General features: G+C 46.1%; 3 protein-coding genes, 1 non-coding gene and 1 pseudogene across 11 annotated transcripts; 2 read left to right on the forward strand and 3 right to left on the reverse strand.

The window, feature by feature from the left end:
• Positions 1-24,245: 24,245 nt before the first annotated feature.
• SNX5 (sorting nexin 5) lies at positions 24,246-51,755 on the reverse strand. Of its 3 annotated transcripts, none has more exons than XM_025398323.1 (14): positions 51,464-51,755; positions 51,158-51,240; positions 39,476-39,580; positions 37,878-37,988; positions 36,519-36,640; positions 34,876-34,999; positions 34,088-34,183; positions 32,546-32,651; positions 32,383-32,458; positions 31,317-31,356; positions 31,143-31,229; positions 29,760-29,919; positions 25,750-25,835; positions 24,246-25,053 (listed from the first exon to the last, which is right to left on the reverse strand). In XM_025398323.1, the coding sequence occupies exons 2-14, from the start codon at positions 51,206-51,208 to the stop codon at positions 25,003-25,005; spliced, it is 1,215 nt and encodes a 404-aa protein (XP_025254108.1). In that variant the 5' UTR covers positions 51,209-51,240; positions 51,464-51,755; the 3' UTR covers positions 24,246-25,002. The 3 variants fall into 3 exon arrangements, with proteins under 3 accessions (XP_025254108.1, XP_025254109.1, XP_025254110.1); XM_025398324.1 differs by having other exon boundaries at positions 51,158-51,275; positions 51,315-51,551; XM_025398325.1 differs by lacking the exon at positions 51,158-51,240.
• LOC112633887 lies at positions 45,434-45,670 on the reverse strand. The gene has a single exon (XR_003121647.1). It is a non-coding gene; the product is annotated as a small nucleolar RNA SNORD17 (small nucleolar RNA).
• Positions 51,655-73,942, forward strand: MGME1 (mitochondrial genome maintenance exonuclease 1). 4 transcript variants are annotated; one of them, XM_025398326.1, is made up of 6 exons: positions 51,655-51,910; positions 52,574-53,151; positions 56,127-56,171; positions 59,115-59,334; positions 71,004-71,136; positions 72,768-73,942. In XM_025398326.1, exons 2-6 carry the CDS (start codon positions 52,638-52,640, stop codon positions 72,927-72,929), a joined length of 1,074 nt encoding a protein of 357 aa, XP_025254111.1. In that variant the 5' UTR covers positions 51,655-51,910; positions 52,574-52,637; the 3' UTR covers positions 72,930-73,942. The 4 variants fall into 4 exon arrangements, with proteins under 4 accessions (XP_025254111.1, XP_025254112.1, XP_025254114.1 ...); XM_025398327.1 differs by lacking the exon at positions 56,127-56,171; XM_025398328.1 differs by lacking the exon at positions 56,127-56,171 and having other exon boundaries at positions 51,708-51,910; positions 52,574-52,911.
• A 20,535-nt stretch (positions 73,943-94,477) lies between these two features.
• Positions 94,478-94,825, forward strand: LOC112632500 (annotated as a pseudogene).
• Positions 94,826-106,802: 11,977 nt separating this feature from the next.
• OVOL2 (ovo like zinc finger 2) lies at positions 106,803-142,194 on the reverse strand. Of its 3 annotated transcripts, none has more exons than XM_025398330.1 (4): positions 140,547-140,894; positions 139,669-139,889; positions 123,925-124,114; positions 106,803-107,499 (listed from the first exon to the last, which is right to left on the reverse strand). In XM_025398330.1, exons 1-4 carry the CDS (start codon positions 140,644-140,646, stop codon positions 107,183-107,185), a joined length of 828 nt encoding a protein of 275 aa, XP_025254115.1. In that variant the 5' UTR covers positions 140,647-140,894; the 3' UTR covers positions 106,803-107,182. The 3 variants fall into 3 exon arrangements, with proteins under 3 accessions (XP_025254115.1, XP_025254116.1, XP_025254117.1); XM_025398331.1 differs by lacking the exon at positions 140,547-140,894 and adding an exon at positions 141,897-142,188 and having other exon boundaries at positions 106,807-107,499; XM_025398332.1 differs by lacking the exons at positions 139,669-139,889; positions 140,547-140,894 and adding an exon at positions 142,086-142,194 and having other exon boundaries at positions 106,807-107,499.
• Between the last annotated feature and the right edge of the window lie 553 nt (positions 142,195-142,747).

Here is a 142,747-nt window from a genome sequence, read left to right on the forward strand (position 1 = left end):
AGCTGGATGTCGTGACATGTGCCTGTAGTCCCAGCTACTCAGGAGGCTGAAGTGGGAAGATTGTTCGATTCGGAGGGGGTCAAAGCTGCAATAAGCCGAGACTGAGCCACTGCACTCTAGCCTGGGTGACAGAGTGAGACTATCTCAAAAAAAAAAAAAAAAAAACTTCTTAGATCTGTCACAGAATTGAGGTCACAGGGCAAACCACTGCCTCCGAAACTGGAGAGACAGACAGATCATACAGAGAATCACAATTTATCACTGCAGAGTCACAGGTGGAGAGACCTCCCCAGGAACAAGTACAGGGACAGGAAAACCTGAACTGCAATTTACAAATTTCTGGAGGCTCAGTGTGGATAAGTTCAAGAGTTTAAAACTCCAGAGATGGAGCCAGTCTTGAAGGGCATGCCCACACTTTTGGTTTTTTGTTTGTTTTCTTGTTTGTTTTGAGACGGGGTCTCCCCTTGTTACCCAGGCTGGAGTACAGTGGCACAATCTCGGCTCACTGCAACCTCCACCTCCCGGGTTCAAATGATCCTCTCACCTCAACCTCCTTAGTAGCAGGGATAACAGGCGTGTGTCACCGCGCTCAGCCAATTTTTGTATTTTTAGTAGAGATGGGGTTTCACCATGTTGATCAGGCTGGTTTCAAACTCCTGACCTCAAGTGATCCACCCACCTCGGCCTCCCAAAGTACTGGGATTACAGGCAGGAGCCACTGCTCCCAGCCACATGCCATACTTTTGTGAGTTTTACCTTCAGGAGTTCTACTGGTTTCTTACAGTAAAGACTGGAGAAAAACCCCCTCATGCGGTTTCTTACAAAGCTAACCATTCTCCTACCATACCATTTTCATCAATCATACTCCTTAGTATTTACCCAAAGGAGTTGAAAATCTGTCCGTGCAAATACCTGCATATTGACGTTTATAGCAGCTTTATTTGTAATTGCCAAAAGTTGGAAGCAACCAAGATATTCTTCAGTAGGTGAATGGGTAAATAAACTGGGACATCCAGAGAATGGAATATTATTCAGGACTAAAAAGGAATGTCCTCTCAAGCTATGAAAATACACAGGGGAATCTTCGATGCTTATTACTTAGTGAAATAAGCCAACCCAAAAAGGCCACATACTATATGATTCTAACTACATGGCATTCAGAAAAAGGCCAAACTATGGAGACACTAGAAAGTTCAATGGTCTCCAGGGTGTGGAAAGGGTAGGGAGGGGTAAACAGGCAGAGGATAGAGGATTTTTAGGGCAGTGAAGCTATTCTGTGTGATACTATAATGATGAATGCATGTCATTATACATTTGTCAAAGCCCAAAGAATGTATAATACCAATAGTGAGCCCTAATGTAAACCTGGACTTTGGGTGATAATGATATGTCAGTGTAGGTTCAACAGTTATCACCATCTACCACCCTGGTGCGGGGTATTGCTGACGCAGGAGACTGTGTGTTGTGGAAGTCTCACACAGACTCCACACACACACCTTTCTCTTCGGAGGAAGGAGGTATATGGTAGCTGTACTTTCCCTTCAATTTTGTTTAAACTGTTCAGAAAAAAAGCGTTCTTAAAAAAAGATCAGGCCGGGTGCGGTGGCTCATGTCTATAATCCCAGCATTTTGGGAGGACGAGGCAGGCGGATCACGAGGTCAGAAGATCGAGACCATCCTGGCTAACACAGTGAAACCCTGTCTCTACTAAAAATACAAAAAATTAGCCGGGCGTGGTGGCGGGCGCCTGTAGTCCCAGCTACTCGGGAGGCTGAGGCAGGAGAATGGCGTGAACCTGGGAGGCGGAGTTTGCAGTGAGCCAAGATGGTGCCACTGCACTCCAGCCTGGGAGACAGAGCGAGACTCCGTCTCAAAAAAAAAAAAAAAAGATCGAAAGTCTCAAAGGAACAATGTAAGCTCCCACCCCAAGAACTTAAAAAAAGAAGAGCAAAATAAACCCAAAGCCAATAAAAGAAAATAATAAAAGCAGAACTCAATGGAAACAAAAACAAAAAAATAATAAAGCCAATAAAACAAGGAGCTGATTCTTGGAGAAAATCAACAAAATTCTCAAAACTTTACCAAGACTGAGAGAGAAAAAAGGAAAACACAAACTACCAATATCAGGAATAAAACAGAGGTTATCAGTAGACATTGCAAGACATCAAAAGAATAACAAGAAAATATTACAAACAGGCCGGGCGCGGTGGCTCAAGCCTGTAATCCCAGCACTTTGGGAGGACGAAACGGGTGGATCACGAGGTCAGGAGATCGAGACCATCCTGGCTAACACGGTGAAACCCTGTCTCTACTAAAAAAATACAAAAAACTAGCTGGGCGAGGTGGTGGGCGCCTGTAGTCCCAGCTACTTGGGAGGCTGAGGCAGGAGAATGGCATAAACCCGGGAGGTGGAGCTTGCAGTGAGCTGAGATCCGGCCACTGCACTCCAGCCTGGGTGACAGAGCGAGACTCCGTCTCCAAAAAAAAAAAAGAAAGAAAGAAAGAAAATATTACAAACAGCTCTACGCATGTAAATTTGACAACACAGATTGCACAAAAAGAAAGTAAAATACTCAGAGGTACATCTATCAAAACTTTCTGGCTGGCACGGTGGCTCCGTGAGCTGTGTTCACGCCACTGCACTCCGGCCTAGACAACAGAGTAAGACCCTGTCTCAAAAGTAGAAATTTTTTTTAAAAACTTGCACAGGATCTGTATGCTGAAACTACAAAATGCCAGCGAAAGAAATCAGAGATCTAAATAAATGGAGAGTCATCACATGTTCATGAATTGGAAGACTCATCACAGAAAAGATGTCAATTCTCCATAAAAATTGCATAGGTTTAAAGAAATACCCATCAAAATCCCAGCAGATCTTTTTTGTAGATATAGACAACATTATTTTAAAATGTATCCAGAAAGGCGAAAGAACTAGAATAGCTAATACAATTTTGAGAAAGAGAAATAAAATGGGAGTAATCAGCCTATGCAATTTCAAGACTTACAGTACAGCTACAGTAATCAAGACTGTGTTGTGCTGGTGGAGGAAGAGACACATAGATCAATGGAACAGAGTAGAGAATCCAGAATTAGATGCACAACAATATGCACGACTGATTTTTGACAAAGGCACAAAAACAATTACATGAAGAAAAACTGGCCTTTTCAACAAGTGATACTGGGACAACTGGCTAGCCAGAGGCAAAAAATGACCCACCTAAACCCCACACCTTCTGCAAAAATTAACTCAAAATGGATTGCAGACTTAAATGAAAAATGTAAAACTGTAATACTTTTAGAAATAAAGAACAACTCTAGAGTTTAGGGCTTACACTTGACAGCAAAAGCACTATCTGTGAAAGGAAAAAAACTGTATATTGAACTTTATCAAAATTAAAACTTTTTGCTCTGGGCTAGGTGCAGTGGCTTATACCCGTATCCTGGCACTTTGGGAGGCCAAAGCAGGGGGATCGCTTGAGGCTAGGAGTTCAAGACCAGCCTGGGCAACATGGCGAAATCCCATCTCTACAAAAAATTTTAAAATTAGCCAGGCATGCTGGCATGTGCCTGTAGTCCCAACTACATGGAAAGCTGAGGTGGGTGGATCGCTTGAGCCCAGGAGTCTGAGGCTGCAGTGAGCTATGATCACACCACTGCACTCCAGCCTAGGTGGTAGAGTGAGACCCTGTCTCAGAAAACTATTGTTACTATTATTATTATTTTGCTCTGTGAAAGACACTGTTGAGAGGGTGAAAGGCCAAGCGATAAACTAGGAGATAATATTTGTGAATCACTTATTCAACAAAGGACAAGTATTTAGAAAACATAAGGAATCCCTAAAACTCAACGGTATGAAAATAAGCAATCCAGTTAGAATAAAATGGGCAAAAAATATGAAGAGATATTTCTCTGAAGAGGATGAACAGATAACAAATCTATGAAAAGAAGCTCAACACTGCCAGCCATCAGGGAGATGCAAATTGAAACCACTATGTGATATTATACACATCTATCAGAATGGCTAAAATACAAAATAGAATAGGGACAACATGAAATGCTGGTGAGGATGTGGAAAAAACGAATGCCTCATACATTGCAGGTGGGAATGTAAAATGAAATAGTCACCCTGGAAAACAGTTTGACAGTTTCTTAAAAAAAAAAAAAAAAAGTCTAAACATGCAACTCCCGTATGACCCAACAATTTCACTCTTGGGTAATTATCCCAGAGAATAAAAACTTAAGTTCAGATATGAACTTATACATGAATGATTGTAGCAGCCTTATTCTCAACAGCCCAAACTAGAAAGAAACCTAATTCCTTTAACGGGAAAATGGTTCTAAAAAAGATAGTACTTCTATATCATGGACTACTACTCAGCACTAAAAAGGAATAAACTGGCCAGGCACAGTGGTTCACACCTGTAATCCCAGCACTTTGGGAGGCTGAAGCAGGAGGATCACTGAACCCAGGAGTTCGAGACCAGCCTGGGCAACATAGTGAGACCCTGTCTCTATTGAAAAAAACAAAAAATTAGCTGGGCATGGTAGTACAGCCTACAGTTCCAGCTACTCCAGAGGCTGAGGCGGGAGGGACGCTTGAGCCTGGGAGGTTGAGGCTGCAGTGAGGCTGTGTGATCGCACCACTGCGCTCTAGCCTGGGTGACAGAGTGAGACACTGTCTCAAAAATAAATAAATAAATAAAGGAATAAACTATTGATACAAATAATAACCTGGTAGGATTGGCAGAAAAATATGCTAAGTGAAAGAAAGCCAATTACAAAAGGTTATATATTCTATGATTCCACTCTTGAAATGGGACAGTTAGAGAAACGGGTTAAGGAGGGAGTGGCTGCAGGAGGCAAGTGGGTGTGGCTATAAGAGAGCAACATGAAAGATCCTGGTGGGGACAGAGTGTGTGTATCTGATGTGTTATGTCAATGTCCACATCCTGGTTGTAATATTGTACTATAGCTTTGCAAGATGTTACCATAGCAGCCAAGGATACACAGGACCTCTGGATTATTTTGTAAGTTACACGTGAATCTAGTATATTTATCTCAAAATAGAAAGTTTAATTGAAAACAATCAAACAGATGCATTAAAAGATAGAGTCAGTGACATTTTCCGAAAGTAGAACAGCAATAAAAGAATGATAAGATGGAAAGTAGGAAATAAACCACAAGGAAGAGATGGCATTCATTCAGGTGGTCTGAAATTGTGAAAGCTAATTTTATGTCAGCTTGACTGGGCAGCGGGATGCCCATGGTTAAACATTCCTGGGCGTGTCTGTGAGGCTGTTTCCAGAGGAGATCCACACTGGAATTGGTGACGTGAGTAAAGCAAATGACTTCCCTCGTGACCGTCCTCCAATTCACTGAGAACCTGAATAAAACAAAACAGCAAAAAAGAACAAATTTGCTCTGTTTGAGCTGAAACATCCATCTTCTCCCGCTCTTGGACATCGGCGCCCCTGGTTCTCACGCTTTTGTACTTAAGCTAGGACACCGCCAGCCTCCTGATTCTCAGGCCTTCTGACTTCCACTGATCTCCACCACCAGCTTTCCTGGATCTCAGCTTGCAGATGGCAGATCACGGGATTCCTCAGCCTCCATAACCACACAAGTGAATTCTATAAAAAATCTCAGCCGGGTATGCTGGCTCACGCCTGTAATCTCAGCACTTTGGGAGGCTGAGGTGGGTGGATTGCCTGAGGTCAGGAGTTCAAGATCAGCCTGGCCAACATTGCGAAATCCCATCTCTACTAAAAATACAATAATTAGCCGGGTGTGGTGGCACATGCCTATAATCCCAGCTACTTGGGAGGCTGAGGCAGGAGAATTGCTTGAACCTGGGAGGCAGAGGTTGCAGTGAGCCGAGATCATGCCACTGTGCTCTAGCCCTGGCAACAGGGCAAGACTCCGTCTTGAAAAAACAACAACGACAACAAAAAAGAAATCTCAATCTCTCTCTCTGAGAGAGCAAGACAGCATGAATGTCATGTTGGTTCTTTTTCTCTGGAGAACCCTGACTAATACAATACAGACATCCAACTAAGAAGAGTTCCAAGAAAGAACAGAGAAAACAGTGGGGAAGGAGATTATCAAGGAACTAATACAAAAAACCACCAGAATGAAAGGAAATTATTTCCCACATTGCAAGATCCATATAAAGATAAATCATCACAAAATGTCAGAACTCTAGGGTCAAACAACACAGAGAGGAAAAAGGAAGAGGGTCTTCTGGGGGTTCTGCGGTATAAGCCATATCACTTTTCACTCCCCCACCCGCCCCCACCCCCGCCCCCCACCGCTGACTGAGGATGCAGTAGTCTCTTGTCTGTGAAGTCAATGACAACTCCTCCATCTGCCTTCCAGCTCCATTCTCTATCTTTGTGGGAGCTTGCCTCATCTTACTGTCAGTTTAGCCAAGATTCCGGAGAGAGCTGAGCCTAATACCTGGGCTCAGTCTACCCTCTCAGCTCAGAAGGCGGGTGCTAGAATGTTACCCTATGTTAGATTCTGAAATCCAAATTTTTGCTTCTGCCTCTGGCCACCTCACAAGAGATTCAGATGCAACCAAGCATCAGCGATGCTTCCCCTGCCTCTCAGGCCTGGCCAGGGCAGCTCTTTTCACGTGACTTTGCCCTTGATACGCGTTGTTCATCTAAGTCCATATGTCACCTGTTTAGCAAGCGGGTGGCGGTGTCCCTCTGTTAAGAGGTAGATGAATGCTGAGAAAATTGGTTCCTAGTGCAACTCAAGGCGTGGGGAGAGGCTTTTGCCTGCCTTAGATCAATCTTGCTAAGATGTTCTTTTTTTTAGTTACACAAATAATATTTGAATAATATCACAAAAATTAAACCATTACAAAAGATTCCCCCTTTACTTGCCATTTCCAATACCAGAGGCATAAATTTCCAGTCCTTGTTGTATACATTTTCCTAGATGTTTATGTGTTCACAAGAAATACATCGTGCTGGTTTAGTGTGGATTTTTTTTTCCTTGAACACATGAGAAAACTGTATGTCATATTGCAGTTTGCTTTTTTTTCTTTTTCACTCAATAATATATGTCAGCCACCTTCCCATGTCAGGACTTACAAATCTCCCATCTTTATATTTTACTATTACGTGGAGTTTATGGTAAGGATGACACATTTTATAGCCATTCTGCGTGTGATAGATGTTTCCGTTTTTCCAGGATTTTTGCAGGCGATGGGGCTGTACAGCGCTACTCAGTCTGTGGTCCGAAGCCCCGTGCTGACCCACAGGTGCAGTTTATTAGCCGTCTACCACAAGATAAGAGCAGAAATTTGGGATAGGTATTGAGAAACGTTTATAGCAATTTGTCAGGGTAATGTTCTATTAACTCTCCCAATAAAAATTGGAGGCTTATATTTTCTAAGTCTTTGTTTTTTAAATTTTCACTTCTCTAGTAATTCATTTTTACTACAAAAATAAAAATGTGCGTGTTTATGACAGATCAGAAATAAAAACTAGACCACAGGCCAAGCACAGTGGCTCATGCCTATAATCCCAGCACTTTGGGAGGCCGAGGCGGGTGATCACTTGAGGTTAGGAGTTCAAGACCAGCATGGCCAACATGGTGAAACCCCGTCTCTACAAAAAATACAAAAATTAGCCAGGCGTGGTGGCATACACCTGTAGTTCCAGCTACTTGGGAGGCTGAGGCACGAGAATCGCTTGAACCCAGAGGCAGAGGTCGCAGTGAGCTGAGGCCTCGCCACTGCACTCTAGCCTGGGTGACAGAGTGAGACTCCATCTCAAGAAAAACATAACTAACCAAACCAAAACAAAACAATAGACCTTGACCCCAGATTCCCAGATTATTGAGAAGAGCTGCTTTTGTGGACAGCTTAATGCATGCCTACCTTCTAATTCTCATGTCAGCATCTCTCTGCCATAAATCTAAAGAAGTGATTCTTTGGGGCACAGGATTTAGACGTCATTTATCGTAATCGAGAGCAGCAACTTGCCCCCCAAAAGGCTAGATCCCCACCACCATTGGTATCTTGTTGTAACTCACATGTTCCTGAATACCAGCGAGACGGAGCTTCTTTTTATATGTGTATTATCTATATATATGTCTTTTGAAGCCAGCCTCAAGTCCAGGAAGTCAGCCAAGCCCTGGGTTGTGATAATCCTCCTGCAGCCTCATCTGGTTTCAACTTCCCAGAAGTCCTAGGAGGTGGACCAGGCAGGGATAATTTCCTCTTTAAACATTCCAGTTCCTCCTGTGGGACATTGAGGCTGAGGCTGCACCCAGGCCACATGCATATGTATTTATTGGCAGGGCTGGACCTGCGACTAGGTCTCCTAGCCTAGAATTCCCTCCAAAGATTCATGAGAGTCCAAAGACAAACACCCATGGCCCAGGTCCAAAAGTTCACTAGGAGGACAGGCTGAGGCTACATGATGGGGAAAGGGGATGAGTCAGAATTAGGGCCAAGAACTAGATCTGGGAGGTCAGGGAGGGAAAGGAGAAACAGTGAGAAACTGGGACACAGCACAGCATATATCTCAGTGCTGGGAATGTCTATCTTCTGGTGCTGTTGGAGGAGATAAGTAGATTATCTGTCAGCCCAACAGTCTAAGCAAAGAAGAAGCCAGGAGTTCCTTCCGTCAATTCACTTAATCTTTTAACACTGCTTATTGGTAGGGTCGATGTAACTCAAACCTCCTAAAACAACACGGGGCTTATCCTGTCCAACTCAAGCAATGAACTTGCGACTACCAAGACATCAGGCCAAACCATCACTCATTTTGCTCAGGTGTGCCTTTGTGCAAATATTCACCCTGCCAAGTCTGGGAGGCCATTTCCAGAAACCATGGGTGGCGGGTTGTAATGGCCGTTCTGCCTCGTGGCAGGCAAGCAGGTAGCAGAGAAGGAACATGCCATGAGAAGTGGGTGCAAACAGAGAACGTTTCAGAGTTGGGTGGAGACTTAGACCCATCTAACCCAATCCTTACCCACATTCACAGGTTCAAGTACCAGGTCGCTGCCCCATTTCTAGACATTACTTAGCTTCCCTGAACCTCAGCTTATTCATCTGCAAAATGGGGCTCTGCCTGCAGTGGGTGCTGTTGGGGCTACACCTTTATCCTGCAGGCCCTGGTCATCCCTGTGTACAACTTCCCCTGTGTGCTTAGAAGTGTTAGATGATAATTCACACTCCCACGAGCAACCCCCCAAAACAGCCTAACACCTCAACTCTTGAGGGGCAGGATCATTCTTAGGTATGAGTTCTACACTGTCTCCCAGAGATCCCCCATGAGATTGAGCTCCAGCTACCCATAGCAATGAGGTGCTTGACAATACACCCCAAATCAGTCACCTTCTTCTCCCTCTTTCACTTCCCTACACCCCCTTGGGATCACTGTGCATACAAAATACTTGCACAAGAATCCATGCAACAGAGTCAGCTTCTGGGGGAACCCAAATTAAGAAACTTTCTAACTTTCTCACAGTGTTGTTGGTAAGATCAGGTGCAGCTTTCGGACAAATGTCAAGGTTATCAGCGTGAAACTGTGGCACTATTCTGTGTGCCGGGCAAAGGGCGCCACGAGTTAGTCTGAGTTGGGTATTCTGGGGCTTTTGAACTCTAGGTGGTCACATGGAAACTTTAAGGTAGGATGAACACAAGCTGTAAAAGACAGCAGAGTTGGAGCCTACTGGGCTCTGCCTGGTTTTAACTTCTCCCAACACAACAGTCACAACTGCCAATCTCCAAGTTCCAAAGAACTGGCTCTGCCAACGACTCAGAAATATGTTTTGAGCATAATCTGGCCCGTAGTTGATATCAAGCAGAAGATGTGATCTGTGGTTCTCATAGCTCACAATCCATGCAGAACTCCAAGAGAATATGTAACAATTAACTGAGCAAAACCAGCATCAAATCCCGGAACATCGTGTGGAACTAGAAGAAGATGGTGGTTTGTTGAAAGAACACAGGAGCCCTGAAGGAGCTCCAAATGGTCAAGGTTGGAACAATTTAAACAATAAGAAAAATAATGATAGTTTAGGACAAAAACCCATAGAGTTAAATAAATGTCCACGAGTCCACCCTGATATAAATATTTGCTTAAATAAATCAATAGAGAAGTGACAGCTCTTCCTTGCAATGAAAATCCGGTCAATCCATGTGGAAGGAAGGAGCAAAGGAGAAACCAGCATTAGCCTAACACCACAGTGGCGACTGTTGCAGACAAGAGCTGCTAGTAGATAATAGAATAGGTGGAAGGTTTGAGGAAAAAAGGGGTTTGCAAAGCCTTAAGGTATCTGTTCCAGGAGCTTTGTTGACAAGGGTGGGGTTTGGGGACAGAAAAACATTACCGAGGAAAAGCCCATGAGAGACCACTTGACCAGGTGATCAGGGCCATCATCACAGACATAAGCCGTCAACGCCATGCCCCCGTGACACGTGCACTGAGCAGGATGCAGCCCTGGGCCTCTGGCACCCTTGCGTGGGATGCATGACCTGAGCCCAAGTTCAGACAGGCCTGAGCGAACAGACTTCTGCAAAGTAACTGATCAATACTCTTCAAGAGTATGTAGGTCCTGAAAGACAAGGAATGACCAAGGAACTGTTGTAGACTCCAGAGCACTAGAGAGAAAAAAACAACTATAATTAAGGCTTTTGTACTGAGGTTAATCTCTTGGTTCTGATTACTGTGCTATGGCTTTGCAAATTGTGCTACGGTTTTGCAAGATTGGGGTAAACTGCTGGAGGGATATAGAGAAGTTCCCTGTACCAGGCTTGCAAATTTTCTACTACTTTTACTACTAGTTTTCTAAAAGTAGCTCAAAATATAAAGGTTTTTTTTTTTTTTAAGCATCAAATGTCCAGTTTTTCAGCAGTATCTTTATTAGGAAATGAACAGTCCCCACATTGTGTTGATGTGAGCAGTACTCAAAACTGAGGCAACAGATCTAAAAATATTTTGACATGTGGGAGTAGGGAGGTAAGGGCTGAAGCCTCCTCTGTCCAAAGCATGCCCCCGAGGCTGGGAGGAGGCAAAAATGACAAATCACATCTGAATCTGTTTGGCAGAAAAAATGTCCAGTGACCTGTCTGAGGGCCAGTCACACATTTATCAGGAGTATCAGCAGCTCCGTATTCCCAGTGCAGGTCTCCCGGGCCCACGCCCTAGCCTCAGTCCAGGATAGGATCTGATTTCTCAGAAAATGATGTGCACATCTGTTTCAAACCACATGACCATTGGCCACAACCTCTTTGTGGCTTGTTCTATTGGATCAGAAGCCAGAAGTATTTTTGCAACATTGCTAATGATCTGAGCATCTCAGTTCTAGGCCTGCAGGCCACATATGATGTGCGTTGGGCCAGAGGCCCAGGTCAAGGTGTCTCGAGGGAAATTGGAGTCAATGGTGAAGTAAGAAAGCTCTTGTGAGGCCTTGGGCCCCAGTGGCAGGCCAGGGACAGAGGTGGGCCTGCCTGGTGAGCCCAACTGCAGGGAAGAGGCAGCCCTGGGGAGGTGTCAGGAAGCAGGGGGCAAGGCAAGCAGGCAAGAACAGCCACCTCTGCTCCTGCCCTTTAAACAAATACCAGGCTGTTCGAGGCCAGAGAAGAAATAAATATTGACAAAGGTGCGGAGTGGCAGGAAGGCCAGGTGGCCGAGGCCCCAGAGGGAGCTTGGCCTAGATAGGGTCTCCTGGGATGACTGTGAAGAAGCCTCAGCCCTGAGCCCCGACCCCCAGGGGCCCTTGGCGAGACTGCCTCTACAGAGGTCCTTACCACATCTCGGCAGACGCTGCAGCACCTTGAGGGCTTGGACTCAGGCTGTCAGGATGAGGAGCCAAGCCACGGGCTCAGTTGCTTGTGTTTGCCAAAGGTGTGTCCCAGTGAGGCCACCCGTAGCCTCTTGACGATGCCACAGCTGGAAGGCCCTGGCCAAACACCTGTCGCACTTCAACAGCGCGCTCGGTGGATCCCCCAGTCCAAAGGGCCTGCTGGCATTCTTCAGTGAGCTTCTCAAAGTGTGGGTGTGGGGCTCTCAGCAGAGGCCCCTGGGTGCTGGGTAAGAGGCACGTTCCTGAGTCCACACCTACCCCTCCAGACACTGCAGGTTGAAGCTCAGAAATGTGCATTTTCACCACCTTCCCTAGTGATTTTAGGCAGAGGGCTCATTAGAGCCACTTAACAGAAGAGGAAGTGAAGTCTCGGAGAGGGCACAGCACTCTTTGGCAGCACAGGGAGTGAGGGGCAGCGACGGAGGAGGGTCCAGGGCAGAGTGAAGCAGCCACAGCTGCTCTGTCCCTTGGCTGGAAAAGGCCTCTCTAATTGTCCAGATGACCCCCTGGGCCGTGGGAGCTCAAATCACTTCCCGCCAGAAGGCTTCTCTGACCCCTCGCCTCCAGCCCAGGGAGGTGCCCCTGCCTGTTCCCTGGGCTCCGCAGCCCCTGGGCTTCCTGCTCCCCTGGCACTGGGCACACTGGAATGCAAATGACCACTGACCCTTGAATGCCCCCACCAGCGTGGTGCCTGGTGTATAGTGGATGCGGCTGGGACGCAGGTGCTTGAGTCATGCCATCAGGAATCCCTCCCATCATCTCAGTCCTGCCTTCCCTTCTGTGGCCCTCTGCAGTCCCCACTAACCCCAGCTCGCCCTGCAGCTCCAACAGAATGGGAGTACATCCCCAAACTACCAGCCCAGCCACAGTCCCGGGGCTCCCTGTCCTTGGCCTGCCAGGGGTTGGGTGCCAGTGTGTTAGCCAGTCTCTGTGGCTGGAGGGAGGGAGATGAGGCTCCCCGAGGCTAGACCTCAGTGCTCTGGCCACAGCTGCATGCAGGGTGGGGGCAGCCCACCAGAAAGGGCAAGACTGGAAAGTGGGGAGGCACCCCACAGGAAAACCGAAGCTCTACCAAGGGCAGGAAGCTGGGCAGGCGGAAACCAGCACCATCCACTCCAGCCCACCTGCCCTCCTGACCTCCCACAACGGCTGCTCTGATGACCAGAAGGTTCTTCAGAAGCCAGTTAAATCTGTTTCTCCTACCCCACACACCCGGCTCTGCCTCTTCCTTTCCTCCTTGGTGATCCTGAAAGGCTGGCTGGCTGCTCTCACGTTCCCCACCAACCACCCCAAACCCCACTCCCCTGCCCTCGGGGTATCCCTGGTGCCTCCTCATCTGCCCAGTCTTCATGTTGTGGATTCCAGAACCCGGCCCTGCCGGCTGCCTGCCCAGCCAGGAACACCCGCCGCGGACACCTCCCCACGCCTGGGCCACCCCCGCCCGATCCTCATCACCCGCCACCCAGCCAGGAACACCCGCCGCGGACACCTCCCCACGCCTGGGCCACCCCGGCCCGATCCTCATCACCCGCCATCCAAAAAGTCACCTGGTGTTAAAGACTCATCTAAACCTGGATCCCAAAATGCTGCTGGCTTTTAGTCACTATTCCACAAGCCTGTTCTGATTATTTGTTATTTTCTTTTATTTGAGGTGGGTCTTGCTCTGTCACCCAGGCTGGAATGCAATGGTGCAATCACAGCTCACTGCAGCCTTGATCTCCTGGGCTCACATGATCCTCCCACCTCAGCCTCCCAAGTAGCTGGGACCACAGGCACACATGCCCAGCTAATTTTTTAGTTTTTTTGTAGAGACAGGATCTCCCTATATCACCCAGGCTGGCTGCATGATTTTAAATACGTAAATATCTCCAAATTCTCTGACCCTCCTAGAGATGAAATCTCCCTGTGGCCGCCGTTCTTTTTTTTTTTTTTTTTTTTCTCAGATGGAGTCTCTCCATGCTGCCTGGGCTGAGCTTGAACTCCTGGCCTCAAACTATCCTCCTGCCTCAGCCTCCCAAAGTGCTGTGACTACAGGTGTGAGACATGGTGACAAGCTGTGGCCACTCTTTCTTTATTTTCACATGAGATAAAGACACCACCTGAGAAAGTATTTGAGAGTGTGTGTGTGTGTGTGTGTGTGTGTGTGTAGCTGGGGTATGGAGTCACATGTGTGTGTGGGAAACAAGCCTGGAAGGTTGCTTTGGCACATCACCTCTGGGTCTTGCCATTGCAGTGACTTTATTTGCTTTTCTGTATTTTCTACCTTAACATGTAATTTTTGGGAAATTAAAAAATCAACTTAAGAAACTTAATGGATAAACAAAAGACAGTCGATTCTGGAAAAGGCACAAATCACAAATCATGAAGGTAAACCCATAGGCATGGATTTGAATCTCAGCAGTGTGTGGTCTTGGGCAAGTGGCTTGTGCCTTTGCCTCTCTCAGCCCTGGTTTCTCATCCCCCAAAATGGGGGATTATAGTAAATGGCAAAAGTGGCTGTAATCTTTGCAACTCCTCCCATCAAAACATAGAGTTTATTTTCCCTTCCCCTGACTCTAGGCTGCCCTTGTAAGTTGTTTTGGTTAGTGAAATGCAGGAGAAGGGATGGTATGCTTGTTCCAAGCTGACCTCAAGGGCCTTGCAGCTTCTACTCACTCTCTTGGAACCCCACCCAGGGGCCATGAGAACAGCCTGGGCTAGCTCACTGGAGGATGAGAACCCACACAGAACTGAGACAAGCTATCTCAGTTGACCCCATTCTGAGCCAGCCAGCTGGCCCCAGCAGACCTGGAAGTTGACCTCTGACAACTGAGCGAGCCCAGCTACCAGAAGAACTGCCCAGCTGAGCACAGCCATTAAAAATAAACAGTTCGGGGGTAGTTTGTTATGTAGCAAACAACAGCTAACTGACAAGCACACTGAACATGCCCCTAACTTATGACCTTTGCCCTTGCTATTTCCTCTGCCTGAAACCCCTCTCCCTGCAAAATCCATGGGCCTTTTCTCTCTCACTGCCTTCAGGTCTCTGCTCAGGGAGGTCTCCCCTGGGCAGTCCATATAAAATAACAGCCTCTCTCCCATCACTCTCCCTTGTATATATCTTGCCATAGCACTTACCACCTCGCTTCTTTATGTATTTACTTGTTTATTTGTTTATTGTCTCTCTTCTCCCAACACACACACCATGGAATATGAGTGCCATGGGAGCAAGGATATTCTCTATTTTGTCTATCGCTATTAGTGCCTAGCACCTGGTAAGCGTTCAGATATTTGTGGAATAAACAAGTTCATCTTTTGCTCTAGGGGCTTCCATCCAGCTGGCCATGGCACTCCCACTAAGAAGACATATTCTGGGCACCTCCTAGCTGCCCGCCTGGCTCTGGGCCCTCAATCCCTGAATGACAGTGGTCACTGCACTTGAATAACCCTCTAGAGTGTAAAGGGACTTCCACCCTTACCTACTTGGTCCTTCTTTCCTGCAACCCACCAGTGGGGTCTACAGACCCCACTCTCCAGCCCTATTTATCAGGTGAGATAACTGAGGCGGAGAGACTAGTGCAGGTGTAGGGACACAGGTATCTTGTGGCACATCTTGCCTGATGCTCCCTCAGGTCACTGGACAGAGGCACCTCCTCCCACCACCAAGAGCTGGGCCAGGCATCAGGGACCCCTGGTCTGAGCCTTTTCTTCTCCTAACTTGCATTGAGACCTGAACGGCCCGTAACAGTGAGACAAAAAGCATTCTCCACAGTGAGAAGCCTCTGACAATCCCAGCACCTCATTAAATAGACTTTCATCATTTCATGTAAAGCTACCAAAGGAAAGAAAACATCAGGGGTTGTTAGACCTTGGCCAGGGGTCCCCTCAACTCTCAGAGTGTCAGGAAGGCTGAGGAAGAGGGGTGAGGGGGAGGGTCCCCCGCAGCCTCTGGCTGGCCTCACCCAGCTGTCTCCCACGGCACCTCCTGCCCTGGTCAGAGGCCCTCCCGTCCTCCTGGGCGCTCAGGGGAAATCCTCTGCAACTTGGGATGAAAACCACAGAGCGAGAGTCTCTGGAATTTACATGTGACTGTTTGGTAATGTTGCCTTAGACCAGCTTCCCCCAAGAGCTGACCCAAAAGGAAGATTCAAGCAGAAGCATTTTGTGGGAAGGTGGCCCCAGGAAGCTCCAGTAGGAGTGTGTGCTAACTCTGGGCATTCCCAGCTTGGTGGAGTGTGCCCCTATCATGAGGGGTGCCCTTGAGCAGAGAGGCAGGCAGGTCCTGAGGTAGGACGCCACTGAGTGTGCAGGAAAGAACTGCAGGTGACTTTGGGGGTCCAGGGCCCTGGGGAAAACTGCGAACAGCATTGCTCATCCCAGGGAAGGGGATGGAAAGCAAAGGATGACTCTAGAGAGACATTTCAGCAGAGGAGACCAATGAGAAGGGGAGGATCCTCCATCTTCAGGCTGGGTATTGAATTTTCCAAGCCCACCTGGCTAAGGGCTTTGCCCCCAGAGGCACTTGAGCAAAGGGCCAGTCCCAGCCACAGCCAGGAGAGCAGGCTCTGCACTGCCGCAGGAGAGCTGCTAAACCAGCCTGGCTACACCATGGAAGCCCTAAGACACGAGCTCTTTTACAGAAATGAAACCCCTAGAATTAGTCTCCAGACCAATGTCTCTGCATTCAAAGGCACAGACAGCATAGACTGAAAGCCTACTGTGTGCATAGCTGCAGGCCAGGAGATGGGCAGAGAACACCAAGGTCATGTTCATTAAGCACTGACCGAGGCTGTGCATGGCCTCCCTCAGCGCTCACAGCCCCTCCTCCTAGTGGCAACTAGGACCCTCCTCTGAGATAGGACCGGTATTCCAAACACCTCTCGGGGCAGGCAGGGGTGGCAGCCCCTTCACTGACTGGACTCTCCTTTTGTGCTCAGAGTAACCCCCCTCCCATTTTACAAATGTGGAAAGGGATGGGCTTCAGAAGCTAGGCCATGGTCACTGGTGCCAGGGAGCGAGACAGAGGCGGAACCCTGGGAGGCCTGGGTGATTCAAATACATCACAGAGTCCTTAGCCTAAAGGAGCCGCAATCCGGCCGGGGAAATAAGACCCTGAGGAAAATGAGCAAGGGAAGTTAAACCGCAACACAAGGCAATAATACAAGGAGGCTACCACCCGGAGCCGGACTTTCCACACCCAGCAGTCGGCCTCACCACCTCCCGCCGGCTCCTTCTCGTAAGGGCCTTTCTCAAGAAGTGGCTAAAAGGGGACTGAGGATGGCACTTTGCGGACAACAGGGGTTGTTGGCCCCTGCTCTAAAACATTTGCCAACACATCTTCCCATCCCCCAGGGCTTTGTGAATGACCCCCACCCTTAGCCAGTCAGTGGCCACAAAGCAGCCCCTTTCATTAAGCCGGAGGGGAGGGGGGCTCCCAGTGGAAACGGAGCCCCTGATCCTTGGGAAACTGCTGAGGAGGCAATAGAATTAGAGAGAAGGACGAGCAAATTACAGAGAGGGAGTGGGCGGGCAGCAGAGCCTTTCATCAGCCTGATTAGCTAAGGAAAGAGGCCCAGCCATGGGGGAGGAAGGCCGGAGGAGGTCGCCGGCTACCTCCTGGGGGATTGAGGGCCCTTCCAAAGTTCAGGGGCCTTAGCCCAGGCTTCCACTTTCAGGTCAAACCTGTCCTTGCACAGTAGGGGGAGGACCCAACATTTTCCTGGGATGCACCGTTTCTCACCCTTTGGCTCTGGGGCCTGGCTAAGTCTCCTGGAGTCCCCTTCTCCTCATCTGTAAAACAGCCCCAGCTCACAGGATGCAGCTGTGACTGGGCTAAACAAGTGGTTCTCAACCCCAGCTGTACATCAGGACCACCAGGTAAAGATGTTAAACCTCCAATATTTGGGCTGTACTCTGTACTACTGACATCAGAATCTTTGGTGGGGCGGGGAGGGTTGAGTGGGAACATCCTAAGCACAGGGACAATTGGAACAGAGGGCCTGTGCAGGAGAGCCTGGGGTGTCCTGGAACAGGTGTGGCAGGACGGGGATGAAGGAGAGGGATGGCACAGGAGGGAAGTTCACAGAGGTTAGGGGAGCTCAGCTACACTTGCAGATCACAAACCACCCCACATTGAATGCAGGAAACCACCACAATAAAACCACCACCATTTGATTGTGCTTGGGCTTCTAGGGGCTAGAGTCTGGACACGCCTTAGAGGGAATGACTTGTCTCTGCTACACGACATCTGGGGCTTCAGCTGGGAAGACGTGAATGTCTTGCAGGGACGACTTCTAATACAGTAGCCCCTAGGCTCACGTGACTATTTAAACAGAAATTAATTAAAATTAAGCAAAATAAAAACGTTCCTTCCTCAATTGCACCAGCCACATTCCAGGTGCTTAATAGAGAAGTGCCAGACTTGGTTGGGTGCAGTGGCTCACGCCTGCAATCCCAGCACTTTGGGAGGCTGAGGTGAGAGGATCCCTTGAGCTCAAGAGTTCGAGACCAGCCTGGGCAACACAGGTAGACCCCATCTCTGTAAAAAAACTGAAAAATTAAAATAATTTTTAAAAAAGAGAGAATTGCCATACTTGTCAGATAAAAATACAGGACACCCAGTGAAATCTGAGTTTTAAATAATCAACAAATAATTTTTTTAGAATAACTATGTACCAAATATTGCATAGTATATATTGCGCTATATTATTTGCTCTCTGGAATTCAAATTTGGCAGTGTGCCACGTTTTATCTAAATCCCAGCTAACATGTGGCTAACGACCACTAGGCTGGACAGCACAGATACCGAACATTCCCATCACACAGGAAGTCCTTATGGACACTGCTGCTCTGGAGGGGTCTTCACTCATCGGTCTGCTTCCTGGGCTGGGAGGACATGAAGATGGGGCTTCACTGGGACGTGGGACCTCTGTATCTGGCATGGGTCCTCACCAATGGCAACCACGTTCCAAGAGAGTGGCCCAAGAGCAAGGCTTCCTCTGCTCTATACCTGGAGGTTACCCGCCAGCGTCACTTCTGTCCCATTCTGTGGGTTACACACGTGCCATTCCAGCCAACCCAGGTTCAAGAGGAGGAGGATTCGATTCCTTCTGCTGGGAAAGCTGCAAGATCACATTACAGAAGAGTATACGGGATTGGAAATACTGTTGGAAAATACAATGTTGGAGTTGCGGACATCAAATCATGTAGGGCTTTGTAGTTGTTGGAAGGACTGGGGCTTTGAGTCAAACGGAGTCATGAAGGGTATTTGCAGAGCAGGGTCACAATCTGACTCATGTGCTAAGAAGATTCCTTTGGCTGCTGCAAGTGAATAAAATATAGGGGGTGAAGGCAGAGTCTGGGAGTTTCCTTAGGTTGTACCTAGCCCTAAACTAAACTGAAATCAGACTCCAGCCCAGTACTTGGTGGTGGAGTTGGCATGGCAGTCCCAGCTTCCGGACCCCACTTCCCTCTTCCCTGCAACAAGGACCCTTGCAAGTAGCCCCTCCCCTCACACCAGCCTCACCTCTGGCCCCCAATTCTGAGGCGGGTCACATCTGGTCAGTTTCACTCCCCGGCCCCCTCCTATGACGACAAGTGCTTTAACAGACAGTGCAAAAGGGGTCAAAAGCACTGCAGACACGAACCAGACTTTAGAAAAACACATAGTGTGAGCCCTGTTGGGATTCGCAGCAGGCGTTTCCAATGTTTTTCTCGAGGCTGCAGGCTCAGGATTTCCTGTCTTCTCAGGCATTCGCTGAGCAGGCCAAGATCAGCTTCACAGGAAGGCAGGAATGGGGCTTCCTACATTGCTGTCTGCAGGCTTTCTCTGGCTCCTTTCCTCTCCTCCCCTTAGGGTCTTTTTTGTGTATTCTTTCTCCTATTCCGGACACTTTTTCTGCCCTCAGATAAATGTCCGGCCACCTGCCTCCCCACAGGACTGAATCATGAGATCATGATACAATCAACAAATCCAAGGAGCTGAGAGACCCTGGGAGCTGCAGCTGGATCCAGCTGGAATCTTGAAGGTTGGCTCTAGCTACAGGTTTCCACCCTCAAGCGAAGTGCGCAACTGCTTCGCAGAAACCTTCTAACTTCAGCAGGGCAGAGCAATGGGAAGCTATGTCAAGAATTGCTATGGGTATTCAGCCTGATTTAGGGGTAACTGATACACAGCCTAACACCCGCACAGCACCGTTCTTATTAACTGTTCCTTGACTTTGCCCTGTCTTAGGTTGACCGTCCAGAGCATGGGTCATCCCCTCCCTGTCTTTTTGCAATGTAGAGAGGATGGGGTAAACAACAAACACATGACCTCCATTCCCTCTCCAAACCCCACCAGAACAACCGGAAAGGATCTGCAATGTAACAGTTAAAAAGTAAGGCCGGTCATAAACAGTTCCTGAAACCTAAGCAGCTGGCCAGTCTCCTGCTACATTATCCTTGCAGCAAGTTTCAGTAGAAACTATACCCCAAACCCCCAAATCCTTACCCTTTGCTAAAAATCCCCCCAAATAGGCCTTTGTTCCTTTAGCTGAGGGCACACCAAATGAATTAATGAATGTGGATAAGAGCTGGAAGGCAACTACCAGAAGTGGCTGTGGACTAGGATTACAGGCTCTTATTTTCCTGACCTCAATATTACAGGTCCAATAACTTAAGAAGCTTTAAGGAGTTTTGTAAAGCACGTATTAAAAAATAAGGCAGGCCCAATTGGGCAGTGGCTCATGCCTGTAATCCCGTTGTGGGAGGACTGTTTGAGGCCAGGAGTTCAAGACCAGCCAGGGTAATATAACAAGACCCATCTCTACAAAGATTTTTTTAAAAAAATTACTCAGGCATGGTAGCGTATGCCTGTAATCCCAGCTACTTGGGAGGCTGAGGTGGGAGGACAGCTTCAGCCCAGGAGCTGGAGGCTGTCATGAGCCATGATCGTACCACTGCACTCCAGCCTGGTCAACAGTGAGACCCTGTCTCAGAAACAACCAACCAACCAAAAAAAAGAAGGGCTCAATTAAAAATTAAAATCCTCCGAAACATCTACCTAAACCATTCATGCCTTCTAGCTAATGAAGACTTTGGTTGGGTAGGGTGGTTGCTGAAGGGAGGGAAGAGACTGGGAGGGTCAGGGCCTCCATGCTTGTCTGCAGGGGGCCCTCACCTCTTCCTCCTGGGAAGCAAGCAGTGGAAGGACAAAGATGCAAAAGAGCTGTTTTGGGGCCTCAGGAAAACTCCTCCATGGATCTCCATGGAGACTACTCCAAGGAGAAAGAGAACCAACGGCAGAAAACCTCCAGAATCCAATCCCAATGCTGGCATCCTGAATAGATTTTTGTAAACAATTCCTATAGGGACAGGAAAAAAAATCTATAAACGTATTTAATAACTTATTTATGAGATGTGGCATTTTACTGTTATTTAAGTTTTATAAGATGTGGGGACTTCATTAATTCCCTACATGTATTAAAGTTAGAAATAAAGATTAAAACCAAAAAATATCAATGGTTTTGAATGGTGACAAACCAAACCTCCAATAAGAAATCACTGAGCAGCTCACCCAGGCAAGGGGCACCTTGTGTATGTGCAAGGAGTGGATGGGGAAGGGGGTCCCCTGGACCTTGCAGACCCAGCTGTGTCTAAAGGTCACTGCCCAAATGTTGTCCACCACCCTCCAACAACTTCCTCCAGGTACAACACATGGCCCGGCTGTGAACCCCCATCAACCTCACAACTGTTTTGACACCAGGCTCAGATGGGGAGTTCCTGAAACAGAATGGCCTCAGCAATGGAGGTTGTCTTGGGTAACCAGAAACCTGAAGCCCACAGGAATCCTGGAGGGGACTGCTGGTCTGGGAAGATGCCATCCAGAACTACGTAACTCTCAGGTAGCCTGACATTTCTCTTCCTGCTACCTTAGCTATAAGCTGATCATCTGAGCAGCTCTACAGGGACACCAGGCTCCTACTCAGCTGTGGGTGGGCAGGTGGCTGTGCTGGGTCGCCCCTGCCGCCTACAGGCAGAAAGCGGACAGTGCAAGGTTTCCTTCCAAATGGAAATCGCCCTTCACAGAGCCGAGCCTGGGAATTACCACCAAGAAACCTCACAGCAGTAAAAGGTGCAAAAGGCAATGTTCAGAAAAACAGACCCCAAAACCCTGAGATGGCAAAAGTGAATGTGTTGGGCGGCAAACTGGCCAAATGCTTGTGCTCTGTCACCACAAACGACCCCAGTGGTCTGACATGACCTCAACCTTAACGGCTTCACAGACCAGGGAGGGGTGTGCTTCCCTTCCTGGTGACAATCTCCTAGTTTTGTTTTTCAGAGTGGGGGAGGGCGGGGAGTGGGGAGGTGCTGTCTGGAGTACAGTGGTGCTATCATAACTTACTACAGCCTTGACCTCCTGGGCACAGGCAGTCCTCCTCCCACCTTAACCCTCCAGGTGTATGCCACCACTCTAGGTTAACATTTTTTGTAGACAGGGTTGCGATGTTTCTCAGGCTGGATCCTAGCTTTTAATGAAATCATGACATGTGAACTGTGCAGTTTTGCGTGTGCCACAAGGCAACTTTCTCACTTGTGACTTGGGCAAGTCACAGCGTTTCTGGCCTGGATGTCCTAAGGCAGCCCATCTGAAACCACTTCCCATTCCCATCATTTCTAGAAACCCTCAAGGGTTCCATAAGAATTGTGCACCCACAGGGGTTTTCCTGGAGGATCACTAGTTCTCAAAACAAACCATACAAGCACACAGCAAAAGCCTCTCCACACATCACCCTGAAGTGACCCAAATTCCCATTTCTCAATGTGGGACCTATGCTCCCCTGCGCTCCAGCAAGATAGCTGTGGATTCCCATCTGATGCTGTTCCTCCTGCTGACAAGTGCCTGCCTGCCTTTCCAGGTCTCAGTACCAGCCTTCCCTTTGACCCACCATGGTGGGCTCTGCAGACCATAGGTTGCGGTCAGCATCTAAACCCATCCCCCCACCCCAGACCACTATGCATGCACCCTCACATACATGTAAAGGTAGCAACTCACCAGGTGACTGACAGAAGGGTAAAGGTGACTACATCCCTGACCCAGAGTGCCTCAAATTTCCTAAGTGACTGTCAGATGCAATTTAATTAAAAGCTTTGAAACAAATACAGCAGGTAAAAACATCTACAATCATGCCATCGATTAAGGCTGTATTAGAGATTGCTGGCATAAAACTAATTCGAGGGGCCACTTAAGTGCTGACTCCAACTCAGATTACTCGAGAGGCAGATCACTTGGTGAGCAGCAGACCCAGGACTCAGACTCATGTCTCAGCTGTCCATGTTACAAGGTTTAGTCTCAAGAATATGTACCAAGACCCCAAGGCCCACAGCCAGAGCTCCTCCAACCAGGGCTGATCACACTGGTGCTCAAGCACTGCCACCCAGGAACCTGACAGCAGGAGTGCTAGCTCTACACTGACAGGATGCTAGGTGTGTGTGGGTGGCTGCTGTGGACATTATGGGGCAGATGGGTAGGAAGGACAGACGTGGTTAGGAGCCCAGACTGAAGTTACATTAGAACTGCCAAGTTTAAATTCACTCATTTTGTGCACCGTTTCCTAAGTATGTACTGTGAAGGTAGAAGGCACTGTGGCCACCTGTAAATAATTGGGGAGGCAAGATATGAAGACCAGTTAAATGTTAAGAAACATGCTCCCTGTATGTACTGAAATCAGTTCTTCAACCCTCATATCAGTTGGTTGTAACAGATGCTAAAAGTGGTGGGTAAAATGTTTTTAGTCTCAAATGATCTTTCCATGAATTACTTTAGAGAAGTAAAGCAGATTACCACCCTAAGTGCTCAGTCATCAACAAAAGAAGAGACACACACCTCCTAAAGACATGGCATTGGCACCAGGGATTGGTTTCGTGGAAGACAATTTTTCCATGGACAAGGTGGGGTATGGAAAAAAGGGATGGCTTCCAGATGAAACCATTCCACATCAGATCAGGCATTTGATTCTTCTAATGAGCGTATAACCTAGATCTGTTGCATGCCCAGTTCACAATACTGGTTCGCACTCCTCTGAGAATCTAATGCTGCTGCTAATCTGACAGGAGGCAAAGCTCAGGCAGCAATGCTAGCTCACCTCTTCCTAACAAGCCATGGACCTGAGGTTGGGGACGACTGCCCTACGGTAAAGCCCCTGGTCAAAATGCAAACCTCCATCAGGTCAGGAGCAGACAGACAAACCCAGATTTAGAGACCATCTAAAAAAGGCCTGGAGTATTTAAAAATGTTAAGACTAGGACAAATTTCCCCTGACACCACCCCACCCCCCTGCCCCGACCCCAGGACTCTGGGCAGACCCTGAAACCCTTGTAACCACAGCCAAAGCCTAGCACCACCTGCATTCCCGGGATACACCCTGGCTTTGGTTTCCACAAAAACAGGCTGTATGTTAGTAGCACGATTATTTTATTATATGCTTTATAAAAAAACAAATGCCCAAAGACATACACCATACCCCCCCTCACCCCCCAATGGCCACTAGGGAGGGAGCTCATACTCTTCCTAATGTAGATCTGGCCATCTTACAAAGTAGACCACATTATGTTTCCATATATACCCGTAGATATTTCTCTCCCCTCAAATATTTGTATCTCAACTAAAAAAAGGAGGTGCAAAGAGTATATAAAGATAAATGAGATTTTCTTGCTGTTATGTTTCTTGCTGTAGTCAATACCAGATGACTACCAGTGGAGTGACGGGGCAAAACAAAAACACAAACCCCACCTTCAGCGAGGAATGGAAGGTCTGTTACCTGCCTCCAGCAGCTGAATCACCTGCTGCAACTGGCACCTCCCTGACAATCATGGGTTTGTAGGGAAATAGGCCCGGCGATTGCTTCTACTTGTTTTCAGAAGGCAAATGTCTCCTACACCCTTTCTCAGTAACTAAAGACGAACTACAGGAGAACCCAGTATTTAGATTCTGCCCAGAGGTATTAAATGCACAAGGAAAAATTAGTTTGTCCAAGTAGCAAGCAATAATGTTTTTAAACCAACATGGTTAAATGTTAAGATCTGTAGAAATCAAAATATTTATTCACATAATTTTAAACTTGAAGCTAATAAATTTTCCGTGGTAATGATTTAAGTGCAAGTGATGCTTGGCTTTCTTTCACATTCATTTCTTTTCTTCTGAGTGAAGGCATATCAGTTATTCTTGAATAAGTCAATACAGCTCTGCAAAAGGGAGACATTGTTCTGTGGGGAAAAAAGTCAAGGCAGACCAATGAATTATTAAAACTTGCCATATGCTTGTAATGACTCAAGTCCACCAACATAGCTTTTCACAGGAGATTTAAAGTCAGCCAGAGCAAGCTGGCCCTTCTCTTCATGAAATCCCAGGTGAACTGCAACGTACTACTCATCCCAATTTCATGTAGGAGAGCTCCTCTCCCTCAGTAGGTAAGGCTACCAGCGAAAGAGCTGATGTTCGCCCAGCACCTCTGCCCTCACCTGCTTGCTCCTAAATGTGATCCTATTTACTGTAACTTCTTAGACACTATCAGTGCGTTGTTCTATGAAGGCGAGGGCCTTGGAAAGATTGAATAAATTGTGCTAGAAATTAGGGCTGGTAGCCGTAGCTCACACCAGTAATCCCAGCACTTTGGGAGGCCAAGGCAGGTGGATCGCCTGAGGTCAGAAGTCCAGCCTGGCCAAAATGGTGAAATGCCATCTCTATTAATAGAAAAAAAAAAAGTTGCTAAAAATTAGTCATGGGTGACATTATAAACAAGACTACAAATAAACAATGAGTGGCTCCCATCAACTAAGTACTACAGAGGATTAATACCACAAGGCCACCCCAATTGCCTGATGACAATGGGTTAGTAAACTGGGAAATAACTTGGGAAAAAACCATAAAAGATGTTGGCTTCATTTGTAGAAAACACTTACCCTGGCATGTTTTATTTCCAGTTCAGACATTTCAATTAGATTCTTTCTAAATGCTGCCACTCTCTTCCGTTTGAAATTTATCAGTTCTACAGGAAGAAAAAATGCTTATGAAACCCAACAAAAACTACACAATTTTCATGTTCACTTTAACTACCAAATGGCATTCTTACAAATGGTCTCCAAAGCTTTCATGCACCAGCATTATTTTCTCACATTTGTATTGTCTCTGTGACCAGGACACACTAGACATCTTCTATTAACGGTGGTGATACAGCTATCACTGTCTTTAAGTGGAAAACATCACCGCATCACCAAGCATGGTGAGTTGGAGGGCAGCAGCTGGCGACTTGGAGAACATGTGATGAGCAGCCTCACTCTCACCGTCTAGGTACCAGTGACTGGGAACAGGGCTGGAGTATGGGTGCTGGTGAGCCACATACTTCACCAATGGCTTGTGAAAACCTTCTCAAAAGACACACCAGGTTTGTGCAAACAATGTTCAGCATCACTAACCACTAGGGAAAAGCAAATTAAAACCACAATGAGATTACCTCACACCTGCTAGAATGGATTTTCTCAAATAGATGAAAGATCAGTGTTGGCAACAATGCAGAGAAAGGGGAACTCTTCTACACTGTTGCTGGGGATGTAAATTAGTACAGCTACCATGGAAAATGGTGTAGAGGTTCCTCAAAAAACTAAAAATAGAATTACCATATGATCCAGCAAACCCATTTCTGGGAATGTAACAAAAGGAATTGAAATAAGTATCTCAGTGGGGTATCTGTACTTCCATGTTCACTGCAGCATTATTTACAATAGCCAAAATACAAAATCAATTGAGAAGTGTCCATCAGCAGATGAAGACAATGTAGTAGAGACACATAATACTATTCGGCCTTTAAAAAGAACAAAATTCTGTCATATGGGACAACATGGATGGATCTTAGAGGACATTATGCCAAATACAATAAGCCAGGCACAGAAAGACAAACACATTACATGATCTCACTTATCGGTAAAATCTTAAGTTGAACCCCCTCGAAGTAGAGAATAGAATGATGGTTATCAGAGGATGAGGGTGGGGTTCTGGGGAAGGTGGGAGCAAGAGAATGGGTAGAAGACTGCAGCTAATAAACTCAAGGAATAAATTTTGAGATATATTGCACAACAGGGTGACTAGAATCAATAATGTATATTGAAACAGTAAATTTCAAATGTATTACCACTGAAAAAATGAGATGTCAATTAGCTTGATCTAATAATTTCACACTATATACCTGTATCAAAGGATCACAATGTATTCCATAAATGCAATACAATGACATGTCGATTAAAAATAAAACTTAAAACATTTTAAAATCCGAAACAGTAAAAACTGCTACTCGTATTCAAGACAGGTTTACTTGATGATCTTTAGGGCATGCTTCCTTTTCATTTACTCCTATTGCCATCAGAATTCAGCATTAATGACCTATTGGAAATTGGAACAAACAAAGAATATGCGTGTCTCGCCCTACTACCTTCATTAAATTTTGACATTAAGCTCTGTCTTGCAGTTTTGCTTGAGTAAAACTTTGACCATCACTCAACCTTCTGCTGGTGCTCAAGTGTTCAGAGCAGACTCACCCTCCTCCTGTCTCTAGTGTTGTGCGAAAGAACTACAATATAGGCAGCCACATCCGAGTTAAAAAGTCACAAATTTCATAGTGATATGTTAAGTCTATAGTGCTTGCACTACAAGGTGATGTTTATCAGTCCCTTGGATATCCTGGGTGAAAATAAGCTCCCTGCCTTCCTCTGGACCTACACATAGTACCAGGGCTCCATACGCTAACTACTCACCTGCTGTGAAACCAGCCCTTACCCACTGACTCAACTCTAGTCAGCTCAGCTACAAGTCTCAGAAAGCACTTATACCAGAGGCAAACACAGGTTAAGACCCACCAATCTCAGCATTCTATGTACCTATTTTGCATTTTGAATATAGGATATAATCAATGTGGGCGAAAACTTTAGGCAGTAAAGGTAGACCTGAATTGGCATCATTTTTTAAAGTTTTGTGTTTTTTCTTTAATCTCCTCTAAAATTGCCAGAGCCATGGAACTTGCCTACAAGATTTCAACTCAGTAGTTCTGAAGTGTGTATGTTTCCTTGAAAATTTTAGTTTAAAAAAAAAAAAAAAGCTGTAATTGTTTCAGGAAAAGGGTAGCACGAAGGTTACTTTGGAAGAAACCAGGACAGCCTCAGAGCCTATCTACGTGACATTTGCCAGGAAGCTCTGTGGCTTACAGTTAAGGTATTGTATTATAACCCTGAATAGACAAAAAGACAAATGATTAGAACTCTATCAAGTTTAGGTTTCCCCCAGGTAGCTTCAGGCATGTTGATGAACAGATCATTTCCCTACGTCTAGATTACCCAACCACTGGGAAACCAAGTTAGGAGAAAGCTAAGTTAAGATACGAATTTTTCATGGAAACATGAGTTCAGGGGGTGCCCGACTACAACTACTCACATTCTGGGTAATCCATTCCAACATGTGCTCTGGCATGTTCCATGGCTCCTGAGAACCCAGAGAAGATCCACTAAATCCTCTTAGGCAAGGCAAGGACTACATATTACACTCATGTTCAATGGAAATGGTAAAAGTCCTCTGCTCTGAGGACTGAAATGGATAAGGCAAGAAAGAACCCAGTGGACGTGGACATGGACCAGACTTGTGATCCCTGCAACCTGCATGTGTGTGCAACAGCATGCATGTGTGCGCACACATACATTTCCTAGCTCAGTCCACTGAAGGGCACAGAAGCAGAGATACCCCAAAACAATGAGCATACTCAGATGCTGGTAACTGTTCTCAAAGAAAAAGAACCCTGGCTCCCTGAAGAAATGGCCAGTTTCAAGGCTGGAGTAGAGAGTAAGATTAGCATAGCCTATTGCTCTAAAAGAGGGGTTAGGGTGTTACAAACACATGCCAGCTTAAAGGTGATCCTATTGGCAAAGTCTGGACAAGCATCAAAAATAACTTGGTAATAATGAATCCCAAACCATTTTAAAAACTGGGAACTCATGACTCTAATAAAGAAGATAAAGGAAATCTCTGACAAAAGGGAAGGCTTTTTGGAGTAGAATGACAAGTGCCAACTTGGGTAGGAAAGTTAGAGCTGGAGATGAGGGAAATCGTCTTTCTCCAACCATCAGAGTAACAGCTGCTTTAGGTAAGAATCATTAATACATGCTAAATCTAGGGAAGAAGTTTGACGAAGACCAAGATATTTGCATGGTCTTAAATTGCCTCACCACAGATTGATGGGGGTTAAAACAGTAACTACACAGTGGAGAAATTGGATTTGGATACTATCTAACTGAGTAATCAAAATTACCACCACAAATGAAGGAGAAACACAATGTTCAATCAGAAGTGACACCCCAAGAAGGGCATATTACTTCTATTCTGCCAGGAACCCATAACCAGATCTAAAACATGAGGACACCAACCAAAAGTCAGAAATACAGGAATTGTAAAGAGATTCTCTAAAAAGACTGATATCATTAAAAACTAAGAACTATTCCAGAGTAAAGGAGACTAATAGCTAAGATAACCAGATGCAATCCTAGACTGGATCTTGTAGAGGACATCAAGACAAACATGAATAGACAGCAGATTGTAGTCCCAAAGTTAAATTTATCACAGCAAATAACCGTACTGTAACCATACAAGAGAATGTCTTCAATCTTAGGACATAAACAACAATGTTTTTAGGGCTAAAAGGAGCATGATGTATGCAACTTAATCTCCATTGGTACAGAAAAATCAGGTATGTAACGTTTGTAAGTACACAAAGCCATGAGGGTGACTGTGCATGTGCAAGTGATAAGGCAGATGGGGTGAAGTGCTGACACTGGGTGAAGGATAGATAGGTGTTTTTTGCACTATTTGTGCAACTTTTCTAAGTTTGAAATTATTTTCAAACTAGAGTACAGAAAGAAGAATGTCCCTGCTCAACCTTCTTTTGCAGATTCGGAAAGTTGTTCAAATTTCTGGCAGCACTCCTGCTGGTGTGCCTCAGCCAACTTGACATCTTTGCTCTTTAACCGGGCTTTATCCAGAGCTTTGTTTGAGTTTTCATAGTCAATGAGCGCTTTGGTGCGTCTGTATAAGAGATCCTGGGAAAAAAATTAACAGGTATACATACTAAATATCTAAACCAGTCTAAAAAATAGCCCAAGTGCCAATGTACCACCTGAGATGTTAAGTGGCAATAATCTACCTCTACACCTTCCCTCTCCCCGAGTATTTTTAAATCTCCAGCTTCAGCAGCGATAAGCAATGCTGATAGCTTTGTTGAGAGCTTTTTTTAAGAATCCCTTATATGATTCAAGTGATTACTCAAGAGTGAAAACAGAAGAACTATCTTTTTTCAGTTAATTCAGTAAACAAAGTTAACTTCAAAAATTAAATATTGTGCATCAGAACACATATACAGTCACTGCTGGGTAAGTGAAGTTGAGAGCTGCTAAAATAAAACTGGGCAATTAAGTTAACCCTGCCCTGCAAATCCTGCTTCTGGTAATCTACCTTGGAGATCCACTTAGTCAGACATAAAGGTTCTTTGCAATCTTACAACAAAGTAGAAGTTACTTCAGTATCTGAAATCTGCAATTAGGATGTATAGATTATACATTTAAAACTAGGTGAAATAACTGATGGGTGAAACTACTAGGCCTATTTTTGTATATACTCAAATAATCTTAAGTGAGATCAAATTCCATGAAAGAAGAAAATAAGCTACTAAAAAAGTATGTTTTTAAAAACTCCAAGATTCAGAAAACATGCCAAAGGGCAAATTAACTAAAATAAAACTACATGATGGGGGAAAAATAAATTTTTACTCTTACTTTCTGATGACATTTCAGCCTCAGAGGGCATAGAATCCTATCTAATTTTATTTTCCCTGATTTAATACATTTCACACAAAATTAAAACATATTTGTTCATGGCAATGCAGACAATGCATGTTTCATTCCCAAAGGTTATTCTGCTTACCAATTTGCCCATATATGTATATAAAGCCTTATGGCTCAAAGGCTGCAGGGATACTTGCAATTCAATAAAAACTCCCAAATCTTCTCTGCCCCAGCAACAGCCCTTTCTGCACGTTATGTCCCATATCAATGACCTATCATCCCCCAAACTATTACCTGTCTACTGCACACAACCCCCACAGTGCTGTCAGATACACAAGCTTTATGGATACAAGGCCAGAGAGGCATGTCATTCATAAAAACAAGTCTGATAAACTCTCATTCTGCCCCTTTGTGTAAAGAAACTTTTTAAACAGACTTCTGGTCCTGCATTGCTCCGAGAAGCTGAGCAACTCTCTTCCTACCTTAGCAGCTTCGATGTTGAGCATGTAGTATCGGAGGAGCTCTGTTAGCTTCAAATCTTCATCTGATGACACTCGACCCTCTACTTTCTATATAGAAAAGGAAAGGTCACCATCAAGGCAGAAAGCTACAGATTATAAAATATATGTTATGAAGACCAACACAAAAATCCTTACCCTAAGCTTTTCAAATAGCTCAGCAACCTTCAACAGGTACCTGAAAATGTACATGTAATTTTGGTGTAAGGTCTTAAATCATCTATAAACATGATCTTACCAGCGTGCAAGACAGGAATGGGTCAACTCAGCAGTCCGAGCCTGTGGCGCTTTAGCGTTAATTTGAAAGTGCTCTCACTTCAGCTGACCCCAAATAGTAGAGAAGATGGTCACAAAACTACACACATGTACAACACCACACTCAGCCTCTTGGTGACCCTTTGGTCATCCTGCCATGTGCCCAACTATTCTTATTAAATGCCAATGCTGTGTTAACCAAGGTCACGTTCTAATGAGCTCTGCTATGGGCATCGCAAAGCAGTAAATATGCTATTTAATTCATCATGGTTCTGCCATTAGCCTTTCAATTTCAAGTCAGAAGTAATATCACCTGTTTTGCCAAGCCTGGATGTTAAGTAAAATATTGTCTTACACCAGAAACGCTCAGGATGGAGAAACTGAAACACATATGTAAGTGCAGAGTGAAAATGGAAGGGTTTTTAATTCAATGAATGAAGATAATTTCAGAAAACTGTACATCAAAACAGCTGTGTGTCAGACTGGGGTCATTAAATTATTCTCATGACCACCATAACCAAATCTCTTCAAAGTCCAGGGCAGAGGCACATGTTCTCCGGATCTCCTGGGGCTGCATCACAGGCCAAAAAAAAAGAAGGTCTAGGGCATTACCAGGCAAAATGGCAAGCATCAATTGCCAGGGGAAGATTCAAGATAAACTCTCACAAACGCCAAAACTAAAGAAAACAGGCTTTTTAAGTGTGACAGAAACTATTGCTTTGACAACATTTACTGTATTTGTTCACATATAGAAGAGCCCAAGTCCCCTACAATTGTCTTGTAAGTGTCTTATGTCCAGAGAACATATAAGATGAGTGCTGGACACTTGTCTTACTGAGCTTTTAACTCCACAGCAGGACCATATAGTCATTACTCATTTATGCTTTTAATTTTACCACTTAGCACTTGTCAATTGGGTTTGGGGAAATGCTTTTCCAAAAAAACTTACTTTTTGATGACTGTGGGCTCTTCTAAAGCCAGGCTATGTAAGCAGGCTGCAGTGTGGATATAGTCATCGGCAACATCTGCAAAAACAAGGACAAGTCTTTTTATCCAAACACAGCCAGGCTCATCAGCAAAGCTGTACGTGACTAGTGGTAAATGATATTTACTTTTATGAGATCTGGTCATTTTGTCAGCTTTCACACAAGAATCTTTAATCCTATTGTAATAGTTAATAAGGAAGTTCTTCTCTTGCTCAAAGAAGTCATCTACCTCCTAGAAGGAAGAAAAAAAGAACCAGACATTTTATGAATGTGAAAATATACTATCCCTGTAGCCTTTTATATTTATCAATATAAAAATATATTGCTTAGAACATGGCAAATAAACACGAGTAAAGTTTAACCTCTACAGATCAGGGAATTACAAATTTACGATACTATTTCTTAACCAAGGCTGGCAAAAACCAAGGGCTGGCAGAAATGTCTACAGAAGAATCACTTAACAATCCCCAGTAAAACTGGCATCCTAAGACCCAGCTATTTTACACTAGTACAATGGTTCTACCAGGTGGAACATGGCCACTTAGCCTTGCATACCTATCTGTGTGTGAATGAGGGTTTTTTTTCTCGGTTAGTTTCAGACTGGGAGGAAATGCAGGTATCTGGCAGGCACTGGCCAAGGATGCCAATGCCAAATATCCCATAATGCATGGATACAGGACTGTCCCATACACCTTAAACTGGACTAAGTCCAAGTTTCCTAATTTCTGATGATGCCCTCTCTACTGAGCACCTGTATTCTGGGCTCCCTGGAACGGCAGAGGCAGATACCAGATAGTAACTGTAAGGGTTACTCAGTTACAAAGGAATGAGAAGGCCGAGAAGAAAGTAAATCACACCTATAAGGGTAATGGAAATGTTTGGAAATTTTTGTATTCTTATCTTTGTGCTAACGCCTTGAAATACAATATGTAAATAAAATCTAAAGTTTGGTTCCTTAGTTGTGCTAGCTAGGTTACATGTCAAGTGCTTCTCCATCACCTGTAGTTGGTGACCAAACTGGACAGTGTAGTTCTGAGAATGGGATAAAATACTGATCTTGTATAAAATACTGATCTTGTATATTATTTTAGAAATTAACTGAGTAATCTCCCTCCTTACAGAAAAGGAGAAAATGAAGCCAAGTGTGGAAAGGTTCAAGTTGCTTCTTGGAGAGAACAAGGTGCTTTGGGAAATAAGTGAAAATTGAGTAAGTAGATGAAAATTACCAAAATCTGAAGAAAACTTACATTTCTTAAAAGTTAACCATCTGGCCAGGCGCGGTGGCTCAAGCCTGTAATCCCAGCACTTTGGGAGGCCGAGACGGGCGAATCACGAGGTCAGGAGATCGAGACCATCCTGGCTAACATGGTGAAACCCCGTCTCTACTAAAAAATACAAAAAATTAGCCGGGCGAGGTGGCGGGCGCCTGTGGTCCCAGCTACTCGGGAGGCTGAGGCAGGAGAATGGTGTAAACCCGGGAGGCGGAGCTTGCAGTGAGCTGAGATTCGGCCACTGCACTCCAGCCTGGGCGACAGAGCGAGACTCCGTCTCAAAAAAAAAAAAAAAAAAGTTAACCATCTGCTTCACAAGTATCTCTTTCAAAGAAATAAAAGGTCATCTACTCCCAATGAAGTCAAAAATTTTCTCCAACAGCCAAAGGTCACTAACCTTAACTCCGGTAAAAAGGACTTCATCAGCACTTTTCACCACACTTTTGAAGAAGCCACCAAACATCTCTTTAGTATTTTTCCGCCTCACACTTAGCTAAAGGAAGAAAATTCCAAAGAACAGTTTATATGGTATGTATTTTTCTAGGTTCTCTTAAAGAAGTTCTGAATAACATTTTAAGTAATCCTCTTTATTACTACAGGCAAATGCACAAAGTATCTTTAATTCTGCCTTAACCTCCAAGCTTTAAAAACACCTAATGGCTAAACCTAAACATAGGTAGGTCATCTCATTCTAAAAGGCTTAAGAGATTTTGAAAGACTGACTAGAAGCCAAGTCTTACTGGCTTTGAAATCCTTGGGAAAATTACTGTTCTCTTCTATACATATTAAGTAGCAAAAACTAAAACATGTTAAAAAGAAAAATAGCATAAAAGTCATAATTCAGTAACAAGGGTAGCTGGGAAGAAAACAAATTACACAAATTTTAATTCCCTTAAAATGAACTTAGTTAACTTCGGGATTGTTAAGAAATTAAGGGATGTTTGGGACTGTTAATTTCTTAAAAAGAAATCTAGGTTTTGGAAGGGGAAAGAAGTCAAAATTTTCTTTAAGCAGAGTTTTACAAAAAATGACTTACACAATGAAGGAAAAGCAGCATCTAAAAAGGTTTCCATTGTGTAAGAAATTCAAAACTCTAAAGCAGTCAATTTTTTAGAAACTATCAAGAACATTTTGAAAGTATAAACATTTGAAGTGGATTATCAAAACGGAATAAAAATGTCTTACATCCTGATCATATTCCAGGAAAACATGAAAGTTGCGATCTTTACTGAGAACAGCGTGAGAAGAAAGCCGCTGAAGAAAGACTTCATGGGAGGAGACAGTCTTCTTAAAAACAGCGAGATACTCACTGAAAAGAGATGCGCACACAGCATTCAGTTGACACAGCTCAACTACCTGACCAATACCACCACTCCTGGTTAATTCTATGGCTCTGCTCATGCCACCACATAAAACACTGCAACTGGACCAAACAGTGTTTCAGTATAACCTGGTGTCTAGTTAGATAAGGCAATTGCCATTTTTGAATCTGTGGAATAGGCCTATGGAGGAAAGCAATGTTGTCATTGGATTTGATGGATCAAGTCCATGAGCTCCCAAATCTACATGCAATTACTGTTAGCTAGCAGCCACAGAACATTTGTTTCTTTAAAGCAATGAAAACCCTATAACTCTGCAGCCTGAGTACACGGCATGAGTCTAATGAAGCTAAAAGTTAACAAAAATTACAAAGCAGCTTTATCTCAACCTAGACATTAAGGGTCACCTTAAAATTCCTAATGGTAGAAACTTGGGTCTGTTGTGTTCAGTGCCTCATTCCCCAGAGCTGGTCCCAAAGCCACTCAAGTGTCTGCTAAATGCTTTCAGTGCCTGGAGGTTTGAGGGCTGCCCTAGATGACATAGGGGCTTGGGGGACTCGGAGCTGATGGTGGAAGAGCGGAAGAATGAGTACTTTTCAGCTAAGATGAGGAAGTCAAGGACGGATTCACAAGAAACTTTCCGAAAATCTATTTTTGTTTGAAAAAAATAAATGACAACCAGATTAAAATATACTTGCTGCCTATAGACCTGGACTTCCTCTTTCAAATCAATGTGATGGTTACTGAGAATGCTGCTCTGTAAACAGCACTCATTATTTGGTCTGGCCCGGGGACAGCTCACTAAAATCTCAGCACTATGCAAGGCAAAGGCAAGCCGATCACTTGAGCTCAGGAGTTCGAGACCAGCCTGGGCAACATGACGAAACCCCATCTCTAAAAAAATTTTAAAAGTTAGCTGAGTGTGGTGGCATGTGCCAGTAGTCCCAGTAACCATGGTCCCAGTTACTCAGGGGACTGATGTGGGAGGATCACTGAAGCCTGTGAGGTGGAGGTTGCAGTGAGATAGCACCATTGCACTCCAGCCTGGGCAAGAGAGCAAGAACCTGTCGCAAAAAAAAAAAAAAAAAAAAAAATTTTTTTTTTTTTTAATGTAACAGCATTCATTACAATCTAGTTTCTTCTAAACGTCTAGTAATCAACCTTCTGAAAGAAAAGTTTTGTACATTATGAGCAATTTATAAAGGCACAAAAGTTTATTTCCTCACTGTGCCAGACCAGCATCCCTAATAAGTATGCTCTACATATGGGAAAAAACAACTAGTCTATCAGGTATTAGTGTCAATGGCCTCCAATGAATCAATGTGTGAAGTACAAAGACCATGCCTCACACTATGCAAGATGTATTACTAGTTTTAGAAAATGACGCTAGTGACCTAATTAACAGCTGCACTTAAAACAAAATTAAGTCAGGTTCTTCTACTTATTTTTGTATACAGCACCACTTTTCTACTTCTCAAAAGACAGAGCCCACCAGGAAAATCCACTTACGCTTCCAGTTCTTGTTTCATCTTGGCAAATTCCTCTTTGGTCATAGACCCTTCACCTTCCCCCAGTTTCTGCATCTTCTCTCGAGGACCATCAAAGTCGGGCTTCGTAGGAGCAGGTGGAATCTGCAGCAGAGGCAGGAACTCATGAGCCTCTTGTCCCAGCAGCGATGTTTTCTAGTTGGTGCCTCATTCTACTCTTGCTGGTCCACAGGAGACAACCACTCCACTCCTGTGGGGCTATTTAAAAGTCAACTCCTGTTTTTTCTTAACCTTCCTTATTTCTTCTGGCCATTTAAAATGAGGTGTCTTCCTGACAGTTGCGTATTCACTTTGATGGCAATCATTTGTTCAGTTTATCCATTACAGACAATTGTTCAGAGCACAACAGTGTCTATACTGCTTCAATGTTGGCCTAAAACTAGTACAACGAATGCCAAACACCAACGATTAGCCATCAAGATTATACAGTCTCCAGTATTCCAAAAGAATTTTTTTCCTAATCCCAAAGGATAATCAAGGACTCTAATTTTGAATGAACAGAACATACCTAAATATAAGCTTCGGTACTAATTTTGTTTATTAAGAAATCATCATTTGGACAGATTCTTCAGTCTGCCTGGCAGGACAAAATGCATGGAAATCTCCTTTAAAATCAGTTTAAGTCTGTTCCTGCAGCCAAGAATTAACAATCAAGGGCTGAAAACTGCCTCTCTGAGCACTTTTTTTGTTTCTGGGAGACAAGAGTCTCGCTCTGTCATACAGGCTGGAGTGATGTGGCATGGCCTCGGCTCACTGCAACCTCTGCCTCCCAAGTTCAAGCGATTCTCATGCCTCAGCCTCTCCAGTAGCTGGGACAAGTATGTGCCACCACACACAGCAAATTTTTTGTACTTTTAGTAGAGACAGAGTCTCATTATGTTGCCCAGGCACGTCTTAAAATCCTGAGCTCAGGTGACCCACCCACCTCAGCCTCCCAAAGTGCTAGGATTACAGGTATGGCCTCCTTCAGCAACTTTTGAGAAATTTTATCACAAACTATTACCAATACTAATGTTTCCTAGAAATCAATTCTATTGACCCTGGAAAAAAACATACCAGAGAAAAAGGTAGGTAAGACTAAAGTCATTACACTGTTCACACCCCTTTACAATGTAAATAATGTAAGCCTGGATGCACCGCCTCAAAGCTCTAACACTATTTCCTTCACATATTTTCCACTTGACAGTTAGCAAATACCCCCACAGGTAGATGAAATCTAACTTTTCACAATCCATTACAAAAAGTGGATATAAGTCTCTTTTAAACTAAATGCATAGCAAGGCAGAAAGAACTAGCTTATTTGATTTTCTAAAAGACTCACAATAAGCCCAGCATAGTCTGTTGTTTCAATAAGAGTGTCATGTAGCCACACAAAGTCTTCATGTTGCCTTGTGACAGAAAACTCTGGGCTCTGAAACGTGGGCAATGTGGTCTGTAAAGAAAGAAAGAAATTAACTGGTAACCATGACTTTTAGATAAGTGATTTGGGTTTCCTGGGCTACATGGCAGGAAAATTCTGCATAATACATCATAGTATGATCCAGTAAAGAACCAAGCAGTAACACATGATCTCCTATCATGAAAGTCCCAGCTAAGCTTCAACCTGAACGCTAAGGATTTCTCCCCAAACTCTACCTTTCTGAAGCTTGTAATGAATATCCAATCAGATAATCTACCGGTAGAAGTTCAGTTCCAAGAAGTAAGCCACAACCCTAATTCTATTTTTTTGTTTCTGTGTACTTTTTTTTTGTATATATACATTTTTGGAACAGGGTCTGGCTGTCACCCAGGCTGGAGTGCAGTGGAATGATCTTGGCTTCTTGGCTCACTGCAACCTCTGCCTTCCAGGCTTTCAAGCCATCCTCCCACCACCTCAGCCTCCTGAGTAGCTGGAACTACAGGTGTGCGCTACCACATCCAGCTAATTTTTATATTTTTGGAAGAGAGAGGTTTGCCATGTTGCCCAGGCTCAACAGATCTGCCTGTCGTGGCCTCCCGAAGTGCTAGGATTACAGGTGTGAGCCACCCAACCCAGCCCCAAATTCTACTTTTCTAAGTCTGAATTTACCCCCCACCCCCAACTTATAACAAAAAAGAAAAATAAATTTTAAAAAAACCTCTTAGCTGTTACTTACTATGGTTCTAAAAATTGTCCCTGGCTTCCTTCCTTTTCACTCCAGTGAATGCTGATTTTACCTCCTTTGATCTGGTAAGCTCAGGCAGAGAATTACGTCACCAGTCTTTTTACACTGCCTCTGGAATAACTGAAGTGTGCTATTCAAGCCGCCCAAGCGTTAAGAAAAAACCACATGGGAAAGGTCCTTCCCAATTTAGTAAATGCTGAAAAAACAGCAAGCTACAGAGAGAAACTTCCCTTGGATGCAAATTAAAAACGAAGGTGGGGCCCCGGGGTGTGGTGGCTCTGGCTCAAGCCTTCAATCCTAGCACTTTGGGAAGCTGAGGCACGTCATTACCTGAGGTCAGGAGTTTGAGACCAGCTTGGCTGACACAGTGAAACTCCATCTCTACTAAAAATATAAAAATTAGCTGGGTGTGGTGGCTCAGGCCTGTCTGTAATCCCAGCTACTCTGGTGGCTGAGGCACGAGAATTGCTTGAACCCGGGAGTTGGGGGTTACAGTAGCCAAGAGGGCGCCACTTCATTCTAGCCTGGGCAACACAGTGAGACTGTCAAAAAAAAAAAAAAAAAGAACCCACAGCCCAAGGCTCTGCCAGAGCAGAATGCTGCTGCCAAAATGGCACTCACCTGATGCTTACTGTGAGATTAGGGAAGTTCTCACTTAATAGTGCTACCCTATGAATAGCAACTGTTTCAAGCTCAGGGAATCTCTTCTTACATCCACTGTGAATAACAAGGCTGCAACCTAGCACTGTATGTATTACCACTGTTTGTTACTTACCTTTGTGTGCACTGTAAATTTGACTTTATCTCTCTCACTGAGTGCATCAGGTATGTCAATCTGAAGCGAGGGATCAACATTCAGGTCCACAGATACAGATCTCAGCTGAAATACATTTTTTGCATATTAGTTTCAAACCCATTTGGCCCTAAAAAATTACTCCAAAAATGAGTAGTTACTAAAAAGCAGTTTATACGTAGATCATTTAGAAATGTCAATTGAGACATTTCTAAGTTTATTCGAAACTGAGGGGAAACCCCTTCTTCAAATGCATTGGTATATCCAAAGTATTCCTGTAATGTAAACAAAACAACTGCTACAATAATGTCATGTACATTACATATTTTTATGCCTACATGAGAAATACATTTGGCCAAATACCTGACTGTACACTAAGGCCTGTACAGTACTAAAACAGAACAAAATCTTGAATTCTTACATAAATGCCAAAGTACAATGAACATTCAAGAGGCATTAACCAGGCCACACAAACATCTGACAGGAAAACCTAGGGAGATGGCACAGAGAACAGCCATGAGGAATAGGATCCTGGGTGGAGAGTTCAGAGTAAACCTGGGACTGTTTCAAATAGCCAAGGAATCTAGACAGGAGGGGTGAATTAGAAACACCAACCAAGGCCTTACTTAATTAGTACAATCCCACTATGGTTACACATGAGCAACAAGTGTGAGCACCGCTCTGAATACTCAACTAATTTTGTGAGCTGCAAATTCAGAGGAAAAAACTACGTACCCATTTCTGCCAGTCAAAAAAAGAGAGAAAGAGAGAGAGAGAGAGAGAACAGTGGCAGCACTGATAGGAACTGGGCTATTAGGGAAAAGTAACTTAAATAAAGGTAAATTAAAGCAGACAAGGTGGTGGCCAATCTGAAAGCCTGACACACAAGGCACGAGGAACTCACAGAGTAAGCCTCTCATTGCCCCATTCCTTTTACTGTAAAAAGTGCTAAAGTTGTCATAACACTGGATTACCCAAAGCAGGGAATGCCAACTGAAGATTAGAATTAAGAAGATGAGGTATTTCACTCCAAATTTCCCTTTGGGTCCCTTTCTTGAAACTAAAAAGTTCAAGACTAAACACTATGTACTTAACCTCTAAAACTTGAAAATCTAGTCAATCAGCTACAAAAAGACTAAATACATTCACTAAAAGCACATGGATTACTTAAAAGTTTCAAGTACTTCCCTTTTCCTTAAGCACTGTATATTTCTAATTCTGAAAGCCAGAGGGAGATATCACAATGGCTTTCCTCCCAGAAATTAAGCTCAAGTAGTCACCAGAAGTTGATTTTTAACAGCAACTATTAGTAACATCAAAACAGATACTTTTGAGTCCTCACATCTCAACCTAAGTACTTTTTCTTCCAAATGAATTATCAATAATTCCTATGAAACCTGCTTGTCTGGCTTAATTTTCACATGTCCAATTGTGAGATCTCTGCAAACAAAGATAAAGCTTCAAGGTCAGAGACTTCATTTGATCATAACTGTGACTCCAGCTCTGGCATATTTTCTGATAAGAGTTTCCTTCCTTCTGCTGAGTTAACACTGGGCAAATACAGCCTTTAAAAACAATACCTCGGCCGGGCGCGGTGGCTCACGCCTGTAATCCCAGCACTTTGGGAGGCCGAGGCGGGCGGATCACAAGGTTAGGAGATCGAGACCACGGTGAAACCCCGTCTCTACTAAAAATACAAAAAAAAATTAGCCGGGCGCGGTTGTGGGCGCCTGTAGTCCCAGCTACTCGGGAGGCTGAGGCAGGAGAATGGCGTGAACCCGGGAGGCGGAGCTTGCAGTGAGCCGAGATCGCGCCACTGCACTCCAGCCTGGGCGACAGAGCGAGACTCCGTCTCAAAAAAAAAAAATAAATAAATAAAATAAAAAAATAAAAAAAAAATAAAAACAATACCTCAAACCATTAACTGAGATGTGCAGAGGAATACCAACGACTCTACTGATCTTAGGTTTATCTGTCAAGGTCAGGCAGGCCCAAGAACAGGAATTCACAGAGCCAGGCGTAAGAAGTAGCCATGGTCTCTGGAGGAGACATAGGGCATCTCACAGGACAGGTGTAAGGTGCGTTTCCCAGAGCTCTAAAACTGCCACATTTCCTAAGATTCCATTTCCTAAAGAAGTCACAAACCCTGACTTCTAGCACCGCTCAAATGAATATGCTGACAGTTCCATTTTTGCTCACAAGCCCAGCAAACTCACTGAGCCTGTGAACTCCATATGGGATACCCTTGGAACTCAAATAGGAGGACCCAAGGGGGATGTAATCAAGTAAATGCAGCTCATTCAAGCACCACAGTTAAAGCTATAATGGATGCTACCAGCTGCTTTAGCTGCTTTTCATTCCTCTGAATAATTATCTTCTGTTTTCATTCCTTTTCCCATGTAGAGGTAACACCCCCGACTATACCTGTCTTCCTTCCTGGTTAGTATAGAAACATTTTTTGTTTCAGAATGTGATGAGGACAAAAAGAAGAAAACTACTAGCTATGAGTGACTGCAACCACAGCATATCAAACATCCGAGCTTCACTAGCAGCCATTTTTTGCCCAGACATTTCACCCTAGGAAGGGATTCAAGGTAAAATCCAATCACTTGACATGATAGTCCTAACCACCAAATAAGCAAATACTGCAATTCTGTATTTGGACCTAAAAGAACTGTCTAAAAGAGAATACTGGCAAAATCTCTCAGCATCCAGGCCATCACCAACTCAATGTCCCTCAGGCACAAGTTAAACAAACTTTCTCATACTACAGCATATAACCCTCCAGATGAGACAAACATGGGTAGAAAGTAATGAAATGACTAGAGCTTCTAAGTCAGCATTTGTACCCTCACTCAGGAAGCATCAAGTGTAACTAAAAGTTCAGCATTCCTTCTTCTGCTTAGTCAACAAACCCACTCCACAGTGCTACAGAACTTGCTAAATAATGACCAGGCTCCACTCTTCCCCTCTCACTTGCCTCTGCCTCCATCTCCCTTAGCTTGAAGGGCTCAGAGTACTCCTTAGCCCTGCTAGCCAACACTGAGTCTCTGCCTTAGGCCACAGATGTTACAATGCTTACAGTGGCAGTTTACAACAGTTGACAAAGCAGGCTTCAGAACCAAGTCCCACCTTGGGCATGCCAGACCTTTACTATGCAAAGTTTTACCTCTTTTCCAGATTCCTTAGGTCACTTGTAAGAATCAAACTGAAAATATACCTACTCTCAAATAATTTAAGTTTTAAAACTGACTTCTGGCTGGGTGTGGTGGCTCACGCCTATAATCCCAGCACTTTGGGAGGCCAAGGTAGGCAGGTCACCTGAGGTCAGGACATCGAGACCAGCCTGACCAACATGATGAAACCCCGTCTCTACTAAAAACACAAAAATTGGCCAGGCACGGTGGCTCACGCCTGTAATCCCAGCACTTTGGGAGACAGAGGCAGGTGGATCACAAGGTTAGGAGATTGAGAACATATTGGCCAACATGGTGAAACTCCGTCTCTACCAAAATACAACAATTAGCTGGGCGTGATGGCGCACACCTGCAATCCCAGCTACTCAGGTGTGGCCTAAGACAGAGACTCAGTGTTGGCCAACAGGGCCAACTTTGCATGGTAAAGGTCTGGCATGCCCAAGGCGGGACTTGGTTCTGAAGCCTGCTTTGTCAACTGTTGTAAACTGCCACTGTAAGCATTGTAACATCTGAGGTAGGAGAATCGCTTGAACCCAGGAGGCAGAGGTTGCAGTGAGCCGAGATCACGCCACTGCACTCCAGCCTGGGCGATGAGAGTGAAACTCCGTCTTAAAAAAAAAATTAGTCTGGCATGGTAGCACGTGCCTGTAATTGCAGCTACTCAGGAGGCTGAGGCAGGAGAACTGCTTGAACCCGGGAGGCGGAGGTTGCAGTGAGCCGAGATCGCACCACTGCACTTCAGCCTGGGCAACAGAGCGAGTCTCCAAAACAAAACAAAACAAAACAAAAAACAAAAATCTCAACAACCCAGCCTGAGCAATATATTGAGACCTCATCTCTATTTCAGAACTTTAAAAAAATTTTTAAAAACCTGACTTTTGTAGATTTCTCTTGAAACTACTGGCTCATGTATTCAAAGTTTTAGGTAAAGTTTCAGTTCATGATGTACTTCCCCCTACCAGGTCAATCCTTACAATACAGATTATAATCAGCCTTCATGGTAAACAAGAGGTAAACAAGCACAGCTTCATTTGGAAAGCACATTTTCAACTGTTTCAAGAAATCGCAATGCTTTTGGTACGAGAGCCAAAGCACTTCTCTAAAAGGAGAAAAGCAGTTACGGAATCCCTGTGCATTTCCTCACCTATTCATCAGCTTCCCAGCTGGGGCACATCAGACACGGGCTACAGGACAACCCTGCAGCTCTTGAGCTCCTGCCCACCAATCTTCATAAACTCACTTTTGGCCCAAATTTCACTTACGACTCACTGTGGCACAAGACAATGATCCCAGCAAAGCTGCCTCTTCAAAAGGTTTAATGGCTCACAGAGGGCAAAGGGCACCTGGATGACTGAACACCACAAAAGGGAAGATTCTAAAACTCAGAACACACAAGGAGAACAGAAAAAAATACAGATTTTTCTAAGTGGTTATGGTGACTGCAGACACAGCGCCAAAATGAAAAAGACACAGTCCAAAGAAGTTAAACTCCACAATCTCTGATCTGTTAAGATTGGAGCTAGCTGAACCGTCATTTAAATCTAATTAGTCATCTAAATCTAATAGTCATTTGCATACAATGTAAGACATGTATACAATATGCAGTGCTAGCCCGTATTTTCCTATTTGAATATCCCACATTAATTACTACAGATAGAATAAAAAACAGATGTATCTATTTAAATAACTTCCTAGTTTCCATTCCAAAAGCAGGAGATATGTACTTAAGCAGCACATGCTACAGTGTCTTCTTTCAAACTGTTTCTAGCCTCCAGGGATTTTGTTTTGTTATGCCTCATTCCACTGCCTAAGAAAACTAAGATTTTGCCAGAAAGAGGGCCAATATGACAAATCACCCACGATTCTTAGCATGGAGCCAAGAAGTCTGCCTCCTTGATCAGATTTTCAGCTGGAAAGGTATCCACACCTTGCCTAGTCCAATATTCATAAGTAAGGACATAAAATTCTAAGATATTCTGTCACACTCTAGGTTTGTATTACTGTCCACAAACGTTAAAGATTCACATGATACATATTTAGGAAACATGTTACTTTGTTACTGTTTGAACTCTCAGGAAACAATGTTCCCATTGGTGCTCTGAATTGTTACTGTTCTCTTCCATCCTGAAGATAACTAATACCTACTTAACTGTGTTCAATCTCAGCTGCAGATTATGGCACTGGTGTGTGAAAAACTGGTTCAACTAACTATAAGCAATACATCAACTCTGCCTTTTTTTTTTTTTTTTTTTTGAGACGGAGCCTCACTGTCGCCCAGGCTGGAGGGCAGTCGCACAAGCTCAGCTCACCGCAACCTCCGCCTCCCGGGTTCAATTATCCTAGATACTCCTGCTTTAGCCTCCTGAGTAGCTGGGATTACAGGTGCACGCCACCACACCGGGCTAATTTTTGTATTTTTAGTAGAGAAGGGGTTCCACCATGTTGGTCAGGCTAATCTCTAACTCCTGACCTCATGATCTGCCCGCCTCAGCCTCCCAAAGTGCTGGGATCACAGGCATGAGCCACCGCACCTGGCCCAACTCTGCTTTTACAGGTATTGGCTCTCATTCCCTAGCCATTAGTTCTCACCTTCTTGTAATTCACGCCTGCAATATAATTTCTTAGTCCCCAAGGAAAACAGAACTAAGGACTTCTAACAGAAGATCTCAGTCTACTAACATAGCTAATAGCTATTAAAGCTACTCAGGCATCAGCTTAATAAAAAACTGAAAGGCTGCAGCAAGTGATCAGATTTTCACCACTCATCTTTGTGAGATGGGTCCCAGAGGGCCCCATCCCTGCTGACACCAACCATTCTTACCGGTAGCCTGCCAACACACAAGCAGTTCACAGTAGAACACTGCAGACTGCAGGGCATTTGCAGGCTACATAGCCTCAAGTTCCTAGAACAGGAACTGAGGCTTGGAAGGAGGTCAGTGCAGCGCACTCAGCGAATGGATAAACTGAATCATCATTTCACAAGGCTGCAAGCCCATGCACTAATGGAATCAACGTGGAACCAGAGTTAAATTACTGCCTTAAATATCTAATGCATGTCAAGAAATCCATTAATTATTATGTACCGAAATTATAATACTTTCAAATGAATTCACAAAGCAAAAGGGCTGAACTAGATGATCTGTAAGGATCTCCTGGCAGAGAAATCCTAGTGGGAATCAATACACCACTGCTACCAAGAAAGCAGGTCCAACAAATGAATAACAGAAACTCAGCCAAGCAGAGAGGTTCTTGTCTGCAATCCCAGCACTTTGGGAGGCTGAGGCAGGAGGATCGCCTGCGGCCAGGAGTTTCAGACAAGGCCTTAAAAAAAAAAAAAAAAAAAAAAATCAGCTAGGCTCGGTGGCCTATGCCTGTACTCCCAACACTCTGGGAGGTTGAGATGGGAAGATCACTCGAGCTCAGGATTTTGAGGCTGCAGTGAACTATGATCAGACCACTGAACTCCAGCCTGGGAGCAGGCTGAGATCCTGAGACCCTGTCTCAAAAAGTAAAAAACAGAAATGCCAATTTCCTTTATTCAGAGCTAAAGGCCTTCCCTACTACAGAATCCCATCAAGGCTCCCTCCCAAAAGTTCACTGGCATATCAAGTCAGCAAGCCCCCTTTTTTTTGTAGTAGGCTCTCACTCTGTCGCCAAGGCTGGAACAAGCCCTCTTCGACAAAGGTTAAGATGGTTCGTATTACTCATGTGGATGAGGGTGTTGAAGGACGTTCACTGCCTTCCATGGGTCTCACTTCATGATCAAACCAAGATGAATAGGAAATAGGTTTCAGAATTTACCTTTACCAAGAAAGATGTTTCAGCAACAGTGGTAGAGCTGCTAGTTTGAACTTAAACTTGGTCATCTCAGTTTGAGACATAAATGGCAGCATGGAGAGCAGGCTGCCTGCTTTTTGGTTGGACATTTCTTTCACTCTGAGTTTGAGGTACAGCAAATTTCCCAAAGCATTCAGATGTAAATATTCCAATACTCAAGCCAGGGGCCCATTCAGGAGACTGAGTGCGGGAGGCTGGCCTGAGCCCAGGAGTTCGAGACCAGCTTGGACAACACGGCAAGACTGTCTTGAAAAAAAGAATTCTAAACAAAATAAAAACAAGAATTCAAAATAAAATTCATGAAAGCTATAGGAAGGCTGGGGGAAGAAGTCCAACATTGTGTCACCCGCCAGCTACCAAGTATCTAACAGCACAATGTCCTGGCTATGCGGTGCTCTTGAAAGAAAAAGTGAAAACCCTGTGAGGGGAGCCATCTGGATTTGTATTCCTCACCATTTACCATGACTAGAATGCTGAGGAGTGTGCCCTTCAAAAACTGAGCTTTTCAGGCAGAAAATTATACTTTTCTCTCCAGACCATATAGGAGTTCCTAAAAAAGTTATGCCAAAATGTAAAAAGGGGAAGAGTCAAGCCAAGGACCTCCATTTCTAAACTGAAGTCTTGGCTGCCCCTCAAACTGCAATTTACACACTCCTCCTTAGGGACTATGGTTTGCCTTTAGGCAGCATGCGAAGGTGTGAATCTCTTTTAGACCTTGTCAGAGTACCTCAATGGCCAATCAGAAAATAGGTATTAAGGGTGAAGAAGCCACTTTTTGGAAAGTTAGATCATGCAGAGAAACTTAATTTATACTTTAAAAAATCAAATTTACCACATTTATGTGAGATGAGAGCTATCCTATGGCCATCTTCCTTTACAATTTCAGTAAGACAAGACAGAACTTACAAAGCTCTGAAATAGTTTTCTCACTGTTGGGTCATTAAAATTAGTCTGTTTCTTTAAATACTATTTAACTTCACTACACACTTGTTTGACCACGGGCTATTTGAGACATTCAGGGTACTAACCTATAGAACCGTTCTCACCTAATTTGCTCAAGCAACAAGACCCTGATAATAAAGACAGCAAAATGTTGAAAACAGCAGGATTTTAAACCAAGTTCCCCTCTGTAGCACAAGAAACTCAGGTAGGTTTCCAGTGTCCAAAGCTGGCACTCACAAACATGAAGCCCTCCCTTTGTAACCCTCAAGTACCCAGAACCTGCTGAAGAAAACCATCTTTCACCACCTTTTGATACGGTTCCTTAATATTAGTGGAAAAGCTTAATTCTCACAAAGATATCCAACAATGCTAATTTTTACATGGCATGTTACTTCCTTAGGCAAGATTAATAGAAAACCTGAAAAATTCGCAACAAGCACACAAAGACCAGCTTCTGTAACACAACCTGACCCCACTCATATCACATCATTTTAGAAGGAAGTCCGTTTAAACCAGTGATTCTCAAGCAGGCAATTTTGACTTCTTACTATCACCATGGGAGGGGAAGAGTCCTAGCAGTGGCCAAGAACGTTGCTTAACATCCTACAACAGAGGGCACTCCTCAACAAAAGTGATCAGGCCAAAATGTCAACACTGCTCCCCAGACTGAGAAACTGAATTTTAAACTAATCCTCTAGTTTAGATGATCACTAGGTCTCAACGATTGCGAGTTTACAGCTCAGAAACAATTCTACAAACTTAAAGCCTTGGCCAGGCACAATGGCTCATGCCTGTAATCCCAGCATGTTGAACTGGATGGTGAAACCCCATCTCTAGCAAAAAAAAAACAAAAAAACCCAAAAAAAACAAAACCTAGGCAGGCATGGTGGTGCATGCCTGTAGCCCCAGCTACTCAGGAGGCTGAGGTGGGGGCGATCACCTGAGCTCCCCAGGTCGAGGCTGCAGGGAGCTATGATCGTGCCACTGCACTCCCGCCTGGGTGACAGCCAGACCCTGTCTCGAAAAAAGCCTTTTGGCCATTTCTACCTATGGCCGAAATAATGTGAAAAGATAACGACCTTTTAGAGTATTCACAAATGGGGATCTTAAGACACCGAGTACAAGTTACTGAACTAGAACTAAGGCGTGGGCAGCTTGATATGTCATACTTCCTCAACTTAGAAAATAGTTGCAAGGGTAGCATAAAGCTTCAGTCCACAAAATTTGGTAAGTTTGGACTTGCTATGGTATTGGTCAAAGTTCAGGATTGTTCCTATACTAACGAACTGCACTCCATCCTAGCTAATGGAGAACAAAAATACCCCTAGAGCAGTTTCCATACCAGTTAAACATGAAACCAGAGCAGCAGTACTTAGTCTACAAACACTCTTGACTAGCTAAGAGGACAGATATTCACCAAAGTCCCTGTAACAAAGCAGTAAGTAAGTTAAGGCCAAGTTGTTACTGTCAAGGAAGGAGAACCCCCTAGTCAAATATAGCACTAGGCTGGGAAGGTTGAGTTCAAATACCAGCCTGGTCAACACGGTGAAACCCGGTCTCCACAAAAATACAAAAATTAGCCAGGCATGGTGGTGCGCGGACTGTAATCCCAGCTACTTGAGAGGCTGAGGCAGGAGAATCGCTTGAACCCAGAAGGCAGAGGTTGCAGTGAGCTGAGATCACGCCACTGCGCCTGAGGGAGACTCCGTCTCAAAAGGGGGAAAAAAAAATCAAAAAACAATCTTTCTCATTAGTAGAGGTCCAGTTAGGAACCAAATCAACCATGCATCTCTTCCCCTGAACTATTTCTGAGGAAGGCAAACCAAACACCCTCAGCTAAAGAATGTAACAAAATGCCAGAGTCTGGCTACCAGACGCCACTTGACACAATATTCCCTTTCAGTTTTGCTGAATTAGTCAAAATGGGTATTGGGCTAGAATTCAAAATCCTGAAGAATCAAGTATGTCCCCCTACCTTAGTTGGTCTTAACTCCATCCTCAGGGGAATTCCAAACCAAAGTAAATTATCAGGGGGGCATTTTTAAACATTTTAAGTAACACACAAAACATTTCAGTTGACTACTGAAATTGTATTATGGCAAGAAGTTGCCCAGGACTTGGTTTCCCATTATTTCATACTTGCCCCAAACTCCCTTTCAGTTAATAACACCGTAATACCATCTAGGCCAGACCACTGCAGGGTATCAGCATCAGCAGAGATCAGAACACAAAAATAAAGCCACGCGTCAGGGTAATTATTTAGTTTTATTGTCTCTTTATTCCTGTAATGTAAAAAGGAAAATAATGCCATATAACCCTCTTCACTACAGATACCAACAGTTTCTGGAGCCTCTAAAACAGGCAGGAAATGGACTTCATAACTATTCTCCAATTTTGATGGAGGATCAGGGTGATGGAAAAGTCATTTAAAAAACCAGGTGCAATATACTGTACTATCAGAGTGGGGTGAAGCAATTGAGTCCTTTTACCTAGCTGACTCTGAATCAAGACAGCTAAAATAATGTACCAGAAAGAAAGAAAAAAAACAAAATGCTACCAAAACCCCCATCCAGTATCTACCCTTTATGGAGAAAAGTACCTTTATAATGTTTTACAAAGAATCGTGGTCTCAAGTTTCTACCTTGTTTTAGTAAAAAAGAACTTTCAAAGAAAACACTCTTAAACAACCTCCTGTATACAAAGCTCTATTTCAATAATTAACTCAACAATGATACCCTTCTTGGAACAATCCAGCCGCTTTGAAACTACGGTATCTACTTACTAGATGAACACGTTTCTCTATGGAGGTGCCTTTAATTTCTCAAGAGATGTGTAAGTTAAGACGGCTCCAAGTTACACTTTAGAGAGCCTTGTATTTTTACAGGTTATTTTTCATCGGTCAGAAAAACTTATGTCGACGATACTGCACGAAAGGTTACTCACAAACCATGCATCGCAAAGCTAACGACGCAAATTTAAAGAACCAATGAAACAGTGGAGGCTCATCTCTGAATCTTTAATTGGCTATTGCAATCTCAATTTATTGCATTAATAATCTTTTAGACCTCAAGATACACGTGACCTAGGGACAGTTTACATTAATGGACAAGACTTAAAAATAGACACCAAGTTCAGCAAGTATTTGAGCACCTACTAAAAATTACACAACTCCCCACAACAACGCATTTTGCGTTTCTGAAGTTGTAGGAAGCATGTTCGGACACCTGATGGAATTTCCCAAGTTGTTTGGGCTCCCCCCACCAAAAAAAAGGCGGGGGGAGAAAAGGGGGGAGCATTTGGGGGGCAACGAACCAAACCGGTCTGTCTCATGTTAAGTCAATTTCACGTTCACCTACAGGTCACCACGAAGCCGAGAGAAGTTTTAAAATGAACATTCCGGGGTCTCCAGAGATCCTCTCTCCAAGTCCACTCGGCACCGGCGCCTGAGCCGGGGCTAAGGTCCCGCGTCTCCGGTTCTATCCTGAGAGAATCCGGGGACCCACTGGGATTCCCCAGGGCAGCCTTCAGAGAAGACGAGGAACAGGGGCTGCCCGGGCCTCACGGGTGCTTCCCGCGCTAGGGATGGCCACGAGCAGCCAGGGCCTACGGACGCGCAAGGCAAAGAATATAGCGACCCAGGAGCTCGCAGGGCCACCCGCCCAGGAGCCTGAGGTGGGGAGGACCTCACCTTGCTGCGGTCCTCCTCCTGCTGCTGCAGCAACTCGGGAACCGCGGCCATGGCGACGCGGGACTCGAGCAAGGGCCGCCTGACTGTGCGAGGAAAGAAGAGGCTGGGCCGCCGCCGCCTGGGCGCCTCTCGGGGGCGGCCACGGCCCCGCCTCCGCCGGCCTCCCTGCCCGACGGCAGCAGGAGGCCTCCGGACTCCGCCACCATCCCAGCTGCCCCGGGAGCAGGCGAGCAGGGCGCCACGTGCTCCCCCAGTTCCCGCTGCCGTCCATCTTGGAGCCGGGCAAAGACGCCACGCGGAGCCTACCCTTGCTACGCTCCACAAGGAGGCCGCCGACCGCAGAGCCGCGACGCGGACGCAAAGCCACGTACACTCTCCCAGCAAGATGCGTCTAGAGAAAGACCGTGTTTCGGTGCCGGGGGAATTTATTACTCAGCCCGAGTCCAAGATGGCGGCGAGCGCTGACGTCACCAGATATCGTGAGAGCAGAAGGGCGCGATTTAGAGGCTCCCGCGCTTCGGAGACGCCGGCCCTTCAGCTGCGAGGAAGTACTCGCTGCCTCTAGCTGGTGGCGCGTCGGCGGAGGCCGAAGAGAGCCGCGGGTGGGGCGTGAGCGCCGCGAGGCATTCTGGACCTACTTTGCCTTAGGCTGTGCCTACCTAATTCGAAACCAAAGCGCGGGACGGATGAAAGTACGGGTCGCGAGAGGTTGTTCGCTCCTTGAGAGTTAAGCGAAGTGTGGTGGCTCCCAAGGTACCGACACTGGCCGTAGGCTGGGCTTCTATTTAAGTCCTCTTTTCTCTAATCCAGACTCCTGCCCCAAGGGCCACCGCCGTCCTGGCCCTGCCAGGGGTCCGTGCCCACGGCGGAGAGGGAGGCGCCTTTTTGCGGTCACAATAATGGGACCTCAGCGCCGCCACCAGCTCTGACCGGCGAGCGACTGGACCCTCCAACCCGATTTCCACGTCTGTGCAACGGGTTCATTCTAGACCCACGGTAGAGGGTGTGAGGACCAAATGAGAAGTATCCATACAGAATACTTAGCAGAGAGCCTGGTGTCTAGGAATCAGTAATTGTCTGTCACCTAGGACTGTGTGGCCGCCATGGGACGGGCTCCATCTTTGTGATTTCGCGTGTCTCGCACACGCCTCCCTGCCTGGGCGTCCCATTCCTGCATATTAGAGACGGGGGACGTCTTGCCCCAAGCTGTCTGCTAATTCGCATTTAATATGTGCCAGTCCTTCGGGTATTGAGAGTCTTAATTTATTTATAAATTTTTTTTTGGAGGCAGGGTCTCGCTCTGTCGACTTTCTTAAGAAAGAGCTCTGTCCAATCATGTCGAAAAAGTTCACAATTTTGATGTGCAATGTTATTCTGATGCAGCTTTCGCTTTGATGGTTGTGTTCTCTCTAATAGGAATACAAACATAAAGGGCCTCGACCGTTGCAAATAGACTAGAGAAAAGTGAAAACAAATCTGAATGAAGATGAAGTTATTTCAGACCATTTGCAGGCAGCTCAGGAGTTCAAAGGGATTTTCTGTGGAATCAGCTGCCCTTGTGGCTTTCTCTACTTCCTCTTACTCTTGTGGCCGGAAGAAAAAAGTGAACCCATATGAAGAAGTGGACCAAGAAAAATACTCTAATTTAGTTCAGTCTGTCTTGTCATCCAGAGGCGTCGCCCACACCCCAGGATCGGTGGAGGAAGATGCTTTACTCTGTGGACCTGTGAGCAAGCATAAGCCGCCAAAGCAAGGTGAGGACCCACGAGTGCCACAAAACTGGTTTCCTATCTTCAATCCAGAGAGAAGTGATAAACCAAATGCAAGTGATCCTTCAGTTCCTTTGAAAATCCCCTTGCAAAGGAATGTGATACCAAGTGTGACCCGAGTGCTTCAGCAGACCATGACAAAACAACAGGTTTTCTGGTTGGAGAGGTGGAAACAGCGGATGATTCTGGAACTGGGAGAAGATGGCTTTAAAGAATATAATTCAAGTAATTATCTCAATTCTGGTTCTGTATGTTTGCTATGTTTTCTAGACTAGAGAGCAACGGTGTCAAAAGAATGAGGTTTTGTTTTGTTTTTTTGACTTAATAGCAAGGAACTCCCTTCAGATAGTAATTAACATTAAATAGCACTTTATGTGTATTAACTCACTTGATCCTCATGATAGTCCTGTGAAGTATAGATAATGTTACCTACATTTTACAGATGAAACTAAAATAGATCAAATAATTTGACTAAATAATACATAAAATTCATTTGTTTTATGAGCTACCAACAATATTAGAATTGCTTGTTTTCCTTGATTATGGAAAAAAGTCACCTGGTAACAGAATTCTAGTTGTTTGCTAGATATGCTGTTTAGAATCTAGTAAATACCCATTGCCCTACTTATTAGCGTCAACTGACTCGTAAATTTAAAGACCCTGAAGCAGACCAGAACACATGACCTATATTTAGACCTTGGTAAACTGAGATAATCAGAGGTTCTTCATAAGGATCTGAGAATAAATACACTTTAAACTTCAACTTCTAATTTACTAACTTGGACAAGTGAGGAGAATAGGTTCCTTAAACTTAATATTCCATTCAAAAACACCATTGGCATCGGTGAATTAGCTGGTCCCGTAAATTATATAGGGGTCTTTTGTTTTTTTTTTTTTTTTTTTTTTTTGAGACGGAGTCTCGCGCTGTCGCCCGGGCTGGAGTGCAGTGGCCGGATCTCAGCTCACTGCAAGCTCCGCCTCCCGGGTTTGCGCCATTCTCCTGCCTCAGCCTCCCGAGTAGCTGGGACTACAGGTGCCCGCCACCTCGCCCGGCTAGTTTTTTGTATTTTTTAGTAGAGACGGGGTTTCACTGTGTTAGCCAGGATGGTCTCGATCTCCTGACCTCATGATCCGCCCGTCTCGGCCTCCCAAAGTGCTGGGATTACAGGCTTGAGCCACCGCGCCCGGCCAATAGGGGTCTTTTGTTAAAGGAAAGTTTTACATCAATCATTCCTTTACCCAAGCTTCCCAAAGTGCAGTACATGTAGTCTTAGTGGTACACAAACTCTTTCATTTTTATTTTAAAAATAGTGTACTGACCTTTGGCTTAATAGAAGCCTGGGCTTCTATTTAAGTCGTCTTTTCCCTAATCCAGACTCTTAAAACTGTGTAACACATTAAACATGTCACACGTTCTAAAGAAAAAGACTAAGTATATACAAGTGGTACTGGATATAGCAGAAATGGTCAAGGCCTTAGCTCCTTATAACATTCCTCAGCTGTGTGGGGCAAGGATTATATATGCAAGAGCTAACTGCCTTCCTAAGATAGTTAATTAGTAGCAACCACCAAACTATTGTCTGCTTTCCAAACAAGCAACATAAAAATCTTTTAATGGCATCCTATAGTTTTGTATTTGTACCACTAAAATTTAGAATTGATAGTTTCCTCATGAGAAGTTATTTTCCTTAAACCAGGAATGTCACAGCTGAAATTACTGATAAGAAATGTATTATTAAAAGGCAGAAGAAACCTGCTGGAACACGTGGGACCCTAGGGCCTGTAGCTCTTGGCACGAAGTAAGGAAGTGCACCAGAGAGGAATTTCTGTTTGGAATGTGAATGAGCCCCAATAGCCCAGGCAGAGAGAAGACTGGTTGTATTTTTTCATAGAGTCAGCTTTGTTGATCTAGATTAGCACTCAGCTGTGTTTCTCAGTTAACTCAGTAGCAACCTTAAGAAATGAGCAGAATCGGCCGGGCGAGGTGGCTCAAGCCTGTAATCCCAGCACTTTGGGAGGCCGAGACGGGCAGATCACGAGGTCAGGAGATCGAGACCATCCTGGCTAACACGGTGAAACCCCGTCTCTACTAAAAAATACAAAAAACTAGCCAGGCGAGGTGGCGGGCGCCTGTAGTCCCAGCTACTCGGGAGGCTGAGGCAAGAGAATGGTGTAAACCCGGGAGGCGGAGCTTGCAGTGAGCTGAGATCTGGCCACTGCACTCCAGCCTGGGCAACAGAGCGAGACTCCGTCTCAAAAAAAAAAAAAAAAAAAAAATGAGCGGAATCGCTTCCCCTCACTGACCCGGCCTGGACTTGACCTACCGGACCCAAGTGATTCTCCCATCTCAGCCTGCTGAGTGCACAGGCGTGCACCACCATGCCTGGCTAATTTTTTTATTTTTTGTAGAGACGAGGGTCTCCCTATGTTGCCCAGGCTGGTCTCCAACTCCTGTCTTCAAACGGTGCTCCCACCTCGGCCTCCCAAAGTATTGGGATTACAGGTGTGACCCACTGCGCCCAGGCGGAATCACTCTTTTTAAGAAAATAAGTATTAGTAAGCAACGGGTTCTGAAATAAATAAGGGGACAATTAGTGTCATGGTAAATAAAAGAAAAAGGGCTCACTAAGTTGATTAGTGGGTCTGGAGGATATTGGATCCCAAACCCAAGAAGGTGGCACCCAAGAAGAATTACATTTTAAAAATTATGAAGATTTTTTTAATGAAAAATATTGGATCAATAAATTAATTTCTACCCAGTCTTCTGAAAGGTGAGAGCATAGAAATATGTGTCTGGCATTCTTCCAAATACTTGAGCAGTTTCCCAAGCGTCAGTTCACCTTTTGAAGACTGGCAGGGATGAGAAAGTCTGACTTACTCTGTTTTGTATTTTGTGTATAAATACACACAAAGGGCTGGGGTTTAGATTTTAATTTTTTTTTTTTTTTTGGCTGTGCTGATTTAATCCTGAAGTATTAGCCATCCTGCCAGTTCCATCATGAGAATACTGGAGATGCATGGAGGTTTTTTTAGTGCACTTCATATATGAGGACTTGAAAGCATTTCACTTTTACTACTTTGAGTGAATAAGCCGACTTGATGCTACATGCAGTAAATATTCTTGAATCATTTTTTATTTTTATAAATTGAATCATGTTGAATGTTCTGAGCCTTAGTGTCTGAAGGATCCTGTGATCTAGGTTTTCATGTTTGTGATCATGTGTATGTGAAGAACCTAGCCAGGGGTAAGTTTGCAGCGAGAAATGTACGGTCTATTGGCATGGCATTTGCTAAGTTTTTTCCTTCCTGTTTTTAACATGTTTGTCTCCTGCTTCATTAACCTAGTGTGTAGATGAATGCTACACTTCTTTTTCCTAGGCCTTAATTCCATCAGTCATAAATTTCTTGTAGGTCTTTCACATGTTAATAATTCCAACTGAACCAAGTAAATTTGGAGTAGAATAACTTAATTCCTAAGTTGAATTTCATTTAACTCTCCAAATAATTTTTCAGAAGGGATTCCATTTTTTGCTAATGATAGAATTGACATTTCCAGCCGGGCGTGGTGGCTCACGCCTGTAATCCTAACACTTTGGGAGGCTCAGGTGGGCAGATCACTTGAGGTCAGGAGTTTGAAACCAGCCTGGTCAACATGGCAAAACCCCATCTCAACTAAAACTACAAAAAAAGTAGCCGGGCGCAGTGGCGATCACTTGTAATCCCAGGTACTCGGGAGGCTGAGGCAGGAGAATCGCTTGAACCTGGGAGGTGGAGATTGCAGTGAATGGAGATCATACCACTGCACTCCAGCCTGGAAAAAAAAAAAAAAAAGAATTGACTTTTCCATCTTTGTAAAAAATAGTTGAAGGCCGAGTGCGGTGGCTCATGCCTGTAATCCCAGCACTTTGGGAGACCAAGGTGGGAGGATTGTTTGAGGCCAGGTGTTCCAGACCAGACTAGGCAACAGAGAGAGATTGCTTCTCTACAAAAGAAAATTTTTTTTTAATTAGCCAGGCGTGGTGGCACGTGCCTGTGCCAGGAGAATTGCTTAAGGCCAGGTGTTCGAGGTTACAGTGAGCTATGATGGAGTCAGTACACTCCAGCCTGGGTGACAAGTGAGACCGTCTCAAAAAAAAAAAAGGAACTTAACAAAATATAAAGTTGTTTTCCTCCTTTTCTGTGGGTCTGTCTGCAAGCATGTTCCAAGCACGTGTATTTCCTGCTCTGTTTCTCTGTGTATCTAATTGGTGATTTCCAAGATTGCCCTCTTTGCTGTACTGTGTGGTAGATTGGAAAGAACACAGATTCTGGTGCCAGGCTGCCTGTCCAGCTTTTTGCTTTGGGACAAATTAACAGCACTGCCTAGTGGGACAGGGCCTCATTCATTAAAAAGCGGGTAACTTACAATCCTTATTTTGCTGGGTTGTTGGGTTTGAAAATTAAATAATGTTTTGAAAGCTCCAAGGCCATTGCTTAGCATAACAGTCCCCCCTCTTTATTTCTCTCCTCTTACTAAGAAACAAGTAAATATATAATATTTCTTGCATTTGTTGAATCTCTTTTGTGTTCCTTTTTTTTTTTTTTTTTTTTTTTTTTTTTTGAGATAGAGTCTTGCTCTGTTACCCAGTCTGGAGTGCAGTGGCGCGATCTTGGCTCACTGCAGCCTCCGCCACCTGGGTTCAAGCAATTCTGCTGCCTCAGCCTCCAGAGTAGCTGGGATTACAGGCATGCGCCACCACACCTGGCTAATTTTTGTATTTTGAGTAGAGTCTGGGTTTTACCATGTTGGCCAGACTGGTCTTGAACTCCCGACCTCAGGTAATCCGCCTGCCTTGGCCGCCCAAAGTGCTGGGATTATAGGTGTGAACCACCATGCCCGGCCATGTTCCCTTTTTAAAAATGTGTGTAAGGAAGGGGCTTACTATGCAAGCACTTGGAGGCCAAGGAGCACTGAAAATGAGGAGAGAGTTCAAAAATCAAGTTAGATCCTGGGATACGCCAACAAATCCGGACACTATAGTTCTTTTAGAGAAACCTGGGGACGAAAAGTAAGGCTTTTGACCTCAGAAAATGAACATACGGGAAAAATAATGTGTCCTAATGAAATTTCTCCAGTATTCACATGTTATAAAATGTTAGGAAGAGGGAAAATGTATCCTCCTACAAGCCATAAATCAGAATTCTAATAATCTAAAGCTAATTAGAAAAATATTACATGTTAAATATTAAATATTAGAAAAAATATATGAGGGGAAAAAAATTCAGGACACAGCTGAATTTTTCAGGCTGTTCCAGCACTAAAAAAAAGTACAGGAGAAGAATGTCATGTATTTTCCTCTTCGTCCCCCTCCAGATTCCATAATATCGAATTCATTACTTTTCATTTGTGCATGCCTTATTTTCCATTCCTTATTTGTCACTAATCCTGTTAGTAAAAGGATTCCCCCACCTAAGTTCATAAGTAAGTTTTGGTCTAAAAAGAACTATAAACAGAAGCACCGTTCCTAGATTTCTAATTTTTTTTAATTTTGTCACAGCCAGTTAACTTATTAAATTGGATACTTAAACACATAGTACCATAAACTGGGTGTGGTCCTGTAGCCTCCAGATCTTCAGTTTTGACTTTGGCCCAATTCTCCTAGAAGAACTTAATTTTAATTCGTTTTATTGCCTAATAATCCTATTAATAATCCCATTGGTTTCAAAGTGTATTCTTAGGTTTCACAAGAGGCTGAAATTTGGTCTTAGGGGTTGTCAGTTAAAAATAACTAATGTAATTTTTGGCCGGGTGCAGTGGCTCATGCCTGTAATCCCAGCACTTTGGGAGGCCAGGGCGAGCGGATCATGAGGTCAGGAGGTCGAGACCAGCCTCACCAACATAATGAAACTCCGTCTCTACTAAAAATACAAAAATTAGCCAGGCATGGTGGTGGGTGCCTGTAATCCCAGTTACTCAGGAGGCTGAGGCAGGAGAATCCCTTGACCCCGGGAGGTGGAGGTTGCAGTGAGCCAACATCGTTCCACTGCACTCCAGCCTGGGTGACAGAGGGAGACTCCATCTAAAAAAATCGAAAAAGAAAAAAATGTAATTTTTAATTTTATGTTTCAGAGCCTTTTAGAGTACTAGTTTTTTAGTGTTAGCTTTGTTTGTGTTTTCTCCCTCCCCTTTCCCCTGATTTTCTTTTCAGACATCTTTTTACAAGGGAAACGGTTCCATGAAGCCTTGGAAAGCATACTTTCACCCCAGGAAACCTTAAAAGAGAGAGATGAAAATCTCCTGAAGTCTGGTTACATCGAAAGTGTCCAGCATATTCTGAAAGATGTCAGTGGAGTGCGAGCTCTTGAAAGTGCTGTTCAACATGAAACCTTAAACTATATAGGTCTGCTGGACTGTGTGGCTGAGTATCAGTAAGTATGAGATTGTTTCAATACAGCGTGGAGGTGAATTAATACAGGGTAGGGCAGATGGTGCCTGTCAAAAGGTGTGCCTGTAGGTACTGTAGCCTCTGTCTGTTCAATGTCCAAACCTTTGTGCTAGGTAAAAGAATTGGGTGGGGCAGGTTTGAGAACAGGTACAAGGAGAAGAGCCATGTAACCTTTGTCATCCAGTACTCCAAAATCAAACTATTTGTTGGAGAAAGGTATACTCTTTGTTTTGTTTGAGATGGAGTGTCACTCTGTCACCCAGGCTGGAGTGCAGTGGCACAATCTCGGCTCACTGCAACCTCTGCCTCCCAGGTTCAAGCGGTTCTCCTGCCTCAGCCTCCTGAGTAGCTGGGACTACAGGCATGCACCACCACACCTGGCTGATTTTTGTATTTTTAGTAGAGACGAGGTTTCACCGTGTTAGCCAGGCTGGTCTCGAACTCCCAACCTCAAGTGATCCACCCACCTTGGTTTTCCAAAGTGCTGGGATTACAGGAGTGAGCCACTGTGCCCGGCCAAGATTTTTCAATATCCCTAACATGACCTATTTGCCAGCCTGTCCTTCCCCTCCCCCAAACCGAGGTACCTGCCATAAGATGCGATTTCATTCCTGCGTTTTCTTTCCTGTTTTCCTAAAGATCGCACCATGATCTGTTGGTTCTGAAAATCAACTCTCTTCCTGGCTTCCAGGCAGTGCTTGACATGAATCAGAGCTCTGAACTTACTAAATCTTCTTGTAGTTTTGTTGTTTTTGTTTGTTTGTTTTGAGACAGAGTTTTGCTCTTGTTTGCCAGGCTGGAGTGCAATGGTGTGATCTTAGCTCACTGCAACCTCCGCCTCCTGGGTTCAAGCTATTATCTTGCCTCAGCCTCCCAAGTAGCTGGGATTACAGGCCTGTGCCACCACACATGGCTAATTTTGTATTTTTAGTAGAGATGGAGTTTCTCCATGTTGGGCAGGTTGGTCTCGAACTCCTGACCTCAGGTGATCCGCCTGCCTCGGCCTCCCAAAGTGCTAGGATTACAGGCATGAGCCACCATGCCCGGTCCCCGTGGTTTTTATATCGTAGCTGTCTTAGCTGTCTTACTGTTTTACTCAGGTACTTCAGAGTCCAAGTGTTAAAGGAAAGGGGTCCTGATCCAGACCCCGAGAGGGTTCTTAGATCTTGGGCAAGAAAGAATTTAGGGTGAGGCCAGGCATAGTGGCTCATGCCTGTAATCTCAGCACTTTGGGAGGCCGAGGTGGGCGGATCACCTGAGGTCAGGAGTTTGAGACCAACCTGGCCAACATAGCAAAACCCCATCTCCACTAAAAATATAAAACTTAGCCAGGCACAGTGGTGTGTGCCTGTAGTCCCAGCTACTCGGGAGGCTAAGGTAGGAGAATCACTTTAACCCGGGAGGCAGAGGTTGCAGTGAACCGAGATGGCACCACTGTACTCCAGCCTGGGCAACAGGCAAGACTCTGTCTCAAAAAAAAAAAAAAAAAAAAAAGAAAGAAGAAAAAGCATTCAGGATGAGTCTGCAGTGCAAAGTAAAAGCAGGTTTATTAATAAAGTAAAGTAGTGAAAGTATAACTACTCCATAGACAGAGCAGGGCATTCCTGAAAGTAAGAGGAGGAACACTTCCACCCTAAGTACAATGCTCATACATATAACATAAAAAAAGATCTTGGGGAGATGTGCTCTACTGCAAGGGTTTATGATAAAGGATTAATTTTCTTAATTACTATATTTTGCAAGAATCAATATTATCTTTAAAGCAAAATTAGGAATGCCTTTGTTCTCCAGATACCAGGGTATCTGGATACTCCCAAGCCTGGGTCTGTTTAGTAAACATTATTAATTTGTTCCCTTAATCTTAAGCATCTAGAGGCTAGGAATGCCTGACTTTTTGGGAATGCAGCCCAGCAAGTCCCAGCCTCATTTTCCTAGCCCTCACTCAAGATGGAGGTACTCTAGTTCGAACGCCTCTGACACCAAGGTGGCTACAACCTGCAGGTACCCCTACTCCAAATAAGGCAAGGGAGCACTAAGAACAAGATAGAAAAATCTGTTCATGTAAACCTTGAAGCTCTAGTTAAAATTTAAGTTTAAAAACTTGTCCAATCCACAGCCCAACACAAATTCGTAAACTTTCTTAAAACATTATGAGTTTTTTTTTTTTTTTTTTTTTTGGTTATTTATTTACAGTTCATCAGCTATTGTGTGGCCCAAGACAATTCTTCCAATGTGGGCCAGGAAGCCAAAAGAGTGGACACCCTTGATAGTCTGAAAACTGTTTAGACCACCTAATGTTTTTATTTTTTATTTATTTATTTATTTTTGAGACAGAGTTTCACTCTTGTTGCCCAGGCTGGAGTGCAATGGCACGATCTCGGCTCACTGCAACCTCCGCCTCCTGGGTTCAAGCGATTTTCCTACCTCAGCCTCCTGAGTAGCTGGGATTACAGGTGCACGCCACCACACCTGGCTAATTTTTGTGTTATTAGTAGAGATGGGTTTTCATCATGTTGGCCAGGCTGGTCTTGAACTCTTGACCTCAGATGATCCACCCACCTCAGCCTCCCAAAGTGCTGGGATTATAGGCGTGAGCCACTGCGCCTGGCCTAGACCACCTATAGCACAACTGCGTCATATCTGAGAAGAGCCCTGTGTACCAAGAGATTTAATTGACTATTTTTGGCTGCCCTTTAGATAAACTAAGGAAGCCATACAGTCACCTCCACCCAAGGCCTACAAGAAGTTCCTGACACCCAATGCTTATCATAGAGATGATAAAATATGTCCATAGCACTGTTTGTTTTTTGCTTTTTAAGTCAGCTTCAATATTGGTAATATGAACATTTTTGAAACTAAGGTTTTTTGTTGTTGTTTTTTGTTTTGTTTTGTTTTTGAGACAGAGTCTTGCTCTGTCACCCAGGCTGGAGTGTAGTGGTGCAATCTCAGTTCACTGCAACCTCCGCCTCCTGGGTTCAAGCAGTTCCCCTGTGTCAGCCTCCCCAGGTGGCTGGGACTACAAGCACCCACCACCACGCCTGGCTAATTTTTTTGTGTTTTTAGTAGAGATGGGGTTTCGACATGTTGGCCAGGCTGGTCTCAAACTCTGGGCCTTGAGTGATCCACCCGCCTCTGCCTCCCAAAGTGCTGGGATTACAAGTTTGAGCCACTTCACCTGGCCTAGAATTTTTTTTTTTAAAGACAGGATTTTGCTCAGCTGTCCAGGCCGGAGTGCAGTGGTGTGATCTTGGCTCACTGCAACATCCATCTGCCAGGCCCAAGCGATCCTCCCACCTTAGCCTCCTGAGTAGTTGGGACCACAGGTGTGAACAACCACGCCCAGCTAATTTTTTTGTATGTTTTGTAGAGATGGGGTTTTGCCATGTTGCTCAGGCTGGTCTAGAATTTCTGAACTCAAGCAAGCCGCCTGTCTCCGTCTTCCAAAGTGCTGGGATTTACAGGTGTGATTCACCGCGCCCAGATAAGAATTTTTTATTTTATTTTATTTTATTTTTTTGAGACAGGGTCTCACTCTGTCACCCGTGCTGGAGTGCAGTGATGCATTCAGGGCTCACTGCAGCCTCTAACTCCCCAGGCTGAGGCTGTCCTTCCACCTCAGCTTCCCAAGTAGCTGGGACTACAGGGATGCACCCCCACACCGAGCTACTTTTTCTATTTTTTGTAGATGTGGGGTCTCACCATTTTGCTCAGGCTGGTCTTGAACTCCTGGGCTCAACTGATCTGCTGCCTCAGCCTCTCAAAGTGTTGGGATTACAAACGTGAGCCACCACGCCTGCCCGGTTTTGTTTGGTTTTGAGAAGGAGTTTTGCTGTTGTCGCCCACGCTGGAGTACAGTGGCGAGATCTTGGCTCACTACAACCTCTGCTTCCTGGGTTCAAGTGATTCTCCTGCCTCAGCCTCCCTAGTAGATGGGATTATAGGCGCCTGCTGTCATACCCAGCTCTTTTTTGTGTTTTTCATAGAGATGGGGTTTTACCATGTTGACCAGGCTGGTCTTGAGCTCCTGACCTCAGGTGATCTGCCTGCCTCGGCCTCCCAAAGTGCTGGGATTATAGGTATGAGCCACTGTACCCAGCCCTGCTGAATTTTTAATGAGTAATATGCTATCAAGAGTAACTCCCTACACCCACTCTGTATTAAACCTCTGTTTAAAAAGTTCCTGTGTTCCTGAGATATTTTATAATCATCTGTACAATCATTTGTCTCCACACTCATTTTTTAACACAACATGCTATACCCTGCTTTTTCCACTTAAAAAATTATTTTTTAAAAATCTTAGAGATCTTTTCTTATAGATCTGTAACATTCTTTTCTCATATAATAATTTTCTACCACCCACAATTAACAGTTAACACTGTTGCATTTGCTTACAACTTTTTTTTTTCCTATCCCTGGGAGATCTTTTTTTTAAAGAAATATAGCATTACAGATTAACCCCAAATTCTGTTGAACTACCCATGGCCAAAGGTGATTGCCATTTTAAATTTGGCACTATCTTCTGGTTTACCTCCTACGCTCTTTTTTGGTGTTTTTCTTTTTTTAATGACCAATGATCCGTGACATAGCATCAGGAGAACCTAAGAATATGTGCCTTCTATACTCTTAGCACACAATGCTATGTATAATACCCATGCATAGGCAGCCCTTATGTATGATTTCTTGCAGAACTGTGAGAGTCACAATATACAGACATCTCTAGATACACAGTATCACAAAGCTAGTAAGATATTGGGCTCAGGAGCCAGCTGCTTGAGTTTGGATTCTGGCTTGGCTTTTCATCTCAACCTTAGATTAGTTACTTAGTCGCTCTCTGTATGAATTTTTTCATCTTTAAGATAAGACAAATGGTAGTACCTACCTCATAGGGTTGTTATAAAGATAAAATGAGATATTCCCTGAACAGTGCTTAATGCATACTATATATTCAGTAGATGTTGGCATTATTATTTTGATCTACTTCTTTTTTCTTTTTTTAATTTTTTATGGAAATAAGTCTTGCTGAGTTGCCCAGACTAATCTAGAACTGGGAAGGAAGTGTGATCCTCCCACCTCAGCCTCCCAAAGTGCTGGGATTACAGGCGTGAACCACCTTGCCCAATCTACTACTCTGTGTGTGTGTGTGTGTGTGTGTGTGTGTGTGTCAGAGTCTTGCTCGCCCAGGCTGGAGTGCAGTGGCACAATCTGGACTCACTATAACCTCTGCTTCCTGGGTTCCAGCAGTTCTCCTGCCTCGGCCTCCTGAGTAGCTGGGATTACAGGTGCCCGGCTAATTTTTTTTGCCTTTTTAATAGAGGTGGGGTTTTGCCATGTTGGCCAGGCTGGTTTTGAACTCCTGACCTCAGGTGATTCACCCATCTCAGCCTCCCAAAGGGCTGGGATTACAGACTTGAGCCACCACACCTGGCCCTACTTCTCTCTTAACTCGTGTTTTATATACTTTTGTATGAATGAGCCTTATCCATTTCCCTATTGGGAGCATTCCGGTTATTTCGAGTCTTCCATAATTACAAACAGTGCTGCAGCGAATGTGCCTCTCTGTATATTACAGAACTGTTCTAGGCAGATGCACAGATTCATTTGTTTGTTTTGTTTGTTTTTTTTCTTGAGATGGAGTTTCGCCCTTGTTGCCCATGCTGGAGTGTAATGGTGCGGGCCACTGCAACTTTCACCTCCTGGGTTCAAGCGATCCTCCTGCCTTGTACTCCTAAGTAGCTGGGATTACAGGCATGCGCCACCATGCCCAGCTAATTTTTTATTTTTAGTGGAGACAGGGTTTCACCACGTTGGCCAGACTGGTCTCGAACTCCTGACCTCAGGTGATCCACCCACCTCAGCCTCCCAAAGTGCTGGGATTACAGGTGTGAGCCCCCACACCTGGCCTGTTTGTTTTAGACGGGTGATACATGCAGTTACAATACATTTAGTTGGTCTGAAGTAGACCTGGACATGACTACTTCTTAAATCTCCCAGGCACTTGTCACTTCACTTGTACCCAGGATATCAAGCCATTGCTATCCTATACTTTCTTTAGGAAAGTTGCTGGGTCAAGGGTATGCATTTTAAATTACCAAGAATGTGAGTGAATACATTTAACAATACAGTGTTAGTAATTTCGATAACATTGTGTTTTTAATTTGCATTTTACATAATTGAGACTGAGCATCTTTTCATTTAAGAGCTATTTGTGAACTGTTAACTGCGCTTTCAATTTGGGTTTATGCTATGATGTTAAAAAATGTTTTTGACAAATAATAATTGTATATATTTGTGGGCTACAATATATTTTGATATATGTATACCTAATGGAAAGATTAAATAAGCTAATTATCATATCCATCACTTCACCTGTTTATCATTTTTTGGTGGTGAGAACCTTTAAAATCTACTCTTTTAGCAACTTTTAAATATACAATATGTTATTAACTGTGGTCACCATGCTGTGCAACAGATCACTAAAATTTATTCTTCTAACCTAACTGAAACCTCATACCCGTGGATCAGCATCTTCCCTTTCCCCTTCCCCACTCCCCATCCCTATCCTGTTTTAATCACCATTCTACTCTCTCTATTTCCGAGTTTGACTTTTTTAGATTCCACATATAAATGAAATCATGCAGTATTTGTTTTTTTGTGCCTGGCTTATTTCACTCAGCAAAATGTTCACCATGTTCACCCATGTCACAAATGACAGAATTTCCTTCTTTTTAAAGGCTGTGTAGTATTCCAGTGCATGTGTGTGTAAAGAAAATGTGGAGAGAGATACATATATTTGAATGTGTGTGTGTATATATATACACATCTCCACATTTTCTTGATCCATTTATCCATAGATGGACACTTAGGTTGTTTCCACATCTTGGCGGTTGTGAATAATGCTGCAGTGAACCTGGGATTGCAGGTGTCTCTTCAACATACTGATTTTAATTCCTTTGACTACATACCCAAAAGTAGGATTCCTGGATCATACAGTCGTTCTGGTTTTAGTTTTTAGATGTTTTAGTTTTCTGAGGAACCTCCATGATGTTTTCTCAAATGGCTATACTAATTTACATGCCCACCAATAGTTTACCAGGGTTCTCTTTTCTGCAGTCCTCACCAGCACTTCCCTTTTGTCTTTTTGATAATAGCCATTCTAATAGGCATGAGATAATAATAGCTCAGTGTAATTTTGATTTACGTTTCACTAATGATTAGAGAGTTTGAGCTTTTTTTCATGTATCTGTTGGCCATTCATGTCTTCTTTTAAGAAATACTCATTGAGCTCCTTTGCCCATTTTTTAATCAAGTTACTTGTTTTGTTAGTGTTTAGTTGTTTGAGTTCCTTATGTATTTTGGATGTTATCCCCTTATCAGATATGTGGTTTGCAAATATTTTCTCCCATCCCAGTGAGTTGTATCTTCACTCTGTTAATTGTTTCCTTTGTTATGCAGAAGTTTTTTAATTGGATGCATTTGTCTGGTTTTGCTTTTGTTACCTGTGCTTTTGGGCTTCTGTCCGAGAAATCATGGCTCAGATCAGTGTCGGGGAGCTTTTCTCCTGTTTTTTTCTAGCAGTTTTACAGTTTCAGGTCTTAAATTTTAAGTTGATTTTTGTATGTGGTATGAGATAGGGTACAATTTCATTCTTATGCAAGTTGATACCCAGTTTTCCTAACACAATTGGCAAGGCATTCCCCATCGTTTGTTCTTGGTATCTTTATTGAAAATCGATTGACTGTAAGTTCATGGTTTTATTTCTGGGCTATCTGTCCTGTTCCATTGGTTTAAGGTGTCTGTTTTTATGCCATTATCATGCTGTTGTTTGATTACAACAGCTTTACCTTATACAGCCATGTTCCATATAACAATATCTCAGTCAACAACAGACTGCATGTAAACAGTGGTCCCATAAGATTATAATGGAGCTGAAAAACTCCTATCATCTACTGATGTTATGTTCTAGTGCAGCATACTACTCGTGTTCATGGTTATGCTGGTGTAAACAAACCGACTATTCAGTCATATCAAAACAGCACATACCATTATGTACACTACAGTATATATTTGATAATGGTAATAAACAACTATTACTGGCTTATGTATTTACTATGATTCTGACCCTGTATAGGCCTAGGCTAACGTGTATGTTTGTGTCTTAGTTTTTAACAAAGGTTTAAAAAGTAAAAAATAATTTTAATAATAGAAAAAGCATGTAGAATAAAGATATAAAGAAAGAGGCTGGGGCATGGTGGCTCTCACCTGTAATCCCAGCACTTTGGGAAACCAAGACAGGTGGACCACTTGAGGTCAGGAGTTCGAGAACAGCTGAGGCAACATGGTGAAACTCCATCTTTGCTAAAAATGCAAAAAATTACCCAGGCGTGGTGGCACATGCCTGTAATCCCAGCTAGTCAGGAGGCTGAGGTAGGAAGATTGCTTGAACCCAAGAAGGGGGGGTTGCAGTGAGCCAAGGTTGCGCCCCTGCACTCTAGCCTGGGTGACAGAGCAAGACTTTGTCTCAAAAAAAAAAGAAAAGGAAAATATTTCTGTATAGTTGTACGATGTGTTTGTTTTAAGATAAGTATTATTACAAGCGTCAATAAATTAAATAAGTGACCGGGCGTGGTGGCTCATGCCTGTAATCCCAGCACTTTGGGAGGCCGAGGTGGGTGGATCACCTGAGGTCAGGGGTTTGAAACCAGCCTGGCCAACATGGCGAAACCCCATCTCTGCTAAAAATACAAAATTAGCCAGGCGTGGTGGTGCATGCCTGTAATCCCAGCTGTTTGGGAAGCTGAGGCAGGAGAATCGCTTAAACCTGGGAGGCGGAGGTTGCAGTGAGCCAAAATCACACCGTCGCACTCCAGCCTGGGCAACAAGAGCAAAACGCCATTTCAAAAAATTAATTAAAGAAGTTTATACAGTAAAAAAGTTACAGTAAGCTAAAGTTAATGTATTATTGAAGAAAGAAAAATGTTTTTTATAAATTTAGTGTAGCATAAGTGTACAGTGTTTATAAAGTCTACGGTAGTATACAGTAATGTCCCACCTAGGCCCTCACATGCAGTCACCACTCACTCACTCACGCACTCACTCAATCACCCAGAGCAACTTCTAGTCCTACAGGCTGCATTCATGGTAGGTGCCCTATACAAGTGTACCATTTTTTATCTTTTATACCATATTTTTGCTGTACCTTTTCTATGTTTAGATGTGTTTAGATGCACTAATGCTTACCATTGTGTTACATATGCCAGCAGTATTCAGTACGGTAACATGCTGTACAGGTTTGTAGCCGAGGAGCAAAGGTCTGGGTGTGTAGTAGGCAATCCTCCGTAGGTTTGTGTAACATACTGCGTTTGCACAATGACAAAATTGCCTAACCACGCATTTCTCAGGACATATCCCCGTCATTAAGCTACATGTGACTGTACTTTGAAATCAGGGAATGTGATGCCTCTGACTTTGTTCTTTTTACTCAAGATTGCTTTGGCTCTTCGGAGTCTTCTGTGGTTCCATGTGAATTTTAGGAATTTTTTTTTTTTCTATTTCTGTGAAAAATGATGTTGGAATTTTTTTTTTTTTTCTTTTTGAGATGGAGTTTCACCCTTGTCGCTCAGGCTGCAGTGCAATGGTGCAGTCTCAGCTCACTGCAACCTCCACCTCCCAGGTTCAAGCAGTTCTCCTGCCTCAGCCTCCCGAATAGCTGGGATTACAGGTGTACACCACCACGCCTGGCTAATTTTTGTATTTTTAGTAGAGACGGGGTTTCACCATGTTGGCCAGACTAGTCTAGAACTCCTGACCTCGGGTGATCTGCCCACCTTGGCCTCCCAAAGTGCTGGAATTACAGGTGTAAACCACCATGCTTGGCAGAATTTATTTATTTATTTGTTTGTTTATTTTTATTTTATTTTATTTTTTGAGACAGGGTCTGGCTTTGTTACCCAGGCTGTTGTACAGTGGTGCAATCTCGGCTCACTGCAAACTCCACCTCACAGGCTCAGCCTCCTGAGTATCCAGGACAGCAGGCTCCAGCCACAACACCTGGCTGATTTTTTGGTATTTTTCGTAGAGACAGGGTTTCACCATGTTGCCCAGGCTGGTCTCGGGCTCCTGAGCTCAAGCAATCCGCCTGCTTCGGCCACCCAAAGTGTTGGGGATTACAGGTGTGAGCTACCACACCTGGCCTGCCATTGCAGTTTTGATAAAGATTGCATTGAACCTATAGATTGCTTTGGATAGTATGGACATTTTAACAATATTAATTCTTCCAGTCCATAAACAGAGGATATCTTACCATTTATTTGTATCATTTTCGGTTTCTTTGATCAATATTTTATAGTTTTCAGAATGCTATTAGGGTGTTTTGTTTTGTTTTGTTTTTTCATTTATTAAGTTCTACAATTACAGTACATTGCTACAAACAGTGGTCTGTGGCAGAAATATAGCATGGTGGCTCACACCTGTAATCCCAGCAGTTTGGGAGGCCAAGGTGGGTGGATCACTTGAGGTCAGGAGTTGAAACCAGCCCGGACAACATGACGAAACCCCATCTCTACTAAAAATACAAAAATTAGCTGGGCGAGGTGGCACACACATGTAATGCCAGCTACTCAGAAGGCTGAGGCAGAAGAATCGCTTGAACCCAGGAGGCAGAGGTTGCAGTAAGCCGAGATTATGCCACTGCACTCCAGCCTGGGCGACAGAGTGAGACTCCATCTAAAAAAAAAAAAAAAAAAAAGAACCAGGAATGTCAGCCTTCTAGAATTACTGGGGCCCTTTCCTCAATTACATAGATTGTCAAACTTGGCAGTATTACAAAACCATTATAAAGACAATAAAATTATCTGTAAGCCTGCACTGTCCAGTAGAGTAGCCACTAACCCTATAGCTATTGAGCATTTGAATGTGGTCAGGCCAAACTAAGGTGTGCTGTGACAGTATACAAACTAGATTTCAATGACTCTGTACACAAAAGAATGTAAAATATCCCATTAATCATTTGTTGATTACATGTTGAAATGATATTTTGGATATGTTGGGTAAGTAAAATATTAAAATTTCAGCTGCATATTTTTTTTTTTTCCGACGTGGCTACTAGAAAGTTTAAAATGACACACGACTCACATTTTATTTATTTTAGCCAGTGCTGCTCTAGACTGAGTTTGCATGAGGTGTAACTCTGTCTAGAGCTATAGTGACATGTAAGTAATGTATATGCTTTGTACAAAATCTTCCTATAAACTGCTGATTTTGAAATTGAAGTCATGAAAGACAGATTGAACCGATAGAGTCCTTTGAGAGTCACCAGTTATTGGCAAGTATAAACCCCACCAGGATAGGGGATGGAGGGAGAAATCCACTGGTGATTTGATGCAAAAAAAAAAAAAAGAAAGAAAAAGTGGTGGCGTGCGCTTATAGTCCCAGCTACTTGGGAGGCTGAGGTGGGAGGATCACTTGAGCCCAGGAGTATGAGTCTAGCCTGGGCAACATATGAAACCCCATCTCTTTTTTAAAAAAGGAAAAAAATGGTGAATAGGAGCCATGGTCATTGGGTGACAACAAACTATACGTAAGAGGAGGGTTAACCTAGTAGAGATTTTCAGTGTGATCTATTACTTACAAAGTCTTCCTGTGGTTTCTCTTTAGGGGCAAGCTGTGTGTGATTGATTGGAAGACATCAGAGAAACCAAAGCCTTTTATTCAAAGTACATTTGACAACCCACTGCAAGTTGTGGCATACATGGGTGCCATGAACCATGACACCAATTACAGCTTTCAGGTCAGGACACCGAGCCTCTACTTAAAGCTTTGCTCAGTGCTTACTTAAAACTGTGACTCCAGGCCGGGCACGGTGGCTCTGTAATCCCAGCAGTTTGGGAGGCCAAGGCAGGTGGATCACTTGAGGTCAGGAGTTCGAGACCAGCCTGGCCAATATGGTGAAACCCCCGTCTCTACCAAAAATACAAAAACTAGCTGGGCATGATGGCTCATGCCTGTAATCCCAGCTACTCTGGTAGCTGAGGCAGGAGAATTGCTTGAACCCGGGAGGTGAGGTTGCAGTGAGCCAAGATTGCGCCACTGCACTCCAGCCTTAGCAAGAGAATGAGACTCTATCTCAAATCCGTCTCAAAAAAAAAAACTTCTTGGTCAGAGGGGTAGGAGGAGAAAAACTGTAAAAAAAAAAAAAAAAAAGTTAAAAAATAGAACTCCTTGAGGTTTTCACTCTTTTTTTTTTTTAATCTCTTTTTATCCCACCATTTAATCTCTTCCTTGTTCCTCTCCCACTTAAAAAAGCACTTTTTGGCTGGGCACAGTGGCTCACACACTTTGGGAGGCCGAGGCAGGCAGATTGCTTGAGCTCAGGAGTTCAAGTCCAGCCTGGGCAACATAGTGAAACCCCATATCTACAAAAGAATACAAAAATTAGCTGGACGTGGTGGCGCACACCTATGGTGCCAGCTACTTGGGAGGCTGAGGTGGGAGGATTGCTTGAGCCCAGGAAGTAGAGGTTCCAGTGAACTGAGATCATACCACTGCACTCCAGCCTGGCCAACAGAGTAAAACCCTGTCTCAAAAATAAATAAATAGGCCGGGTGTGGTGGCTCAAGCCTATAATCCCGGCACTTTGGGAGGCCGAGGTGGGCAGATCACCTGAGGTCAGGAGTTCAACACCAGCCTGGCTGACATGGCGACACCTTTTCCCTACTAAAAATACAAAAATTAGCTGGGCGTGATGGTGTGTGTCTCTAGTCCCAGCTACTTGGGAGGCTGAGGCAGGAGAATTGCTTGAACCCAGGAGGCGGAGGTTGCGGTGAGCCAAGGTTGTGCCACTGCACTCTAGCCTGGGCAACAGAGCAAGACTGTCTCTAAATAAATAAACAGCACTTTTTGGCTGGGTGTGGTGACTCATGCCTGTAATCCCAGCACTTTGAAGGAGGCCGAGGTGGGCAGATTGCTTGAGCCCAGGAGTTCAAGACCAGCCTGGGCAACGTGACAAAACCCCATCACTACTAAAAACAAGAAAAATCAGCCTTAAATGATGCCTGCCTCAGCTCCGAGAGTGCGGTGAGCCAAGATTATGCCACTGCACTCCACCCTGGATGATGGGAGTGGGATCTTGTCTCAAAGAAGGAAAAAAACAGCACTTTTCCACCCTCTTGGGCTTTTTTTTTTTTTTTTTTTTTTTTTTTAAGTGGCTCTGTAATGATCACAGTCCAGTCTTTAATGTTTTATCTGTCATCTTTTTGTTCTTGTGTCCTGGTGCAGCCTTTGATCAACCCACTTTAGAAACTGAGTTAGGAGATATCCTGTAGATTGTTTTATACTGAGTTTGCCCTGGAGTAAGAAGGAAATGAACCTAAACTCTGGACTACTGTAGTGAAACCAGAATTGCCCTGTGTTTCTTCCTAGGTTCAGTGTGGCTTAATTGTGGTGGCCTACAAAGACGGATCACCTGCCCACCCACATTTCATGGATGCAGAGCTCTGTTCCCAGTACTGGGCCAAGTGGCTTCTTCGACTAGAAGAATATACGGAAAAGAAAAAGAACCAGAATATTCAGAAACCAGAATAGGGAACAGGACGCTATTTGGGAACATTCAGCACCTTCTCACAGTTTGGGAACATATATTGCTGTTTATTCCAGTGTAAAAATGAGGTGCCACTGGATCTGAGTGCTACATGAACACAAGTAGAAATATTAATGTGTTGAAATGTGTTGTTACCAGAAAGACTGAAAAGCCCCAAAGTCTAGATGTAGAGAGCTAGGCTTCGGCATGCGAAATCCCAGCTCTGCTACCTCTTATTTACCTGAAAGCAGGACACGCAGGATGGGCAGTCACGCTGGTGACTCTTGGACTCCCTTGAGGGACCTTTTTTTGCGGGGGAATCCCAGGCAGGATGCCCAGTCTTTGAGCTGAGATTGGAAGGCAGTGAGGCTGAGGGTGCCAAGATTTCCCCAGGGTTCACCCAGAGGGGAAGGGGCTATACACCCCCAGCTGTGTGCAGGGAGGACACATCAGCCCACTACCGCTGCCAACACCAATGCCTAAAACTTGTTTCATACATTGGGGTTTTCTATATATTTCAGTTGGGAAAAGCTTACATTTAACCTTTTAAAAAAATAAATACGTGATTAGCCTCAACTAAACATTGCCAACTATAAAGACAGAGTATATTCACTATGTCGCTGGCAATATGCTGTTGCATAACACCAAATAACCCCCAGAAGTAGTCAGAGGTCAGTTTGAACATCACAATTGTAAGTGTTTTAGTAGCTATTTCTGGCGTGAGTCAAGGGATCACGTAGATAGAGTCAATTATTGTTTGTGGAGTTTTTCAGCTATAGGGGAGGGGAACTATTAAAATCCATTTGTTTCTATTCAGTAGGTAATAAAAATTATTAGTTGTCACTGGGTTTGGGAAACTTAAATGCCCATTACAGCCCTGGGGAAGGGTTTTCTGTCTTATGGAGTGAGTCTGTTAGCATTTAAGTTATAGTTGCTGCCTTAAAATAGTAGCCTGCTACAATGACTTCTTTGGGTAGCCATTTTCGTAAGAAATAAAATACAAGATATGAGTAATGAAGCTTTGGTTTTGTTTACTTTGTGTGTTTATAGGATAATCTTATAAACCTGGAAATCATTTGCACTCTGTTTATAATTCAGAGGTTTACCACCAGCCCAATAACTTGGTGAGAGTTCTATGTAAGTGCATAAAAGAAAGCGTCCTCACTAAGCCCTCAGCCATGGTCACCTGGCAAGGAAAGCAAGATTCGGGTAGGAGACAGGAGGATCAAGGGGGACCGGGGACCTTTGTATTATCTCTATACACTTCTGCATTCATGTGGGTTTTTCTCAAGCTGCAGATACATATTTCTGTAGCCTGTAATTTCCAGTCAAAAATGAAGTGAGGTAATTAAAAGTTGTACTAGCAGAGTTTGCCACTCTGCTCTAATAAGCCTCAACCTAGAATTTAGGAGGCTAGACCTAGCAAAATTTCTTTTTCTTTTCTTTTCATTTCTTTCTTTTTTTTTTTTTTTTTTTTCTGAGACAGTCTGGCTCTGTCAGCCAGGCTGGATGCAGTGGGCTCACTGCAGCCTCCACCTCCCAGGCTCAATCAGTTCTCCTGCCTCAGCTTCCCAAGTAGCTGGGATTACAGGTGTGCACCACCATGCCCTCCTAATTTTTGTATTTTTAGTAAAGACGGTTTTGTCATGTTGACCAGGCTAGTCTCGAACTCCTGACCCAGGTGATCCGCCTGCCTCGGCCTCCCAAAGTGCTGGGATTACAGGCACGAGTCACTGACCAGCTGCAAAATTTCATTTTAATACAGGTGTTGTGTAAATAGAAATTTGCCTCAGACCTGTCACTTTGTACCACGAGTCTCCCAAGATAATGGTGGCCTGAAAAGTTCTATGAGGGAGCCCCTCAGAAGAGTGTGACCAGGAGGATGTGCTTGGTATACGAACAGAGAAGGTAAATCCCTGGGCAGGTTTCCTTGAGCTCAAGGCCTCCCCAGTTTCTCCTGACAATTGTGATACTCCTTGGGGGTCACATCTCCTGAGATGCTAACGTCAATGGAAAAAAATTATTACTACAAAAGCATAGGATGAGAAAGTCAAATTTGAGTTTCTAAATGAGTCGTGGTTTTTCAAGAATTAACATGTATGAGGCCAGGCGCAGTGGCTTATGCCTGTAATCTCAGCACTTTGGGAGGCCGAGGCGGGTGAATCACTTGAGGTCAGGAGTGCAAGACCAGCCTGGCCAACATGGTAAAACCCTGCTTCTCTACTAAAAAAACATTAGCTGGGCCTGGGGGGTGCACACCTATAGTCTCGTCTACCTGGGGAACTAAGACGGGAGAATCATTTGAATCCAAGAGGTAGAGGTTGCAGTGAGCTAAGGCCACACCACTGCACTCCAGCCTGGGCAGCAGAGCGAGACTCCGTCTCAAAAAAAAAAAAAAAAATTAACACGTGCGTTAGGAATTGTTGGTTGCGATCTCTTTTGCCTAAGTGATATACTGTATATGAAACTCCAGTGAAATGAAACTGAGCATTCAAAGTAAGGAGAGATAATTTAAATTTTTTTAAAGGAGGTGTGTGTATATTGCTTTTCTGAGGAGGCTTTCTCAGAAGTATAAAACGTTGCCTTCCAGTGTTTCGTTTTGAGAAAAACTATTGGCTTCAAAGCTAACTGCATTTCCTTTTCCTCCAGAGTTCTACCCATTCTTACCAATGCAGTCAGCAACTGACGGAAGTTCCATGCTGACACAAAAGCCAATTTTGTTTTTTCAAAAAAAAAAAAAAAATATATATATATATATGTATGTATGTGTATATACACACACACACACACATATATGGCCTTTTTCCCCCTTACACCTGGCTTCTTCCTCGGAGCCTGATAATCTGAGAACATTAGCCTCTGTAAACCTATCATAATTCTAGGAAACCTACGGTTTCACATGTGTTGACCTTGGTAAATATAGGAAGGGGGTTAATCGTAAGTCAGTGTGTTTCTAGGTAACCAATTTGCCTACTGGCTTTAAAAGGAATTGGAGAAGGGTAATTTGTTTTAATCACTGAGGCTTTCCACCTGAGCAATTAAATATTTGATTATAACCTGCACTGTGTTCCTGCCCATCCCTCAACAAAAAAGTGAAGGAAGGGAATCACTGGAGAAAAAAACGTTTGAGAAACAAAATAGAGAATAGTTGAAAGTTCCATGTTTAAAGAAACAATAAGTTGTTTGGAGCTATGTGTTAAATCACTCAATGCTAAGTAAAAGGTAGAACTGACTTTTCCTTCCTTCCTGCCTCCCTCCCTTGCAGCAGCAGAGGCCTAAAATTTCAGCAGATATGTGCTTCTGCTGGAAGTCTAACCTACTGATCCACTTCAGTTATTTATACTATTGAAGGGAACTAGAGAGAATCTCTGGGGAGAGACCCCTGAATGAGCAAAAGGCTTGTACGTTGCCTTGACAATAACAATTGTCAGGTTGAGTAATGCATTTGTGAAGATCCAATCATAAAAAGATGGCCAGGCACAGTGGCTCATGACTAATCCCAGCACTTTGGGAGGCTGAGGCAGGTGGATCATTTGAGCTCAGGAGTTTGAGATCAGCCTGGGCAACATGGCAAAACCCCGTCTCTACCAAAAATACAAAAAATTAGCCAGGTTTGGTGGCATGCACCTGTGGTCCCAGCTACTTGGGAGGCTGAGGCAGGATCGCTTGAGCCTGGGAGGCAAAGGTTGTAGTGAGCCACGATTGCACCACTGCACTCCAGCCTCAGCAACAGAATGAGACCCTGTCTCAAATAAATAAATAAATAATATTTTGGGTTCAGATTTGGGGTTTTTTTTCCATTTTACTTAAGAAATAGACATAAAATAAGTAGATTGTTACAGGCCAGGCACAGTGGTTCACACCTTGAACCCAATGCTTTGGGAGGCCAAGGCTAGAGGATCGCTTGAGGCCAGGAGCTGGAGACCAGCTTGGGCAACATAGAAAGACTCCCATCTCTAAAAATTAAAAAGTAGTGTAATCCCAGCACTTAGGGAGGCCGAGGCAGGCAGATGACGAGGTCAGGAGATCAAGACTGTCCTGGCTAACACGGTGAAACTCCGTCTCTACTAAAAATACAAAAAATTAGCCGGGCATGGTGGTGGGCGCCTGTAGTCCCAGCTACTCTGGAGGCTGAGGCAGAAGAATGGCATGAACCCGGGAGGCTAAGCTTGCAGTGAGTCGAGATCACTCCACTGCACTCCAGCCTGGGCGACAGAGCGAGACTCCTTCTTGGGGGGGAAAAAAAAAAGTCGTCGGGCATGGGGGTGCATGCTGATAGTCCTAGCTACTTGGGAGCCTGAGACAAGAGGATCACTTGAGCCCAGGTGTCCAAGGCTGCAGAGAGCTTTGATCACACCATTGCACTCCATTCTGGGTGAAACCTTGTCTCTAAAACAAACAAACAAACAACAACAACAACAAAATAGACCAGGCCGGCACGGTGTCTCATGTCTGTAATCCCAGCACTTTGGGGAGCTGAGGCGGGTGGATCTCCTGAGGTCAGGAGTTCGAGACCAGCCTGGCCAAGATGGTGAAATCCCATCTCTACTAAAGATATAAAAATTAGCCAGGCATGGTGGCGGGCACCTGTAATTCCAGCCATTCAGGAGGCTGAGGCACGAGAATCGCTTGAACCCGGGAGGCAGAGGTTGCAGTGAGCCAAGACTGTGCCACTCCACTCCAGCCTGGGTGACAGAGCAAGACTCAGTTTCCAAAAAAAAAAAAAAAAAAGCATTACAGATAAAAGCTGTTGCCTTATTTTCTTAATCCCATTTCCCTCTCCCCTGAGATAAATGCTGTCATAAATTTGATGTGGGGTTTTTTTTGTAGTTTTACTGTGTGTACTGGTTTTGCTTTCTGTGTTTTTAGATTTACTTGCTTTGTCTCAACTTTGTTTTTGAGATCTCTCCAGGTTCACCAATTCTAGATCTTCCATAACTACTTTTAACTGTTCTGCACTTCTCCCTCCTGTTTTATTGTCATGCTAATGAACTGTTCGGTTAACAGTGTTTGCTACTCCAGACGATGCAGCAGTGAACACCTTTGCATGCGTTTTCTGGTACACACAAGACACATGCAATATAGTAGAAAGTGCAGTGTGGATTGTGACTCTGCCACTCACTAGCTCTGTGACCATGGACTAGTTACTTGACTTTTTTTTTTTTTTTTTTTGAGCTCGGCCTCCAGGGTTCACGCCATTCTTGTGCCTCAGCCTCCTGAGTAGCTGGGACTACAGGCATCTGCCACCACGCCCGGCTAAATTTTTTTTTGTATTTTTAGTAGAGACGGGGTTTCACCGTGTTAGCCGGGATGGTCTCGGTCTCCTGACATCGTGATCCACCCGCCTCTGCCTCCCAAAGTGCCGGGATTACAGGCTTGAGCCACCGCACCCGGCCTGTGACTTGATCTTTTTGTGCTTGATTTCCTCATCTGTAATTTGGGGGAAAATAATAGTACCTGCTTCTTGAAATTGCGAGGATTCAATGAGATAAGCACTCAGAAAAGTGCCTGACATATGTTGGGAACAAAATGTTAACCATTCTGCTATCAAATGATCAGACCTGGACGTGTCTCTGCTGGGTCAAAGTTTGAACATTACCACCAAACTCCTCTCCAAAACAGTGACATCGATTTACAGTCCCACCAGTGGTGTCTGAAATTTCCTGATTTCTTGCATATTCACTAACACAAGAGTTGTCAGCCCCCCATCTGATGGGGTGAAAACCATTTTTTTTTTTTTGGAACAGCATTAATGCGTGAATAAAATCTGCTTTAAAACGCGACTGCCATCTAGCGGTGAGAGGAGTACACTGCAATTATGGGGCAGAAGCCAAAAATGGGCGGACCTACATCTATCTCAGGGTAATTTGGGCATTTTAAGTCACCAGCACAGGTCTGTTTTGAATAAAATCAACTACATGAGCGTTCTTCCATTATATCTCTATTTTCAGGCAGCTTGTACCTCTCACTTTTTCTACTACAATAATATGGAAGCCTGGCTACGCAGCCCGGCGAGGCCCCTTGCTACCAAATGCATCTGGGTCACTGGTTCAGAAAAGTGGAGTGAGATAAATTAGAAATGAGGCTATTTACCAAACTGGCAGGAAACTGCAGCTCCAACCAGGGCGGGCTTCCCACAGGCAGCACTGACTCTCCAGCAGGAGAGATAGCAATGCGCACGTTGGTGCAGGTCACACAGGTGCTGCAGGGAACTCTGTTCGGTCCACTCACCAGAGCCCCAGTTAACGCGTCCCAATCAGCCTCAGCCGTTCTGCTGTGAGGACTTCTAAAAGGATTGAAAAGTGTATGAAAATGTTAGATATTAATCATCAGAGACATGGATATGGTTTTAAAGATCTGTTAGATAACAGATGTTATCTAACAGGTTAGGTAACATGTTACAATTTTGTAATGAACAAAAATGTCCATTAAAGGTAACAGTGTAAAAAAGCGATGTTGCTGAAATGTAACCTAATGTGTCTTTAAGTAATAGTGTCACTAAATTAATGGTATATTAAAAGTTGAAAAAAAGAAGTCATGTGCGGTGGCTTGTGCCTGTAATCTCAACATTTTGGGAGGCTGAGGCCGGCAGATTGCTTGAGCCTAGGAGTTCAAGACCAGCCTGGGCAACATGGCAAAATCCTGTCTCTACAAAAAATACAAAAATTAGCCAGGCATGGTGGTGCACATCTGTAGTCAGGCCCAGCTACTCAGGAGACTGAGGTGGGAGGATCACTTGTGCCCGGGAGGTGGAGGCTACAGTGAGCCAAGATCACACCACTTCACTCCAGCCTGGAGGACAGAGTGAGAACCTGTCTCAAAAAAAGAAAAAAAAAAAAAAGTTAAGAAAAGAAAACAAATTCTAAACAACAGCAAGCTAAGGTCAACTGTGATTAGAAGCATTCATTCAGGCAAGTCTAGACTGTCCCACAGCACCAGTCTCACCCATTACTAAGCTGTTGTGTGTGCTGATACCTTTGCATAAAATAACTTCCCTTCCTCCCTTTGTTCAGCCATATCTTGCCTAAGAGCTTGGACCCGAACCGCAATCCCACTGATGATCTGCTCAAGTCTTACCTGCGCCACAGGAAACAAAATGGTATAGGACAGGAAGCAGGAGCCTCAGAATTGGGCAGGTGTGGGTTCAAATCCTGCTGTGCAATGCTAACAGTCACTTCAGCCCTCCATGCCTTTTTCCTCACTAGTAATTTGGGGAAGAGTACTAACCTCACTGTTGCTGGAAAGATTAACATAGGAAATGTGTGACAAATGCTGAACGTGGAATAGGCACTGGGCAAAGATCAGCTCCTTCCTCCTTGAACCCAACTCTACCCTTCACTGAACTCTTGCGACGCCTTTGTTTTTACCACCCACTTTGATTCTTGTTCATATTCTACCTTTTTCTGTTACTTCACCATTTCCGATGTATATGTAACAAACATGGTGAAACCCCATCTCTACTAAAAATACAAAAAATTAGCCAGGAGTGGTGGCACACACCTGTAGTCGCAGCTACTCGGAAGGCTGAGGCAGGAGAATCACTGGAACCCGGGAGGCGGAGGTTGCAGGGGGCAGAGGTTGCAGGGAGCAGAGATTGCGCCACTGCACTCCAGCCTGAATGGCAGAGCCAGAGTCCATCTTAAAAACAAACAAACAAACAAAAAAAAACTACTTATTTTGTATCTATTTCTTAAGTAAAATGAAAAACAAAACCTCTCAAAACTGAACCCAAAACATCTTTTTATTTATTTATTTATTTTGAGACAGAGTCTCATTCTGTCGCTGAGGCTGGAGTGCAGTGGCACAATCTTGGCTCACTACAACCCCCGCTTCCTGGGTTCGAGCGATTCTCTTGCCTCAGCCTCCCAAGTAGCTGGTATTACAGGCCATCACCACTGCACCCGGCTAATTTTTTGTATTTTTAGTAGAGTCAGGGTTTCATCATGTTGGCTGGCTGGTCTCGAACTCCTGACCTCAGGTGATCCATCCACCTCGGCCTCCCAAAGTGCTGGGATTACAGGCATCAGCCACCATGCCTGGCCCATAATAGTGTTTTAAGAGATGAGTAAAGAGACAAACAACAGAGGAAACTGCCATTTCCTAGAGCAGCAGAAAAAGCTGGGTATCAGAATGGCTCACCAGAGAAATGTGGTTAGTGCTGGTCACCCCTTTGATAAGAGGCTATGGGTTCACTTGTGAGCTCAGTGATTTGAAAGTTTTGAGTGTATAAAGGAAAAAAAAAAAAGGAAATGAAAGCTTTGTTTAGAACTAGGGGAGTCATGTAGTGAAACAAGACTTGCAAAATAAGATTAATGAGACAGTACAGATAAGGATGTGATGCTGAAGAAAGTCATGGGATTGTAGTTAGATGGTGCATAAGTCAGAGAGCCAAAACCAACAGGGCTTGTAGCTATAGGTATGGACAGGGGATTTATTAGGGAAATGGGCTCCCACAATTATGGAGGCTGAGAAGTCCTACGGTCTGCTGTCTGCAGGCTGGAGAACCAGGGAAGCTGGTAGCATGGCTCAGTCCAAGTTCAAAAGCCTCAGAACCAGAGAAACTGATAGCACTCAGTCTCGGGCTGAAAGCCTGAGAATCCAGGAGGCCACTGGTGTCCCAGAGTCCAAAGGCTGGAGAAGCTGGAGTTCTGATGTCCAAGGGCAGGAGAAGAAGGTTGTTCCCGCTCCAGAAAACAGAGCAAATCTTCCTTTCCTCCGCCTTTTTGTTATCCTGGCCCTCAGCCGATGAATGGTGCCCCCTGACATTGAGTAAGTCTTCCTTACTCAGTCCACTGATTCAAATGCCCGTTTCTTCCTTAAACACCTCACAGACACCTCAAAATAATGCTTCACCAGCTTTCTGGGTATCATTAATCCAGTTACACTGACACGTAAGATTGACCATTATAGGTGGTAATTCATTCCTTTACCCGACAAATGTCTATTATTGAATATTCATGTCTGTCTTGTGCTAGTCTTTTGCAAAACACATGGAGTTGACAGTCTAGAGAAGGGGCAAACAATAAGTGAGAAAGTCAGTATGAAAATTACAGATTGGGCCGGGCGCGGTGGCTCACGCCTGTAATCCCAGCACTTTGGGAGGCCGAGGCGGGCGGATCACGAGGTCAGGAGATCGAGACCATCCTGGCTAACACGGTGAAACCCCGTCTCTACTAAAAATGCAAAAAATTAGCCGGGCGAGGCGGCAGGCGCCTGTAGTCCCAGCTACTCGGGAGGCTGAGGCAGGAGAATGGCGTGAACCCGGGAGGCGGAGCTTGCAGTGAGCAGAGATCGCGCCACTGCATTCCAGCCTGGGCGACTAAGCGAGACTCTGTCTCAAAAAAAAAAAAAAAAAAAAAAAGAAAATTACAGATTGACAGGTGCCATGAAGAAACAGAGGATCACTGAGCCAGGAGGGGAATTGCAACTTTGGATTGTGTGGTCAGACAGGGCTCTTCTGAGGGACGACACATAACATGATACTTGAAGGAGGAAAGGAAACGTGGCCAGCACTGCAGAGAGCCACAGGAAGAATATTCCAGCAGAAGGATCAGCATGTTCGAAGTCCCCAAGGTAGGAAAGAACAGCATGTTACAGGAGCTATAAGAACGCAGGGGTGGCCAGAAGGCAGTGGGGGAAAGGAAAGGAATTGCAGGCTGCAGAAGTGGGCGGGGAACCAGGTGATGTCAAACTCAATATGCCACGGTAAGGAGTTTAGCTTTTACCCTAAGATGGAAAGGCAGGGATAAGCAGGGGAATAAAGCCATTCCATTGCCTTTTAAGAAGATCAGGGCTGAGTGCAGTGGCTCTCACCGGTAATCCCAGCACTTTGGGAGGCCAAGGCAGGAGATCACTTGAGCCCCAGGAGTTTGAGACCACCCTGGGCAACATAGTGAGACCTCCGCCTCTATTTTTATTTTATTTTATCTTATCTATTTCATTTTATTTATTTTGAGATGGAGTTTTGCTCTTGTCTCGCAGGCTGGAATCCAATGGCGCCACCTCAGCTCACTGCAACATCTGCCTCCCAGGTTCAAGTGATTCTCCTGCCTCAGCCTCCCCAGTAGCTGGGATTACAGGTGCACGCCAACGCCACCATGCCTGGCTAATTTTTGTATTTTTAGTAGAGATGGGGTTTTACCAGGCTGGTCTTGAATTCCTAACCTCAGATGATCCACCTGCCTTGGTCTCCCAAAGTGCTGGGATTACAGGCAGGAGCCACTGTACCTGACCTAATTTAATTAAAATTATTAGAAATAAGGAAGAAGGAGGAGGAGGAGGAAGAAGAGGAGGAGGAGAAGTTTAAGGAGAAGGAGAAGGAGATCATCATTGTTTGGAGAGCAGAATGCAGGAGGCAAGCGCTGAAGCAGAGCCTGGCTGGACTATTATAGACAGAGCTATTATAATAGGAGTCAGCACACTGGCTCATCCACCAAATCCGGCCTGCTGCTTGATACAGTCTTTATACAGTCTGTTAGCAAAGAGTTGTTTTTACATTTTTAAATGGTTGAAAAAAATTAAGAGTAGAATCTTTTATGGCATATATAATTTTTATAAAATTATAAAGATTCGAATTCCAGTGTCTGTAAGTCAAGGTTTCCTGGAACACAGCATCACCCATTTGCTTTTGTCTCTGGCTGCTTTCCTTCTGTAGCGGCAGGGTTAAGTAGGTAACAGAAGCTGTATGGCCTTCAAAGCCTCAAGTATTTACCATCTGCACTTCTATAGAGTAAGTCTGCTGACTCTCAGTCTAGTTGAGAGAAGAGTAGGCTGGCCTAGAGAAATGGCAGAGGAGGTGCTCGGAAGGAAGATTCGAGATGTATTTTGGGAGCCTTGCCTGAGGGTTTGAATGAGAAGAGTGAGGAAGACGTATAAATGGAAGGTAAGTTGTAGATTTGAGGCATGCATGTAATTTGCTGACATGGGAAAGGCTGGAGGGAGAACAATCCAGATCCAACCCCAGCTCTTCTCCTCACTAACTGTCAGCTAGCTTTGCTGTGCAATAAATCACCCAGCCTGGGCAACATGGCGAGACTCGCTTCTAGAAAAAACAGAAAAAAACAAAACAAAACAAACTAGCTGGGTGTGGTGGCACATGCCTGTGGTCCCAGCTACTTGGGAGGCTGAGGTGGGAGGATCGCTTGAGCCTGGGAGATAGAGGTTGCAGTGAGTCATGTTTGTGCCACCGCATTCCAGTCTAGGTGACAGAGTGAGACCTTGTCTCAAAAACAAGTAAATAAAAATCACCCCTAAATTCAGTGGTTTACAACTTATTTCTCACAATTCTGAGGTCAAGCTGGGCATTTCTGGTCTGTGTGGGCGCAGCTGGGGCTAGATGATTTAGGATGTCATCACTTAGATGTCTGAGGGTTGGCCTGGTGTCAGCTGGGGCCATGGAGATGCCTGGGCCTGGTGACTCTCATCCTCCAGAGGGCTAACCTGGGCTCGCGTCCACACAGTAGTAGCAGAAGGGTTCCGAACAGCACCAGAACAAGCCCCAGCGCACAGCGCTTCACAAGCCTCAGCTTGGGCCATGCTTACTAATGTCTCCTTTGCCAAAGCAACTCACATGGCCAAGGCAAGAGTCAAAGGATGGAGAAATAAATTCCACCTCTTGCAGAAAGGAGCCAAAAACTCACATGGCAAAGGGCTGTGGAACAGGAAAGGGAACAATGGGACCATTTTTACAACCCACCATGCTAACGGCATGAGCCAGGCAAGTTACCTAAAGCTTTCGAGCCTCAGTGTCCTCATCTGTAAATGGGTGAAATAGTAACTACTTCATAGGGTTTTCGTAAGGACTAGAAGTAGCTGGCACATAACATAGTAGTAGCTGTTTTATTGTTATCATCATAATGAAAAAGTTCAGTCCCTATTGGGCAAACTCTCATTTCCTAAACTCCAGTCACTGCTGTGCCACAAAAAAAACTTTGCTTTTTCCATATCTGAGGATCACTTAAGACTATTAAACAGGTTCACCTATTTTTTTTTTTTTTTTTTTTTTTTTGAGACAGGGTCTCGCTCTGTTGCCAGGCTGGAGTGCAGTGGCACGATCTCGCCTCACTGCAACCTCCACCTCCCAGTTTCAAGCAACTCTGCTGCCTCAGCCTTCTGAGTAGCTGGGACTACAGGTGCCCACCACCAAGCCCTGCTAATTTTTTTGTATTTCTATATTTTTTTTTTTTATTTTTTTGAGACGGAGTCTCGCTGTGTCACCCAGGCTGGAGTGCAGTGGCGCGATCTCGGCTCACTGCAAGCTCCGCCTCCCGGGTTTACGCCATTCTCCTGCCTCAGCCTCCGAGTAGCTGGGACTACAGGCGCCCGCCACCACGCCCGGCTAGTTTTTTGTATTTTTTAGTAGAGACGGGGTTTCACCATGTTAGCCAGGATGGTCTCGATCTCCTGACCTCGTGATCCACCCGCCTCGGCCTCCCAAAGTGCTGGGATTACAGGGTTGAGCCACCGCGCCCGGCCATTTTTTTGTATTTCTAATAGAGACGGGATTTCACCATGTTAGCCAGAATGGTCTCGATCTCCTGACCTCATGATCCACCTGCCTCGGCCTCCCAAAGTGCTGGGATTACAGGCGTGAGCCACCGTGCCCAGCTCCACTCTTTTTATTTAAATAAATTAATTTCAGGCTGGGCGCAGTGGCTCACACCTGTAATCCCAGCACTTTGGGAGGCCGAGGCGGGCAGATCACCTGAGGTCGGGAGCTTGAGACCAGCCTGACCAACGTGGAGAAACCTTGTCTCTACTAAAAATAAAAAATTAGCCGGGAGTGGTGGCACATACCTGTAATCTCAGCTACTCGGGAGGCTGAGGCAGGAGAATTGCTTGAACCCGGGAGGTGGAGGTTGCGATGGGCTGAGATAGCAGCATTGCACTCCAGCCTGGGTAACAAAAGTGAAACTTTGTCTCAAAAAAAAAAGAAAGAAAGAAATTAATTTCAAAAGGAAGCATGTTAACTACTACAATGGGAAGTGACTATCACCTGCCCTAAATAGAAGGCAATAAATACATTTATTTATTGTAAAATAAATACAATAAACACAAAGCAGTGGCCAAGCATGATGGCTCACACCTATAATCCCAGCACGTTGGGAGCCCAAGGCAAGTGAATCACTTGAGCTCAGGAGGCTGAGACCAACCTGGGCAACATGGGGAAACACTGTCTCTCCAACAAAACAAAACAAAAACAAAACAAAACAAAAAAAATGGCTGGGCACGGTGGCTCACACCTGTAATCCCAGCACTTTGGAAGGCTGAGGCAGGTGGATCACCTGAGGTGAAGATTTCGAGACCAGCCTGGCCAACATGGTGAAACCCTGTCTCTACTAGAAATACAAAAATCAGCCAGGTGTGGTGGCACACGCCTGTAGTCCCAGCTACTCTGGAGGCTGAGGCAGGAGAATCATTTGAATCCAGGAGGCGGAGGTTGCAGTGAGCCGAGATCACGCCACCACACTCCACCTTGGGCAATGGAGCAAGATTCCGTCTCAAAAACAAAAAAACAAAGCTAGGTGCAGTGGCTCAACTGTAATCCCAGCAATTTGGGAGGCTGAGGTGGGTGGATCACTTGACGTCAGGAGTTTGAGACCAGCCTGGCCAACATGGTCTCCACTAAAAATACAAAAATTAGTTGGACATGGTGGTACATGCCTGTAATCCCAGCTACTTGGGAGGCTGAGGCACAAGAATTGCTTGAACCCAGGAGGTGGAGGCTGCAGTGAGCCAAGATCACGCCACTGCATTCCAGCCTGGGCAACAGAGCGAGACTCTGTTTCAAAAACAACAACAAACCGGGGCTGTTAATTCTAACTCACTTCTACTTTCCAAAAGCAGAATCTGAGGGCTGCTCTCTCTTTTATAAAAAGAAGATACTCAAGCAAAAAGCCGGTGGCAAAAGCTTTATGATCTACAGAGATTTTCTTCCAACTATAATCAGAAATATGGAAAATGGGTAAACTTTTTACGGTGTACGCTGGTGTTATTTAGAGCAGCACAGCGCGGTACATAAAATGTTCTCAAGTCATTTAGGAAACACTGAGGCTAGACCAGAAACAAGAGGGAGAAAATTGCCTGTTTAACAACTTTCCCCTTCATGAAGCTCGAGACACGTATAGGACATGGGACAAAGACCTGGTGTGGCTCAGGGACTTTCCACCTCCTAGCTGTGTAACCGTGAACTCACCTGTTGACATTTGGAGGCCTGGGGATTCTCAAGAAAAATGAAGTTAATGACCGCTTGCCTGCCTCGCAGGGTCCCTGTAAGAACCAATTGTGAGCCACATGTCATAAGGCCTTATAGTCTGTAAAACGCTGAATAAATAGAGCAAGTCGTAAGGGTATTCCGAGGCTAGGCACGAAGAGGTGAGCTGTGAGGAACCAGCTAATGAGCTGGTTAATAGGCACCAGCTCATTAACCAGGGGAACAAATGACAATGTTATGGCATCCGTCCCCCATCCATGGGGGCCCCTAAAATCAAGGAGCCAGCCAAGAGATGAGAGGACTGGTGGCCTCTCCAACTGCCTTCCAGCTCCAAGACCTCCAGCTTGTCACCAGGATGACCAGGCAGGCCTCACTCCCTGCATGGCAGCTCAGGTGTCACCCCAGGATATGCAATTGATGGAGAGACCTCTGCCCCTTCCTTTGGTAGGTTCCTTTGCTGAATGCTCAAGAAACAGATCCCTGGTTAGGAATTCCAAGAACTTCTAACTGACAGGGAGTCCCAGCTGTCCCATCATGGAAGGCAGCCACCATATGTGTGGAGAGACTGTGAACTGTGAACCACACTTACGTAACCCTGAACTCAAGTCTGGCTCGCAAGACCCAGCTCATGTTCCCTGCGCTGCGAAGCTTCCCAGGAATGCTCCGTGGTGGTTCTGCCACCTGTTGCATTTGACACGGACCTCTGCCAAGGTATTCACCATATCTGCTTTCATATCCATCTCCCTACTAGACAATGGGCAAGCCTCCAACATTTTTATAATAATAATAATAATAATAATTATTATTATTATTAGTATTAGTATTATTTTTTGAGACAGAGTCTCGCTCTGTCGCCCAGGCTGGAGTGCAGTGGCTGGATCTCAGCTCACTGCAAGCTCCGCCTCCCGGGTTTATGCCATTCTCCTGCCTCAGCCTCCCGAGTAGCTGGGATTACAGGCGCCTGCCACCTTGCCCAGCTAATTTTTTGTACTTTTTTAGTAGAGACGGGGTTTCACCGTGTTCACCAGGATGGTCTCGATCTCCTGACCTCGTGATCCGCCCGTCTCGGCCTCCCAAAGTGCTGGGATTACAGGCTTGAGCCACCGCGCCCAGCAATCATTATTATTATTATTTTATTTTTTTGAGACAGTGTCTTGCTCTGTTGCCCAGGCTGGAGTGCAATGGCGCCAACATGGCTCACTGCAGCCTCGAACTCCTGAATGCTAGTGATCCTCCCACCTCAGCCTCCCATGTAGCTGGGACTGTAGGCATGTGCTACTATGCCTGGCTGATTTTAACATTTTTTGTAGAGACAGGGGTCTTGCAATATTGCCCAGGCTGGTCTCGAACTTTTGACCTCAAATGATCCACTCAACTCAGCCTTCCAAAGTGTTGGGATTACATGCATGAGCCATGGTGCCTGGCCTAAACCTCCCATTTTATGTTTCCTCTGCCGCTGGTCTAACTCAGTGCCTGGTATGTGGCAGACGCACAGGTCAGTGTTACAAATGACCATACCTTCAGCACTTGCTATTCCAGATGATGGCTTCTTACTAAGAACCTGAGAATTTCTGCCTGCGGGTTTTGTCTGGGTGCAGGTCAGGTCAAAGTTCCATGGAGTTAACACCCTGGGGCAACACTTAAGCAGTTAGTGGATGACTAGCCCAGCACGGGACAACCCTGGGGCAGTTTCTGCACAGTCACCTGGCCGGACCCAGCAGCACTGAGCCCTGGCTGTCCACAGCAGTGACTGCTCTTAACCACTCCTCCCTCTCTTCCAGTCTCACTTCCCCTCTACCGTCTCACGCTTCCTGGGTCAAAGAAACTACTATCTTGTGGTCTCACGCTTCCTGGGTCAAAGAAACTACTATCTTGGGGTCTGCTTCTGGTGGAGCTCAAACCGAGACAACTGGCTAGTTGGCTGATTGGCTGTGTGGATGGGCATGATTAGCAGCAAAGAAAGAAATGGGAGCCCGCGCGCCGGCTGGGCCCTGGCACACGCGCTGCCCCCACAGTGTGTCTAGACTACGTCGGGGCACGTGCACAGCCAACAGATCCGACACAGGAAAAAGCACTTCTCAGCTGTCCCCACCATCCTGCTATTTGTCATTCCATCCATCTGCTGTCCCCACGAAACGCTCACCCACGTCAGCTAAAATGGTACACTGGGCTTGGAATCGGCTGGGGAAATGTCAGGCTGACAGAACAAGGGAGAGAACCAAAATAGCAACTGTGTGGACGGTGGTGGCGACACAAATCTGCCCCTTTGCGTAGAAGGCCGGACTCCCAGAGCTCAGGAGGCCTCTCGAGGGGGAATTGGTAGGTGGCAAAGGCTGCAGGGAGGGGGCCCTGGGACTCGGGGGCAGCTGGAGCAGGGCCCTCCACCCTGGGCACTCTTCACCCCTTCCTCCCAGAACAGAGGGGATTGTCCAAACATAGAACTCAGTTTGTTTAAAGTTGTTTATTTTTAAATGTTCATCAGTTCGTTTTCCAATCAATCTTCCATGGTGCAGTTCAAGAAAAATGTGTGGATTTTCATGCCTGAGGCCAGTTGCAGGATGTACCTCGCAGAACAGCGTGTGCCCTTATGAGCTGGCGATTGGGTGTTTTGTTCCGTTTTGCTTTCTCAGAGAAAAGGGGTCATTCTAAAAGCAGGACTGTTTGGATCTTAGAAGACTGGATATTTATTTATTATTTAAAATTTTTTTTCTCTTTTTTGAGATGAAGTCTCGCTCTGTCACCCAGGCTGGAGTGCAATGGGTTGATTTCAGCTCACTGCAACCTCTGCCTCCCCAGTTCAAGCGATTCTCCTGTCTCAGCCTCCCCAAACCAGCTGGGATTACAGGCGTGCACCACCATGCCCAGCTAATCTTTTGTATTTTCAGTAGAGGTGGGGTTTCACTTTGTTGGCCAGGGTGGTCTCGAACTTTTTTTTTTTTTTTTTTTGATATGGAGTCTCGCTCTGTTGCCCAGGCTGGAAGGCTGGAGTGCAGTGGTGCGATCTCGGCTCACTGCAAGCTCCGCCTCCCGGGTTCACACCATTCTCCTGCCTCAGCCTCCCAAGTAGTTGGGACTACAGGTGCCAGCCCCTACGCCCGGCTAATTTTTTTGTATTTTTAGTAGAGACAGGGTTTCACCATGTTAGGCAGGATGGTCTCGAACTCCTGACCTTGTGATCTGCCCGCCTCTGTCTCCCAAAGTGCTGGGATTACAGGCGTGAGCCACCATGCCTGGCCTATTTTTTTTTTTTTCTTTAATTTTAGAGAGAAGGTCTCCCTATGTTGCCCAGGTTGTTCTCATACTCCTGGGCTCAAATGATCCACCCGCTTTGGCTTCCAAAAGTGCTGAGATTATAGGTGTGAGCCACCACGCCTGCCATGGATATTTATACATTCATTCTACAAATATTTATTGAGTGCCTGTGTTGATCTAGGCACTGTCTTGAGCTCCAGGAAGAAAGCAGTGAGCAAATTCAACAAAATTCCCCACCTCAATGAGATTACAGACCAGTGGGAGAACTGGACAGTAAACAAATACATGTACAAATGTCAGGAGATTTTAAGTGTGAAGAAAAGCACAGGGGCCAGGTGTGGTGCTCACACCTGTAATCCTAGCACTTTGGGAGGCCAAGGCAGGTGGATCACCTGAGGTCAGGAGTTTGAGACCAGCCTGGCCAACACGGCAAAACCCTGTCTCTGCTAAAACTATAAAAATTAGCCGGGTGTGGTGGTGGACGCCTGTAGTCCCAACTATCTGGGAGAGTGAGGCAGGAGAACGGTTTGAACCTAGGAGGTGGAGGTTGCAGTGAGCCAATATTGTACCATTGCACTCCAGCCTAGGCAACAGAGCCAGATCCTGTCTCAAAAAAAAAGAAGAGGAGGAAGGAGGAGGAGGAGGAGGAGGAGGAGAAAAGCAGAGGAAGAAGAAGAAGAAAAGCAGAGGAAAGAAAATGCAATTTGAGTTTGGGTGGCCAGGGAAGGTGTTCCGGTCATCTCTTGCTGCATGCTAAGCCACCTCAAGACTAAGTGATTCAAAACGACAATCATTTGCTTATCTCTCATGATTCTGTGGACTAACTGGGCTCAGCTCGGGGGTTCTTTTATTCTATGCAGATTTTCTCTGCAGCAACAGTCCACTGGTGCTTGGCCAGGCTGGAACGGCCAGGATGGCTCACTCACATGTTTGGTGTCCTGGCAGGGATGGCTGGGGTGTTGGGCTCAGTGGGAGTGTTTGGTCAACTGGGCTCCCTCTCCAGGTGGTCTCAACACCTTTCTCTCTCCATGAGGCCTATGTGGCCTCTCACATGGTCTCTCCATGTGACCGTTCCAGCAAGGCAGCCAGACTTCTTTACATGACAGCTCAGGGCTCCTGAAATTCAGAAGCAGAAGCTGCCAGGCTATGCCAAGGCTTAGGCCTGGAATTGTCAGGGCATCACGCCTGCCGCGTCCTGTTAGTTGAAGCAAGTACCGGCTGAGATCCCGTGTGGGAGGAGGCTACACAAGGGAGGGGTGCTGGGAGGCCTGGCTCCTTGAGGGCTAACCACCCAGGCCTCCCTGACCGTGTACCGGTGGAGCAGAGACCAGGACAGAGGAAGGAGTGGGCCCTGCAGCGCTGAGGGGACATGCAAAGGCCCCTGAGTCAGGGCTGTGCTGTGGGAGCAGCGGGGAAAGAAACAGGCCACTGTGGCGGGAGCTGAACAGCAGAGAGGAGAGATAAGCGACGAGGCCAGGAGGCAGCCAGGGGCCAGACTGTCCCGGCCGCAGGCCACGGAGAGGGATTCAGGAGTTATTTCTAGTGGGATGAGAAGCACTGGACCTGTCATGATTCACAACTGGTGGGTTCTGAAGCTGGGGACAGATCCCTGCCCCGTGCCCACCGCCAGGTTTGCATGCTGCCCAGAATGGCCCTGTTTCAACTGCAGCACCCTCCAGCTGCCTCTCTGCCTAATGGTCTCTCTGTGGCACTCGGCACCACTGCATGCCTGATATTTTGCTGATGTCCCTATTGTCTTGTTTACCCTCTCACTCTAGAATGTAAACTTGAAACAGACAGGGAGTCTGTCTGTTTCATCCATAGGCTCACAACCATTAAATAGTATTTGTTGTACCAATGAACTAACCAGCCCATCTCTGTAACCCCAGCTGGTGCTAACACTATATGGGGCCTCTAGCAAAAACTGCATGACTGAATTAATGCAACAACAAAATAATTTTTATATATATATATATATATTTTAAGGGACAGAGTCTCGCTCTGTCGTCCAGGCTGGAGTGCAGTAGCGTGATCTCGGCTCACTGCAACCTCCGCCTGCTAGATTCACGCCATTCTCCTGCCTCAGCCTCCCGAGTAGCTGGGACTACAGGAGCCCGCTACCATGCCCAGCTAATTTTTGTATTTTTAGTAGGGACAGGGTTTCACCGTGTTAGCCAGGATGGTCTCGATCTCCTGACCTCGTGATCCGCCCGCCTCGGCCTCCCAAAGTGCTGAGATTACAGGCGTGAGCCACTGTGCCTGGCCAACAAAATAATTTTTATAGTTCCACTCAACTTATCTAAAAGTTGCTTTCAAGTAAGCAATTATCCAGGGAAAATGAAGAAGGAAAAAAAAGCCTTCAAAGTAGCCCACACCATGACTGACAGTCACAGGACAGACCCTCATTCACCTATGATCCTGGTATACTCAATAAGTCAGTTATCAAGCAGTCATAGCCTGGTGAGCCCTGGATTAAAGGAGGAGAGGCCTGGGACGAGAAGGCAAATGCCAGCTGTCAGTGAGGGGAGGACAGAAAACTCAAAATGCAAATGTGGCCTACCACATTTGGGGCGATGTTTCCAAGCAGAGCCATCTAGGGCTGCACGGCAGGGACAAGCCAGCCCGTGGGCCTCAGCAGCTCTCCAAGCTGTGCCAGCAAACCACCTGGCAACAGGCGATATTTGTAACGATTCTTACAACACTTTTATTTATTTTCTTTTTTTTTTTTGAGACAGAGTCTCGCTCTGTCTCTCAGGCTGGAGTGCAGTGGCCGGATCTCAGCTCACTGCAAGCTCTGCCTCCCAGCTCCACGCCATTCTCCTGCCTCAGCCTCCCGAGTAGCTGGGACTACAGGTGCCCGCCACCTCACCCGGCTAGTTTTTTTTTTTTTGTATTTTTTAGTAGAGACAGGGTTTCACCGTGTTAGCCAGGATGGTTTCGATCTCCTGACCTCATGATCCACCTGTGCTGGGATTACAGGCTTGAGCCACCGCACCCGGCCTATTTCTTTTCTTTTATATTTTTTTCCAGGAGACAGGGTCTCATATGTTGCCCAGGTTAGACTCGAACTCCAGGGCTCAAGCGATCCTACAGCCTCAGCCTCCCAAGTAGCTGGGACTACAGGTTAGTGCCAGGTGCCTGGCTAATTTTAAAACTATTTTGTAGAGATGGGGTCTTGCTATATTGCCCAGGCTGGTCTCAAATTCCTGGCCTCCAGTAATCCTCCTGCCTTGGCCTCCCAAAGTGCTGGGATTCCTGGTGTGAGCCACCATGAGGGTCTGGAGTCATTCTTGGCTCCTCTCTTTTTCTCAGTACTAGAGTGACTGTATAATTCATTATATAAACCTGAACTTCCCCAGACAAATAAGATGTACGGTCTATCCATTAACCCACACCCAATCCATGAGCAAATCCAGTTAGCTCTATTTTAACAGACACATCCAGCATCCGGTCATTTCTCACCTCCTCCACTATCATCCTGGTCCAAGCATTCATCGTGTTCTGCCTTTATCTTTGCAATGGCCTCCTAGTTGATCCCCCACTTCTAGACTTGCCTCTTACCCCCAAATCTGTTTTCACAGCAGCCAGAGTAAGCCCGTTAAAAATAAGTGAGATCGTGTTACTCCTCTGCTGAAAATACTCGACCGTTCAGAGGAAAAGCTGAAGTCTTCAAAATGGCCTACAGCAGCAATCTGTTCCCTGCAACAGCTCTGATCTCATCCACACATTCCCCGTCCCTTCCCACTCCACGTAAGCTACACCAGTCCTCACACTCTCCAGGTAAGTCAAGCACACTCCCACTTCTGCCTGGCCTTTGCCTTTGCTCTTCCCTCTGTCTGGAATGCTTCCCACATAACGACAGGGCTTCCTCTTTCACTCCTTTCTGGTCACATGTCCCTGACTCCCGTATAAAAAAATGACGTCACCCACTGGCTGCTCTGAAAAGCCATTTTTACATTGTTCCTTGTCTGGCTCCTTGCTCGCCGCAGCCACCTTTGCAGCCGCGGACTCCGGCCACTTTATCGCCAGAGTCCCTGAACTCTCACTTTCTTTTTAATCCCCCGCATCGGATCACCGGGGTGCCCCACCATGTCAGACACAGCCATAGACACCAGCTCCGAAATCACCACCAAGAACTTAAAGGAGAAGAAGGAAGTTGGGGAAGAGGAGGAAAATGGAAGAGACGCCCCTGCTAATGGGAATGCTAATGAGGAAAATAGGGAGCCGGGAGGCTGACAATGAAGTAGATGAAGAAAAGGAAGAAGGTGGGGAGGAAAAGGAGGAGGAAGAAGAAATTGATGGTGAGGAAGGGGATGGAGATGAAGACGAGGAAGCTGAGTCTGCTAGGGCAAGCGGGCAGGTGAAGATGATGAGGATGACGATGCCGATACCAAAAAGCAGATGACGATGACTAGACAGCAAGAAAGGAAACGTTAGGAGGGTAAGCTATTCACCCTCCACTTCCCGTCTCAGAATCTACATATGGTCACCTTTGTGTATTGAGGCCTGCCCACCCGTCCACTGTGGGCAGTGCCACCCGCAGATGACATGTGCTCTCCACCACCCAACCCAAACCATGAGAATTTGCAACAGGGGAGGAAAAAAGAACCAAAACTTCCCAAGAACCTGCTTTTTTCCTTAAAAATACTTTAAGAAAGAAATTTGTCTGTATTTTTAAATTTACATTTTATATTTTTGTACATATTGTTAGGGTCAACCATTTTCAGTGATCTCAGATGACCAAACCAGCCTTCAGAGCGTTCTCTGTCCTGCTTCTAACTTCACTTGTGGTGTGACCATCAAAGGACAAAAACAAAACCTTGTAAGAAAAGCAAAAACGCCGGGCGCGGTGGCTCAAACCTGTAATCCCAGCACTTTGGGAGGCCGAGACGGGCGGATCACGAGGTCAGGAGATCGAAACCATCCTGGCTGACACGGTGAAACCCCGTCTGTACTAAAAAATACAAAAACTTAGCCGGGCGAGGTGGCGGGCGCCTGTAGTCCCAGCTACTCGGGAGGCTGAGGCAGGAGAATGGCGTAAACCTGGGAGGCGGAGCTTGTAGTGAGCTGAGATCCGGCCACTGCACTCCAGCCTGGGCGACAGAGCGAGACTCCGTCTCAAAAAAAAAAAAAAAAAAAAAAAGAAAAGCAAAAACGACAACAGAAAAACAGTCTTATTCCGAGCATTCCAGTAACGTTTTTGTGTATGTTCTTAGCTGTACTATAAGTAGTTGGTTTGTATGAGATGGTTAAAAGGGTCAAAGATAAAAGATTTCTTTTTTTTCCTTTTTCATCGACAGAGTTGCAGTTTATTTATTTATTTATTTATTTATTTATTGCCTATTTGAGGTATGTGTGAAACAATGTTGTCCAACAATATACAGGAATTTTATTTTCCCGAGTTGTTCTAACAACAACAAAAATGACATCAGCCGGGCGCGGCAGCCCATGACTGTAATCACAGCACTTTGTGAGGCTGTGGCAAGAGGATTGCCTGAGGCCAAGAATTCAAGACCAGTCTGGGCAATATATCAAGACCCCATCTCTCCAAAAATACATACAAATTAACTGGGCAATGTGGTGCATAGCTGTAGTTCTAGCCACTCGGGAGGCTAGGGCAGGAGGATCCTCTGAGCCCAGAAGTTCAAAGCCACAGTGAGCCATGTTTGCACCACTGCACTCCAGCCTGGGCAACAGACCAAGACCTGTATCAAAAAATTGAAACAAAATGACACCAATCTCTATCAACATCACCTCCACCTCATCCCAGCTCTCCTTCTCTTATGTGGTAAATTAAATTTTCTAACAATGGCTACAGTTACCTATGTTCTCACAAGCTCTTCTAGAACCACTCCTCCCATCAAGACAGTTTTCTTTTTTTCTTCTTTTCTTGAGACAGGGTCTCGCTCTGTTGCCCAGGCTGGAGTGCAGTGGTGCAATCTCAGCTCACTGCAACCTCCACCTTCCAGTTCAAGCAATTCTCATGCCTCAGCCTTCTGAGTAGCTGCGATTACAGGCATATGCCACCACACCCAGCTAAGTTTTGTATTTTTAGTAGAGATGGGGTTTCACCATGTTGGCCAGGCTGGTCTCGAATCCTGGCCTCAAGCCATCCACCTGCCTCGGCCTCCCAAAGTGCTGGGATTGCAGGCGTGAGCCACCACACCTGGCCAGGAGAGTTTTCTTTCTCTCCCCATGAATATGGACCAGCCTTTCGTAACTGGCTTCTAATAAGCAGACTGTGACAGAAGCAATGCTGCAGGACTTTTGAGGCCAGCTCTTGATCTCTGACACAGCCTCCACCTGACTCTTCCTCTTAGAACCTTCTCCTTTGGAACCTACTATGTCCTTGGAGCCCAAACCAGCCCACACAGAGAGGAGACCATAAGGAGAGGTCCATGTGGAGAGGAATCGAGGCCCCCAGCCAACCACCAGCATGAACTACCAGGTGCACGAGAGAACGGGCCTTCAGATGAAGCCCAGGCCCCGGCCTTTGAGTCTTTCAGCTGAGGTCCCAGCCATGGTGGGGCAGGGAAAGCTGCTCCTGTGCCCCTATGCCAGGCCCTGTCCAAATCTTTGACCCACAGAATCCATAAGTTTGGGCCCATTTAGTTGCACAGCCCTAGTACCCAGAACACCTCATTTAATTTTTCTCTATAGTGTCTAACATAATGTGTATTTACTTGCTTCTCTATTGTCTACCCACACCCCCCACCAAGAGAACGTGAGTTCCTTGAAGGCAGAAACTTTTGTCTATTTTTTCTAGCCTCAGTATCTAGAAAAGTACCTAGCACACAGCGGGCACTTGAAAAATATTTGTTGAACAAATGAATTAAAGCAAACTGCTAATTAAAGAAAACTGCTCCTTACTATAATTCGCAACACCTTCTGCTGAGGCATGTGACCTTTTCCTGAAGAAAGTGTTCTCTGGTGTGTTTTGGACCAGCTCCCTGCTAAAAAATATCTCTTGTCAGCCATCTGGAAAATGATAAAGTTGGATCCATACCTCCCACTATACACCAGGAAATAGTCCAAGCGGATCAAAGATTTATACATGGTAAAATGAAGCCATTCAAGTCCTAGAAAAAAGCCCCGTAGCATTCTGATGTCGCCTTGGAGTAGGAAAGCCTTTCTAGCTACGACTCAGTCTCCAGCCATTAAAGAAAAAGATAGGCCGGGTGCGGTGGCTCACACCTGTCACCCCAGCACTTTGGGAGGCCGAGGCAGATCGACTGCTTCAGCTCAGGAGTTCGAGACCAACCTGGGCAACATAGCAAGACCTCATCTCTACTGGAAAAAAAAAAAAAGAAAAGAAAAGAAAGGAAGGAAGGAAGGAAGAAAAAATGGATCAACTCAAAGTACATAAAAATCAAAAACTTCTGCTTGGTCACAAAAACAACAACAACAACAAAACAGAATGAGCAAAATCAGGCCAGGTGCGGTGGCTCACGCCTGTAATCCCAGTACTTTGGGAGGCCAAGGAGGGCGGATCATGAGGTCAGGAGTTTGAGACCAGCCTGGCTAACAGGGTGCAACTCCGTCTCTACTAAAAATACAAAAATTAGCCAGGTGTGCTGGTGAGTGCCTATAATCCCAGCTACTCGGGAGGCTGAGGCAGGAGAAGTGCTTGAACCTGGGAGGCGGAGGTTGCAGTGAGCCAAGACCACGCCATTGCACTCCAGCCTGGGCGACAGAGTGAGACTCCGTCTCAAAACAAAAACAAAAACAAAAAAACCAAAGAAACAAAAAACTTCTGGATATTAGGCAGGAAAAAAAAGATCAAGCTAGGCAGAAACCCAGTGGGAAAATGGGCATTCAGGCAGGCAGTTCACAGAAAACGGGACTATAAAGTCAGCCCTGTGTATCCAAGAGTTCTACATTGTGGATTCAACCAACCACAGGTTGAAAATATTTGGGGCCAGGAGCAGTGGCTCATGCCTGTAACCCTAGCACTTTGGGAAGCCGAGGTCAGAGGACTGCTTGAGACCAGCCTGGGAAACATAGTGAGACCCTGTCTATACAAAATATTAACTGGGCGTAATGGCACATGCCTGTAGTCCCAACTTCTCAGGAGGCTGAGGTAGGAAGATCACCTGAGCCTGGGAGGTCAAGGCAGCAGTGAGCCGAGATTGTGGCACTACGCTCCAGCCTGGACAACAGAACGAGACCCTGTCTCAAAAAATAAAAAAAAAAAAGAAGGAAAAGGCCGGGCGCGGTGGCTCACGCCTGTAATCCCAGCACTTTGGGAGGCCGAGGCGGGCGGATCACAAGGTCAGGAGATCGAGACCACGGTGAAACCCCGTCTCTACTAAAAATACAAAAAATTAGCCGGGCGCGGTTGTGGGCGCCTGTAGTCCCAGCTACTCGGGAGGCTGAGGCAGGAGAATGGCGTGAACCCGGGAGGCGGAGCTTGCAGTGAGCCGAGATCGCGCCACTGCACTCCAGCCTGGGCGACAGAGCGAGACTCCGTCTCAAAAAAAAAAAAAATAAATAAAAAAAAATAAAAAAAAGAAGGAAAAAAAAACTAATAAAAATAATATAAATAAAAAACAATAAAGCATAACTACTATTTATATAGCATTTATATAGTATTAGGTATTATAAGTAATCTAGAGATGATTTAAAGTACATGGAAGGGCTGGGTGTGGTGGCTTATGCCTGTAATCCTAGCACTTTGGGAGGCTGGGGCGAGAGGATCACTTGAGTTCAGGAGTTTGAGACAAGCCTGGGCCACATAGTGAGACCTCATCTTTAAAAACACACACATATATGTGTGTGTGTGTGTATATATGTATGTGTGTGTGTATATATGTGTATGTGTGTGTATACAGGGGTGTGTGTGTGTGTGTGTATATATATAATTGGGTCATATCTATCAACATTATAAAAACCAGCAACTTACATCATAATGGGCCAAACTTCCGGATATATTTTGAAAAGATCCCCCAAACTCCTAGAAGTTATATATCCATATATATATATGGATACACACACACACACATACACACACATATATATGGAAGGATGTGTGTAGGTTATATGCAAATACTACACCTTTTTTTTTTTTTTTTTTTTTGAGATGGGGTCTTACTCTGTCACCCAGGCTGGAGTATAGTGGAGCGATCTCGGCTCACTGCAACCTCTGTCTCCCAGGCTCAAGTGATCCTCCCACCTCAGCCTCCTGAGTAGCTGGGACTACAGGCCTGTGCCACCAGCCTGGAAAACTTTTTGTCGTTTTGGTAGAGGTAGGGTTTTCCCACGTTGCCCAGGCTGGTCTTGAACTCCTGAGCTCAAGTGATCTGCCCGCCTTGGCCTCCCAAAGGGCTGGAATTACAGGTGTGAGCCATAGTAACCAGCCAATACTACACCATTTTATATCAGGGACTTGAGCATCTGTGGATTTTGGTATCTGTAGGGGTCCTGGAACCAGTCCCACACATGTAGACTGTACAAATGACCGTTAATCATATGAAAAAACATTCATTCTCACTCAAATATAACAAAAATATAAAATAAAACTACACCGAAAAACTATTTCTTCCATATCAGATTGGCAAACATCCCAAACCATGGCAGGACAACACTGGCAGGGTGGTGAGGTCACGGGTACTCTCACACATCACAAACAGTACAACCTCCAGGTAGGGTAATTGGGCCATATCCATCAACATTATAAAAACCGGCAGCTTACATCATAATAGGCCAAACTTCCTGATATGTTTTGAAAAAACTCCTAGAAGTTAGGCAGAGAAAAACACCAACACCCCAGTGGAAAAAGGGGCATTAAGGCAGTTCACAGAAGAAGGAACTACAAATGACCCTTAATTGTATGAAATTGTTAGCTCTAACCATTGCATTTCTGGGAATTTATCCCACAGATATATTTGCTCCTATATGAAATGACATATATATAAAGTTATTCATTATAGCCTTCTCCATAGTAGCAAAACATTGGAAATAATGTTACTGCCTATCAATAGAAGACTGATAGCCTAAATTATGGCACATCCATATAATACAATACCAGATAGCTGTAAAGAAGAATAGGAACACTTTTTTTTTTTTTGAGATGGAGTCCCACTCTGTCGCCCAGGCTGGAGTGCAGTGACACACAATTTTGGCTCACTGCACTCTGCCTCCCAGGTTCAAGCAATTCTCTTGCCTCAACCTCCCGAGTAGCTGGGAGTAGAGGTACACATCACCATGCCTGGCTAATTTTTTTGTATGAGAGCACTTTTTTGTACTATTTTGGAAAGAACTACTAGATGTACTATTAAAAGAAAAATGTATATATACCTACTATGTACCCACAACAATTAAAATTTAAAATTTAAAAAAAAGAAAAAAGAAAAATGTAAGGTGCCAAACAGTATGTATAGTATGCTATCTGCTAATTAAAATGCTAAAAGAAGAAGAAACAGTGGACAGCAAGAACACACACATTCATGTTTGCTTATATATGGTTAAAGAAACAGGAAAGTTACAGGAGGAGCTAATAACAGTGGTTAATTACAAAGGTAGAGGCCTGGCAGATAAGGGACTCATTTGCAGATACGACTTTCCTTTGTGTACATTTTTATTTATTGTATTTCTTCTGAAAATGCCACATAATTTGCAATAAGTGATTCACTCCTTAGCTCCAAAAGCAAGTCCTTTATCAAAATGCAAATGTTCCAGAGGGATGTAGCCAGATTCTGTGGACCTCAGTCTTTTTCACCCCTAGAATCTGTCCCTGTGATTTCTCTCTTCCCCTGCTTGGAGACCTTTAGAGAGCCAGCATGCAGCTGCTCAGAGCACTGACTGCTAAACAGCCCACAATTGCTGTTGCTGGAAATGCCCAGTGGTTATGCCTTCCCTGACCAGGGATAGCCCATAGCTGATGACGGGCCCCCTTGCCTCAAGGTGGGACAACTTCGGTCGTGCCATTCATACTCCAGAGGTGCCTGGAATCAGGCCGAGGCTGGACGTCAGCCGACCCTGTATCTTTGCTGAGTTCCTTCCTCTGCTGTACCTCACTTCCCTCGCCTCCTTCTTGATTTCTCCTGAGAGCCTCCCTCAATAAATCACTTACCCCAGAATCCTCGTCTCAGACTCCGCTTCTAGGACCCAACTTAAGACATTCACAAAATAAATCACATTGATTGAAAACAGATCCCTTTCTCTAAAATGAAAGACCAGTAGGCACTTCTGACTAGCCCAAGCGTCAGTATATCCGCACGGTGCTGACCTAACACCAACCTAAAGCAGATAGTGCTGGGTGGACTCGGTACAAGTTATAGCCCATGGGTCTCCATCCCCAGCACCTTCAGACCCAAGGCTCCAGGGCTGCCAGCCTGAGAACCCTAAGTCATGATTTTGGGCACTTTGGCTGGATTTCCAAGCAACTGGCTGAGAACAGGACAGGTAAATAGAGTTGGGAGGAGGAGGGAGCAAAAAAGGCTAGAGTGGATGTCAGTTGGCTTTGACTGCCAATATCCAGTCGCCCACCATAATCCATCCCCATTCTGCTGCACAGAAGTGTTGTGGCTGAGATGCCTGCTTTTCTCCACCCCTCTAGTTAATGTGACTAAATTCTCCCTATGGAATGGGAATGGAAGGGCCATACCCAGGCCAGTGTCTTCAGGTAGGGGCTGTGACCCTTCCACACCTGTACCAGACACAATCCTCATTTCATCGCTGGGTTTTGCCAGCTTTTAGGTCTATCTGCTGAAAGCTGCTTACAGCTAACCTCTGGAGATTTTCCTGGCACAGGAAGCATGCTTGGCCAGTGCACAGGGCAAGTTGGAAGGGCCCTAATGTCAGCAGCCTTCAACCAATGACGGATGGAAAGTTGCAGACAGTGTCCTACGCATCTGCAGTGGGATAACTCGGAGACGTGTGCTGTACTGCCTCCCAGAGGGCCCAGGGCGATTAAGCGCAGTTACCCACAGCAGTAACTTCCTTGATTCTGTTCCCCACATGGGCACTTTTCTTCCTGTCACACCTCCCCAATCCCCTGCAGATACTTTCTGGGATTGCTTCCTAAACAATCCACTTGAACTTTAATCCTTGCCTCAGCATTGACTTCTGGGTGAACTAAAAATACATTTAAAAAAGGAGAGACCAGGGCCTTAAGAAGAGCCCAAATTGTTGAGCTCCCTGCCAAGTCACCCCCAGGTGTCTCTGCCCACCAGCCTGTGTGAGACCCTCAGTGCAGGTTTTCCCAATCCGTTGTTTGTTCTTCCACCCAACACTCAAGATTTGCTTCTTCAAGACAACTCTCCTATCAGCTGAGACCCACAGAAACCCAGCTTCTACCACGCATATGATGGCATTATCTTAGGGCATGGCAGATAATCACAAGGAAAAACTCTGGACCCTCAAATGATGGCATGGAGACCTCCCAACCCAGAACAACTACATGAGAAACAACACTCTCTCTTCTTTAAGCCGTAGGTGTGTTGGGAATCTTTGTTACAGCAGCCATGCCTGATCTGGTTTTTTGTTTTGTTTTGTTTTAGAGATGGAGTCTTGCTCTGTCGCCAGGCTGGAGTGCAGTGGCACCATCTCAGCTCACTGCAACCTCTGCCTCCCGGGTTCAAGCGATTCTCGTGCCTCAGCCTCCTGAGTAGCTGGGACTACAGGCACATGCCACCACCACGCCCAGCCGATTTTTGTAGTTTTAGTAGAGATGGGGTTTCACCATGTTGGTCAGCCTGGTTTCAAACTCCTGACCTCAACTGATCCTCCCGCCTTGGCCTCCCAAAGTGCTAGGATTACAGGTGTGAGCCACTGCACCCAGCCCATCCATGCCTTATCTTTTTTTTTTTTTTTTTTTTTTTTGAGACGGAGTCTCGTTTTGTTGCCCAGGCTGGAGTGCAGTGGTGCAATCTCGGCTCACTGCAAGCTCCACCTCCCGGGTTCATGCCATTCTCCTGCCTCAGCCTCTGAGTAGCTGGGACTACAGGCGCCCGCCACCTCGCCCGGCTAATTTTTTGTATTTTTAGTAGAGACGGGGTTTCACTGTGTTAGCCAGGATGGTCTCCATCTCCCGACCTCGTGATCCGCCCACCTCGGCCTCCCAAAGTGCTGGGATTACAGGCGTGAGCCACCACACCCGGCCTAGCCATGCCTTATCTTAACTAGCATAGCCACCCAACATCCACTTCCTCTTCTGGCCATGGCATCCTGATTTTCTGCTGGAGAATCCCTTTCCCACTGCTCCCAGACCAGGGGTGTAGCTGACCTGGGCTCTCTCCACTCAGTTCAGGGGAGGGAGGGGCTTAGGCCTGGGATAAGAGAGCCGCACATTTCCCAGGGCACAGTAATTAGTTGAGGGTGGGTCCCAGAGCCAAATCTGCCCAAGATCTTAGCCTGAAAGAGAAACCCTCCTACTGAGTGACTGCACTGTGAGGCAGAAGTCCAGAGCTGTGGGTGGCCATCCAGCCTCCATTTACGCCTGCCTGAGAAAGAAGTCACTATGGGGGAAATTGAGCTAAAAGATGGAGAGGGAGGTAGGAGAAGATGACATCACATAAGCACCAGATCTGGCCACCCCTGAAACTGGAACAACCCTAGGCTTTTCAGCTACTACATTCCCTTTTCTGCTAAATTTGTTTTACACTGGATTTCTGTCCCTTGCAACCAAGAGCTCTGTTTAATAAAAACCTGACCCTAAAGAGAATGTTAGCTGGTTCACAATTCCCTGTGCAAAACAGGCACAGGCCAGCTGCCCCAGCCTGTCATTTGGATATTCCTTTCTAAGAATGCTCACTTTGGTGTCTACATGACCCAGATAACCAAGGAGAAAGCAAATCAACCGCCTTCCAGCAGTGCCTTCCTAGGCAGCAGGTACTAAGCGAGAACACAATGTTAGTACTCTGCCCTCTGGAGTCAGGGTTGAGCCTCAGCGCTGGCTGTCCTGGGAGGCTGCACCTGTGACACTTGAGTGCCAGCTTCAACCCTTGCTGCTGCTGCTGATGCCTGAATGGGGCCATTTAGACTGTTTTGTGCCACAGCCTCAGCCCAGAAACCCGGAACGTCAGATGAGGCAGGGCAGGGCCCCATGGTCCCTGAAACTTGCCAGTTCAAACACTGGAGGGGTGAGGACCCCCTAGTCAGCCCTGGTCTCATACCTGCCTCTGCATGGTCCCAGTCCAGCCTGAGGCCTTTGCTTTCTTTTTTGAAGGGAGGGTGAGGAGAGAGGGGGAAAACAGGTGTTCTGACTAGACTTAGGATTCCTGGCCTCTGCCTCTGACCGCCAGAGGACAGCCTCTGCAGTTGCCTCATCTACTCATGGAAACAGGGATGTGACCCCAGGGGCGCTCTGAGGATTCTTCCAGAAAACTTCTGCCCAGTGAGAGCTACCTAGCTCACTGCCCAAAAAGCGTTTGTTTCCTTTCCTTCTGAAACAAAAGCACTGAATTGAAAGAGAAGTGTTGACTCAAGCTATAGGATATGTCACTTAAAATGTCCAGATCTTGGCATAACGCCTGGCGCACAGTGTGGGAGAGGAGAGAAGGTGGAAGGAAAGGAGGGAGGGGAAAGGGAAGAGAGGAGGAAGCGGGGAGAGAGAAAATAAGACAAGGGCCTCCTCATCTGGGTGTTTCCCTAGACCAAGAAGTGGCCCAGGTGGTGCCCAGGGGACAGGGAGTGGGCAAAAAAAGACAATGGGGTGTAGGTGATGGGGTGTAGGTGATTGGGGTATAGGTGATCAGGATGTAGGTGATGGGGTGTAGAAGACTGGGGTATAGGTAATGGGGTATAGATGATCAAGGAGTAGGTGATGGGGTGTAGGTGATGGGGTCAAGGTGATCAAGGTGTAGGTGACGGGGTGTTGGTGATTGGGGTGTAGGTGATCAGGGTGTAAGTGATGGGGTATAGGTGGTGGGGTGTAGGTGACCGGGGTGTAGATGATCAGGGTGTAGATGATGGGGTGTAGGTGATGAGGGTATAGGTGATGGGGTATAGGTGATGGGGGTCAAGGTGATCGAGGTGTAGCTGATGGGTTGTTGGTGATCAGGGTGTAGGTGATCAGGGTGTGATGGGGTATAGGTGATGGGGTGTAGGTGATGGGTTGTAGGTTATGAGGTGTAGGTGATGGGGTGTAGGTGATCAGGGTGTAGGTGATGGGGTGTAGGTGATGGGATGTAGGTGATTGGGGTCAAGGTGATAGAGGTGTAGGTGATGGGGTGTTGGTGATCACGGTGTAGGTGATGTGGTGTAAGTGATTGGGGTGTAGGTCATCAGGGTGTAGGTGACCAGGGTATAGGTGATCGGGGTCAAGGTGATTGAGTTGTACGTGACGGGATGTTGGTGACCAGGGTGTAGGTGATCAGGATGTAGGTGATGGGGTGTTGGTGACCATGGTGTAGGTGATCAGGGTGTAGGTGATGGGGTGTAGGTGATTGGAGTATCTGTGATAGGGATGTAGATGATCAGGCTGTTGGTGACTGGGATGTAGGTGATTGGGGTATAGGTGATCTGAACTTCCTACTCAATTCAGGCAGCAGCTCCCAGCCTGAGGCAAATACCCCCCAGGCAGACAGGATGAGGAAACCTCCTCCCCTGCCCCGCATGGCCAGCTGCGCACATTTTACCCTATCAGGGTCTTGCCTCCCATGGCTCTGACGCAGGCCTTCAAGGTGAGGAGATGGAGGTAGCAGAGGTCACTGCACTCGGCTGTCACGCACCCTGAGGGAACTCCTGGCATTGTTATCCCGCCTGTAAGTGAGGAGCCAGCATTCCTCATTCTCCAGGGTTGGCCCCAAAGCCCATTCAAGGGAGGGAGAAGAGCCTTCAGCCAGCGCATCCTAACCGCAGAAAGTCAAGACCTCTGCAGAAAAAGAGACCAGGCCCATAAAAAGAGACCCAAGAGTTGAGTTCCCTGCCATGCCATCCCCAGGCATCTCTGCCCACCAGCCTGCGTGAGCCAGCCCCTCAGTGCAAGTTTTTCCAATTGGCCATTTGTTCTTCCACCCAACACTCAAGATTTGCTTCTCAGCCTGGACTACATAGCAAAACTCCATCTCTACAAAAAATACAAAAATTAGCTGGGCATAGTGGCATGCACCTGTAGTCCCAGCTACTTGGGAGGCTGAAGTGGGAGGATTACCTGAGCCTGGGAGGTCAAGGCTGCAGTGAGCCATGATCGTTCCACTGCACTCCAGCCTGGGCGACAGAGTGAGAACTTGTCTCAAGAACAAAAAAAAAAAGAGAGGAAGTTCTGCTTCTTCAAACCTACACAACTAATACAAAGTAATCAACCTCCCCACCTCAATAACCTGAAATTAAACATCACACAATAAGCCCTGAACAAAGAGCTGTAGGTCAATGTTCCACTTTGCTTTTAAAAGCTTCACAAGAACATTTCATTTATTAAAATAGTTTCTGTAAACTCTTTCAGAATAACAAAATTCATTTTCCTTGCTTAAACAGCATTTCAAGTAGAAGTATTTTTATTTCAAGGCACCATAAAATGATGATCTCTCTAAGAAATACCTCTCCTTCCATGTGTGAAAATCCTTGGGGGAAAAAAAAAAATCCCACACGGTGTTCTTGGCCATCAGGATCATTGAAAACAAACTTTGGTGAATGCGAGCAACTGCGCCAGACAGGACACAGGTTACAGGGCCTGATGTCACTATGGTAACTGACAACCTTGGAACGGACCCTACTGCTGATGTTTCAAAAGGACACAGAGGTGAACTGGTCACTTCTAATTAAGAAGAGCCAGCGGGGTGGGGGACGCTGAAAACCAAAAATCCACGTAGACATACGTGGCAGTGTGAACGTCTGTCCTCCCCTTCCTTCTCCTCACTTCCTCTCCTCCTCCTCACTCAGGCTGGTATTCTCCTGGTGTGCGGACGTCAGCTTGCCCTGCAAAAGGGCTGCCAGTTTTTTCGATGTCTTTTTGAGAAACGAGCTGCCCGGGTGAGCACTGTTCACGTGAAGGTACAGGTCCTCCTGGGTGGGGCCCGTGTAGCCGCAATCCTCGCAGACGTAGAGCTTGTCCCGCCGCTGCTTATAGGCGTACTGCTGCTGCACCCCGTGGATCTTCTTCAGGTGGGACTCCAGAGAGCAGCGCTGGGTGAAGGCTTTATTGCAGACGTTGCATTTGTAGGGACGAATACCTGCAAGGACGAGAGACAGAAACAGCATCGATTGGTCATGGCCAAGCCAGAACCACCCAACTATGAAGCCAGTAAAAGTCATCCTGACCAAGGATTCATGGCAGCATGAGGACAATGGTTACAGCAGGAGACAAAACTGTCTACAAAAAATCATAGCATCCACCTGAGCAAACCTAACACAAACAGATGCCAACATAGGGAAAAAAGCCAAAAACAAACAAACAAACAAAGAAAAACCACCGGCTTGAGGAAGATTTTTATTCTTCCAACTCGCATACCTTAACGTTTTCATATTATTGTGAGCAAAGTAAACTTTAAAAAAAAAAAATTAATTCAGGTCAGGTGCAGTGGCTTACGCCCGTAATCCTAGCACTTTGGGAGGCCAAGGCGGGCAGATCACTTGAGGCTAGGAGTTCGAGACCAGCCTGGCCAACATGGTGAAACCCCATCTTTACTGAAAATACAAAAAACTAGCCAGGCATGGTGGTGAGCACCTGTAGTCCCAGCAGCTCGGGAGGCTGAGGCAGGAGAATCACTGGAACCTGGGAGGCAGAGGTTGCAGTGAGCCGAGATCGAGCCACTGCACTCCAGCCTGGGCAACAGTGAGACTCCATTAAAAAAAAAAAATTAATTTGGGTTTTCCCAGAAACAGAGCCTGGGACAAAGATTCTAGTACCAGTAGTTTATTTGAGAGGTGATCCTGGGAATAACCTATAGGGCAACAAAGATGTGAGGCAGGGAGGGGTAGGATCCAGTACAGGGGGAGCTACCCAGCCAGTTACCAGGGTCCAGTCCTGTTGTGCAATACAGGGAGACAGTGTGGCACACACCTTGGCGTCATCTTGCCCCTCCAGGAGCTGAGGTCAGTCACTGGCTGCCGGCTGCTCCTGGGTGGCTTTGATTCTCCATCCCCAGCACTTCTGCCTGCCTTGTGCAGACACACTGGGCTCCAGCAGGAAACCTCTCCAGCAGAGGTGCAAGCGTGGGCAGTTGCCGCTTGGACTGGTGTGCCCAGAAATGGCAGATGCCCAGGCCATTGGCAGGATACTGAGGCATTTGTTGCAGTTATGAAAATCATTTCCAAACAAGATATGCTGGCGTTAGAACTGGGCTAACATTAGACCTGCCTTCTAGCTGAGATTTCACAGGTACAATATAGAGCAGGGAGTTCAGCCTCATCAAAGCACTGCCGCTCCTACCTCCATGACTGGTACTCACCCTGATGTGTGTGGCAGAATGTCAGATAAAGAATATAAACATGGACTCTGCGTGTATACAACAGACTATTTGGATGAGCTTGGACAGTGCAGTATTTTACATACTTGCCAGAGCCTCAGAATCACCTGGAGAGCTTTTGAAAATCTTAACTCACTTCTCCTAAGACCAACTCAGTGGGTCTGGGGTAGGAATCAGGAATTTATTTATTTATTTATTTATTTATTTATTTATTTATTTGAGACAGAGTCTGGCTCTGTTGCCCAGGCTGGAGTGCAGTGGCGAGATCTCAGCTCACTGCAAGCTCTGCCTCCCGGGTTCACACCATTCTCCTGCCTCAGCCTCCCGAGTAGCTGGGACACCAGGTGCCTGCCACCACTCCCAGCTAATTTTTTGTATTTTTAGTAGAGACGGGGCTTCACCATGTTAGCCAGGATGGGCTCGATCTCCTGACCTCATGATCCGCCCGCCTCGGCCTCCCAGAGTGCTGGGATTATAGGCGTGAGCCAACGTGCCAGGCCCAGCAATCTATTTTTAACAAACGTCACTGGATATTCCAGTGTTTAACTTGGCTTTCAAGAGCTACCGATTATGGTCTTTAAGATTCTGGTTGTGGTCTTGCCTGAGGTCACGTAAGGTAGTGGCAGGGCGGAGACCTCAGAGCACACCCAGCTCAGTACCCTACACCAGCAAAGGTCACCCCTCGAGCCAGTGGCTGAACAGGAGGCTCACACTCAAAAAGAAGGTTGGGATTTAAAGATGGAACAATAGACACTGGGGACTACCAGAGGGAGGGGCCGAGGGCTGAGAGACTCCCCATTAGGTATTATGTGCACTACCTAGGTGACGGGATCATCTGGACCTCAAATCTTAGCGTCATGCAATGTACCCATATAAACAAACCTGCACATGTACCCCCTGAATCTAAAATCAAAGTTGAATTTTTTTTTTTTAAAAGGTTGAGATTGGTATGTGAGAGAAGCAAGCACACTAAGCCGAAATCTCACATGACAGATTCTAGGAAATTCCTGTAGGTCATATCAACAAGTTTTATTGGGCTTCAAGAAACGAATTGTCTGGGTGCTGCACAGTGACTCATATCTGTGATCCTAGCACTTTGGGAGGCTGAGGTGGGTGGATCACCTGAGGTCAGGAGTTTGAGACCAGCCTGGAAAAACCCCGTCTCTACTAAAGATACAGAAATTAGATAGGCATGGTGGCACATGCCTATAATCCCAGCTACTGGGGAGGCTGAGGCAGAAGAATTGCTTGAACCCAGGAGGCAGAGGTTGCGGTCAGTCGAGATTGTGCCACTGCACTCCAGCCTGGGCGACAGAGCGAGACTCCGTCTCCAAAAAAAATAAGTAAGTAAGTAAGTAAATAAATAAATAAATAAATAAATAAAATTAAGAAATCACCATAGTAAGGTCTAACTTAGGCTCTCAAAGAGAGGCTATGGCTGTGAAGGAGACACAGTCACAAAAGCATGGAAGCTGGGAGAGGGTGAATATGGTACTGGGGGTGCATGGAGCACAAAGGGGCCACTGCCACAGCTACGAGACCATCTTAGAGCCTAGAGACAGGAGGGATGCCACCTGAAGGAACCTGTAGACCCTGTACAGATTCCTGGACCTGCCTCAGGGACCCCAGGCACTAGGTCAGGGGCTGGGACTAGGAAGCTGCAGTTTTCTTTTTAATATTTTATTTTATTTTATTGAGACTGAGTCTTGCTCTGTCACTCAGGCTGAAGTGCAGTGGCACAATCTCGGCTCACCGCAACCTCTGCTTCCTGAGTTCAAGCAATTCTCCTGCCTCAGCCTCCCGAGTAGCTGGGATTACAGGTGCCCACCACCACAGCCGGCTAATTTTTTTTTTTTTTTTGAGACAGAGTCTCGCTGTGTTGCCCTGGCTGGAGTGCAGTGGCGCGATCTCAGCTCACTGCAAGCTCTGCCTCCCGTGTTCATGCCATTCTCCTGCCTCAGCCTCCTGAGTAGCTGGGACTACAGGCACCCACCACCACGCCCGGCTAATGTTTTGTATTTTTAGTAGAGACGGGGTTTCACCATGTTAGCCAGGATGGTTTCGATCTCCTGACCTGGTGATCCGCCCGCCTTGGCCTCCCAAAGTGCTGGGATTACAGGTGTGAGCCACCGTGCCAGGCACAGCCAGCTAATTTTTGCATTTTTAGTAGAGACAGGGTTTCACAGTGTTGGCCAGGCTGGTGTCAAACTCCTGACCTCAGGTGATTCACCTGCCTTGGCCTCCCAGAGTGCTGAGATTACAGGCATGAACCACTGTGCCTGGCCCTAATAGTTACCTTTTATTAAAATATAAAAAATAGGCTGGGTGCAGTGGCTCACGCCTGTAATCCTAGCACTTTGGGAGGCCGAGCTGGGTGGATTGTCTGAGGTCGGGAGTTCGAGACTTGCCTGGCCAACACAGTGAAACCCCGTCCCTACTAAAAATACAAAAATTAGCCTGGTGTGGTGGCCCACATCTGTAATCTCAGCTACCTGGGAGAATGAGGCACGAAAATTGCTTGAACCCAGCACACAGAGACTGCAGTGAGCTGAGATAGTGCCACTGCACTCAAGCCCGGGCAATAGAGCGAGACCCTGTCTCAAAATAAATAAATAAATAAATAAACAAAATAAATAATCAAAGGTTACTATTAATAGTTGTTTAAATTTAAAAGTAATAGACCCCCAGTTTTATGGTGAAAAACAGCAGTAAATTAAAAAAAAACAACAACAGAAAAGATCCCTTTGTCACCCATGCACCTCTCCTTCCCTAGTCCTGACTCTCAAGTTTCTTGTGATGCTTCATGTTTTCTACAAATTATATATACATACATTTTATTTTATTTTATTTTTTGAGAAGGAGGCTCGCTCTGTCTCCCAGGCTGCAGTGCAGTGGCACGATCTTGGCTCACTGCAACCTCCACCTCCTGGCTTCAAGCGATTCTCCTGCCTCAGCCTCCCAAATAGCTGAGACCACAGGTGCCTGCCACAATGTCCAGCTAACTTTTGTAATTTTTTAGTAGAGACCGGGTTTCACCATGTTGGCCAGGCTGATTTTGAACTCCTGATCTCAGGAGATCCACCTGCCTCAGCCTCCCAAAGTGCTGGGATGACTAGCGTGAGCCACCACACCCGGCCTACATATATATTTTAAGATTAATAAATATATGTCATCTCTGGGTGTTGCCTGAGCAGGAGAATTTTTTAAAGCTTCCCCAGGAAGCTCTAGTGTGCAGCCAAGTATGAAAACGAGCGTTCTAAATAAATGCACATTCACACTGGCATATGCACGTATGTATATTTTTCTGAAACATAAACCTGGGGTTCTGGAGAGAAAGTCTGGAGGGTGGTGAAAGCTTACACTTGTCATTGCGTCCCTGTCTGTACTACTTCCCACCTCCAACCACCTGCCAGTATTAATGATAATAATTTTCATATTAACTGTGGTTCCTCCTGGGCAGTGGAATGACAATGAATCTCCCACCTTTTCTCTTAAAACTATTCTAGGATAGGTGCATGGCTCACGCCTGTAATCCCAGCACTTCGGCAGGCCAAGGCAGGAGGAGCTCTTGAGTCCAGGAGTTCGAGACCAGCGTGGCGAACATGGGGAGATCCCCATCTCTACAAAAAACTAAAAAATTAGCTTGGTATGGTGGCATGCCCCTGTGGTCCCAGCTACTCAGTAGGCTAAGGTGGGAGAAATGTCTTGAACCTAGGCGATCAAGGTTACAGTGAGCCATGATTGCGCCACTGCACTCCAGCCTGGGTGACAGAGTCAGATCCTATCTCAAAAAAACAAAAAACAAACAAACCAAAAACCCTTCACCAATCAAGGTTAAGAAAGTTTTAAGGCAATATTTAAAAAATCAAAATATTGAATGAATGAATGAACTCTACTGGTACCAGGAAAGAAAGGTCACATCTTTGGGACTAGTTTTCCACATAGGCAAGGGCTACAGACTTCCCTCCTAAGGAATGCGCCCGCTCTAGCTTTCATGTTTCCACTGTAACGCAGACTTGGTGTTTTCCTGGCCTTCTAGGCCCACGCAGCAGTGAGCAGCTGGCTCCCACTATCCAACAGATCAAGCAGCAAACCTGACTTCAAACCTTCAGCTCGTCAGCAGAAATATTAGTTGCTCCTTTCACTAGTTAGTAGAAATAACCCGCTGCTGTTTCAAAACATCCAAACTAAAAATATGGGGAAGCTGGCACACTTACATCAGGGTTTAACCTGGATATAACAAACTCCTGGAGGTTCCCATCCTCCAAGGTGATCTGCCCCCTAGGAGAGGCCAGCCAGGCCACCACTCAGCCCCGTGTGCACAGGGCCACATCTCCTTCCTCTCTTCAGTCAACACATCCTTTGAGCATCTTCCATGAGCAGAGTACCCAACAAGGCCTGGATAGCAAAGGCTAGAAGATTCCAAAGCCCTCCATCATGCCAACAACAGACATGATGGCAGTGGGGGATTTTTTTCCAGGGAGGGGGTGAAATTAGAGCCTGGTTTGGAAGATGAGTGACTCGCAGGCAGAGATGGAAAGGAGACGTAGGCCCAAAAAGCTCTAGTTACGGCACTTCTGACTTTTGCCAAATGCACTGCTCTGTGCCCCAGCACTTCTGCTTCCCAATTTTCTAGTGTAAATGCCACCATTCACCCCTCATTCATTGGTGCAGGCACTGCCATGTGGCAGCCCCTTGGTGACCCTTTCTAGGTTTGGGAACAAGCACCTCCCTCCCAGAGGACCCCCATCACCCACACACTCAGGGGGACAAAGGTGGCCAGAGAGGAGTCCTGGGCAAGAGGGACTGATGCCAAGGCCCCTCCCACCACTGAGGCTCACCCATCTTGGTGCCCTCACGCAAAGGCCAATTGTGCCTGTGTCTAAAGCAGGACATGGGAACTGAAGAACACCACCCATGCACTAGACATCATTAACCTACTGACACCCACACGACTGTGAGTCCAAGGCCACTGAAAAGCCAGGCTGCAGATCTGCTGCTCATTAACTGAAACAGGGGCAGGCTGCTCCAGTCCAAAAAGCCGTTTCCTCACCTGTCACAGGGGTATCATAGCTCTTGCATGGCTGCTGTGAGGATTAGCTGAGACACACTAAGTTCTCAATTGGATACAGCTCAACGTAATGCAGATAAGCCTCATTCATAAGCTGGCTGCTCACCAGCCTGGCCAATATGGCGAAACCCCGCCTCTACTAAAAAATACAAAAAAAAATTTAGCCGGGCATGCTGGCGGGTGCCTGTAATCCCAGCTACTTGGGAGGCCAAGGCAGGAGAATCACTGGAATCCGGGAGGCGAAGGTTACAGTGAGCTGAGATGGCGCCACTGTACTCCAACCTGGGTAACAGAGCAACACTCTATCTCAGAAACAAAACAAAACAAAACCCAAAAAACATAAGCTGGCTGCTGGGCACATGAGTATTTTGCAGATTTGTCTTTAAACTGTACCTATATGTATACTTTTGTATGTGTTACTTATTTCACAACAAAAGGATAATTTTTTCAAATGTGGTTGGCGGAGGAGCGGGGGGACTGCTTTCGCCATCTGCCCTTTTGAATTTTGTACCATCAGCCCGTCCTACCTAGTCCAAAAACTGTTGTTTATTGGGTTATCAAAAAGGTTTGTTGTTTTCAAATTTTTTACCTTAATAGCAAATCAAGCTTCATGCCATACATCCCCAAGGAAAATTCTTCCCTCTGGAACTTTCTAGTTGCTTTCCTTGCTATAGGTCAACTGCTCCTTTACTGAACTTTATCCGAAGGTGAACTTCAGCAAGAAGATTTTTACAGGCATGCTTGTGGGAGTGGACATTTACGGCAGCCTCCTCGGAGGGCAATTTGGCAATGTCCATAAAAAAAAAAATCAGAGTGTATCTACCCTTTGGCCTAGCAATTCCACATCAGGGAAATTATCCTACAGGAAGACTCACACAGGGAGGCGAAGGATATACAAGATATACTCATGGTAGGATTGCCTGAAATGAAAGAAAGGAAAGAAGAAAGAAAGGAAGGGAGGAAGGAGGGAAGGGAGAGAGAGAGAGAGAGAAAGGAAAGGAAGGGAAGGGAAGGGAAGGGAAGGGAAGGGAAGGGAAGGGAAGGGAAGGGAAGGGAAGGGAAGGGATGGGAAGCAAAGGGAAGGGAAGCGAAGGGAAGGGAAAGGAAAGGGAGAGAGAGAGAAAGAAAGAAAAGAAAAGAAAAAGAAAGGAAGGGAGGGAGGATGGAAGGGAGGAAGGAAGGAAATATGCAAATGGAAGCAAATGTCATCAATTAGGGAATAGAAAAGCACAGTCCCTCAATATTGGAAATTTTGTTATGATTTCTTTTATTATTATTATTATTATTTTGAGATGGAGTCTCACTCTGTTGCCCAGGCTGGAGTGCAGTGGCGCCATCTCAGGTCACTGTAGCCTCTGCCTCCCGAGTTCAAGCGATTCTCCTGCCTCAGCCTCCTGAGTAGCTGGGATTACAGGCGCCCACCACCACGCCCAGCTAATTTTTGTGTTTTTAGTGGAGACAGGGTTTCACCATGCTGGCCAGGCCGGTCTCAAACTCCTGACCTCAAGTGATCAGCCCGCCTTGGCCTCCCAAAGTGCTGGGATTACAGGTGTGAGCCACCGTGCCCAGCTCCAAGATACATATTATATGAAAAAAGCAATAAGCATTAAAAAGTTTTGGGAAAAAAATTAAATCGTAGAACTGGGGCTTGGCATGTGAAGGAAGTTTACATTTTTTTCTTTCCTTTTATCTCCTAATGAACATATTACCTTCTTAGCTAAAAAATAAATTAAGATAAAATACAAATGAAGAATAAAACAATGAGGCGAGGGTTTGTTAACTGGACCAGGCAATTCCGCATGACAGCATTCAGGCTACTAGGGGTGGAGGTGACTTGATTCTTTCTTCTCCATCTGCCCCACTCCAAACTCTCCCAATCTGCATTTTTCCCAATCTAGTCAATTCTTCCCTTTGGGCTCCAAACAAAGACACCATTGTTTTCTCTTCTTTAATCAAGATGGGATTTGTGTGCCTTCTCCTCCCTCTGAATGTAGCCCCCGATGGAAGATAAGGACAGAAGGCGCCCTAGAGGGTGGGGCCAGTGCCGCCTCCCCACCTCCCTGACCTCAGAATTGGAATTCCTCCCTTCCCTCTGTGGAACTCAGCAGCTTCCCCAGGAATGGCATGAGCCCTGAACTGCCTCCTTTATTCCAGCCAGCGTTGTTAAGTTATAACCAGCGTGGGTTTATGACCTCCCTGGGCCACATGGCTCCCTGCAAAGCCTTAGCCGGGAGCCCCACAGATGCATGTGCCCTTCTCACCTGTTTATGGCCCTTTACACGGTCTTCTCTGCAGTTTTTTATATTGTCTGAAATCTTTTACAGAATATGTAGTCATTTTACAAATGAGCAAAATAAAACACTTTCCATAAATGCTGGACTTGAATGATGGGCTTGGCACATCGGGCACTTCCAAAGCAATAGTCTGCATTTCCCGCATGTTCGCTCCTGAGGACTCTGGCACTGCTGGTCCGCGGACCACCCTTTGAGTAGGGAGGGTGTGGACACTCAGTGCAGAGTCTCGTGCTTGCAAGGGCTGGTTATTATTTTTTCCTCTAAAATACAGATCGCCTCCCTCTCCTCCCAAAGCAAATAATTGACTTCAACAGAGAGCCGTTCTTCGGAAGCATCCTAGCCTGTTCAACCTAAAACACTGAAATAAACCCAAAAGAATATCCTATAAATACTATATATATCCTATAAACATAAAGGCCCATGATGTTTTTCACAGGCTATGAACTGAATACACATTCATTTCCTGGAAGTTCATGTCCCCTCTCTCTATTTTGAGCTGGTTAGCAGGCAAAATTTCCGATGTTGGCCTCAGTGATCCTGTCAACTTCACTAAAGTACAGCAATTCCCTCAATTATATAGTGGCTGCGCTGCTGGCTTCCCATCCAGACCGCTTTTCTGGGTCAGTGCCTGTCCCCAGCTGTTGTGAGGTTTCTGGCTGTCCCCCTCTTTAAGGAATCAGCACTGGGCAAGTGACGTTCCAGATGCTCAGGAGTGTCTGCCTGACCTCACCCAGGGCAGACACGGCCCTCAGCCAACGTCAGACTGAAATGGGGGTAAAAAAAAGTCCCTGCCTCCACCTTGCTTGTAGCAAGGTCCACCCTGGAGTCCATTCACACTCCAGATCCCCCCAGGGATGAGGTCAAGGCTACACTCCAGCTAACAGCAAAACCCATGCTCATCCTCTGCCCTCACAGGCCCCTGTTGACAGCCCTCCCTCAATAAACCATTTGATGGGAAGCTGCTTCCAAACCCCACCTAAAACAATCTGGATTAAAAATAGCCACTTGTTTGCCGATAACATTTTCACAAAATATTACAGAGATTTTCTGCACAGATCAGTTTCTCTCTTCTAGTCTTCAATAAGACACCATTTAACTAACACTCCCTTCTCCTCTTTCTCTCTCTCTCTCACACATACACACACACACACACACACACACACACTCCTCCAATTTACCTTTCTTGGGTGAACTCACAGCCAAAAAAGAAGTCCTAATCTTTTCTTTTATCTACTTGGATATTAATGTAAGACATTTTCAGGTTCTAGTTTCCCTGGATCTTTTTCAAGATGTTTCTTTGTGTTTTGAGTCTTTCCTTAGATATCCTGTTTGCTCAGTAGGTGCAGGGGATAGGAAGAGATGGGGGAGAAGGGGGTGGTGCATATTAACCCTGATTCTCTATCTCACTGTCTTTGCCCACCTCATCAATATGATAGCTACAATTCTCCAACAAAGGGTCCTGGGGTCCCAGATAAGTCTTTAAATTGGCCATGGCCTGGTCTAATTGGACTGCAAACAAACACACCCCTCATTTAACTATCTGTCGTATTTATGTTAAGTGTCTATATCTTTGTTTCTGGCCTAAATATAACATTTACTTATGAAGAACCAACAGCAAAAATACAACACTCACAGCTCAGTCAAAGGCAAGACCAGGGCGCAGTGGCTCATGCCTGTAATCCCAGCACTTTGGGAGGGCGAGGCAGGCCGATCATCTGAGGTCAGGAAGTCGAGACCAGCCTGGCCAACATGGTGAAACCCCATCTCTACTGGAAATACAAAAATTAGCCAGGTGTAGTGGCATGTACTTATTATCTCAGCTACAGCTACCCGGGAGGCTAAGGCAGGAGAATCGCTGGAACCCAGGAGGCAGAGGCTGGAGTGAGCCCAGATGGGAGCCATTGTACTCCCGCCTGGGCAACAGAGCAAGACTCTGTCTTAAAAAAAAACAAAACAAAACAAAGCAAACAAACAAAAAACAAAGGTAAGACCAAATTCCCACTGAATTCCAGTAAGGTCTTTTGGAGCTGGTGAAGTTTGTTCACATGAACTAAAACATCATCTGAGAAACCCACATTTTTGCACTTTGTACCAACTGTCTCTTTTGGACAGAGCTGAAGAGATGGCGGGGCAAGCCTGTTCCTCTGAGCTTGCCACCCGCTGATGTGTCAGAAAGCCCCGGCTGCTGTTTCTGGTCTTTTATTACATGGAGACACACCTTCATCAGACAATAGGTCAGGATGGGGCAAATAGGTCTAAAATATTTCCATAGTTCCATTTGTTCATCACTTTAAGTGTCAAAATTATGACTAAAATTTTTAAATGTTATCTATCTGTAGGTTATCTTAGTGCCATCCAATAGAAATTAAAATGCAAGCCGCTTTATAAGCTAACATTTTGTAGAAGCTGCAAACAAATAGGAAGAAATGGGTGAAATGAATTTTAATGCTATATTTTAACTCATTATGCCCAAAACACTACCATTTCAATGTAAAATCCACATTAAAAACTGAGATTTTTGGCCGAGCGTGGTGCCTCACGCCTGTAATCCCAGCACTTTGAGAGGCCGAGGCGGGCAGATCACCTGAGGTCAGGAGTTCGAAACCAGCCTGACCAACATGGAGAAACTCCATCTCTACTAAGAATACAAAATTAGCCAGGCATGGTGGCACATCCCTGTAATCCCAGCTACTCAGGAGGCTGAGGCAGGAGAATCACTTGAACCCAGGAGGCAGAGGTTGCAGTGAGCCGAGATCGAGCCATTGCACTCCAGCCTTGGCGACAAGAGCAAAACTCCTTCTCAAAAAAGAAAAAAAAAAAATCGAGATTTTTACACCTTCTTTTTTTGCATTACAACTTGAAACTTAGTGTCTCTTTTGCGCATACAACACATCTCAATCTGGACCAGCCACTCGTCTGAGACTCAGGAGCCACCCACCGTCAGTGGCCGTCAGACCAGCCAGCGCACCTCCAGGTTTTTCACTCCTAGCTGCCTCCTAAGCCCTAGCCTTTCCCCTAAAGCGATAATTGTGAAGCCCTTCAGGTGGAAAGCATCATTCACTAACTTAAATGATTTTCAGCACCCTCACAGGAGTCACTAGAAGAGTAGGAGATGGAGAAAATCTGAGAACCTCAGGTTGGGAGTCCGAGCGGGTACAGGCACCCTCTTTCTTGCTTCCTCTGTGGGCAGAGGACATCTTGGCACCACTGAACTCACAGGCTCCTCTACAACCTACTAAACCCCAAGCCAAGGTGTGCAGTTTGTGCTACTAATAGGTCTGAATTTCCCTTTATCTCACCTTCCTCTAGAAGCAAGCAGGCGGCCGGGCGCGGTGGCTCACGCCTGTAATCCCTGCACTTTGGGAGGCCGAGGCGGGCGGATCACGAGGTCAGGAGATCGAGACCATCCTGGCTAACAAGGTGAAACCCCGTCTCTACTAAAATACAAAAAATTAGCCGGGCGCGGTGGCGGCGCCTGTAGTCCCAGCTACTCGGGAGGCTGAGGCAGGAGAATGGCGCGAACCCGGGAGGCGGAGCTTGCAGTGAGCCGAGATGGTGCCACTGCACTCCAGCCTGGGGGACAGAGTGAAGACTCCGCCTCAAAAAAAAAAAAAAAAAAAAAGAAGCAAGCAGGCTTCTAGAAACTGCAACAGGGCAGGCTGGTGAGGCCCCTGCCTCAGGGAGAAGGCTGAGGAAGGCACTGGGAGGCAAAGAGGGCAGAGAAGGAGACCCTACGGAGGAGAAAAGACCATGAACTTCAGGTCAGCCGGTTCTGGTTCTCAGCTCCACCACTGAGGGGTTGTGTGAGCTCCCTGAGCCTCGTTTCCTCATCTGCAAAAGGTGGGGAACAGCAGCACTGACCGCTTGGGGTAGTTTGAGATGAGAGGATAAAGGCTGGGGGCCTGGCATGAAGGACAGTGACCACGTGTGGCTTGCTTCTGTCTGCAGGAGCCATGGTACTCTCTGAAGGGTCTCCCAGGCTCTGCCGAGCCACCCTCCTCACTTGCTAAATCTTCTGCCTCCCAGGGTGGATGCCCTGTTCGAGCAACCTGGAGTGCATTCTGTAGGATCTCCAGCGGGATGGAGCCCCCATTGCCCATAGTGATAACCCACTCATTATTACTGAGCTCTAATTGGCTGTCTTCCCTCCCGACCTCCCCTCCCTCCTCTACTGTGTTTCCTGGGATCACCTCTCATATACACTGCTCACATTCAAATCCTTGTGTCAGTGTCTGCTTCTTGGGCAACCCAAACTAAGACACTCCTCATCAGCCACGCCCTTCCTCCTTCCGTCCTGCTGTAGAAAGCTTGCTCATCCTTCAAGGCCCAGCTGAAAGACCACCTTTTCTAAGAAGCCTCCCTGACATGCAGTTAGAAACACGGCACCTCCCAGGACTTCCCTTTGGCATGAGCCACTTTTTCTCCTGTCTGGCGTATCTGCTGTTTCCCTTGTCTCACAGTCAGATGTCTGAGTTACTCCTCCCTGTGTTGGCTGAGAGCTCCATGAGCACGAGGTGAATCCTAGGGCCTGTTACACATCAGGTCCTCAGGAAGCCTCTGCCAACTATTGCAATGTTACTACTAGCAATAGCCAATGTTTACTAAGCACTTACAATGTAAGAAGCACGTTTATGTAATTCTGGCCCCAAAACCTCACAACCACCACTTTAAGTGGCAAGTATTAAAATTATCACACCCATTCTAGAGATGGAAAAACTAAGGTGAAAGATGAATAATTTAGACCAAGTCTCACAGTCAGTTAACTCAGATCAGGAGTTCTTAACTACTATGTGATCGCCTCAACTTGTAAACTCTTCTCTGAGAAGCTGCCAGTCCCTAATATTTCCCTTAGTCTCCAGCAATGGAGGATTAACTCAATCACAGGGGAGGCAACGCCATCAGCTCAGTGTTTACTCCAGTTGACGGTACCAACAGCCAGCCATGCTCCCTGGGCCCCTTGCACTGTGTCCTAGAAGCCAGGGTTGGGGGATTGACCACAGAGTCCACCCAGGCAGGGAATGCCCTAAGGACATCCTCAGAGATGATGTCCTTGAGACACCCTCAAGGAGGGGCTGAGACACCCTCCAGGGCCGCCAATGGCCAGCGACTTCAGGAGTGGCCCCGATTTCCTGCCCCTGGGTCAGGAGGAAAGCCCAGCTTTGCTTCTGCTGGATGGGTCCCTTGACAGCCTCAAGACCTTCCCCTAGGCCTCTTATAAGACCCCCCACTGCCCTATGGATCCTCCACCACTCCCTAAGCATTCTCCTCACCCCCACCCGATGGCCACTTAGCCTCACAGAGGTCACACTTTTACTGATTCACTGGTGCTAGGAAAAGAAGCCATATAACCAGACCCAAAGAGCACACTGTGGGATTCCATTTACATCAAGCTCAAAAACAGGCAACAGTAACTTAAGCTGTTAGAATTTGCAACAGTGGTTTTCCTTGGAGAGAAAGAGGTGGACTGGGAGGGGTAGTGACTTCTAGTGGCTAGAAATATTCTGTTTCTTGGTCTGACTGCTAGTTGCACGAGTGCGTTCACTTTGTAAAACTTCCTAAATTCACTGAGGTCGACACTTAGGATCTGTGCACTTTTCTGGAGGTATATTAAACTGAAATGAAAAGTTCTCTTTAGAAAAAGTTTTTGGCTGGGTGTGGTGGCTCATGCCTCTAATTCCAGCATTTTGGGAGGCCAAGGCAGGTGGATTGCTTGAGCCCAGGAGTTTGAGACCAGCCTGGGCAACATGACGAAATCTCATCTCTACAAAAAGTACAAAAAAAAAAAAAAAAAAATTAGCTGGGAGTGGTGGCACGCACCTATAGTCCCAGCTACTAGGGGGGCTGAGGTGGGAGGATCAGTTGATCCCAGGAGTTGGTGGCTGCACTCCAGCCTGGGTGAGAGAGAAAGATGTTGTCTCAAAAAAAAAAAAAAAAAAAAGAAAGAAAGAAAAGAAAAGAAAAAGTTTTAAAAAAGAAAAACAGAAAAGAAATATGTTAGGATTCCAGCCACTCTCTAAGGTGGCAGAAACTCTTTCCAGAGCAGGGAGGCAGCTCACGACCAATCCTCTAAGAGCAATCACGCATGATATGAACTAGAAAATAGGATGCAGAGGCCTAAGAAGGAACCTGTATGAGGGCTGAGTAGCTGGGAGCCCCATCTGGAGGGAGGAAAGTGTCTTCCCATCCCTACCAAAATACCAAGGACTGAAATAGTAAACCCTTTTTTTTTCCTTGAAACCAGGTCTTGCTCTCTTGTCCAGGCTGGAGTGCAGTGGCACAATCATAGCTCACTGCAGCCTCAAACTCCTACATTCAAGCGATCCTCCAGCCTCAGTCTTCCAAGTAGCTAGGACTATAGGCATGCACCACCATGTTTGGCTAATTTTAAAATTTTCTTGGGCAGACAGAGTCTTTCGATGTTGCCCAGGCTGGTCTCCAACTCCTGGCCTCAAGCAATCCTCCCACCTTGGCCTCCCTAAGTGCAAGGATTATGAGAATGAGCCACTGCACCCAGCCTGCAGGTAGAAAATTCTATAAGTCTGTTGGGAGGGTGGGAGGTAGCCTGGATAGGGTTGAATGGGTTAAGATGGGATGGGATAGGATGAGCTGAAATGGATTGGAGTGAGATGGGCTGGTCTGAGGTGGGCTGTGATAGGACGAGATGGGATAGGACGCGATGGGCTGGGATGGGCTGAGATAGGATGGGGATTTGAAGATAGGACCCACATTGTAAAGGCCTTTACACGAAGCCCAGCAAGATGAGAGATGAGGAGTCTGGATTTCGTTCTGTTCAGAGTTGGAGATTTCTTGGGGAAGTCGAGTCCTTAGAATTCTCCTGGAGGGATCACTCTGGCAGAGGTGTGGACAATGGAGCTCAGGCGGGAAAGCACGGAGGCCAGGTGTTTCTAAGATAGAAGCAGTGAGGCCGAGACCAGAGGCCAAGGGCACCCCTAGCACTCTGTGAAGAACTGGAACTGGGGAGAACCTGGATTCCCACTTCCTAAGTCAGGAAACTGAGGCAGGTCCAAGAACAGGAAGACGATTGCCTGCCAGGCTCCAGTAGAAGGCTCGGAGCTCCTAAAGGCAATGAGCTCCTTTTTGTCTCCCAGGAGGAACACGATGCTATCCAGAGACAGGCTTATGTCCCAAGAGAGAAGCATAAAATACTCATTGTGGGGCCACAAGACCCACATTCCAGCAGCCAGGACCAAAGGGCTGAGCTATGGCAGGCCCCGTGTGTGCCATGCATCATGATTCTCAGAATACTTCCAGCCAGGGGTCCGTTTTGAGCCTCACTAGAACTCACATCAGTATCTCCATTTTGCAGCGGTGAAAGGCAGGCTACCACAGGTGGCTCACCTGGCCCAAGGTGACACAGTTGGTAGGTGGCAGAGTCAGGAGGTGAACCCAGAAGGATTGGCCCTAATGCCCCATCATCTTGTGATCTTTCTTTTTTTTTTTTCTTTTTTTGAGACAGAGTCTTGCAATGTCACCCAGGCTGGAGTGCAGTGGCATGATCTTGGCTCACTGCAACCTCCACCTCCCAGGTTCAAGCAATTCTCCTGCCTCAGCCTCCCAAGCAGCTGGGATTACAGGTGCCCACCACCACGCCCAGCTAATTTTTTTTGTATTTTTAGTAGAGACAGGGTTTCACTATGTTGGTCAGGCTGGTCTCGAACTCCTAACCTCGTGATCCCCATCTTGTGATCTTTCTAGAAACACAACATTGTTCCATGGTCTCGACCTGCTTCTTTGGTGGGGAAGAAACAGGAGCTCTTGGCCAGAATAATAAAACAGAGAACAAAGCCCGTGCTCCCCACTCACCTGTGTGGGTGCGGACGTGCCTCTTCAGGTCGAAGGTGTCATTGAAGCCCTTGCCGCAGAAGGTACACAGGTGTCTTTTCACCTGATTGTGGCACTTGAGGTGACGGTTCAGCATGCGCTGCAGACGGAAGCCCTTGCCACACAGGTCGCAGTTGTGAACCACCGAGTCGCTGCATGTGCCTGTGGTAAACTGGGGGCAGAGAGAGGCTGTGAGGGTCCCCGAGCAAGCAGGCACATCCAGTAGGTTCACTCCAGAGACCCACCTCCTGTGTCTTGAGGCTTGCCCTGTCTGCAGCTTCTGCCCCTAAAATTTTCAAGCAGGTTTTGGCTTTGGGAAAGGTGAAATAACAACTGGCGGTTCCTCCCACTTTTTTTCTTTTTTTTTTTTTTTTTTGAGATGGAGTCTCACTTTGTTGCCCAGGCTGGAGTACAGTGGCTCGATCTCAGCTCACTGTAACATCTACCTCTCGGATTCAAGCAATTCTCTTGCCTCAACTCTCCAAGTAGTTGGGACTACAGGGGCACATACCACCATGCCTGGCTAATTTTTGTATTTTTAGTAGAGACGGGGTTTCACCATGTTGGCCAGGGTGGTCTCAAACTCCTAACCTCAGGTGATCCATCTGCCTCAGCATCCCGAAGTGCTGGGATTACAGGCATGAGTCACAGTGCCCCGGCCAGTTCCTCCCACTTTTAATTCTCCCCTTCTTCCTTAGAACAAACCTCTGACTTCTAGCTGGGCATACTGTCTTACAGCATCCTATAGGCATATGATGGGGTATGGATGTTAGGCCCCTCCAAATGTCGTGTTGAAATGTGATCCCCAGTGTTGGTAGGGGGCCTGGTGGGCGGTTACAGGGGCAGATCCCTCATGAATGACCTGGTGCCACCCGGTAGTAAAGAGTGAGCTCTTACTCTCATCAGTTCATGGGAGAGCTGGCTGTTTAAAAGAGCCTGGCGGCCAGGCGTGGTGTCTCCTGCCTGTAATCCCAGCACTTTGGGAGGCTGAGGTGGGTAGATCACCTGAGGTTGGGAATTTGAGATCAGCCTGACCAACATGGAGAAACCCCGTCCCTACTAAAAATACAAAATTAGCCGGGCGTGCTGGCGCATGCCTGTAATCCCAGCTACTCGGGAAGCTGAGGCAGGAGAATCACTTGAACCTAGGAGGCAGAGGTTGCGGTGAGCCAAGATTGCACCATTGCACTCCAGCCTGGGCAGCAAGAGCAAAACTCCATCTCAAAAAAAAAGAAAAGAGCCTGGCACTTCCTCCCCTCTCTCTTGCTTCCTCCACTATGTGACACACCTATTCCCCTTCCGCCTTCTATGAGTGGAAACTTCCTGAGGGCCTCACCAGAAGAAGACACCAGCACTATGCTTCTTGTACAGCCTGCAGAACCGTGAGCCATAAACCTCTTCTCTATAAATTGGCCAGTCCCAGGTATTCTTTATGGCAATGCAAAATGGACTAAGACAGCATGGCCATGAAATAGAAATCTCCTTGAAGGGGAACAAATGGTGCCCTCTTCCTCCTTCGCCCCTTCCTGCTGACTACAGCGCCAATAGCCACCTTGGACCATGAGGTGGAAGTGCGTGCTGAGGATGGAGGAGAAGAAAGGAGTCTGGGTCCTGATGACGTCATGGAGCCTGGTATGTTATATTACAGACAGTACCCAAAGAGAGCCACACTCAATTCTGTCCTCCTTGTGCCTGTATCCTGCTCCATTTACCAAGAGATGGAGACTGTTTTCCCTCCCCTTGAATCTGGGTAGGGCTTATGACCAGTTGGATCAATAGAATGCAGTGAAGATGTGTCAGTTCCAGGTTTTAAGAGACCCTGCAGCTTCCACTTCTTCCCTCTTGTAAGCCAGCTGCCACATAAGAAGTCTGAGGCCACCATGCTGTGAGGAAGCCCATGCTAGCCATGTGGACAGCCAAAGGCCACATGGGGGAGCACGGAGGAGCCAGATATGAATAATGCCTCACTGGACTCTCCAGCCCAACTCAGGGCTGCCACCAGCTGAATGAGTGGCCTCCGCTAATGCTACTCAGAGTAGAACTGCCTAGCAGAGCCATGCCTATGGCTTTTGTCTTGACCCACAAAATCATAAACGCATAAAATTATCAGTTTGTAAAGTGACTTGGTCAGGACTCCACAACTTTGTTACACAAAGCAAACACAACCAGACCTGGGTCTGGGCTCCCTGCTGAGTGCTTTCCACCACCTTTGCTACTGCTGAGGAAGAACATAGAATCTACATCTGTGTGATAAAAATGATGTGTTCAATTTTAGTATCTGATTTGGTAACTTTCGAACATGTGACGTGAATGTTACCAAATCAGACCCTTTAGAAGATGGATCCCATTGCTCTGCCAAAATTCATCACTAGCAAGAAGACTGGTTCTTTCCTGGCTCCACACTCTCCCAGCTTCAAATACTCTCCTCTTTCATCCACCCTGGATATTGCCCTCCCAAGACTCAAGGGAGCTCAGTTGCTCCCTTGCCAACGCAGCCTTCTCCAAATACTGCAGCCCATGACTAAACTGCTCACTGTCCCACGTAAACCAGTGCCTCTCAGACTCCAGCATACCTATGCCTCCCCTGGGGTCTTATTAAAATGCAAGTTCTGATTCAGGAGGTCTGGTAGGGTCTGATGTGCTGCATTTCTAACCAGAGCCCAGGAGATGCCACTGCAGCTGGCGCACATGCCACACTAGCCCTGAGAAGTCATGCTATATTCCATCTCATTCCCAAGATTCACTATGCACACAGTTCATCTGGTTTTCTCAACTCAACACCTTGAGGATGGTCGGCAAGCATTCAGTCCCATTCCTGCCTCCCTACCCCCTGCTCCAAGCCTAGTCTAAGGCCAGTGCACAATCAGTATGTGCTGACCGGCAGCTGGGAGCAGGTGGCAGGATGCAGAGTCTCAAGGGAGGCACAAGACCCCAGAACAGGGTATTCCAGTCAGCCTTTTCCACCAGTTCATTTTCCTTTGCTTGGAGCTTAATTTGCCCCAGCTAACACTGAGAAGTCCCTGATCTGTGACAAGCCCTGTGCTTACAGCTGGAGGCAATACAGTTAGAGATGGTTTAATCCCCAGTCCCTAGGAAGCTGCCAAGTCTAGTGGGGGTGCAGGCAAGTCAACAGCCATTGACATCTGAGAGGCCCAGGGGTCCAAGGGGGCACCTACTCCGGACCTGCAGCACCAGGGAAGATGTTTCCAGAGGAAGTGAGCTCCTTAGCCAGGCAAACATGAGGAGGAAAAGGGGCGCACAGCAAAGAACATTCCAGAAGAGGACGGTGGGAAAGAGGGAACTGTGTGTGGTTCAGCATGGCTAGCCTGAGCCTGGGAGAGCAGTTAATGAAGAAAGCAGTGGTAGCTGAGAAGAGCAAGATCCCCTTAGGAGTCCACCTTGAGGGCCCTACTGGAGCTGGAATGTAGACAAAGGGCAAGAGGGAGCCATTGGAAGACAAAAGGGGACCATCACAGCGGCTGAGTTCAATGACCCAGTTGAGTCCTGGATCCTCATCAACTGCCTCACTCCCCAGAACTGCAGCTGCCCACCTCTGCCCAAGGCTTTCCTATCACCCAGGCAGATCACGTTCTCCTCCTTGTCCTACAGACCTCATCCTGCTCACAGCCACCCTTGGAGGGATTTGAAAAGACTAAATATGCTCCACTAAGTACTTTGAACTTCTAAAGACCAAGTGCGCACAAGGACATGTGAGTGGTAGTGAGGGGCTAATGAAATAGAACAAAGACAATTACCCTGGTAATTCCAATTAAAATTAGTAAAAACCTGCAACTGTCTTTTGAAAGTCTTGTAGAATGTCCCTAAGGACTCACCAACCACAGTTCAAACACGAACTCTTGTTTAATCTTTTTGATAAATTTCTATTTTTAAAATGCTCTGAATGCCATACAGATGTCTTCTATTGCAGTCTAGAGTGAAAATCTCAAATCACAGGCATTATTTTGTTTGAAAAGAATAAGATCTTAAAGGGCACAGGAAAGGGAGATCAGTGACAGTTTAAGGGAGTACGGGGCCAGTAGATCATCTGACCAAGACATAGAAAGCATTTTATTTAGTTTTGTTTGTTTTTAACCTTTTTTAGAGATGAAATCTCACTATGTTTCCCAGGCTGGTCTTCAACTCCTATCCTCAAGGGATCCTCCTGCCTCAGCCTTCCAAAGTGCTGGGATTACAGGCATGAGCCACCATGACTCTCCAGGAAGCTTTATAAAACAGGGGAGAAAATGGGAATGGAGAGAAGGGGTTGGAGACTCAGAGCACACCTAATTCTCAAGGGGACCTTTCCTCTGGTTTTCTTGGAGCAAAAATGAAAATTCTCCACATACCCCTCAGCAAAGGCAATTTTTTCATTTCTCCCCATTTCACAGCACGGAAAGCTGAATCACCAAGAAGTGGCTCATGTAGGGAATTCACCCTGTGGCACACCCTCCAATCCATTAAGTGCTGCTTACCACCCTTATGACCAATCCAGACATCAGATATTAACAAATTACACTCAAAGTCTTCAGGAGCCTTGTTGAAAAAGATGTAATGTTACTTAATGGCAAAAAATCATGGCTGACAAAGCCAGCTTCTGCCAGACTATTTCACTTCTCAGAAAGAAGTGAAATATGTAAATGTAAATTCCTAAACATGAAATTTATCCCCAAAAGTATATTTAATGTGGCTTGTGCCTTGAAATTTGGTTTGTAATAGCAAAGGACTGGAAACTAAATATATGTCTATCAACAGGAACTTGTTAAAAAATGATGGCAGAGGGCCGGGCACAGTGGCTCAAGCTTGTAATCCCAGCACTTTGGGAGGCTGAGGCAGGTGGATCACCTGAGGTCAGAAATTTGAGACCAGCCTAGCCAACATGGAGAAATCCCATCTCTACTAAAAGTACAAAATTAGCCAGGCACAGTAGTGCATGCCTGTAATCCCAGCTATTCAGGAGTCTGAGGCAGGAGAATCGCTTGAACCTGGGAGGCAGAGGTTGCAGTGAGCCGAGATTGTGCCATTGCACTCCAGCCTGGGCAATAAGAGCAAAACTCCGCCTCAAAAAAAAAAAAAAAAAAAAAAAATGATGGCAGAACCTTACAATTAATGCACTGGACAAAGGTAAGAGGCTAGAAGCAGTTCAAGTGTCACCTGCCAGCCATGTGAGTGAGCCCTTGTGGATGTCCATCCCAGTCAAACCCCCAGAAGACTCCAGTCTCAGCTGCCATCTGACTGCAGCCACAAGGCAAGAACCACCCTGCTGAGCCCAGTTATCCCACAGAGATGGGTAATACAATATTACATTATTTCAGCTATTAAATTTGGAGTTACTTGTGGAGCAGAAATAGGTTAATTGGAACAGTAATAAACATATCATTCTCTCCAGACACCAGACCTGCCACATTTCTAAGTGTCTCTCCCAGGACTGCATGGTACAGAAGACATATCTGAGTCCTGGAATGATGTCTCATGGGCCAGAGGATCAGTTGACCCTGCCTGGATCAGGATCACGGCTCTGCTCACTGGAGCACCTTTATTATGTTTACATAGGTTTACACCTAATACTACCTCCTAAAAGTTAAAAAAGAGTTAATCAGTCTTACTTTGTTCCTCTACAAGTAGTAAACTAAACTTAATTACATCTTAGTCATGTTAGTTACAAAACAATAGTGGAATAGAGAGACAATAAATCTGAAGGATTGAAAAAAACCCTAGATTTGGCTAGGGGTGTGATATGGAATGTCATTTAACATTACTATGTCACAATTTCCCCACATGTAAAACAATAAAATTATATTAGATGATCTCTTCAGCAGTATGAGAAGATAAGAGCAGGGTCTGTTTTCCAGTTTCCTAAATTCCTTCAATTCCTGCTCCACCACTTAGTTTGTGGCAAGTTACCTAACTTAGTTGTAGGCAAGTTACCTAACTTCTCTAAGCCTTAATTTCATCACCTGTAAAATGTGAATAATAATATTTGTGTGGCTGGGCGAGGTGGTTTATACCTGTAACCCCAGCACTTTGGGAGGCCGAGGTGGGTGGATCACCTGAGGTCAGGAGTTCAAGACCAGTCTGACCAATATGATGAAACCCCATCTCTACCAAAAATACAAAAATTAGCCAGGCGTGGTGGCATGCGCCTGTAATCCCAGCTACTTGGGAGGCTGAGACAAGAGAATCATTTGAACCCGGGAGGTGGAGGTTGCAGTGAGCTGAGACCATGTCGTTGCACTCCAGCCTGGGCAACAAGACCAAAACTCTGTTTCAAAATAAATAAATATAACAATAATAATAATAATAATAATTGCCTCTTAGAAATAAATGAAGAAATTGGCAGAGCACAGTGGCTCATGCCTATAATCCCAGTACTTTGGGAGGCCAAGGCGGGTGGATCATCTGAGGTCAGGAGTTCAAGACCAGCCTGACCAACATGGCAAAACCCATCTCTACTAAAAATACAAAAATTAGCCAGGCATGGTGGTAGGCGCCTGTAATCCCAACTACTCGGGAGGCTGAGACAGGAGAATCGCTTGAACCCGGGAGGTGCAGGTTGCAGTGAGCAGAGGCTGTGCCATTTTACTCCAGCCCCGGCGACAGAGTGAGACTCCATCTCAAAAAAAAAAAAAAAGAAATGAAGAAATTAAATTTTAAACGCTACTTAAAAAGGACCTGGTACTTTGTAAGTCCCATTATAGTTAGACCAACTCCAAAATCCTGTGGTCCTAAACAAAAGGTAATTGGTCAAAATTTCTTGTTTCTCGGCCAGGCATGGTGGCTCATGCCTGTAATCCCAGCACTTTGGGAGGCTGAGGCAGGTGGATCACTTAAGTTCAGGAGTTCGAGACCAGCCTGGCCAACATGGTGAAACTCTGTCTCTACTAAAAATACAAAAATTAGCTGGGTGTGGTGGTGCATGCCTATAGTCCCAACTACTCAGGAGGTTGAGGCACGAGAATCACTTGAACCCAGGAGGCGGAGGTTGCAGTGAGCCGAGATCATGCCACTGCATTCCAGCCTCAGCCATAGAGCAAGACTCTGTCTCAAAAAAATAAAACAAAAAAATATGTTTCTCAATTTGCTTTTGAATTTTTCTCTCTTTGATGGAAGAAAAGGGGAACTAAAAAAAAAAAAAAAAAAAAAAACTAAACTAAAAAGGGAGCCACTAGCCCCCAGTCCTTCATCTGCAACTCTGTAATTCAAAAAGCTCTGAAAAACAGCTGGGTGTAGTGGCTCATGCCTGTAAACCCAGCACTTTGAGAAAAGCTCTGAAAAACAGCTGGGTATAGTGGCTCATGCCTGTAAACCCAGCACTTTGAGAGGTGGAGGCAGGAGGATCACTTGAGGTCAGGAGTTCAAGATCAGCCTGGCCAACATGGTGAAACCCGGACTCTACCAAAATACGAAAATTAGCTGGGCGTGGTGGCGCACACCTGTAATCCCAGCTACTCAGGAGGCTGAGGTGGGAAGGTTGCTTGAGCCGAGAGAGCACCACTGCACTCCAGCCCGAGTGACAGAGAGAGACCCTGTCTCAAAAAATAAAATAAAATAAAATAAAATGTATGACAAAAAGCTCTGACAACCAACATTCTCTCCTATCTCCAGTGACAGTGAAATCTGACCTGAGCTGATGTAAAAACATTTGCAGACTTTATCCCATTTAATGTCAATATTCATATGTTTTAATACAGAAATTATTAATATATTTAATTATAGGGTACTGCTCCAGGCCTGCCAGGGGTGGTTTTTACACCATGCTACCTTCTGGCAAAGCTTAATTGTCTCACCCTTAATCCAAAATTAACACTTTGTAAAAGGCTTATTAATGAGGTAGGGAAACTACCATAGAGGGAGGAAAATGACATAGGTCTTGAAATTAATTCAGGTCACGAAGATGAAGAGAGAATGAATAGCTCTCCAACCCCATGGCCTGGTGCTTTTCTGAGCACTGTCCTGTGTTCTGCAGGATCTCAGCTTTCATTTCAAAAAATGTGTAAAATTCTCCTCAAGTTCTTCTAGAAAACAGGACTCGGCGGCAAAACAAACCAATCATTGTCTCTGCACTGCTGAAAACTGCAGGAACATACAGGGAGTCAGGGCCTTCAGCTGGCCCTCTGACCAACTTCAAAGCTGGCTCAGATCATTCACCTGTCAAACTTCTAAAGCTGAAAACAACGACAAAAAAAGAACAACCTTTATTTTCTGTTGATGTTTCTAGCAGACAAGTTCATTTAGTTAATGGTCCTGTTTCCTATAGGAGGACATTCTGAGTCCAAGGCTACCTTCTGGTGGCCATTTGGACAAGATTTCCACCGACACGTGGCGATGCTTGAATGCTAAAAGCGTGCTAAGCATATTTCCCCAATTCGTTTGGCATTCAGATTCCCCTCCTGGTCCTATGTACCGTTTCCTTAGACTTCACAACTCCCCTACATGGTAGAATGGAGAGTCTTCTCAAATGCAGAGAAGATGAAGGGAATATATATCTTTATAAACCCAAAGAAGAAACTGAGGCCCAAAGAGAAATGACTTGCCCACGGCCACATGACTTGTAGTGGCCCACCCTGAGAATTTTAAATGTGGTTGTCATCTGCAAAACTTGTGCCTACAGTTCCCTCAGGACAGGCCCACAGGTCTGTGGGGCAGGAGGAGGGGGCATGAACCCCATTGTTTGTCTCATGTCATCATGAGTCCTTAATGTCAGACTATCAACACTAAGGGCTAAAGCATCAATGCCACATGTTGACTACGGCTGACATACGGGACAGTGCGGTTGTCCCATAATGCAAGGGAACAATGCTGAAAAGTTAAGGATCCTTGGGTTGAGTTTTGCCACTAACAACTTTGAGGAACTCAACAAAAACTTGCTGGGCTTAATTTTTCTCACCCTGAAAGTAAGGAGATTTGGGGCCATACATGCTTTAAAGGTTCCTGTAGTCGATCCTGTGGAAGGACTCAGTATCTATCCCAACTCCTTTTGGTGGGCCTGCCTGTACTGCAGAAGCTAGAGAAGTGAAAACTACACTTCCCTGACTCCTTTGCCATGAGGATTTGGGAAGTAACCTGGGTTCTACCAATTACATGCACTATCAGGAGATCTGAATTCAGCCCCGAGTTAACTGGGCAGAGGCAGGCAAGAGGCAATTGTTTTACACTCTGCAATGGCAGACGTCGAGGTGGCAGCTTCCTGATTGGGCAGCAGCCGCAGCTCCTAGGTGGCCCAGTTCTGCTCTGTGGCTCTGAGTCATTCGTAAGAGCTCAGCTTGCTCTTTCTTTAGTCCATTTAATACCTTTCTCTGCTTAAACTAGCTATAGTGGATTCTGATGTTCATAACTAAGCCTATGTAGTCCTTTCCAACAGTAAAAACCTACTTCACCTATATTCAGGTTTAAAACCAGGTAATTAATACACATTGTTCTCATATTCCTCCTTTTCCCCCTTTTAATTAATTTAACCTTCATCAAAAATCCATTCCAAGCATTTTTCCAGTATCCCTTTTCTTCCTGCTTTCTACGTTTTCCTTCAAATGCTATCACTCATGTCTAGGGACTGTTGACTTCTTCCCCCGCCTATATTCTTGTTCTATGTTGACTTATGTCCTTCTGTGACCCAGGCACTACTGCACTGGTTGCTGGGGAGTGCAAGCCCAGTAGGAAGTGTTCCCTGGCTCTAATGGGTCTAGAGTGGAAAAGAGAAGTCCGTTGGCCAAATGGGCAGCCAAGAAAATGGGCAGCAGGTTACAATGGGGACAGCAGGAGGAGTATTCAAGGCTGTCTTGGGAGACAAAAAATAGGAGGAAAGGAGTCAGAGATGGAGCTTATATTCCCTTCCAAATATCAAATGAATTGGTTTTTAAAAACTGCTTAAATCCATAATTCACAACAAAATGAATGAAATAACAGATTGAGAGCCAGGCTCAGTGGCGTGTGCCTGCAGTCCTAGCACTTTGGGAGGCTGAGACAGGAGGATCGCTTCTGCCCAGGAGTTTGAGACCAGCCTGGGCAACATAGTAAGGCCCTGTCTCAGAAGGAAAAATAAAGAAAGAGAAAGAAAAGAAAGAACTAATTAGCCATCAATGGAGAATTCTGGTTAACGACTGATTATCTTCCATTATAAAGGTAAATAAAGTGAATCCAGCATTATTCTGCCTGTCATAAATGAACTGTGCCACTGGGAAACCAAGCAGTAGATGAGGCAAAGTGTGTCTCTATAGAAATACATCAGTTAAGGCCGGGCGCGGTGGCTCAAGCCTGTAATCCCAGCACTTTGGGAGGCCGAGACGGGTGGATCACGAGGTCAGGAGATCAAGACCATCCTGGCGAACACGGTGAAACCCCGTCTCTACTAAAAAATACAAAAAACTAGCCGGGCGAGATGGCGGGCGCCTGTAGTCCCAGCTACTCGGGAGGCTGAGGCAGGAGAATGGCGTGAACCCGGGAGGTGGAGCTTGCAGTGAGCTGAGATCCGGCCACTGCACTCCAGCCTGGGCGGCAGAGCGAGACTCCGTCTCAAAAAAAAAAAAAAAAAAAAAAAAAGAAATACATCAGTTAATAAACAGAGGACAGAATTAGATTACTGCTGTTTTAGAACACCTAATAAGCCAAAATATTTAGGTCCTGAGCATCAACAGCTGCTAACATCAGAAAAAGAGAGATAACCAAATATTCAGTGCCTCTGATGAAGACAGATGCCTCCCACTGTGACATATTCTAGCTGAAATAGAATAGAGCTGACCAAGTGGGGAGAGTTGCATTGTCCAATAGAACTTTCTGTGGTGACAGAAAAATTATATTCTCTACTGTCCAGTACATTGACCACTAGTCACACGTGGCTACTGAGCACTTAAAATGTCACTCGTGGAAATGAGGAACTTAATTGTTATTTTGAGATGGGGTCTGGCTCTGTTGTCCAGGCTGGAGTGCAGTGGTGCAATCTTGGCTCACTGCAACCTCTGCCTTCCGGGTTCAAGCAATTCTCCTGCCTCAGCATCCCGAGTAGCTGGAATTACAGGGACATGCCACCAAGCCCCATTAATTTTTTTTTTTGTATTTATTTAATAGAGTCAGGGTTTCACCATGTTGGCCAGGCTGGTCTCGAACTCCTGACCTCAGGTGATCCACCCGCCTCGGCCTCCCAAAGTGCTGGGATTACAGGCATGAACCACGGCACCTGGTCTAATTGTTCATTCTTAATTGACTACGGCTGTGATAGTCACATGTGATACTGGATGCTGCAGCTGCAGATCCAACTACTGGTTTAGAGAAAACCTAGGGGACTGAGGAATGTTAGGCACATGGTGATGTGCTCAGCAAAATCCAGACTGTTGGGAACTCTACAAAACAAATCACCCATTTCTTCAACAATTAACTTGATGGAGGGAAAATGTATGAAATTAAAAGAGGCTCAAAAGACATGCCAATCAATTACAACGTGTAGACATTATGTGGACCTGATTAAGCAAACTAGAGGGGAAAAGTAAGAATTTATGAGACAATTAGTAACGTGAACACAATTGGTAATGTGGGTGTGATCATGAATTTTGGTTTTTATCCACTAAACGCACATTCTGAACGATTTGTGGTTGAAATGGTATGATGTCCTAGGTTTGCTTCAAAATCATGTGTGGGGCAAGGGGTGGGGGTGTGCCTGGGCAGGAATGGCCACAGGGCTGTTGGGGCTGGGTGGCAGATACATACCACTGTGCCTTTGAGATTCTAAATAATACAAAGTGATGGGGGTATGGGGACTACTCCATAAACACACATCTGCACCACTACAAGACTCGTTAGAGAGCCGAGTAAAAGGCCAAGAATACTTTTGAAAGAATCTAAACTTACTTTATTTTGAAGAACCCACGGAAGAAGGCAAAAAGAAAGAACAGAATAGGACAGGGTGAGAGGACAAATTCCCTTGGTACTCCATACTGGGACCTGGGTCCTACCAGCCAGAGAATCACGAATGAATACTATCAGTCAACTGGGTTAACTTCAGAGTTACTTAGTTTCTAATAAGCCTCCACAGGACAATGGTGATTAGTATTTCCTGGGTTTCTCCACCCTGCAGCTGGAGACCGGCAGATGGATCCAGCACAAAAGGGACCTGCCGTGCACACTCTGTGGAATGTAAGTCATCTTCTCACCCCTATTTGTTTGGCAAATTACAGAATTCTCAGCAGTAAAGAGACAATTTCACAATCTGCCCTGAGGCACACCATCAAAAGGCAGATGGGCTGGGAAAGGCCAGCTACATTTCTTAACCTGCGCCTCGGACTCCTTTTCCAGATCCACCCATCAACACGATCCGTGTCCTTACTGCAGCCAACAAAATGTTGGGCATTAAAACTTGCTGTATGTCACTGTCAGCTAACTTCCTCTTGGGCAGTTTACACATACGCAGAAAGCTAAACACTTTACACTCACTATCTCATTTAATCTATGCAACTCTTGTAGGAGGCTGATTGTTTGAGTCCTCCACTTTACAGATCAAGGAACTGAGGCCCAGAGGAGATAATGTATCCATGACCACAGCCATTAAGAGGGGCCCGACTGGCCGGCCGGGTGTGATGGTTCACACCTGTAATTCCAGCACTTTGGGAGGCCAAGGTGGGAGGATCACCTGAGGTCAGGAGTTCAAGACCAGCCCGGAAAACATGGCGAAACTCCGTCTCTATTAAAAATACAAAAATTAGCCAGGCTTTGGGGTAGGTGCCTGTAATCCCAGCTAATCGGGAGGCTGAGGCAGGAGAATTGCTTGAACCCAGGAGGCGGAGTTTGCAGTGAGCTGAGATTGTGCCACTGTGCTCCAGCTCTGGGCGACAGAGCGAGACTCTCTCTCTCAAAAAAAAAAGAGGAACACGATTGGGATTTTCCTTCTGACATCATCCAGAGCTTCTCCTCTGCCCAGCAGGAGCACCCACACTTCTTGGCTTGGCCCCTTCACCATCTCACCCTGTCCTGGTTACATTTCTAGCTCTTTACCGCCAACTCTCTCCCTGACCCCAGCAAGCCCTGTTTCCTATCTTCGGCCACCACAGCTTCATCCTTTCTATGCTCCAGCTGCGGGACTCAGCCCACACTGCCCTCAGGCCCACCCCCTCCCTTCTCCCCGGCTTTCAAATCCACATCAGGACACCTTCCCCACTCAAACTGGTCACATCTTTGCTTGGAATTCTGGTTTCACGTTCACGGTCCTGCAGCAGAGTTAATGTTTGTGTCTCCCTATTAACCCAAATACTATCTACGGTTACTGGACACAAACCATGTTCTACCCTCCACTCATTTATCCTCACAATGCTATCAAGTAGGTATCATTATTATCATCTTACAGATAAGGAAACTGAGGCCCAGAGGGTGAGCCACTTGCTCAAGGTCACACAGCTAAGAAGTGACAAAGCCAGCGCTTACATGCTTAATAACAGCTACTACCAGATGATTCTGGAAGGAACACCAGGTTGGGAGCATTTTTACCTCCCACTGCCTTGCACACCCCAGGTGTTAGATGGGCAGAGTGTTGCCTCTCTGTGCCAGGCAATGGCTCAAACCTGCCTTTCTTGTGGTCCCGGGAGCCCACTGCCTAAGAAACAAATTCTTGGCTGGACACGGTGGCTCACGCCTGTAATCCCAGCCCCGAGGTGGGCGGATCACATGAGGTCGGGAGTTCAAGACCAGCCTGACCAACACGGAGAAACCCCATCTCTACTAAAATTACAAAATTAGCAGGCGGTGGTGGCACATGCCTGTAATCCCAGCTACTTGGAAGGCTGAGGCAGGAGAATCACTCGAACCCGGGAGGCAGAGGTTGCAGTGAGCTGAGATCGAGCCATTGCATTCCAGCCTGGACAGCAAGAGCGAAACTCTGTCTCAAAAAAAAGAAAAAGAAAAGAAAAGAAAGAAAAGAAACTAATTCTTAGAGAAACTCTGTGAGTTCAGCATGCCTTGGAAAGAACTTTATAATTATACAGGCAATTCGTTCAGTCATTTGAAAACTGCCAATGCCACGGCTGATAATTCTGGAGGCTTGGCGCATATTAACACCAAAATGTCTCCTTTTTGAGGGTAGAGGCAGAAAGAAGGAAGCTAAACATCCCCAGTAAATAAAAACTCCCCTGGAAACTATGCAAAGAAGACTTTTAACGGTTCAGGAGTGAATTGTGCCTCTCTGCCCCACTTCCCCCAGAGAACAGGCAACTAATCTAGGAAATCAGATTGATTTACGTCTTCCTTTAATCCAGGATTCCAACGGCCCTGTGTGCCTGAGGCAGAAAAGATTGCCTAAAATGTTGGTTAAGAGACTGGATGAGAATCTGTCACTTTCTCTCCAGGGGAATCTGGGCAATTGGGGGACAGAGGGGCAAACTAGCTGCAGAGGCTCCCAAAACAACGTTGCAATTGTCCTTTCAGCCTGGTGATAAATATGCAAGTGGGACACTTTGTAGAATTTCCCGAAGGGCAGAGCTACCAGCCTCAGGCAAATTGTTCCCTCCCATTTAACCCCACCTGGCCCAGAAGAGCCTCAGGCCAGTTGACTTTGAACCTCACCCTCACACTTACCGCTAGGCTACCGGACCGCACAGTATCGGCACTTCTTTTTTAAAGAGGTCTTTCCTTTGGATCCCAGCTGAAGCCTCAAACCTCAATTCATAACCAAATGCGCTTCAGCCCACCCCGGAGTCAAACCCTGGGAATATGCAATGTGCATAGGGGAGGGGTGGCCTCTCCCAGGAAAAAGAGGACTGCTTTCTCAATCCACAGCAAAGCCCAGGCTCTCCCTCCCCACCCTCTACTCCCGGTCTGGGTGGCGGGAGGGCACCGGAGAACCCTGGAATTACCACCTATACCGGGGACCTGGGGGTGCACAGCGTCGCAGTGCGGCCCACCAGGCTAGAAAGTGGGGTCAAGTGATCATAAACCGCCACCCACTAGCTCCAGCTGGCTGAGTCAGTGGAATGGGATTCCTAAATCTTGGTGGGTAGCTGATACCTTTGAGCAGACCATCATGGAAGTTCTGCCCGAAAGCGCAGGTGGGCGTCCAGAATGTTCGAGGGGGCCCTGAAAAGCGACCATAGATGGGAGCAAACACTCCAATCCACTGGTGTAAGGGCGCTCGAGAAATCGGTAGTTGAACCCTTTTACCCATCAACTTAATTCAAGATTGGAAAGATGACAGACCTAAAATGCCGTGCACAAGCCTTCTGTCTAACAGACACTGGGAACCGCTCGTGTTGGGAGAAGCCCACTATGTGTCAAGCTGCCGCCCATATCCAGAACATAAGCATGGGGGGTGAACTCTCAGAACCGCGGCGCCAGGAACTGCGTTTCAGAGGGTGAAATTTCTGAGAGCGCGGGGGCTTCCTTTCCGACCTCGGGAACTCCGACGGCCTTCGTTATTCTACAGGCCTGGCGCACAGAATGGGCTGCTGGCGGAAGGCAGCGATGCCAGTGCCTTTTCCGCAGTTCCAGAGGCAGCACTCGGCATCAGGCGGGGCCACCGGGTGGACAGAGCCCACTCTGGGAACCGGCCGCCCCTGCAGCAGCTACCCTGCAGGCGCGAGTACGCGCCGAGGCGCCCTGGCCGCCGCCCAGGGGCAGGTGCAGGAGCTGCGCGGCGGGCGCGCTCGGGGCGCGGGTGCCGGGTTGCGCGGGCGGGCGCGGCAGGGAGGGGCGCCGGCCCCGGGAGCCCGACGCCAGGGCGTGGTGCAGGTGGCGGCGGGGGCAGAGTCGACACAGTACCTTGATTTTCGATCTGGCGACCGGGCGCTGCTTGGCCGCCAGGTGTCCATCGGGGCCCTCGGCGTCGCCGGGCTCGGGGGTTTCGCGCTCGGGGGCGTGCGGGGACGAGCTGCTCTCGGCTCCTCCAGGCTCCCCCGCGCTGCTGCTGCCGCTGCCGCTGCTGCTGCCGCCGTCGCTGCGGCAGTCCTCGGGAGGGTCGTGGAGCAGGCGGCCCAGGCCCACTGCGGAGGGAGGGGCCGCGCCCCGACATACACACTCGGCGTCAGCCCGTACGCCCGCGGCAGTTTGACCTGCGGGCGGTGCTGCCGCCGCCCCGCCCCGGACCTGGGCACCTCGCCAAGTGGGCAACGTCGCGGGGGTGGGCGAGTAAGCCCCGGATCGACCCCTACGGCTAGCTTGGAGTGCTGGGGGCCTCTTCCCGGTCCCAGCTCTGGCGCCCACGAGGAACCGGGTGGCCACGCGCGGCGGAGGACCCTGCGCGCCAAGTTTCCTCTCTGGGCGGGGGAGGCGGGTCTGACCTCTCCCCAGCTAGCCCCAGAAGGGTTGGCGGGCCTTTGTGCACCCCCATGAGGACGTGAGATTGGGGGTAGCCCCTGCTGGCTTTCAATCCCTTTCCTGGGCCACCTCGGCCCGCGCTGCAGCCAACGGTCCTGCCGCCGGGCAATTAGAGGCTCCCACTAGGGGGAAGGGGGCGCCCAGAGTCCCGGGCATCCCAGTCCCTCATTGCCCACCCTCCCTCGCCTAGAAGACCCCCGCGTGTCCCCCGGAAGAGGGGATGAGGTGGGGAGCCCGCCCCTGCCGATGAGCGGAGAAGACCCGCCACCCCTTCCCCCACCCCGGGAGCCCAGCGCCCAGGCCCGGCCCCCGCGCGCGCTCACCTGGGATGTAGGTGTCTGCCCTTTTCTCATCCGGGAGTTCATCCCAGCTGCGGACCGAGACCCCCAGGCTCCTCCTCTTCACCAGGAAGACTTTGGGCATGGTGGGGTCCCCTCTCCCGACCGCGGCCCCCTCCTCCCGGCTGCTCCCCGCTAGGGGCGACGGCGGCGGCTCCGTCCCCGGCTCCCGGCGGCCAGAGCCCACCTTCCCGCCTCGCCTGCCCTCTTCCTCCACCCCCCGCCGAGGCGCGGCCCAGGCCTCTCCCCCGCACGCCTGGCGACTCCCAGCCTCCCGGCTGGGCGACACCTATGCCTTAAATCGCGAGTGAGACCACGCCGGGGAAAAAGTTTCATAAGGTGGAATAGAAAAGGCACCAGGAAACTTGGGAGTGAGCATGCGCCCTGCAACATAACGGTGTCAACAAGCTCGCTACCTGTCCGACCGGTTCCGGCGGCCGGGGCTGCCTGTTCCAGCCCTTCCTTAGGCATGAATGTTTGCAAAAGAATTTAAAGTCTGCTCTTCCCCCTCCTCTTTTTAAGAAAGGAAGAACATTTTTTAATCAACCCCCGCCCCATTCTCCCATCACCTGCACCTCGAGGCGAGCTCTTCGAAGTAAACCCCAGGTTCGCCTCCTAGGGCACCCTTCCGGTGAGTTGGGGCCTCCCACGAGTTGCCCCCCTCCCCCGCCCGGTGGATTTATCTTCGACGAGCCAGAAAATGGCTCAGTTCCTCAGGACCTTGTGGAGCCTTCCCGGGGCTTGATGAAATCTGGGCGGTCAGAAGGGCGAGGCGGCGGGAGACTTCCAAGGATTCTGATTATTAATAATGGGGGGTGGGGGCTTAGGAGCTTAAGCTATCCATCAACTACAACTCCCCCCGCAAAAGCAGTAAAAATAAATTTAAAAATTCGGCATCTTTAGAACACGTTATTTTTCTGACTAGTATCATACAATTTAAGAAAAACACGGCTTGCCCCGCCAAAGCAGCTTCTCCCCACAAGATGTTGCACCCCGAGGCCCCCTCACCCCAAGTAAACACACAATAGAAACAAAAGCCAGGAGCATATTAAGCAAATGCAGCCTCAAAACAAGCCCCCAATCTTCGTCCACTCCCACCATTGCCTTCCCTAACCACACGATCCCCAAATTCTGAGACTGGGAAATACCTTTCCAGGAAGCCAGCATAGTGAACATTGGCTACATCTTCTCGCCGCCCCTACCGGGGAGGTAGGAAAGCTTTGCATTTATTATTATATCTGTTTGTTCCTATCAACCTTTATGCCTGGAGGAGAGAGGGAGAGAAGGAGGGGGAGTTGGTAAAATATGCCAAGTTTCTAAAGCAGTTGTGCTCACGTTGGGGGGCGCGCTGCCCTTCCCAAGGCCTTGTTCGGGTGCGCCCAGGACAACGGGCACAGCCTCCTGTATCGCTGCGGTCGCCCTCCTCCAGGAGGTCGTCAGACGTGTGCCAGCTGCCGAGTGCTGCGGGGGCGCGTCTGACCAGGGATGCTTGGAGCCCACGGCTCACCCAACAGCCAGCCTCACCTGCCTGTAACCTGACCCTCTGCGCTCGCAGCCTACAGCGCCCGGGAATCAACACAGCGGTTTTCCCTGCTCCCTTCCGCCCTGAATGGCCCTTGGGGACACAGCCGCCTGGTAACGGATTTCTCGGCGCTATTGGCGGACTTGCGCGGCGCAGGCAGCCGGGGCGCAGCTCTGCCGGGGCTGCAGGCGGGACCGGTGCGCGGCTCCTCTAGGTCTGCCCTCAAGGAGTCACCCTCTCTGAACTGAACCCTGAACTCCAGCTTTTCTCTAAGGAAAACCAGCTAAGAACGAAAAAGACTTTGATCCCAGTGAGCCGGAGAAGGAGGAGGAGGAAGACATTTCTGTGGCGGTGCAGGAAAACAAGGCTTCTTGTCTACGAGGCTGATGGGGCAGCTTCCGGGAGACTCTGCAGATGTATTTTTATCCGCCAACAAACGGGATTTGCTAGAAAGGAGCTTGGGTGAATGGAAGAGTAAAAATAAAGTACAACTATGAAGCTACAGAATTATTCCCAGTCTTCAAAAATCTTCAAAACTTCACTTGGTTCAGAAGTCCCAATTATACGGAAGAGGCTGTCAACTCCATTTATAAAGCTTTTTTTTCTTTCACAGGTTTTCAAACCAGTGAGTGCCTTGACTACTTTACCTACTTGTATTATTTAA

This window comes from Theropithecus gelada, chromosome 10 (genome assembly GCF_003255815.1).
Source record: "Theropithecus gelada isolate Dixy chromosome 10, Tgel_1.0, whole genome shotgun sequence".
NCBI lineage: Eukaryota > Metazoa > Chordata > Mammalia > Primates > Cercopithecidae > Theropithecus > Theropithecus gelada.

Coding starts and splice junctions, on each gene's coding strand:
- SNX5 (XM_025398323.1), bottom strand. CDS start 51,208: ATGGCCGCGGTTCCCGAGTTGCTGCAGCAGCAGGAGGAGGACCGCAGC. Junction 32,652..34,087: donor TCCTTTTTACCGGAGTTAAG/GTTAGTGACCTT, acceptor TCTTCCTTCTAG/GAGGTAGATGACTTCTTTGA. Junction 32,459..32,545: donor AATGACCAGATCTCATAAAA/GTAAATATCATT, acceptor TTGTTTTTGCAG/ATGTTGCCGATGACTATATC.
- MGME1 (XM_025398326.1), top strand. CDS start 52,638: ATGAAGATGAAGTTATTTCAGACCATTTGCAGGCAGCTCAGGAGTTCA. Junction 53,152..56,126: donor CTTTAAAGAATATAATTCAA/GTAATTATCTCA, acceptor CCTGTGATCTAG/GTTTTCATGTTTGTGATCAT. Junction 56,172..59,114: donor TGTGAAGAACCTAGCCAGGG/GTAAGTTTGCAG, acceptor TTTTCTTTTCAG/ACATCTTTTTACAAGGGAAA.
- OVOL2 (XM_025398330.1), bottom strand. CDS start 140,646: ATGCCCAAAGTCTTCCTGGTGAAGAGGAGGAGCCTGGGGGTCTCGGTC. Junction 139,890..140,546: donor GGCAGACACCTACATCCCAG/GTGAGCGCGCGC, acceptor CTCCCTCCGCAG/TGGGCCTGGGCCGCCTGCTC. Junction 107,500..123,924: donor GCACGTCCGCACCCACACAG/GTGAGTGGGGAG, acceptor TCGTCCTTGCAG/GTATTCGTCCCTACAAATGC.